At 43.1% G+C, this 113,907-nt stretch overlaps 3 protein-coding genes and 1 long non-coding RNA gene across 8 annotated transcripts; 2 read left to right on the top strand and 2 right to left on the bottom strand.

Annotated features, from left to right (window-relative positions):
• Window positions 1–1,612: 1,612 nt before the first annotated feature.
• Window positions 1,613–27,263, bottom strand: TDRD1 (tudor domain containing 1). The gene is made up of 24 exons (XM_037401020.1): window positions 27,166–27,263; window positions 24,949–25,019; window positions 24,607–24,754; window positions 24,075–24,180; window positions 22,841–22,901; window positions 21,125–21,229; window positions 20,582–20,764; window positions 19,806–19,952; window positions 18,704–18,875; window positions 17,062–17,145; window positions 16,513–16,695; window positions 15,316–15,423; window positions 13,720–13,890; window positions 12,048–12,296; window positions 9,578–9,700; window positions 8,326–8,436; window positions 7,965–8,135; window positions 6,549–6,794; window positions 5,939–6,055; window positions 5,609–5,722; window positions 4,278–4,445; window positions 3,756–3,977; window positions 3,539–3,585; window positions 1,613–2,470 (listed from the first exon to the last, which is right to left on the bottom strand). Exons 2-24 carry the CDS (start codon window positions 25,009–25,011, stop codon window positions 2,384–2,386), a joined length of 3,186 nt encoding a protein of 1,061 aa, XP_037256917.1. The 5' UTR covers window positions 25,012–25,019; window positions 27,166–27,263; the 3' UTR covers window positions 1,613–2,383.
• Window positions 27,264–32,794: 5,531 nt separating this feature from the next.
• Window positions 32,795–71,981, top strand: CCDC186 (coiled-coil domain containing 186). 5 transcript variants are annotated; one of them, XM_037399406.1, is made up of 17 exons: window positions 32,796–32,914; window positions 33,641–33,735; window positions 48,443–49,136; window positions 52,158–52,284; window positions 54,663–54,791; window positions 55,678–55,890; window positions 56,545–56,664; window positions 57,211–57,315; window positions 57,658–57,756; window positions 58,505–58,591; window positions 59,382–59,524; window positions 62,467–62,722; window positions 63,400–63,589; window positions 64,665–64,745; window positions 65,787–65,997; window positions 67,048–67,267; window positions 67,965–71,981. In XM_037399406.1, the coding sequence occupies exons 3-17, from the start codon at window positions 48,457–48,459 to the stop codon at window positions 68,046–68,048; spliced, it is 2,745 nt and encodes a 914-aa protein (XP_037255303.1). In that variant the 5' UTR covers window positions 32,796–32,914; window positions 33,641–33,735; window positions 48,443–48,456; the 3' UTR covers window positions 68,049–71,981. The 5 variants fall into 5 exon arrangements, with proteins under 5 accessions (XP_037255304.1, XP_037255305.1, XP_037255303.1 ...); XM_037399404.1 differs by having other exon boundaries at window positions 33,609–33,735; XM_037399407.1 differs by lacking the exons at window positions 67,048–67,267; window positions 67,965–71,981 and adding an exon at window positions 66,505–67,041 and having other exon boundaries at window positions 32,795–32,914; window positions 33,609–33,735.
• Window positions 71,982–87,260: 15,279 nt separating this feature from the next.
• On the top strand, window positions 87,261–91,928 carry LOC119153756. The gene is made up of 3 exons (XR_005106209.1): window positions 87,261–87,711; window positions 91,329–91,491; window positions 91,695–91,928. It is a non-coding gene; the product is annotated as an uncharacterized LOC119153756 (long non-coding RNA).
• An 873-nt stretch (window positions 91,929–92,801) lies between these two features.
• ADRB1 (adrenoceptor beta 1) lies at window positions 92,802–103,753 on the bottom strand. The gene is made up of 2 exons (XM_037400581.1): window positions 102,432–103,753; window positions 92,802–93,032 (listed from the first exon to the last, which is right to left on the bottom strand). The coding sequence occupies exons 1-2, from the start codon at window positions 103,710–103,712 to the stop codon at window positions 92,859–92,861; spliced, it is 1,455 nt and encodes a 484-aa protein (XP_037256478.1). The 5' UTR covers window positions 103,713–103,753; the 3' UTR covers window positions 92,802–92,858.
• Window positions 103,754–113,907: the final 10,154 nt, after the last annotated feature.

Here is a 113,907-nt window from a genome sequence, read left to right as displayed (position 1 = left end):
TGCTCTCCCAGTGCACGCAAGTACCAGATACACACCTCCAGGAATTATTTAGAGGGCTCATTTAAAAAACTGTGGGTTGGGCTTTTTTGCTGGTTTGGGGGTTTTTTGTGTGTGTTTTTTGTTGTTGTTATTTTTGTTTGTTTACAACTGGGGATATGCAACTGTAGGAGCAGAACAGCACTCTACAAATTAATATTTTTTTGAAGTGTTAACATCACATAGTTTGGAATTAGAAAATGTAGTTATATAAGAATAAAGTGGGATTTAAGTAAATAATAAGATTATTCTGCTAAGAAAAACTATAGTAAAGTACCAGACCCCATTCCTAGACCAGCCTTCCTTATTCTGCTTTTCACTTCTTTCCTCCAGTAGGACACGCGGTACCCCCCATACAGACCCCGTCGGCAGCCCTTACCCTCGGAAGCCGAGCAATGCAAGAATGAGGACAGAAGAGCTGTGCCGTCGGCAGCCAGCACCTGGACGCCACTCAGCTGTTCCCTGTCCCGCAACGGTCTGGCTTGGTGTGAAAGGGTACGTAATCAGGCTAGATTACATGCACCCACCACCGAGCAGCAGCTCCCACAATAAAAGCCAAGGAAGAAAGCAGCAGTAGAGCCATTAATTTTAAATACTGTGGCACTACTCGATGGCCCAGCTTTGGAGAGAACATTTCTTGTCTTACACGATAGGGGTTACCACAGCATAGCTGTGAAAAACCTGCAATTCTAAAAGAAAAAACCCAAACATTAAGAGGATCACAGTTACTGTGCTCTCAGCCCCCCCAGGGAAATCTAACAGATTGAAAACAAAGGTCACAGCTAGGGATTGATTCAGATTAGCTAGTAGTTTAGAGAGTAATGCAGTTCTCAGGAGGTTACAGGAACCTGGCTGGAGCTACCAAACAGGGCCTGGCAGAGCCCAGCTGGTGCCGAATCCCACTGGGAAGTTCTCCCTGACCCCCCCAGGGTCAGCTGTGTTGCTGGCAGAAGGAGCAGCAGACCACTGAAATGCACACACTGTGACTGCGCAACACTCTTGTAAATAAAATAAGCATCTTCCAAAAAAAGTAAAACTATATTTAGGAGCAGAGGTGTCAAGACCCACTGGCAGGAGAAGTGTGAAAGCAGACAGCAAGGCCTCAAGAGTCCAAGCCTCAAGACAGCACTGACCTTCAAAAGCACCGTACCACCTTCACGGGACAGGCTTCCTCAGCATCTAACGCGTGCAAGTACTGGTAACTGCACAGGATTGAGCACTTTCAGTCAAGTATCTGGCACATCTCTTCTCACACAAAACTCAACACCTATCAGTAATTTCATAATCTGTGCAGACACAACACTCCCTTCTGTCTACCTCACAGTATATAGTTAGGTAGGGAATGCAACACCAAGTGCTAAATAATAAATTTTTAAAATTCTGTCAAACCCCACTAAACAGTATACTCTAGCTCCTCCAACTGTGATTCATAAATGAAAATGATCCCTCAAGTATTAAGAAAAGACTGGTGTTTTTCAGTGCTACCTAATTTTTATTAAGTTTATACTACTACCCTTTGAGAGGTGCTAGACTTCCAGGTCACTTCTGGTTTTCTCCTCCAGAAAGGATGGCAGGGAATTAAGAAATTTTATTTACCAAGAGCATGGATGTTACAGTTTAAGTGCCTGAACAAAGGGTATTATACAGAACATGATCACACAGGGAAATTTACCTCAAAATCAGATTCTATACTAGTATCTAGGTAAATACAGTCTGTAGCTAATAGTTTATCACTTCAATTATTTCAATTACAACTGAAAAGTAACAGAGAAGCAAAAGGAACGCAAGGCTACATCAAGAACGTAACAGGTTTCCATATTTCTTGCTTGATTTGTCCCTCCATCAATGTTCCCAAAGTTTTCATATGAAGTTAAGGAGTGAACTAAGTCTCCAAGCCATACAAAGTCTCTTATCTCTCCTTGCTGTGCACTGTCTAGAAGGATTACTGTCAGGGACAAAAATACAGTTTTTCAAGTAAAATAAACAGTACCAAAGTTGAAGTAAGCTTTACGATTACAATAATTTCAAATCTAAGTTTGCAGAACACAGAACGGAATGGCCACTCCATCCTTATGCGCATTCAACAGCAAAATAAAAGCAAATAAAAAAAAGCATAGCAGCACACGGTGGTATAAAACAAAAACAGAACAGAAATTTTAGCTTAAAGCTTTGAAATCCTTCAAGTTATGTATTTATTTAACAGTAACAATCCAAACATACAAATAAATACAGGTAAACAGCAGACTTTTTACATAGCAACTCTCTTTTAGGCTAATGAATACGCTTGCTTTTCCAAAAGAACCGCAGCAACCTGGTATACATTCAAATGAAATGGCACGTCAGGGACTTAGTGGTCCAACAGTTTTTTCATTTCAGTGGATCTATCTGGATTCTGGTTTAGAAGGAAGAGTAGGATCTGTTCGTGCCTTTTAAGCTGTGTAATAAACAGGAAAAAAAAGAAATATACTATTATTTTATTTTTTTAATTGCTGGTTTCAGATTAGGATAGATCCTAAAACTTACTCAGATTAGGGTAGATCCACGTTTACTCTGAATCGGCAAAGGTCTAAATGACCTTGAACAGAAATGCTTTTTTCCCCATCTCCAAAATATCATAGTGCCTATTTTTGCTTTTGACCTTGTTGCCTCTGGCTGGGGGAGAAGGGGAAGTTCAAACCATGCCTGAAAGGGGTTTCTGTCTTTAAAACTCAAAACTGCTCATTTCTCTGACAGCAGTCCTCACTTTGAGGAAGGCCAACACATCTTTTCCAGTATACTTCAAGTGACTTTTGGTAATCTCAAGTTCTAATTTTTCATGAACAGCTCAAGTTAAAATAAAAGATGTGGAAGCTTAAAACCAGAAAGCTTTCCAAAATTTCAGGAATGTGCCATGTCTGTAAGGGACACTTCATTTTTTTCCAAAAGGGAAAAAAACCCCCATCTTGCAACTGGCAAACACTGTTAAAAATTCCAGCATTCTACTGAACTCAGATTCTCAACCCTAGCTCCATGACTGAAACAGTGTCATGTATTAATATGAATCTCTGCTAACTGAAATACACATTGGAAGAATCTTTTCACATGTGCAGCTGTTTGCTACGTTGTAGCCACAGCAAAACACAGCCCTATTACTGAAGAAAAAAAAAATCCAGGTGCCCTTCATCTAAATGACACAGTTGATGCAAAAGACAACAATGACCTTTACACAACAGACATAAGCAACACTCCTGAGCCGTCATACTCTTAGAAAAACAAAGAGAGCTGTATGTGTGGCAAAACAGACTAATGAATTCTCTGTGATGGATACACTATCCTCCCTCAGTTTCAGGGTGCTCTAGTTATTACCATGTATAAAACAAATACAGAAGTGTCAGGATACTCACTTTGCTTATCTTCAATGCTTAGGTTAGTTACTATCTGCCTATTTCCACTTGCCTCCCACAGGGTTTCTTTTACATTCTGAAAATGTGAAAAAGCAAGTATTGCTGGGACCGAATCTTACCTGCATTTTTAATTCTCTGCAGCAGCATTTGGTCTCACCTCCATCACCTACAAAAGACAAAGCAAGTGAATAAGTAAAACACACATGGACACTGTTTCTCTAATTTAAGAGATTATGTGTGGAATTCTCTAAGCTTTTTAGAAGGAAAAGCCACTTAGGCATCCCACGCACCCACAGTTCTTCAAGTAATTTGAAGGAGTTAAGTGAAAGTATGTACCTTGATGTTCAGTACGTATGTTTTCAGCACTACAGGCTTTGACTAAACCTTCTGTTATGAGTTTGTCAGCTACATTCAAACTACCATTTTCACAAAGTGTCTCCACTGTTACCAAATTAACACTTCCATTAATTCCTTTCACTGTAATTGTGACGTATTTATTCAGTAACAGTTCTTTCAACTTCTCAAGTAATAATGGAGACCACCCAGCTTTCTCTATTCCTGTAAAAAAAAAACATACCATCAAGTTTGTTCTATAAATTCCTTTATGATACAACTTGAATCTTACATGTAATGCTATCACTGTTTTTAAAAATGCGATGCTAAATTTTCCTAACATAAAATAGCTTAGATTCTTCAGATAATTAACTAAACCCGCTTTCTAAAACACCTTTTGCAGCAGTATACTATTGTAGCAGATCATCATGTTGATCACTATTAAGGAATGAACACTGTCATCAGAATAAGTACAGATTTATAACATACAGGAAAACCAGTCAGGGGTTATTGGGGGGGGTTTACCTGCAAGCGAACACACTATTATCTGAAAAGGCAGCTTTAAGTAGGAATTGGTGATTGGCAACACCTTTGAAAGTGGTAAAGTCTCTGTGTTCCCATAGTCTGCATACAATACTTTCACTACAGACTGAGAAGCTTGTAGAACAAGAGCTCTGTACCAATGGCCATCACCTGAAGAGATAAAAAGAAACACATGTGAAGTACCATCTTATAAACACAGCTTATCATGAGAACAAGCATCTGTATAGTTCTCCCGTAATTTTAAATACTCTGGTACATGCAAAAGGCCAACTGACAAGAAGCAAGCCCACAGAACAACAGAATAATTTCCAATTGCTGTATTCAAGAAGATGAAAGTGTTCCTTTCAGAATTTTGCTCAAATTACACAGGTAAAATTTTTACTCCAATACTGTTTGAAAGATGTCTGCACTCTATTTCTACCTTCTTACTTTTGTTTTCCAATGCATATTCCTCCTCAAAACATAACCAAAATTAGTAAGAAAAAAATACAATCCTTCTTCTTCCTCAATTATCCTGAAAATCCATTAATATAGTAATAATTAAAAAAAATATCAATGGAAGTTAAAAACAACTATCAAACACTTAAGATATAATCTTGTGGTCCATAGTATTTCTTTTGAAATTCATCTATCCTGTTTTCCATAGGCTGTTATCAAATCTAGCACCCAAGTTCACTTTCAGCACTTTGTCAGATCTCCTGTAACCACCCACATGTAGTCTACACTTAATTTTTTTAGAAGAAGTAGAGTTGTCTTACAAATATTGAGCTAGTGTACCAGCAGAGCATCCCCTCTTCTGAAAGACTAAGATAATAAATTAAGTCCTCTCACTGTTAAGAATACTTTTGACTTGAACTAACAGTTCACTAAGCCAGGACAGGTTGTTAGGCTAACAAGGCTGAATGATCAGTTGCCATAACCAGTGTCACCACCTCATGCTTGCACAGAGCAACAACAAAAAACATCCAGGCATCCACAAACCAGAAGTAGGTCTGTATAGATGCAAGCACACTACTGCTCTGCCATGAATTTCAGTCCCCTGTGACTCAAACACAAACTTCAGTTTAAACAGTAACTAGCTTGCTGTCCTCTTAAAGCTCCATACGTTTTGCAGGGCACAACCTATTCCTTGTTTTTTCTCTCAGACTGTCACATTGTTTCTTTGCTCTAAAGATGCAGCCAGGCTTTCCTGTGCAACAGAATTGAGAGATCTTTAAGCACTTTAAAGTTGGCACTCTTCCTTTTCCTAAAGCAAAAACAAAGGTAGTGTTTTACATGGGTCAAGGAAATAGAAGAACAAATGATTGCCTCACCTGAAAACCTGGCACAACAGGCTTCACCTCGTTTTGGTTTGAAGGGCTGGTTCTTAAAAGATTTACAATATCCCTCCAGATCAATCAACAACTCCTTATGTAGTTTCTCTTGACCTACTTAAAAAAAAAAAAAAATCCCACATTTGATAACCACATTTAGGCATAATGAAGAACACACTTTTAAGCTCCCCTGCTCCCACCTTTGCATTTTTTATATTTTCCTGCTGTCTGAGATACGTTTCCACTCGGTTCAGTTCACTACGGGCATTCATTTTATTAACTAGCTTGCAACAGTGACTTCTTACTGATAATAGGAACAGTGTTTCTTACCTTTAGTTTGAACTGGTACAGCATAGAACAAGTGAGGGCTCACCACCTCTGTTACACAGACAGGTACAGTTTCATCTATAGCCAATTCAATCGACTTCCAGCGCCTGAGTGAGGTTTCTGATAGAAACAGTAAGAAAATGCCATTTACCACTTTCCTCCAAGCACATATATATTACAAACAGCCATTACAGAATATCTTTTTGAATTTTAGAGACAACTGCATGTCTTCACTTTGAGAAATCTAAACAGAGATAATTCTTGCTTAATTTGCTGTTCAAAAGCTATTAGCATATGAAAGCAGCTCAAAGTAAAAAACACATCAGAAAAATAAGATACAGGAAAGTAAATACGGGGAAGAGTTTCAGTTGTAGAAAATTTGCAATTGTCTACTTTCAAATATTCAAATAGCATTCATTTATGACAAACCCACTGATTTTTACCTTTCTGTCTATAATGCCACCTGCTGGACAGCTTGTGTTTAACTGCTCAAACTGACTAATAAACATGCATAGTTACATTAACCATAGTTAATGTACAACAACAAGATCATGGTTAAAAGGTTGGAATACTGAAAATTCTTGATCATCTAAAAGTTAACACATTTAATTACCTCTTTTGTCAGCAGACTTGTCTGGAAAGTTATTTTTATCTTTTAAAATGTCATTTACGGCAAATTTTTCAAAAGTTAACATCTCATTGATCACTTTTGGATGACCTGAGGAATTGTCAATAAGCTCCACACCTGCCCCATCTCTGGAAAGGGAAATTACTCTGGCTTGAAGCTTTCTCCCTGCAGCATACATATGAAATCTTGCTGTAGCTTCTGGAATCCAGTTGCCATCAGCAGGCTTTATACCTAGGAAGTAGGAGACCTGTTCAAAATACCTCCATTAAGTGACTAAGTGATTTTCTTCAACCCTGTGTTTTCCTTAAAAAATTCCTTGCTTTTTTCTTGGGTTTTTTTTGGTGGTGGTTTTTTTTGTTGTTGTTTTTGTTCTGTTTGTGGTTTGTTTTGTGTTTGGTTTTTTGTTTTTTTTTTAAGCACAACTCTAAATACCAAGGCTGCTTTTATTATCTTAGGGACAGACATCATATTTCATCCTTTTAACTAGTCTGCCTCTTCCTCCCTTCTTCTAAAAGATGACATTTTCTCTGGAGTCCCAAGTTTTGTTTTCTACGTTTTATGATATACTACCAAGTAAATCCTTGTGCCTTAGCATGAACAACACTGCTAAGACTGTTTATGAATCCCTTTAATAGCCTTTTTATCAAAGGCACAGAAACCCTGTGTTTTAAGAGAAAAAAAAACAAAACAGCAGAAGACACTTGGACAAAATGTGGTTTTGACCTTTTTCCTGCTTCCACATTTTTTATTTTTAAACCAAGTAGACTACATAAGAAAGAAAGAATAATTCTGTAGAATTTTGAGTGATTTGCTGTGGAAAAATGTAGAGGCAGAGAATTGGTAGAAGACTGAGAAACAGCAGTACAGTGCCAAACTCTGCAGGAATCAAATGAAACATCCCTACAGAAAACTGAAAGGCCAGCTTGCTTCACAAACACAGATGAGCACCTTTGCCTGCAAAAAATCTGAGAAATAAGTCGCACAAAAGCACGTTTACTCCTAGCAAGGCAGCAAACAAAAGCTAGTAAGCACTACAGAAGAAGCAGAACTAAACAACAAGCTCCTTTGACTGGTAAACCAGTAAGTAACCTTTATGCATATCACACTACAGCACTGTCAGGAGCTCAGGGAAGAACCACCATCTTTCTGTAAAATGCCAGTCTGCTGTGTAGTAATGCTAGAACATCAGCTCCCACAACTTCCAGAAGCTGGAAGCAACAGAGATACTATAAAACAAACGCTTCCTCTTGTCTGTAGTGTGTCCCCCCCAAAAAAACCAAACCAAACCCTGCCAGAAACAGTTCTGTGAAGCATAACCCTGTCATCACCTCCTTCTCCCAAAGCAGCAAGTCCCTAAATGCAACAGCTCTTATAAGACAAAGAATGCCTAAGATCATCCACCTGAGAGCCAGCATTTAATCCCTTGAAATGGAAGTTGTAGGAACGAGGATGAGATCTGCCGTATTTTATCCAGTGGTACTTCCTCAGTATTTCCATAGTCCACAAAGCATACTTTAGCAGTTCCACATGAAGTAACATTTTGCACCAAAGCACGGTACCAGTTACCATCATCTAATTTTAAGACAGTTAAAAAAAAGAAATTACTTCACACATTTAGCAATTTTACCAGCATTTATTTTTTAGTAAATATATCCAATTCTTTGCTATCCTCTGCCAATGCAAACTATCAGCTATCTAATTTTATTCTTTTTTGCTTTATGTTCACCCTGCAAAAACAAAAATATTTTAAGCTGTTACTTACCAGAGAAAAAAGCACAGCAAGGTTCTCTATTCTCCAGCTTAAAAACATTTGGTGGAGTTTTCTGACAGTATTCAGACAACGATTTGTTAAGTAAGCGTAGAGCAAGTAAAACTGAAAATCAGAAAGAAAAAACCAAATATGAGATCAACAAAATAAGCTGACTTGAACTTTATCAATATTGTTTGCTGTATAGCCTGCTTACAACAGATTTGATGGGAGATTTCTGTGAATTTTAGAATTTCATAAAAAAACCAATAACTGAGTTGCCTACTTAACTTACTAGACTTACTAGCAGGAAGAAATGAGATAGCTGATATATACTGACAAATCAGTTCAACATGGTTAACAAAACAACCAGGGATTCTTCCTGCTGATCCAACAAGCACCCTTCACTCCAAAATCTTAAGTATATTTAACAGCCAGATAACACCATGGGAATTAACTAGTTCAATCAGCACGTGAGAGATTACAGGATCTCACCCTGCTTGCTTATTTATTCTTGATATCAAGTCCTTTAGCCTTCTCTATAACATCACTTTTAGGGAGGAATTCAGTCACGTTTCAAAGGCAATAAGCCACAAAGAATCTATACTACCCCTAGGTAAATCAAGGAATATATTTATATTTCCCTCACTTCTTAAGATCTGCCCTGTATTTTTTTGTTTGAATGCATTTAGCTTCCATGTCCAGCCACCTTGTTTCATCACGCTTTCTCTAGTAGGTTAAGAAAGCCAGCGGCTATTAGAAGTCTTTATACATGCAAAAAGAGGAACAAGATTCTTTTTTTTTTAAGGTTACCCAAGAGGAAGTCAAGTCTCAAAAGCTATTTTTTCTCATTTTCATGTCATTTTACCTCTTTTGAATCTTTGTAAGTTTTTATAAAGTAGAACAGGACAGAGTACTAGACAAGAACTCCAGTAAACATCGGATGGGAACATCTCTTACTTGCTATCTTCTGTTTGGGTATCCTTTGCTAGGTTATGGTAGGTCTTTTCACTTTTCTCTACATTCTTAGATTAAGTTTTATTCAACTGCTTAGCTTCAACATTTTCAGATTTCCATCTCAGAGGCACTACATACCGTGATCTAATTTCATCATCATTCCACTTGTATTCTTAGATTAAAAAAAAACTTCAGAGGTAAGCTCTGGTGATATAAGCTCACTTGAAGCAGTAATGGATTAGAACTGTAACAAGTGACAAATCAGGAAGCAAAGAAACTAGGAGGAAGAAAAAAAGCTGAATAAACTTACCACTCTTATTTGAAATCTGACAGTAGAATTCTCTAGGACTGTAAAGTGTACACACTACAACATCTACTGTTTGTTCAAGAGTTAGTTTACTCCACTTGTAAATTCTTTCATCTGTTGCATCCTCTACAGAGGACAGAAAGAAGTAGAGAAAGGAAGATAAATTATTTTTTTTTCTGTAAAAATTACTTTATACATCCTGAACGCTCATTCACGTCCTCAAATTCCTTGTTATAAATAATCCAACAGACTAATTACCAGTGAAAACCTCTTTGCAGAATAAAATCAAGAAAGAGGAATGTGCCAGTTGCTTAATGTATTTGGTCACTACTTGGAAGGGCAAGCCATAGATGAATGGGGGAAGAGTAGTCACAGAGGTACACACTAGGTAGCAATCACCTGAGCAAGAGGGACACTGGTAAACCTTTGTTCCTGGGAAATGGAGCGGGGGCACAGAAGAGGGAAACAGCTGTCACCAAGAGTACTGGAAATAGTCCAAGGAGAAGAAAGAACAAAAAGATTAATAGAAAGACTAGTAGTAGGAATTTGCACTATATATTACACTGAAGTACCTGAAAGAAGCTTACTATTTAACTCAAGTTGCAGATCAGGTGAAAACTAAATTATGGCACATTAAAGAAGCCATTGTTTCCCCCATTAGCTTATTATTACATTTTCTTGTATCTTTCATAGCTGTTAAGTTTGTTATAGCTTGTGGTAGGCAGCACCATGCAGAAATACTGTTAGCCTTTTTAAGACCTTAGTCAAAGTGGCTGGCCTCCAAATTTGGTAGACCTTTCCAGTTCTAGGTGTTTAGGATTTTTTCTGAAAATTAAGCTCAATAAAGTTGTTTTGAGCTTCAAGGATGGCCACGCTGAGATGCTCTTTCATCTGCTCAGTATGTGTCTGATAGTAATTACTTTAGGAAATCATACTGCCAACAAAGAAAAAACCCAAGCACACAACAACAAAACCCAAAAATCCAAACACAAGCAAACCACAAAACAAACCCACCCACCGACCCCCTGCTCAAAAAGGGTCAAACCAGGCTCTCAAATCTTCTTTATTTTCAGTGGAATACAAGACTGTCCTTCACACTGTAAGCAACTACCAGATCCTTACTGGAAGGAACAAAGCACAGTTGGCATATTTTGAGAAATATGCTCAGAAAGTAGAAGCTGGTTGAATTTTCCACTCCAGAAGGAAGAAACATTGATGAGATAAAGAAGAATTAACAAATGGTTCAAAGTCTAGAGAAAGCTTTAGGATGCTTAACAACTGTGAAATAGAACTGGTTATCCTTTCATGTAATGGTGATATTTCTTCTAACTGGTCCTCTAAACCGAGAAATACATTGTTTCTTAATTTCTGGCAATTAAAATCTACTTTTATACCATGCTGGATCCAGCAACCACAGATTTAATTCCCAAGTTTAAATAAAGCGAACAAGTTAATGAAAAATTATTTTGCAAGTTGACAGTGAAATATATCTGTTCAAATTCCAGTATAAAAAGCACAAGTATTAAAACACTAAAGACAACAGCTGATACTATGTTTAGAACTGCATTCAAGAGCTCCCACTCAGTGCAAAAAATTAAACAAAGGTGAAAAATAAACAGGAGACTTGACTAGTACAAAACAGGTCCGGGATGGCGACCGTAGATCAAAATGTGTTTGGAAATAGCCACAAAAGTTACTGTTAACTTGAATTTTATACAAGATGCCTTATCCTTCTGAACAAAGATAGGGAATAACCGTGTTCTGCCCACGAAACATCTAGTGAGTAAGATCACAATTAAGGAATTTGGACATAGTCTTGACAAAAAAGGCTTCCCTCAGTCTTCAGTACAGATGGATCAGGAGAGAATGTATAGTTTTACCAGACACAGGATGGAAAAGAAGGGCTGAAAACATGCTTCACGTGAGAGAAGCTAGGAATCTTCCCACAATACAAAGAAATCTGACAAAATTTGCAAATCTCTGTAACTGAAGCTTTGGCCACCAAATGCAGAAAAGGCAATTTAGACATAGCCTGGAAGCTGTATAGGCTACTGCAGTCAAACCAACTTTCAAAGACTAAAAATGTGGGTTTACACGTAAAATATAGGACAATGAAGATGAAACACTATTTGAGCTAAAGGACAAAGGCATAAGAACAAGCAGGTACTAATTAATCATATCCTACTTTCACTGGAAATTCTAAGACTTAACCAGAGCAAGTGAAATACTAGTACGGTCTTCCAAAAGTAAGCAATCACAACTTTGTAATGTATGTACACATACATACATACACACAAGCAAACACACAATTTCTTTATGGCAAAGCTGCCACAGCTAAACTGCAGAGCTGTGAAATCTGGGCTTCATGAGCCAAACTGGAAAGTTTTTTGATTAAGAACTTCCGTCCTTTGTATGTACCTGCCCTGGTAGGAGGTTAAATAACGCCAATTCAACAGTACACGCTCGTACTCACCATTTGCTTGCTTAACATCACTCATTCGGACTGTTGGTAAGGCCATCCCTGATTTCTCAGCTGCACAGCCTCTCTCTATAAGATAGCTTGATAGATTTATTACTGGAGTAACAGATGCATCTACAAGCTTCACCACAGATCCATAACTCTCTTTATCCACTACTTCTACTGTAAACACTTTGTCTTTCACCAGTTGTTTCATAAAAGAAATAGCTTCTGAGGTCCAGGCTTCTAATGGTGGCTTTACACCTAAAAACACATAGAATGGAAGGGTTCTGGGGACAGTCCAAGTTTCAACAATATGTGGAAAGGTACAGTAACACTGTTAAAAACAACAGTTAAGCAGAAGATATACCAAGTGACTCGCCCTCACTCCTCATGCTTATAACAAGATTCCAAACCCAAGTATTTAGATTCTGAGCCTTTCAGTACTTGGATTTAATAAAAATCTGCAGAGATGATGTACAACTAGTTTATTACACAAAAAGAAGTATAAATTCAGACTTAATACTTACTTAGTATGAATGTCTACAAAGTGTCAGTCTTTGGGTGTTATGAATACAACCTCTAGTTTTGAATATTACCATCTCACAACCAATGGATCTGCTATTATAAGCTTCTTCCTCCTTAAACATTTACTCTTCATGCTATTCAATTAATTTCTAAAAGGCAAGTTATAACCAGAACTTTATAGTAACATAACGGCAGAAGTTGTCTTCCAGAAAGATGATTTATGCAACAGTAATCCTTGATTCTAATCAGGAAACATCTTATCTGATCACCTTTTTGTGCCCATGTTGTGTTTAGGATATTTTCTTAGTCTTAGAGCATGCATTATCAGTTACAGGCATCATGATTTGCCCCAGAAAAGAGATTTCTTTAGGTCACATTCTGTATTCATTGGTTCAATCTCTACATACAAGGGAAGCATCATTTCATGTTTTCCTCCAAAGCAAGCAGCTAGAATGCTGCTCTGAACTTTATAAAAAAAATTGGAAAAGCAAATTAAATATCAAGTATTGTAAAGGAAGGAGAGACATCAAGTATTCTAAAGGCTGGGAAATGAAGCAAAGGAGTACACTATCTTGCATAGTGATGGGAACAGAGAAACCATTTCTGAAAGCAGGTTAAACAAGTATGTCAACAAAAAACCCAATCAGATTATGATCCTTGCTTGAGACGGAAGGATGAGCTAGGAAGCGTCAACATCCTTGTCAACTTGACATATTTCACAAGCCTATGGTGAGGAGTCTACCAATAGTTTCACTAGATATGCCCCCGAGGAGAGTGACACATACAGTTCTGAATTTCAAGATACAGAATGAAATTTTACCTTCCCTTGCAGTGTTAGAAGCACAACAGATTTAGTAATTTCACAAATCCAGCTCATGACTTAATTCTGCTTAGAACAAAAGCACATGCAAAACCTAACAGGTGTGTTTATACAAACACAGTTTACCAGACATACAACTGCAGGTCACCAGGTAAATTACAAAAGACTTACCACATTTTGTAGATAGGCCACAACAATTAAGAATTCTGGAAATAACACCTGCTGTTATCTCCATCCTTCCTCTTATTTCAATAGAGGATATTATAGGTGTGATCATTATGGAACCCCACTTATTCTTGCCTCTATCTAGTTTGAAACAGCTTATAATTTATTACATACCTGCCAAGGTACATCTTATGGCTTGAGCTGGCAAGTGCATTAATCTTGGAATCAGAGGACGAAGTCTTGTCAGTGGAAGAACTTCAAGATTACCATAATCTATATAGCCCACCAAAACTGTATTTTCAGAAACACATGCTATAACAGCAGCACGATACCAAAGATTATCTTCTAGAAAGGAAGATAAAGATGTTAATTGTACTTTCTTTTAACTTCTGAGAACAGAATGATTTTTGGGGCAGACCAATATAAAAATACATCAATCAGCATAAAACAGCAGCATTGCAGTTTACACAAACCTTCACAAAACCCTTATGGATGCAACATCTACCACCACCACCCCTCATACGAACTGAATGTCGCAAACTCCTTTCCACAGAGATCCCCCTCTCACAAATACACACTGCAACAAAGAATTGACTGCATTATGTGGGTGTAGTGCTCAAGTTCAATAAATTTAAACCAACAGCAAATAGTTATCTCAGCCTACCATAATGACATGCAAGTCAAAGGCCACATAACAGGTACAATAATTTAAGTATTTTAACTTAATTAAGTTTGCATTTCTATTTCTCAAATATTTTAATTTTATCAAGACATGTGAGGTACTGAACTGATACAATTCCCTAGCTAGGCACCTGAAATCAGTGCCCATACAAGTGCCAAGACAGCTTACTGGTAGTACCCATTTTTCAGAACGTGCAAAAGAACATCTATTTCAGCTTATCTGTTCAGTTTCACAGCTGATTTACTCAACCCGGCAAAACCACAGAAGATGGAAAGAAATAAATGACCAGGAATTTTCAATCACAAAGAAGTTAAGAGCAGCATTTCTGACCAGAAAAAAAGGCCTTAGAGCAGCAATGTGTGACTTTTTTTTGTTGTTGTTAAGTGCTAGATAAACAGAACTATCTGTGAGAAAAAGAGATTAACCTTCATCCTTCTCCACTCAAACAAACAGGACTTCATATTCTAATAAATAAAAGGTGTTTCTTTCCTATAGACTTACCAGTTTCTAGCACAAAACACTGCTTTACCCAGAATGCTAGCCTATGTAGAGGCAAGACTCAGTTTTGTCATAAGACTTGTAAAATTTGACAGCAGTGATTACTGTCAGATGGAAACTAAGTTATGAACGTACAATTCAGGATTACCAGCTCCTGGCTAAATAACATTTTGAGAAGTCATCTATCAGAACAGCATTGTTACACAAAATGCCATTTCTTCTGTCCCTTTTTTAGGGTCTAAAATTTCAAGTCTATCTATTTCCAGTCACAGGACATAGTACTCACCCAAAATTTCTTCACACTTTCTTAAAAAGCTCCTTCATACAGAAGTTAATCCAGTCTTAAGAGTCTGCTCAATAAAGGGACCATTTTATTGTTTAAAAATTTTTAGACTAGTATTTTATACATTTCATCATTTGCTATTAATAATTTTTTGAAGCAATACCAAATGCTACCCACAGCTAAAGCCAGACAGAAAGAAAATAAGCTCTATATGAAAAATTTCTAAACGTAATTATAAAATGTGTTCATTTTTTGTAATAAATAAGAGTGACATAAATTAAGAGCCATATGTTCACTCCATTTTTACCTGTGAACTGGGCACAGCACACATCTCCAGCAGCAGGTTGAAAAGCTGAACTACTGGGAGATTTGTCACAATATTCATTAAGAGACACTTCAAGCTCAGCAAGTTGACCTGGTATTAAAATATAAAGGTTTTGGAACATACACTGCCTTGTTAATTATTACATAAATACATAAATCTTAAGTTCAAAGCTTGGAAGAACATCTTGTAGTATAACAGAGATTAGTTCGCATCATGTTTAACATAATATCAAAATAGTGATGAGACTAGGACTTTTCAATCAGGAACATCGAAAAGAGTCCTCACTCAAGCCTGAGGAATCACAGTGCTAAAGAAAGCACAGAAGGAAAACCAGTCACAGACTTTCTCAACACAGGAACAAAACTGAGGCCAGTAGGAACTGAAAGCAAGCCAGTGAAGCATCTAGAAAGAAACCAAGGAAGACAGCTCCTCAAACAAAAGGCAGATGATGAGGTCACTTCTTGCCAAAGGGCACACTATGCTGGGAGTCTACCCAGAATTCAAAGGCTGCACAAGTACACTGAAGAGAAATACACCAGATCACATTCAGCTAGAAAAGCCCTTTTAGCTGAAAAAAATGCAAAACGCTGGCTTGGACAGCACTAGGAGGACATAGCCCACAAACTTACTCTGCTCTTATTCTCCCCCAGGTGTCTGTTTATAGGCACTGTGGGAGATGCACCAAAAAGCCCCTGCAGCCTAGCACTCTAGCCCACTATAGCGTTACTTGCAGTCTTAGGTTTTACTTAACGGAAGACACCAAAGCAGGGATGGGCACTGTTACCTGGCCTTCTCATACTCGACGTTCCTCCCTACCACGTCCCAAGGAAGCCCACTGCCCTCTGGTGGTAAAGCAACAAGGTATTATAGGAACAAACAAAGTGATTAGAAACTCACACACATTCCTGGAACAGGTGAGAGAACATATTAAATATTTGTGATCAAATTGTCTTCGGATTGCTATAATCCGTGCCACACCATCTTTCTAATATGCACTACTCAGACTGCTCACAAATTCACCTTACAGGTTAGAAAGTGGTATCAACAGCTAACACTGCCATGGCCTAAAGCTACAGGGAATCACCGTAAGACCAGCAACCCCTTCCTCCAGCTATTCTCTACTGAAGAGAAAAATGCCATACTAGATATCTAACATCCAGTTTTCCATGCGTCACTTACAGGCACTGTGTGTCTGCTGGCAGTAAAAGTTTTCTGGATTTTGAATGCAGGAAACCACACCAGGAAATACATCTCCGATACACACGGAAACACACTCTGCAACTGAATTAGAACAGTGAAGAAAATCTTCATGTTCACCTGTTTTTTCTTTACTTCCCTTAGTATGGTTTTCTGATGCAGTACCTGGGGAAAAACAAAACAAAACGTTGCTGATCAAAAGCTAAATGACTCTGACAATTTAAACACGCTAAAGCAGTTTATTCTTTTTGCTGACCCTTTGGACTTTGAAGGCTCCTGTCATATTATCCACGAAATGAATGCCCACATAATCATCACTAAACAAACACTTCGTACTATTAAAAAGCATATGTACTAGTGTCACTAGTGAACTGAAGGAAACTCCACTAACCAATGTTTTTAAGTAGGAGGTGCCACTAGTGAACAGCTAGAATATTTACTATGTTCAGAATATCATGCAGCACAGGAGGACCTAAAATTCCCCAAAGTTTTTCCCATCTCTTATTAAGAAATCTGGATTTGCTCGCTTACCTCTTGGAGAGTCTCCTCCTGTGGCATTACTTCCTGGAGTTACATCAGACCTTATTTTTAAAGGTATTTTATCTAGGCAGTCTCCTAACATACACATGGAAGGAACAAAGTTACTTATCACACAAGATAGTCACCATTTAGTTTCATTTCAGAACTATCTTCTGCGCCTGACCTATATCGATATCCCTCTCAGAAGGTGAGCATGTTCTACTTACTGACCAAGCGCTTAATATGCTTAGAATGTAGAATAAAAGTAGTTTCAGAGTAACTCAGCTACTTGAGTTTTCTGAAGACATTCACAGCTCCAAGACTGACTAAAGAAAATGAGCAAAGCAGTAACAATCAACATTTACTCAGAGTCACTACAGACCACTAGCTGAAAAACTGATTACAGCTTTTCAGACCAAGGATTCGTAACTTACCTCCAGACTGACAACATGGAGCATGCAACCAGTTACCAACATTTACAGAGAAATCTTAGGTTTCTTAGCTATTACCTATGCTGTTTCTGATGCACAAAAAATTCCAAGCTTTCAGTAGAATTATTTTCAACTGAAAACTTGAATACAGCTGTTTAAGTTGCTTGTAAAGTCTTGGAATAGCTGCATGCAGGAGTTCATTAATGCAATGGTATTTTTGTGATCTTTTCTCCAAGAGGCTGGCAAGTTATATTGCTTTGCCATTAGCATGTTGTAAAGCAACCAAATGTGAAAGTTGAATTTACACAGGACTAAGGTGAACCACCATTTTACAGATTGCAGGGACTACAACATTGGAATAAGCTTCAGGAATTTTAGCAAGCTAAGAGCAGCATCAGCCATTGCTTCCTTCAAAGCCTCTGTGGGCTGCACATCAATGAACAGAGTATGTTCTTAGTACTATATTGCTCTTGCTCTGCAGCCAGGGGAAAAAAACCCAACAACACCAAACAAAACAGCCCTCCAAATAATGACACAAGGCACACCTTCCCTGCATTGATCTGGTTCCACAGTCAAAGCCACCCCACCAGCTCAACTGAAAATCTGAATTCAGACTCCTCAAAGGTTGGGTGCTCTGCTTGTCTCTATCCACTGAGGCTCTCTAAGTTAGAAATACAAACATGCTTAAGAGTTCTCCACCTAAATACAACAATACCCAGTGGCTGCACTTTCTTTGGGATACTTTTTTAGTGAGCATATATGAAATATAACAAAAGCTGGTAAAATCTTTAGTGGAACTAGAAACCGAAACCATAATTTTTAAAGAGTTAAAAATGCATGAGAAAAGAAACAACATGGTCCCACAATTTGCATGCATCTAGTAAAAAGGGGAAAACAAACAAGATTATCCAGAAAATGCTGAATTGATGACAATTCTACTGGAAAAGTAACTTCAGTGAAATCTAATGTTGTTAAGCATAACAAGGTATTTCAGCTGCAGACATTTTAAAATTACCTCTAAATGGAAAAGTGAAATAAAAGAAAATTAAAAAAAACAATAGACAAAATCAAGAGGCAGGTTGGGAGATTGACAAGAGGGAGGAAAGCAAATTAAAAAACTCCTCTTTTAAAGGTATTAGGCAGGAGGAGGGAAAGTGAACATGAAAGACATCAACTGTGTTTGGGTTTCCCCCCCTCCTTCCCTCACGCTACCAAGTACTTACCAACATCTGGAAAAACAACATCTACAACAAAATTCAACATAATTTCTTCCTGTAGTATGTCAACAACAGTTACTGAACAGTGCTTTCCCGTGAGTTGGGAAGAAAATCTAGCCATGCCTTCATTCCATCGTTCTTCTTTTGGGTCATAATTAGCCAAGGAACACTTAATGGCCTGGAAACAATTACAATTAGGACAAGTGGGGATAGGGGTTTTTTTGCCCTATAGAAAAAGCAATTAAATAATTAAGGTCCTCAGAAATGTCATCTTGCATACAAAAGTTAAAGCTGCTGTTAGAATCCCAAGTGCTATCAAGTCAACTAACTTCTTTACAAGAGAGTTAAGAATTAGCACAAGTTCAGGCTGTAAACTATATTTCTTCTGTTTCTTCCACTTCTGTAAGGCACGGTTATGGCACACATCACATCTGACCACAGGTGCATGTCCCATCATGCCCTCAGCAGACACTAAGGGCTTTAAGCCAAGACACAAACTTCTCAAAATCATTTATGGAACCAGTAGAAAGTCATGTAAACAAGCTATGAAAGACTACTCCAAGAGCAGCTAATCATAGCTGTCACTGATTAAAAGAATGCTGCTCTATTCTTCTTTGTGCATAGTTAAACATGCTAGCTGAACCCACAGATCAAAGCTAGCCCATCTATTTTGCAATGGTGGACGTTCACATAGTACAGCAATGAACTCAGACCAACATCTGCCTTTACTCCAAAGTTTGCCCAAACTACAAGTCATTTCTCACTACTGCACGAGACCAGATTAGAGTGCATAGGCAGAATGTTTCCCCTGCTGTTCTCCAGTGTATAAGGTACGTGGGGTCCCAACCACTCTGCAGCGTTTTTTTTTTTTTTATCAGCTCAGAACCCAATAATTCTACGATTAGGAAGAAAAATGCCAGGCAGCCTTCCTCACTCCTATGGAAACATTTCAGAAGGTGAATTCAGTGTAGTATAGCTGCTTTTATCCATCACTTTCACTGAACACAAAATACTGTGATAATGACAGTTACACTGAGACATGAGTTAGACTTGTTTCAGAGCCATTCATTTAAAACACCTCGGATAGTATTAAGAAAATTGAACTCACACATGGAGGGAACAACAGTTCAATGTCTTTGTGCAGGGCTTTAATCCAGGAGAGAGGAATATATTCTTCATTTCCATAATCTATATAGAATATTAGTGCCTTCTTTTGCAATAGATCCACATCTTTTATCAGTGCTCTGTTCCAGGTCTGTGTAGGAATAAACGATCATCTTAGTAAAAGCACAACATATTTTGCTTTACTTCATCAAGTTTGTTTATCAAGGGAGCTGACCAATCCTGAAGAGACGCAAATGAACACAACTCACTGTAGTGTTGACTGCTGTGAAGATAAAATTCTACTCCTATGGATACTGACTACCATTCAGTAAATCAAGAATCTGCCAACAACAGAGGAAAAGGGGAAGAAATACAGAGAAGGGGTGGGAAGGGAAGCAGGAACTAGATGTAGCTATAGAAATGCAACCAGAAGGTCAGGTAAGAAACGAAGAATAACTTCCTTGATTAAGCTGAGTCACATTCCAACTACAGTAGTTTAAATTTGCTAAGAACACACACAGCCTTCAAGCAACAGCAGGACAAACAGTGCCTACAGGGCTCAAATACACAAACACAGAAGTAAACTTTTCAGAAGGCAGGGAAAAAATAGCAGTACCTTAAATTTGTGTTCCAGATGTTATAAAGATGTTACAACCACAATTCCACCACAACAAACTAACCTCTAATTAGCAGCCTTCATTGGTCAAGCCATAACAGCAGAACATGTAAACCATGATGAGCTCAACATAGAATGGTTGTTTTATAACAATCAGACATTACCTGATCCTGAGAATACCTTGCAACGCAGACTTCCCCTTGGATAGCAATATATTGCTCTTGAATAACCGTGTCAGCATAACACTCTTGCAGTTTCAGAGAAAGTTTACTCATTTGGTTTAAAATTTCTGGAGAACTCATCTGTATATAAAATTCACTTTGACTCTTGAACTCTGTTACTGTACCCTAAAGAGAAAAGCCACAGTAGATGATAATTATGCAAGACCAACCTATAGTATATTACTCTGGGCCAGTATTCATTTCAATAAATACATTTCACCCTACACCTGATTTTGTTTTGTTTTTACTCTAGCGATAATTAACTGTAGGGAACAAAATCACACATTATTTCTGTGAAGCTAAAAAATCCTTCTCACTTACTCCCCCCAAGCCCTGCTTGCATTTACTCATCTTCATAAGAATAAAGAAATGTTACATGTGAGCAAAATGAGACAAAGTGCTGAGGTTATAGCAGCTATAGATACTTAAAAAAAGCTACAAATGCACCTAACAAAACATTGTAGGATTCTTTCAAAATAAAAGTACCTGTATTTCCATAGCTGGTTTGATCCCTAGAGTCTGGAGATCTGAAAACATTATTTTCTTCACATGCTTTTCTGTCCCAAGAGACTCCAGAGAAGTTGAAATACCCTGTTTCAAACAGCTACAAGTTATGTTTAAACTGAAGTTGTTCAGCCATAGCTCCCTGTAGTAACAAGAACTTTTTATTTCAAGAAACCTATAAAAAAGTGCTTCTGTGGCCTTCAACAAGAAGCCCTACAGACTTTGTATTACTCTTGAAAACAAAACATCACAGATAAATACTAAACAGACAACAAAAAACAAGTCCTCAAGTCTCACACATTCACCTCATTCTTTTACACCTGTTTTACAGGACAACTCAGCTATATTTCCTCCTTATGATGCTCTCCTGAAGATCAGGAATTGAATTTCACCTGCTTCCTTGCAGCCTTAACATCACGGAGCAGATTACAGCTACTGCTTTAACTGCTGGCATCCATTTTTTGTAAAGCCTAAACATTTAGTATAACCTGCCTGATGCATACCATCTCCATCCGTGACATCCTAAAAACATTAAAAAAAATCACCTCCCACAAAGCTTTAGGGAAAACCTCTTTTACATTTGGAGCAACATACCACAGGCTGCACAACGACAAAGATTACTGTTGCAACTGCCAAATTAATTGTTTACTTGCAGCAAAGATCCTTCTAGAAGATTTTCCATAAAAACATCTCAGTACAATTGCAAAATACATTAAATATTGTTCAATGTGCAATATCAGCTCTCTTACTTCTGCAGAACTTACCCAAGTTTCAGAAGATGAACCAGGCAAAAATAAAACTTGTTTTTTTAAAAATATATCAGCTACAAATTGTTTATTCATATTGTACATCCCCTTGATATCAAGGTCCCTCACTATCACTTTTTCACTTTTATCAGAACACAGTAGCAAATACACACACAGCAGAAACCTAGGAGGATGAACTAACAGAAGTCTCATGACCCAAAATGAAGACTCCTTTCTAAATTCCTTTAAAAAGTTAACCAGATGAAGAGCTACTTCAAAGTGGTGTGTGACAAAGGACTGTTTTCCTGTGCAGTGCAAATGTGAGGCTAGTTGGAAGTAGGCACATTTACTCACTTTCATAAATATCATCCCAAGAAACCAAGAAGACAGCAAAATTATCTCCTACAGAAACATTCATAGGAAGACTACAGGAAATGTTTGGCTGAAAGCAAGATTGAGAGGCTTCAAAACTTACAAAGGAGAACTTTGTCATGTTGGAATCTTGCTACAGCAAACAAACAAAAGCTTGTCTGCATCTGTTACTATACATTACTACGCTAAATGTACTTCTCAGATAATTTACAAGGCTCTAAGCATCATTTTATGATCTATGCAAGAAGACACCTGAATTTTTCTGAATTGGATAAGCTACATCTGTTTCCTTCCTAAAATATTTCTCTAGCAGTACCATACATGTCTTGATTTATTACTTTTGCACAAATATGTTTTTCCATACAAAAAATGAGCTGTCTGACAGTATTGCTAAGGGCTCTGGAAGTAACATAATTTTGAATGCTTCTCCTGTAACTTTTGATTCGAAGCACTGATTTTTCTAAAAGGAGTAGATTATAATCCTTGGAACCTGTTCCTTTCCTGTACAGGTTTAATTAAGCATACTGCAACTCTGTCACAGGAGATACACTCAAGACATAGTGAAAACTTTATTCTATACCTTAAGATAAACGCCCTTATTGGTTTCAGCAGGTAACTTGCCTCCATTGTTATTACTTACACTGTAATCAAAGAAAAAGATGTTAATTTTGACAAACCAAAGACAGACAAGTAGCATTCATAACACGATTTGCAAGTAGAACAAAAAGGCTATGCTCATAGTATGTGGGTTTTGTCAACCCTTATTCCTCCTCCAAGAAAATGTAGAATGACAAATTTGTTAGTTCTCTGTCACACAGTTTTTCGTGATGCCATCATCAATAAATAGTTTTGATTAAAGTGGAGAAGAAATCTTACACTGTTGTTGTGGAGTTCTGGTAACAGTAGTTCTGGAGTTCTGTAATCCCAAACCAACCTTAAGAACTGTCAAACCGCAAAACCCAAAGTTGCTATTTCAGTTGAATACATAAATAATATCCAGATAACATACATGCCAGGCTGTCCCCATGACCCCCCAGTTCAGTCACTGTAGCAAAACTTGTGGGGAACAAAAAACCCCACTCAAGCCAACAACCAAAAAACCACCCCAAAACTCTCTTGTAAGCTTTGATTATGGACAGCTGCAGATTCACTGAACTGCAATCATCACTCTTTGCAGGAGATTGTCAGCTTAAATGCTCAGAGCACCCCTCTAAACTGTTCCAAAGCCAGCCAGTTTGTACTAATGGTGCTTACTTTAATTGAAACAGATTATGGAGTGATCTCTTGAACATCTGAACTGGCATGTCAAAAATTGATAACAAGCAACTAGAGAATGGTCTGGCTGAGCAACTTCTTCTAATTGCAGCTGTGCTCCTCAAAGACCAAATATCCACCAAGTTCACTGAGGCTACAGTTACATTCGTTCCTCTTCAGAGGCTGTTAAATGCAATCCTTTAACCATGCCACCGCTGAAAAACACAGTCCTCTTTCCTACATCACCAACGTCAGTGACAAAGTCATGTGATAAGCTGGTATTCTTGCTGCATGCTCACATAGTTCTGACACAGGTAAACATAATGCTTTTGCTTTAAGTCACACTACAGAACACCTTAAGAACCCCAACAGTATCTTTCAAGTCACCCTTCTGAAGCAGCAGAGCTGACTTTTCAGACAAGTATCAGCTAATGCAGCACTAGCCTAAGAGTAAGCAATGTATTTTACTCTAATAGTGCCTTTACACGGTCATTTAAGTCATATCAGGAGGGATATACTGTCTTTCTGTAAATATTACTTGGCACAACTATTAAACTTACTTCTGTTTAAGTGGCTCACAAACAACCCTGTGTGCTGCCCAATCTTTTTTCTGACAATCTACACTGCAATAGTGTACTTGCTTGCACTGTGAACACCTGAGGGATCCTAAAAAAAAAAAAAAAAAAAGGTCAGAGAGAAACTGTATCAGAAAAGAGCTACTAAGACACAGGTATCATGTATTATTCAATATAACTGCTTTACAAGACTGTTCCGCTACAGTTCTAAGCACATACAAATAGGTATTTGTATTCATGTATAACTATCTGACAATACAGCCCCAGACACCCCACATTCCCTTCTATATTTAAGAAGGGGAAAAAAATCCAAAAAAAACATTTTTTATTAAGGAGGCGCTCTCTTCTAGAAGTTTACCAGTTCCCTAACTCCAACTATGTTCTGAATAGTCACTGTACTTGCATCTGAGAGATAAAAACATACTTCTGTTTTAACACATTTCTGAGCAAACTTTCTGATCCGGTTTCACTGATAAATACACCAGGCATCACAAACTACAGGACAACAGGCACCTACCAAACAGACTGCAGCAATGGCAGGTCCTCATTTGAGGGGACGAGCTCAACGAGCTGAAGAGACTCTTCTTATATCCAAGAGAGAAAACATTCTGAGGAGAATATCGCCATTTCTTTGGCTTCTCATTAATCAAATCAGAATGCGACAACTGTGGATGGAAAAATAAGTGATTCTTACTAAAAAAAAAGCTGTCCATTAGTACAGAAATATTCTAATATACCAAAATGTGAAAACAAAAAGAGTCAAAACTTCAAATTTGAGAAAAAGCACTATATACTGATAATTACTGCTATCTAGAAATGCTCAGAACACTTGGGGCAATTACAGAGTGCGGTAACTTACAGCATTTCCTTTATCAGCTGCAGCTGTCAACTGCGAATTCCCTCTATCAGTTACACCTTCCATGGAACCTCCTAGAAGCAGAAGTATTTGCAAAGGGATCTGATTAACAATGCTAATGCATGCCTGTGTTATTGGGTATTTGCAGAAAGACATAAAGCTCTTATCTACTTCTACTGTTCTGCTAGCACAGTATGTTTGAGCAAATGGAGATGCTAGGACCATGACACACTCTGGAAGTCACTTCTTGCTATCACTTTGGTACACTGCTCTGTGCTTATCACTCAATGTGAGTCCTAACGTCCCCCATCCATAGGTTTGTTTCAATTAAAATTGTTCAGCAGGAACAAAAAAAATGTGTTACAAAACCTCCAATACCCATAGGGCATGAATTCAGAATAGGCAATTTTACAGTAACTGAAAGAGTAGAAGTTTCTTTCAATACTGTTGAACACGTAGCCTATGTTAAGAATAAACTTACGCATAGTTTTGTCACATCAGCAAGCATTCAGAAACAAAATATTCTGAAACAAGAGATTTTGACTTTCCAGTGAGTGCCTTACAACCCTTGTGGTCTTCCCAGACAGTTTATTCTTTACCAAGCAACTCTTACAAAAAGTCAGCTAAGCCTGCATACCAATACACTAGGAACTCTGCTTTTGTAAGTGGACAACTCATTAACCTACAAAAAACGTTTCCATTGTAGACTACACATGCCATTCAGAGTTTGTTCCAGTCTGTCCAGCCAAGTTCTCCACCCAGCAAACATAAAGCTTACATGGCCTTTTTTCTGCCACCTGGAAGCAAGTTGATCTTGCAAACTTTGCCTAAACTACAGCTCTTGCCTGACATGAAATCAAATTTCATGAACTCTCCACACCCAAGATGACTGCATGTAAAACTACCTCACATCTCATTGAACCAAGTCTTCCCCTGCCCTCCATTTGGAGTAAATGAGAACATGGGTCAGGCAGTACTGAGGCACTGACAAAGGCATGAAATGTTGAAGGAACTCCCAGCTCCCACTGTACGTATCTGTGCCTAATTCCCTAGCACTCCAATTATCCCGTTTTCTCAATTATCTAAGACATTCCAGCCCACCAAGTTTGGATAATTAGAAGTTAGGTATATTTATAAGCCATACTCATATTGATGGCATTTATCAATAATCGAGCATACACACAATTGCAGAAGAACAAAGATACTTTGCCAAGCTTTGGACAAGGTCTCACTTTTATTGCACTCACGCTGCAGGTAAAACTTTCTGTACCACTTCCACACTTGGCAAAAAATACCCTGTATCGTTTGTTTACAAAATAATGATTTTCAGAAACAGCCTCAAAACAGAGCTTTTCAACAGGAAGTCAGCACCTGTAATTCTGCTGCTCTAACTTCTACCAACAACTCTGTTCTTCACACCACCACACAGTATGACAAAAGGTGGTTTTAGGCCAGGTAACTACAAAAGCATGGATTTCAAGATTAATTCAGGCAGGCACACAAAGTATTTTTAAGTCATATTCTGAAGCTATGGTTAGGCATCCAGTTTGGAAGGCCAATTCTCTGCTTCTTTAATTTGCACAAAAAATACTTTCTGCGTTAAAGATCTCAACACCACCCCAGATTACACAACAGAAAGTCCTTTAGGAGAGGAACTGATGAGCAAGAGTGGCCGTCACCACCTTGATAGATTCACTGGAGATGTGTCTCTCTGGAGGAGACCTCACCCCAGACCAGTAACCCCTGCACTGAAGCTGCGGCCACCGGTTCCTCACAGCCAGGCACACGGCCACAGCCTGACACCCTGGCATGGGCAGAGCCGGCACCGAGTGGAAAGTGCTGCACCAGGCTTCAGCAAAAGGAACTTCTAGCACCTGCTTTCCAAATATTAACAGGCAATATAATAATTTTAAATACAAAAATACTTTTGCTACATTATATGGGATAAGTCAGATTAAAGTGAACTGGCAAATAAAGCAGGGCAGTCCTTGCATCAACATTGCCTTTAACTCAGCCACAAACGAGCTTTCACAATTCCAACTGTGTGCTACCAGTGCGCACCATTTTCATCGACCCCGAAGAGAAGTAAGCACCCCCACTGCAAGGCCTCCGCACCAGCCCCGCGCTGGCCGCCCCCAGCTCCCCCCCCGGCCCCCAGCACCGCTCACCCCGGGGGAACCCCCCGGCCCCGCCACACGGCAGGCCCAGCCCGCCCCTTACCGGTCCGACGGAGGCAGGAGATGAAGCCACGACCCTCACGGGGAGCTGTGGCTGCCGCCGCTGCCCTACCAAGTCCGTCCCGCCCGGCGGGCAGCCCGCCAATGGGGAGGGGCGGGGCGGTGGCACGTGCTGCCCGCCCGCCCGGGGCTGGCGGGAACCGGCGCGGGCTGTGCTGCGGCGCCCCCCGGCCGCCCGCCATCTTACCCTGAGGGGAGCGGCCTGAGGAGCACCGGCACCGCGGGCTCTGGGGCGGCTGCTGCGGCGGGGCGGGCGGCCGGCACCACCTCAGGAGCGCTGCGCCCGTGCCTCCCTGTCCCTGCGCCTGAGAGCTACAGCTGTGTGGGTTTCCCTTGAGCTATGGCGTAGTTGGCTAAAGACATGTTAGTCCTGAATTGTGTTACACCCGGCGTTTTGCAAGTGGCTGCTTTTATTTTATTACTCAAAATCTCCACTGGTTTTCTCTCTGTCTTCAGCAAAATGCAGCGGGGAACAGTGGAATGCCCATGGTTGCACTAAATAACCCTTGAGTGCTGTGCCACTCTTTGCGATGCAAAAAGATGAAAGAGTAAGAGTTATAAAGTACTAGCTACAGAGAGCAATGAGTAGCACTTTTTTCAGGAAAACCTATGGGCTATGCTCACAACTCTGGCAGTGCCTGAGCAGCTTGGGGCTTCTCCTGACTTGGCCTCTCGGTGTGTCATGACAGCAGGCACCTGTGTGCCAGCCAAATGCTCACGGCTTAGCAGCAGGAAAGGTGTATAGCTGCTTTCTGTAATTTCTCCAACAACATGAAAATCCTCTCAGGACATCAGTTAGACAGCCTTGTTGCATACAAATTCAGAAAGTGGTTGTAAGATCTATGCAAGAACGATGAAATTTGATACATCCTGTTGATTCATTTGCAATTTAAAATATTTGCATTTTGCCTTGCAGCCTAGAAAATGCATGGCTTCATCTCCCATTTCCAGCCTATTCTCTGATTTCATTTGTCCTTTCTCCTCTTTCTTATGCAAGGTGTTTTCCCCTTTTCTAAGTTTTGTTTCCTGCCCTCACGTCTCTATTCACACTGGAGAACATCCTTCATTCTCAGCTCTGCTGCAGTTGTGCTGCTACTTAGACATGCTCTCAGGTGTTCCTAGTGCTGTGCAGTTAAACTCTCAGCAAAAAATAAATTCTATTTTAGTGCCTACATCGTTGTACTTCTTACTAAAGTGTATAAAATCAGCTATGATTTTATTCTTACAAGTTCTGTGGGGCAGGGAATAATTCTCTCAGCCCACAGAGAAGAAACTGAAGCACAGCTGTTTTGCCTTAGTCATTGTGAGCCTGGCTGTGACTGCAAGTCCATTCTCAATCTTCTGTGTTTAAGTCTAGCATCCTGCTGGCCAAACTGTTGTTCCCTGCTAAGCATTCTCAAAAGAAAAGGGAACAACACATCAAAGGTTTGCTGAGATTTTTCTAAATGGTTTTGATACTACCTACCAAAGTCAGAGGAAAGTCTTCCTGGCTCCAGTGAATCTCTAGGCCTTAGCTCCAATCTGAGTAGAAACTGACTGTATCAGATGCCACTCTGAAAGCAGGAAGGGAAATTAGGTAGGATTAGGTGAGATTTCAAAAAATCCATCTGCCAAATTGCCCAGCGTTGCATATCAGAGTAGGTGCAGTTGGACATAGGAGGTTGCAGGGAGACAGGGCACTTACGATCATGCAGCCTCCGTTACTGCCCTGCACCTTGTTCCTCTGTCCCCAAGGTAAGCTCAATTTTGTGTCTAAGAAGCACTGATACTAGTGAGGCATTAAGAAATACTTCCCTGTCATTCATACCTCTCAAAAAAACCCACAAAACACTAGACTACCTTTGTGACTTAAACTATCTGCATTTCTAGTACATTTAGCTGGCTGGCCATTTCAATCCCCAGGGCCTGCTGAATCAAAACAATGCTGCCAGTCTGAACAGTCTTTTGAAATGACACTAATTAACACTATGCAGGAAGTATATTGACAGGCTGCAATGAAAAGGAAAATCAAGTATCCCACTGGAGACAGAACTTCACCAGCGTGTGAACTGGCACAAAGTTTTCCTGAAATTAAAAATTGCAAGGAATGACTGAGCCAGGACAAATGTTGTTTTCATTGTTTTTGTTTTTTAAATGTCAGTCCTTTGAGACTTCCATACCTCAGGATATTGCAAGGAAATGACAGCAGTAAAATTAATTCTAAAAAGAGAAAATAACAGGTCTGGCTGCAGCAGTGGATAAGGATAAATGGGAAGGAGTGTCAGAGGTAACTGGGGAGAGTGCTGTTAACATGGAGGCTGATCAGGAGTAACACCACAGGCACTGCAGGAGGTTGATGTGGCTTGCCTGCAATTTTTAGTTACAGCTTTGGGCTTGCCTACATGTAGGCTCTGTAATAACTGTACCAGTGTGTCATTAGCTCTAATTTGTAGCATCTAAGTGCCTAGGAACTAGCTGGGACACCACTGAGCTACATGCTGAACAAAGGACAGTCCAAACAACATACAATGAAAATAGTTTTTTCCAGGTGTAACTTAGACCACTCATATAATCACAGTCACACTTAGGATTTACTGTGCATAGATTAGACACACCAGTGGTGGCAAGGGCTTACCACTGGGATGGTGGCTTCAGCAGAGATGCTGTCCCTACCTGACACGTGGAGAGAAGATGGGGCTCCTGGGGCTTTGTGGATGGTGCTCCCTGAAGACACCTGACAAACTGCATGCTTGGAATAAAATAGTTAGACAATGGAAGCGATTCCTAATGAAGAAAAGAGTAACTTTTTATGTTATCTTGCCATGATCTGAAATGCAGGAATCAAATTGGCCCACGGTAATTATGTTAGACCAGCCTTCTGACAAGTGTAGAGGATGGGACTAAGGCAACGTGGAGCCTGCTCCCAGCTCCTACTCAGCAGTACCAGCCATGGGCCTCCAGTGCCAGTGTTCACAGAGGAGTGTGGGGTGTTCAGGACATCTGCTATGTCAGCCAGCAAATTGTTCTCCCTTAAAATGGAGTTGCTAATGCTTTTTTTAGTTGAAGGAGAAAGCATAGGATTGTAAGCCCCTTCTGTGGGCAAAGCTATACAAATGCTATGTATAATTAATAAACATCACCTGGAAATCAAGCAATTACATGAACGCTTTTGTTTTTCTTAGATAATAAAGCATGAGCCAAAAGCCGAACTACAACCTTTTGAAAATACAGGCCAAATTCTGGTTCTGCCTCTGCAATGCAGAGCTTGTATCTGCAGCAGAAGTCTGTTGTGTGTGGCTGTCTGTATTTCAGATGGTAAGTCTCTCACTCAGAAATTGTCTTCCTCAGCATTTGTACATGAGCATCAGTGCTGGGACTACAGCTGGAGCCCAGCTGAGTACAAAAAAATCCTTTTTACCTGCCTTTAAGGGAGAACTCCATGAACCAGGCTTAATTTTCTTAAACTGATTTCAGTACTGCTGAAAGAAAATGACCAGAACAGAAGATGTAAATCAGCTGAAATTCTGCCAGATCTGGTGGGACATGCTAAGCCACACATGACTAACATCAGTGGGACTGCAGATGAAGTGTACAGCAAAGCAGGAGCATAAATCTTAGGACTGGGGCCAGAGTGCAGTGGCATCTCTGCAGGTGCCTTTAAATAACTAGAGGACCAAATAAGCATTTGCGACTGAAGTGACTGTGTTACAGAGCAGCATGGCTGTGTGAAGTTTGCTGCTCAGCTGCAGAACAGTAACAGGAGTGGCAAAGAAGCATTTCTGAAAGCAAAGCTTAGACTTGGGCTGCATGGCAATTGGCAGGTAAGTGTTGCATGGCACTGTTTTCTGAAAATGGACAATTCTATGCCTGATTTTATGCATTTGTAGCAATATGGAATGCACAGCATATTACGAGCAAAGCAAGGGCTAGATTTTTGCCTTCAAAATATTATTTAGAGGTTAAAGCTGAGGCCATGGGTTTTCTCTACAACCTACTTTTGTTTATGCTTTCACATAAACAATGTTTTTAAAGACATATGTCTTCATCTGATTCCTTCACTGCTTTAGAGGTGATAGGATATTGTTTAATTATCTGAAGAAGATAATTATCTTTCCCAAAATAATAGTCATGCAAAGGTTGATAGTTATGATAGTTCTGAATGGTTTGCAGATTGATTTTCTCTAAGATCCCAGTGTTGTTTTTAAGGATCTGTAAAAAGATTGCAAGGGAGCATTTTCTAGGACCACAACATTTGCTTTTGTGGTTCTGAAATTCCAAATACCTGGCAAGAGTAAAGAGAGAAATAACTTGCTCTGAAATAATGCTCCCAATTAATGCTTGCAAGTAAAGTTACGCAGCACATTCTATTTTCAAAGTCATTCAAGGTACGAACTGCAGATACCATTGCTGGGTTTTATAGGTATAAAGCATAAACGTATGTTTATGCTTTAATATATATGTATGTAAAGTTAAATAAGCCAAAATAAAGGAGCAATATGATCGAACATCAATCATTTAGCTCCGCTGTCAGTAGGGGATTGGACTAGATAGGCTCCTGAGGTCCCTCCCAACTGAAATTATTCAGTGGTTTTAACTTGCTTTTCTACTGTTATGTTTTAGAAGTTCCTGCAGGAAAGATGCTAGTGCTTACTTTAGCTGATCCGCTAGAGTAAATGCAACTGTTTTCACTTAACAGCTTGTCTGCAAGGATATTTTTTTCAATTTAGTTTTTGTTAAATAAAATGTCATTTACATAGTGCTCTGGATTCCAAAAAGCTGTGTTCTACTGAAAAACTGTTGCTCCCAGCATTGAAACTCCCGATTTTTTGATGCCCAGCAAATTTTTCACATTTTTTTTTATGCCATCAGAATAAGGAATGAAAGCAGGCGTTACCAGTGGCTGGATTGGTTAACGTGGCTGGCTTTATTTACATGGCATGTGGGTGCAGACGCTTTTCTCGTGTATAGGGGTTGGTTCAGGAAAAGGAGATCGGTTTTACTTAGGGGAGACCCATTAGTCACTACTTGTGCACCCATCCTGCAAAACGGGGAGGGATGCGGGGCCGTCTCAGAGCAGCTCGGGGCCGTCTCAGAGCAGCTGGGAGGCAGTTTGCCCTGTATGAGCGCTTCTCGGGGCCGTGCTCTTGGGTAGCGGCCTGAAATGCCTGACACGAGGCCCCTTGCCCAGAAGGGCTGTATGTTTAAATAAGGAGGAAAATAAAACCCTCGCCGTTGAAATGCTGTTTCTACACGCGCTGTAAATTACGCTCCGTGTGAAATTCAGCAGCTTCAGCGGGGGAGCTGCTTGCACCTTCAGCTGGTGCCTCGGCTCGCCCCCTTCAGATGTTGGCGGGCTCTCGGCAGCAGCGCCGGGAGGGGACGGGCGGCGGCGAGGAGGGTGGTGCCGTCCCCGCGGGGCGCTCCGGCGGTGCTCAGACGGCTCTCGGACCCCCTCGGGGCGGAGGTGCTCCAGCCTTCCCGAGCCGCCGGCCCCGGTGCCTGGCCGCCCTCACCGTGAACACGCCGGGCTGTCAGGGCCAGACCTTGTCCGGGCCGCCCCCGCCGCTCTCCCGGCACCGCCCACTGCGGGCAGGCCGCCGCGATGGCCGCGCCCCCCGGGCCGCCCCCCGCTCCCGGCCCGGAGCGCCGCCTGCCGCCGCCATCTTTGTTGATGTGTCAGCTCGCCGGGAGGGTCGCGGTCGGCGGGGCCATGGGGCAGCTGCCGCCATCACTGCCGGCCTCGTAGCGAGCGGGTGAGGGGCCGCGCCGGAGGGCGGGAGGTGCGCGGCTGCCGGCTGCCGCCCGTCGCCCCTCGACCCCGCGGGCGCTGCCGGGCTCCCTGAGGGGGGCGGCGCGGGGGCACCCGCGGCCGCGGGGGCCGGGCGGGACGGCTGGGCGCTGCCCGGCGGGCTCGGGAAGGGGCGGCGGTGCCGGGTAAGCCGCTTCGGCCGCCCCCCGCGGCGTGCCGGGGGCAGCGGCCGGTAAACCCCGGGGGGGCCGTGGCCGCGCGGGGGCGGGGGCAATTGCCTCCGGTGCCCTGCCGGCGAGGTGGGCGCTGCGAGGGGCTGTGCGTGTGCGGGGGGGGCACCGGGCTGGCGGTCGCGGCGGGTCTGTGGGTGAGGCTTGGGGTCTGCAGGGAGGAGAGGGGCGAGGTGACATCAGGTCCCGGGGTGGGGGGCAAAGTCCTCCCTTAGCAGTGCCTTCTGAGTCGGGACCTCCCGAGCAGGTAGCTCTAGCTGCTGCCCTGGCTCGTAGTCTCTTTGTTTCTTGACAGCTTTCTTCTCCACGTTATTAATTAGATGTTCCAGTTTCATTGGTTGTGTGTTGATTTCACTATATGGTTAAATAATTAGATAAGAAAACCCAGCTACTGTTAGACCAGTACGAGGGTTATTTTTTAGAGCTGTCCGCACTGTTGTTGTAGGGTACATGTCCTTGTTTTTGCAGATGGTATTTGCAAAAGCTGCTTGCCCTCCTAGGTTGGAAAGGAGGAAGCTTTACTGCTGCTTCAGGGAGATGATTATGATGTAGGCTTGCAGATTTTGGCTCTTGTCCTGGAAAGTCGTCTGCACAGGTGAGTCTGGTATGTGTGTACTTCTAGGGAGACTGTGCAGACCAGGAGAGGATCTTTTGCAGAATTGAAATCTGCGTGTAAGATGAGAAGTAGGGTAGTCTGGCTTTATTGTTGGATTACTTTATCTTATTCTAAAACTGCTTTTCAGAAGTTAAAACGTCGCAAGCAGAATACACTAAAAAACCCATGTGACCAGTGTCCCAGTGTGTTTTGTTGTATAAGATTTTTGAAGCAGTATGAGCCATGGCTGTATTTTCATGTTGACAAGGAAATGTAATCACTTGCTGTTATGAATGCTTATATTGCCATTGACTTGAGGAGGAGATGGTTAAGCTGTAGAAGTGTGAGAAACTGAAAGTCTGAAGATGTTTCAAGAGTCTCAATTTGAAATGTTAATCTGTTTTACAGGAGAAAAAAAAAGTAAACTTTTCCTGTGTTGCCTCTGAGTCCTCTTCTTTTTCTGAAATTCTTCAGTCATCTGTTCTTGACTTGGCTTTAAAACAGATTTTCTGTTGTTTTATAAGACTTGGTTTAGGATTGTTGACAGATGTTTGTTGGTTTTGTGAGGTTCATTATTTTGAAGTGTTGGGAGAAGGACTGAAGAACCAAATACAGAGAGTGGTTTCTTTGTTCCTAATTAGCAGCTGTGTTGCTTATCACTACCCAAGGCTAATGCTGAATTTCCTGAGGCTGTCTTCTTAAACAGTATGGAAAAAAAGCAGGTGCTTTTCTGGATTTAGTAGTGTTATTAGGCAGGAGAAATATGTTAAATCAGTAGCCTGCAACTTCTGTTAACATGTGAGTTCCAGTAGGCAATATCCTGTACTTAGTTCTGAGTTGGCTTGTTCTGAACTTATTTTCCTGTTGCCAAAAACAATATTGGAAAGCTTTATGGGTAATTCTTATCTTCAAGTCATAGACCAAGACCCTGCTGCCTCAAATGGAGGGTGGGGAAAAAAAATCTCATCAGAAACAAATCAGTATCAGAAGAGAGGAGAAAATCACAACCCTAATTTCAAGAAATACATGGAATGCTGATTTTTCTCTTTTTTTGATGTACGTAATACTGCGTCTTTACTAATTAGCAGAAGTCAGTCTTCTGTAGAGCTTAAGTGGGCTCATTCAGATCCTTAAAAGGTTGAAGTTTTTTGCTTGTTTCTTTCCAGGGATACTGGAGAAACTGTAGGAGAATCAGGTTTGAAAACAGTAGATCCTTACCATCCTCATGAATGGTGTTTTTCAGTAGGCGGTAGTCATGCAGACAGTAATGCCTTGGGTGGACTTCTACAACCCTGTTGCATGTTCTGGAAACGATATTTGAAAACAGCTGTTGATAGCAAATACGCTGGCATCTTCAGTGCCAAATACGCTAAGACCCGTATCTTACCAATACCTTGACACTACAGTTTTGCAAGAAGGTCTGCCACTGCTCTAGCTTTTATTTGTGAACCAGCGTTATGACTTGGGTTTAGGTGGGGAAGACCTGTCACAGAATGTATGCTTTGTCCAGCTTGTGAACTCAATCAGAATTTTGACTTCTTCCTCTGCCTTAAAACGTTCTTTGCATAGGAGATGTTATCAGTGTTAGAACATGAATGCAGACAGGGTAGTGGTAGTGACTAACAGGCTAGTACTAGCCTTGTTCTAGGCAGAGTTTAAGGCATGATGCTGAAATCCTGGAAGGATTGTAAAGTGCTGTTGCTGGCATTGCATCAGCAGCTGAAGGAGAGACTGGTTTTCTTAAAAGAGTAAGAGTTGTTCTCTTACTCTACTAACAGCAGATTACAAGTCTGTGCATAAACTCCTAAGTATCCAAGTCTCATTTGAAGTTCATGGTAAAAGGTTGCTGTTGTTAGTGTATTGTTTTCCCAAGCCACGAACTTCTGACCTTGGGACTAGTATGACAAAAAAAAATAACACTTTCAAGGCATATCCCATGACTTGTGTTGTGATGGGAACAAACCCAGTCCTGCTTATTAAACCTTAACTGATGAACTTCATTTTTGGACTTGTGCTGTTACTTGACCCCCTATGTGGAGTTAAGACGACCATATTATTAACCACTTGTATGACATTTGTAGAAAACCTAGTGATGCCTTGAAGGAATTCATACAACATTATTCAACTATTTAGCTTGTGACAAAAGCACAGATAAAGTTTGAGTAAACCTTGTCTTCTGAAGTACTCGCATTAAAAGAATTGATAGAAATGCTGAGCTTTGCACCTTGTCACTGTCATGGGACTATGCAATCTGTGTTTATATAAAGCCAGATTAAAAAAGAGAAAAATAGTTGAGATTAAATATTAAACTGATAAAAGCAAGGAAATCCTGAGAGTATCCACTGTGTATATTCACTGTTCTATGCCCCTCCCTTCAAGCATGTGCATCAAAGCAAGTCTTTGTGTGAGCTGAATCAGGGAGCTGTGTCAAGTTATGCCTGGGCTTGAGGACTTGGTGTCCCAGTACACAGCCAGTTTGCCACTTGTACTCGGAGTCACAGTTGTCCTGTCTGTGTTGCAGTCCTCTAGCTTTTCTCTTGTAGGTGGTACCGCATTATGTTGTATCTTCCTTCTCAGCAATATTAGCTGACGTCCCAATAATCTTCTCTCTCATTTAGAGCATTCAGTCTTGGGCAAAAGTGAATTAATATTGGGAGAGCTAGTGTAGGTGGGACTCAGGTGTGTTTGTTTCCTATATATATTGATCTCTAAATACAGGAAGCCCATCAGTGTATGAGACCTTGTGGCCACTCCTCCGTTTTGTATGGAATACAGGCAATGGTGATCGATTTAATCTCTTCTTAAGCTGTTCTTTCTGTTACTTTTTCTTAGGTGTTGTGATGCTTTTCAATCCAGTTAAATCTCTTTTTTATTGTGTTCCATCACTTCTAAATGTGGGTGGCTTGCTGCTCTGATTACCTTTACATGTGGAGATGTAACCAAATGCATTTCAAACAGTCCTTCTAGATTCGTGTTTATGTATCTTGTGCTAGATTAAGTACCTGGTTTTGTGGACCTTTCTGTCCCAGTCCCTTTCGATTTAGCTGAAACCTTTGATTTGTCCCTCTATACAGCTGGTGTATGGCAGAGCTGCTTTTTGTATCTTGTCATGTAGAACAGAACTTCTTTAGCTGAATCCTCATATCTTTATAAACTTAAACTCAACTCCTAAAGATAATTCTATTTTAAACTTATCTCTCTTGCAGTGTTACCTGGTGGTGTAATGTTTAGACTGGGAAAGCAGTTTGTGATGGATTTTTTATGAAAGATGCCATTCAAAATGCAGATAAATTGTGTTAATTGGAAACAACAGGGAAGTTTTTGCTAGTCAATGTGATGAGCAGCAGACAGTAGTTGAGGATATTTTGCTTCAGAAAGAGAAACAAAAAACCTTACCCAGCAAGTAAAGCAGAAGGGTGTGTTCAGTCTGTTCAGATTAGTTAAGGTGAAAGTATTATTAGGATTACGCTACAGCTAACTGCTAACACATACTGTACAATTTCTCTTCCATTTTAGTTTTAGTCTTGCTGTCATGTGGAATTTTTAGCAAGGGTTCTGGTGCAATGACAGGTTGGCACTGACTTGAAAAAACATTTTAGTTTGCTGAAATAGTGATTATTGTCTAATAAAGATGTGAAAAGCTCTTGGAGATGCAACTTGTGTTTTACAATGGACAGCACGACTATGAGAAGAAAACCATCAAAATAAATTATTTCTTTAGCATTCTTGTTGAAGTGTCATTGTACATATGGTGGCATGTAAGCTGGCCTACAGCTTCATCTCTTACCTGAGTGTAATAGGTAATTTTATTATTATATAAATTATATCTGGAAATTATATCTGAATTGAAATGAAGATGCAGTTCCTGTGATTCCAACAGTTTTCTTGTTGTTAATGATTGCTTTAATGTTTCAGTCTTAGAGTAATGTGTTTAAAGATAATAGAAAGTACTTATTACTCTGTTGTGACTCATTTAAGATTGTTGCTAATAGAATGTTTTGTAGCATGATATTTAAAGGAGAGGAATAGTCCTTTGTGGAACAAACTGTTCAGACAAATTACCATGTTCCTAATAAATGCTATGGCATTTGTGAAGCTTTTTTGCATGTAACTTCTTTTAAGTGTTACCTTGGTTGCTTCACATGTGTGGGACATGTCAGTAAACCTACAAAAATCATTATCATTCTCTTCGGTGTTCTTCAGCCAATAAATCCTTATTAACTCTTTCACTTAAAGTCAGTCTTCAGTGTTACACTGGGGTATATTGCATCTCATGTTAACAATTGAATTTGCAACTGAGGCTGGCTAATCACTTGTACTCTGGTTTTGTGTTACCCAGAAACCTGCAAGAGGGAAGTGGATTGCTCTCCAAGTGGACTGTTCAAATGGTGTTGATGTGCTGGTTTTGCTTTTGTTGAGGTCTTCTGATGGACATCAGAGTTTCATCGAGAAAAATTCTTGACTGTTGAAACTTACATCGTATATCACCGTGTTTCATAGATACATGAGTTGAAATGTTAGGCAATATTAAAAATAAAATCTCTTTAGCAGAGCCTTTAGTCTATGCTGCAATGACTGGGGCAAGAGCCAACACGTTATTGAAGCATAAATGATAAACGTGGTTTTGTTAAAATTATGTATTTATCTTTGCTTCATGAGCATTAGTAGTTGCTTACATGGGGAGGTGCTTCTGAGTTGTGATTTTGCTTGAGTGTAATGAACCACTTGTAAAAATTGGTCTGTGGATTGGAATTTAGTACCACATGTACTTAACGTGAGTGAATAGGAGGCAGAGTTGTTTAAATATTGGAGTACATATTGATAACATATTTCATGCTGCTGCTTTTTAAAATCATGGGTTTTGTTGAATCACGATTTCCAGGGGTTGAGTGTGAACCTGCTATCTCAGGATAGATTTAGGACATTGCTGATGTTTCTTTATATGAATTTTTGCAAATCATGTCAGAACAAAAGACCTCTTGGAAGGTACTGCTCAGTATTACTGTGTTAAAAGTCAGTCCCCAGTTGCATGCAAAAAAAATGTTAGATTCCATCCTAAAAAAAAAAGAGCTGAAGTTTTATCTCATCTCCAAGTTGTCTGTTTGCTGAAAAAGGGGAACTTAAAGTGCTTGGTGCTTTTACAGGTCAAGACATGGAACAGTATAAGACATGTAGTGGAAATTTCATTTGTACTTGACCTCAGGAGAGCAGTGTTATGTCAGTGGCTTTGTCTGGGAGTGTTGTTGAGAGCTTTAATTGGTAGTTGGAGGGCTGGAGTAATGGAAAAGTATGTTACAATGTGACTGGAGGTGTAAGTGTGAATCTTCAAAATAGCTGTAAAATTTCCTCTTGGAAAATTCATGTGACTGCATTTTAATTTACTATTGGGTGATACAAAAAAAATCGGCGTTTTCTTTGGCAGCTGTAATTCCATGAGGATAATGCTTTTCATTTTTTTAAAAAAGTCTGTCTGCCAGACCCCCTACAATTCTAGATTTAGGTGTTAGTTTGGAAATTTTTTAGTAGCCTTTTTGCATGTGTATCTCTGGTTTTTAATTGTTATTTTTATTACTGGATCAGCTTTGACAGGTTGCACAACTAAGTTGATAGTATTTCTGTCTTCAGAACACCTCTTGATTTTTAAAGAGCTGTTAGAAAGCTAGAGTCATGAAAGTAGAGGAGGGTTTCTGGTATGTGTTTAGACCGGCTACTGTTTCAGGTGGTTCAGTGCTCACTGCTGTCCAGAGAATTGGGCGTGAACGAAGAGGGCAGTCATGACAAAAGCATTACATTTTTAAGTGGTTTAAGTGGGTTACAGAATTTTCTGTTCATCTAGCACCTGGGTTATGCAGAGATAAACCCCACACCTTTCTAAATATGTAGGCAAGCTGTACATCTGCTTTCCTAAATTCAGCTTTGCCAAAACTGGAGTGATTCATAAATGTCTGCATCTGGCATCTCCTGTATCAGAATGAAGCTGCTTTTTCCTTGCTTGCTCCCACAACACTGGGATCTGCTAGCAATGGAAGTTTGTGTAAACTCGTAGATCAAATGAGCATTTTTTGGTTGAATTGGAGAGGAGGCCACAGAGGAGCAAAGATATTTGTAAATTAAGTTGAAATCTTGTACCAAGAAAAGTAACCCAGCACCTGGGATAGACAGCTGGTTGCATGAGTTTTGTAGTGCTGCCCAAGGCTTCTGGTCTAGTGCTAGGGGAAAAAAGGAGTGATTTGCTTTCACTGGGCAGGCTGAGGGTGTTAAGAGCAAACCCCTTTTCTAGCTATCTTCATAAGAAGCTGTCTGTAGGACAGGCATTATCTCTTCTCCCGGTAACTGACAGGGCAAGCTGCGCACTAAACCTGAATTGCATAGTTCAGAAACTAGAACAGATATGGCAGCTTAGTGAATGTTTCAGAGCATTTGAAGAGACTACTGCTTAAGGGTGTTTGCTTAGATTTTTATCATGAATTTCCAGTGGAGCTTATCTTGAGAAGGTGCCATATTGAAAAGCAAAATAAAGATTAACAGCAGCAATTGTGTGAGTTATTTATCCACTGCAGTTTGAGAAAGAACCAGGAAATAAGGATCTTAAATTACAATGTAAAGAGAATTGCACTGAAGCAATTTGAAGGGCCTTGGTTTCTATGTAGGCTTTTTCTGTAATCACAGGTGGACTTTGTTTAGAGGTATACGGTGTTTCCCTAGCAAATCTACAGCACAAACTGCAGTAGCAACACAACTACATGAGTGCTGAAGTGACATCCATGTAAGAGTGGTAGGGACTTCTCCTCACTCGAGCTGCTTGTTTGGTGTCACCAGATTTTTCTGTCACTTAGCTGCTTGGTACTTAGGACCCTGCTGACTGTCGGGGTCATCTGCCCATGAGCCATGGAGCACTTCATCACTCATTTCTTTGTCTTCCACCTACTCTCTGAAATGCATCGTATCTGTATTGCAGCTTCTGGTCATTTTGAGACTTTAGTCTATTACTTAAAGAACATTTGAGTACTCTGCTGTGGCAGTTACGAAATGGAAGGGGAAAGAGGATAGCTTTGTAAATTTACGTTGTACTTCTATTTAAAAATGAACTTGTTTAAATATCCTATAAAACCTATCTGAATGCTTTTTACATATCCAGAGGTGAAGAGCATACGTGATCTTAGCTGATGTGAGAACTATGTGTTTTTGCTATTTTGTGGATTGGACGTATACTTGTTTGGAGAATAGATGGTTCCCTCTTCATCAGTGGTTCTGCTACAAGGTCTCTCTTAGGAGCACAGCTAGGAACAAAAAACATCTACCAAAAGATGATGCAAAACCCTTTCTGGCTGAAAGCTGACATAATTGACTGCTACTGGCCATTGTATTATGTAATGCGTGGTTGAATGTGTCTGGTGTCCAGTGAACTGCGTTTACTGTATTAACTTCTTGTCTCAATGCTCTTCACTTTATTTCGAAATCCATGCTGGTTTGAACAAGTTTTTTGTGTATGCACACACCTTTGATGGATTATATTAGTCCCTCCTTCACTTTTTTGCCCCTTTTTCCACAGTATGTTCAAGCTTTTAGCTTAAATATATTTTTTCTGTTACAGCTGTGATTTTTGTTTCTCAGGACCTTGACAGTCGGTCTGTTTGCTTACAGAACCATGCCAGGCATGCACTTCCGTCATTCTTTAATCTGTTTATTGTAGAAGAGCCCCACTGTGATAAGTTTCTAGGTGACAAGGTGCACACTTTCTAATTTTTTCCCCTTGTTGTTGGTAGAGTCTTCTAGACAGCCACACCTCAGTAAATGCTTCCTATAGTTGTCGTTTAATATGCTTCTTCAGATGTTATCTTTGTTTCAGCCAGTTTCAAAAAATATTTTCTCCTCCTTGACCATTTACAACATCAGTGATGATAGCTTGGGCCAGGCTATCTATTTTATGAAATCAAATGCTAGCGTATCTGCTTAGGAAAGTCCTTTGTAGTCAGGGATTTAAAAGAATCATGTTTGTGCTCCATAAGAAGATTGAAAAGACAGGCAGTTTGAAATGGCGTAATATTGAATTAAAATGTACCAGATTTTCAGTGCGTGCCTGTAATAACAGACTAGCAGGCTGTAGCTGGGAGGGGTTGTGTTCCTAATTAGATCTGTGCAGACAGTAGGTAGTGTACAGGGAATTGCTTTCATCATGAATTAGCTTCTAGTGGCTGGGAATTAGCAGTACTGGAATACAGGGGAAGATTTTCAACTGGTATAGTGGATAACCTGATGGACAGCCAAGGGTTGAGGGTGTCAACAGCTTTCGTAAAAATTAAGAGTGTTTGTATGTATATACTTTTCAGCAGAGGAAAGAGGAGGGCTGACTGTTAAGAGGTGCTTTTTTCTTTGCCGGTGAATGGACTCTGAAGTGAAAATTTACTGTTAAAGCATGTGTGGAAAGGAATAAAAAGGAATAACTTTTGACACTCCTTCCCCCCGCCCCTCCCCCCCATCTTCCACCTTTATTGCAGCATTTTCTTTCAATGGGCACAAAAAGTGGGAAGAAAAGAAGAGGGAGGGAGAAAGGGCTGAAATTTTGATGTTAAAATGATAGGTCCTAGCTGTCTGCTAATACAGAAGAACAGAGTTCTTAAATTTTCAGACAAAGCATTCTTCCGGTGAAGGTGAATAAGGAGCTAGTATGGTGGTTCAGTGTAGGTATTGCTTTTTTATTTGTAATTGTGTTTCTGGATTATACCTGTAGGAAGCTGTCCATTGCTGGCTTCTGTTCAGACACCTGTGTGTTTCATGTCATGTTTAACAGTATACTTGGAAGAGTGATGCTAAAACAAGAATAATTAAACTTACTTTATTATCACATCTGAAAATTAATTCTCATAACCTTATTTATGAGAATATAGTTGTATTAAAATCAGAATTTGAATTGGAGGAGCTTTTAAAATTAGTGGCATGTGTCTTCTAGCTGGTAAATGGTTTCCTTATTTCTGCAGGTAATTACTATGGTTTTAGTCCAGGAACTAAATATTAATGTCTGGTCACATACTTTCTTACACAGTTATATAGCTTTATAAATCTTGGATTAATAAACAGTCAAATTAGTGATCAGACATGCCATCAATGGCACTTTTGGAAATTCTGTTTTCACTTCACTGTAAAAATGAAACTATAAACAAGTACATAGTCACGACAATTTTCATAGCAATGACAAAGTACCATTATTAGAGCTTTTTATTCCAGAAATCCAGCTAACATGATGTGGCATAGTACATGCTCAGCTTACAAGACTGAGATCAAATCTTGCATACAAAAAGTTCCTTGACTTGTCCACTTAGCAGATTGGTTTGGTAGAACAAGTTAAGACCTTTGTCTTACATACTGGTAGTTTGCAGAGCAGGTCTATACTGTTAAAATAGCTAAGTAGTAAACATTATTTGACTTAATTTAAAAGTAATGTTAGGCTTTGAGATAGATTATTTGTGGACAATAGAATGTAGATGGAAATGCCCAAATAAATTCCAGTAGCATGTAAATTTTATTCATCTACAAATTTTACCTTTGTGTGCTGTGATTCTGGAAGGTTTTCTATATGTTTGTAACTTCGTATCTATGAATAGCTCCTGAGGTCAGGGCTGAACAAACAGGATGACTGCTCCTGAAGGTAGCTAGAAGAAATAAGTTTTTTGTCTTTTTGGCATGTTACAGGACCATATATCAAGGTTTTTGATATTCCCCCTAGATAATCAATACTTACGTTGAATATACTTCACTGAAGAGCTTAAATGAGTGATTGTCACGTTGGTTCTTTCTTTTATCATTTGATTAACAGTTAATAGGGGATGTTTCTATTGTGTAACAAAGTGAATTAAAAATAAAATACTGTTTCCTGGGTCCTTGCTTTCCCTTACATACCTGGGAGTCGTTTGTGCCCTGTAAAGTTGGTGTGCTGTCTGCTCGTTGTATTGGCAGGCTCTCTGCGCCCAGCTTTTGATTTCAGTCAGTTGTGCTATCAGCAATTTAGCAATGAGCACATCTCAGTTACAGTAGTATGAGAAATGGTTGCAACCCTTGCCAGTACTAGCCTTTAATGTTGTGTGTCCTGTGGCTGCAGCTTAGCTACTTCTCCAAGTACTAATGTAATACTTAAAATGAACATCATATGCACTGATGCGGATTTAAACCTAATTTTTGTGAATACCACAAGGTAATGAGGGAAAGTATGTATGTTCTTTGTTTCTTCAAAGAACACGTCTATGATGAGGAAAAAATGTGTCTGATAACAAGAAAAAAACGAAAGGAAGGCAAAGTTTTGGTTTTGAAGGGTACAACTTGCCTATGTTCTCATGTATATAATGCAGAGAGGCGTTTTGTTTGCTTGTGCAAGTGGGGCCCATGGGCCCATTGTTGCTGTCAAGGAAGCTGGACTGAGCTCTGTTCATGTTCCTCATTCTCTGCCACTCACATCACCAGGTTTTGAATTGATGGGTTTCCACTTGCTTTGCTGTGTATTACTGCATTGTGGGGAAATGCAGGCAGCTGTCTCCTTAGCTTTAGAATAGGGGCAGGAACACAGGGAAGGTGTGTTAAGAGAGTCAAACTAATTGTGAGCTGTAAAACGAGAGGAGGAGGATTTGTCAAACTAGTTGTGTGAGTGCTAAGGGTCCTGTCACAGCAGCAGAAAATGTTGTAAGCCAGTGACAGAAAGCTTTCATGTGCTACACTAGATGTTTGGCAGTTTCACAGGATGGATGGTTATTCATGGTATGTGGGCAGGCAAGCTTGGGCTGGGCTAATCTCAAAATGCTAATTTGAGAAGTTCCTACTCTGGGCCTTTTAAATTGACTTAGTAGTGCTTACATTCTCCTGTGGCGTAGGCAGCAGAGGAGACAAGACAAGCATGACTGAGGAAGATACTGGCCATCCAGTTTAGATGATGAATAACCCTGAGGAAGGAGCAGAGCAAATGGTTGAAGGTAGAAGCTTAGCAAAACAGTACAAGAAGTGCTCACCTGGCACTCTGCTGTCTCTCAACATACTGTATGTTTTCTGATGCATAAGCAACCTGTCATTACATAAAACCTGATTCATCTGCTTGAGTCAGGATTTGCCTTTTTTGATTGTTTTTGACACCTGCTGAAGATATCATAAAAGACACTATTTTGTTTTCTTAATGCAGTGACAGTGTGACACCATAACCTTAGTACTTCCCTGATTTTTGGAAGAGTCACTTGTAAGGATGGGTAGGATAATAGAAGATGGGTAGTAAACCTGGAAAGAGATGGAGCTGCTATCAACTATGTATCTGGTGTCCAAATATTATTTGGGGCTGCTGTATTTGTTTTTGATGTGAAACAAGTAGTAGCATGTTTCATTTCAGCTGGCTACTACTCGGCTGACAATGTTGTTTGTTTTAAGCTGCTTTCACACAAAACATTTGCTTACAAAGCAGGAGCCTTTTCTTCAGTGTCATTACTACTGGGTTTTGTCTCTGGCCCTACAAAGGAGGTATCTGCTATATTCAGTTGCCTGAGGTAGGCACAACAAACTTTGGTCGTTCAGGAGACATTTGAATGTCAAGGTGAACTTGCATTGACGATCGCTCCATGTGATTTCTTTGGATATTTCTGGTGTGAAAATAAATTGTGATCCTATGATGAATTGTAAAGTTTTATCTGTGTTTAAAGGTAATTAGAACATGAAAACTAGTACTATCCAATGGCAATAGGGGAAATAAAATATCTGCATAGGTCATGAACAGATTCAGATAGATTGGGCAGATGGATCTAAAATCCAGTGTATTGGAGTTGGAAAGAATAGGTACTTAATGTGGTAAGTTATATTCTGAGTACCATAGAAAATTAGGGTAGGTCTGTAGGGAACACTGAATCATCATAATTTACTGTTCATGCTTTAATTGATTTGTATAGTCACTATGCAAATTCCCTATGCATTTGATACAAAACCTACACTTTATTAATGATTAAGTGTAAGATATTCTGGATATGGAGTTGGTGGCATTTTATTGCTCTGCTACTAATTGAATTATGCAAATAATTGTAGTTCTGCTTCCACGTAGATTAATTTTTCTCTCTAATACTATTTCACAGTACTATTTACAAAAGGAAGTAACACAATAAGATGAAAACTTAGTATCCTTCCCAAGGTACTGTCTTAACAGAGCTGTATTTTTTCACCTGTTGCTTTCATATGAAGAGAAGTTCTATCCAGTTTGCTGACTGGACTGGAGATTTTGGGTATAGTAACCAACATGGAAGTTCACGTATCTGGCCTTACTACTTCTTTTCTTGTGGGAGTGGTGAACTACAGCAGCTGGGCGATGATGAGCAGCTTTGAGGCAGTAATACATAAAAAACCTGCACATTTTGGGGGTTTTGGAACACTTTAGGAGGTACTTCAGAAAAGGTTTAAAATGAGCCAAACCCCTGCTCTGATCATCCCAAAGAAAGTGTCAGCAAGCACTTGGTAGAGAAGAAAAAAATGTACCTCAGCTTTGTACTAATACAGCCTCTTTCTACAGCTTAGTGTGTGGATTTTAAGCTACCTATGACAAGAGGGAACAGACAGTAGAAGGTGCATTTCTTCTTTCCTCTTAGCTGCATCATTTGCAAATTATCTTATGGCTGTTGACTGTATTAAACGCACCATCCTCAAAATAACCGTGTTTTTAAAAGCTTTTTGATTAAGTAGGAACTAGTGTGGTGTTCTGCTATCAAACTGAATGCTTTTTCTTGTTATGTTCATTCTCTTTGCTTACAGCTTGAGATAGTCAGTGGGGGTTATTTCTTTTGTTTGCTTTATTTTAGAATAGCAATAGTACATTTTGAACTCTCATAGTAGCATAAGTTCTCAAAAAGTAGATAGGAACCAAACGAGCAATTGTTTTGGCTGCACAAACCAAGTGCAGATTTGTTGGCTCCACTGTTAACCTAAGCATAAATCCTTTGAAGCAAAGGGGAATCAGAGTTTCTATTAATATCAGAGAAGAACTGTTTGTAAAATGGTGAGTCTCTTATAAATTCTTACATTCACCATCTATGTTCTCATTTGTAGCTTTCCTTACCATGTGCTTTCTGGTTCCTATTGATTTGAACTCATTTAGGGGCTGCAGCACTGAGATTTTTGCTTCAGAACTAAAAAGGAAAAGCGGTTTGCTTGTAACTTAAAAATGTGTAATTGTCATTTGATGATTTGTGACTGTTACCCAGTCATGGCATGTTCCCTTTCATACTTTCAGCCTTATGCAGTTTTCTTTATGCTTTACTCTTTTGATTAACTGGCAATTGTAGCCCAACTGTTGGTTTCAGGTACTAGCAGCAGGTTTTTCTTTGATGGTAATTTCTGGTAGAAACAGCTGGGATGAGGCTGCGGCTCTTTCTTCTAATCATATTTTTATACTTAACGGTGAAAGGTGATAGTGGTAGCAATTAGTCACAGGCCTAATGGGATTCATGTATTCCTCTGTTTTAGCAATGTGAGCCTCAGTACTAACTGTTGGTTAGTAAGGCAGGACTCTGGAGGAGTGTAGCCAAGTGGCGCAAAGGGTTTGCTTTCAGACTGAGTCAGTGCGCAGAGCTTGGACCATGTAGTTGAATGACTTTGTGTGACTGTGTAAAGAGAAAGCTAAACAAATGAGAAAGCAAGTATGAAAACAAGCTTGATGTTGCAAGATGGTAAGGTTACTGCTTCCCTTGAGATAATTGGTGGAATAGCAGAGTTGGAATTTATAAATGAAAAGTTTGCCTTGTTTTTAAATAGTCTAATTTATCCTGTATTGGAGGGTAGGGTTGCATCTAAAAGTTATGACTGCTGTAATGAATTTCTCCTAACGGAAATGGTGTAAGAGCTTCTTGTGCCTGCTAAAAATGCCAGCAGTCTTTCCAGACATCTGACCATCTGGGATTACTGAAAAAGAAGATACAGCATTATACCCAGGCTCTTCCATAAGTGTTCTGGCTATTTGGATCTCAAGATGGTGTCCTTCTACTAGAATACTTTCTAGGTAGCTTTTCAACTCCTCAAATGTTTGCTCTGCAAGGTATTTTTTGAGAGAGCAGATCTGCCACAGACCATCTGTGCTCTTCCAACAGGGGATTTTGGCTGCTTGAAAGCAGATGGGAAAAGAGAATCTCACCCCCATCCTCCCCCAGCCCCTTCCTTTAGGTTACTGGGTACAGATACATTTTGCTGTGTGGGTGGTGAGTGAGGATGTGACAGTGAAGTTGTTGAATATTTTGGTTGGATGAAGGAGTTGTCCTATGTTGTAAAAAGGAGTAAGTCAAGACCTGTTACAGAATGGTCATATTGTTGCTTTTAAACCACATATAGGAAAACGAAAGCTGTAAGGCTCTAGGTTTTGTTGTTTTAAGTCTGAATTTCAGAGTTGATTACTTGGAATTTTTGTGCATTTAAGTGATAGAATTATTAATTCTAAAAAGCTCTGCTTTTTTACTGTCTTGGCATTTATTGTCCCACTACTTCCTGTTTGCTATCCTTGATCTCTCACCTTCTTCAGAAAAACTTGTGTTGGAGCATTCAGTTAGAAGTCAGGCTGGAAGGTCAACAAACTCTGCATAGCACTTACGTATCTAAATATTTTTCCCCTATGAATTTTACTTTCCAGTAGCCTTTCTTCCCTTATCTTAATCTGTTTTCATTTTGATTTTGTGTATAATATGTTGTGTAACGTGGATTTTACTTCTAGATTTCCAAAGGAAAATGATGGAGGGATATTTACCAGAAATGCAAAGCACGCTGGAGCCCGTCAATCGGTTGGACAATGCCTCTTCCAGGTCCCCAGATAATGAGAAGTCTGATAACGCTTCTGGAGTGAAGGACTGCTCAAGCATCAGTTATACTGGAGATGGTGCTGATGTCTTGGAAGGGGAATCGAGGTTGTTGCCCTTGGACCAGGATTTAACAGCTTTTGGCATAAGCAGCAATGGGACCCTGTCAGAAAGAGAGGAGCAGCAGTGTGGAGGGGCAGACTGCGGTGCCAATACCTGCTCTGAAAGAAAGATAGAAGGCTGCACAAAACCAGAACATTTATCTAGTGAAGAATTGGAACGAAAAGATCCAAAACCTAATCAGACAGAACAATCATTAATGGAAATACTACAAGAGCTAAGGGAGGAGTCTGACTTTGTGAAAAAGCCAAGTGATAAAATCTATTCAGAAAGCCCTTATGACACAGACTGCACAAAGAAGCTTATTTCCACAATACATCAGAATTCCTCACAGGAGGATTTGCTAAAGGAAATAGAGTCAGAACTCTTATCTACAGATTTTTCAAAGGAACGAAAGTTCCCAAATGGTGTGCAAAAGGGTGAACATGCCTTGGCTGTGTTTGAAAAATGTGTGCAAGATAAGTACGTGGAGCAAGAACAAACTATAAAAAAGTGAGTATTTGAGTTTGCTCATCACGATTGGAGGTGTGTACTGAACAAATTTGGGTGGATGTTGTGTACAACTGCATACAACATTTTGGTAGGAAAAAATCTCTTGTGAGTTATAAGGACAGTTAATAAGCTTTTTTAGTTATGCTGTCTTAAGTGAGGATTTTTTTTTAGTTGTGTGTACTTGTAAATAAAAATGTGTGCTTAGGTCTCTGAATTCTTGTGGAACTGAGCAGGAACTGAATAGCCAACTGTTCAGTTGAGTAGCCTGCCAGTGTCTAGAATTACTTAAATACTGTAAAAGTAACGGTGATGTAAAAATAGTCCAAGGTTCATTCAGTCCATATATGTCATTGCAGAAATGAATCTTTGTCATTATACTAACTCCTGCAGTGTGTGTTTCATTTATGAGTTTGAAATTGTTTCTTTTTTGAGTAGTATTGTCTCCAGTAATAATCCAGTAAAGCTTCTAATTAGTTGAGAGCTATTCTTCGAGCTGGAAATATCATATATAAACTACTGTCTTACCACATTTTATAGGAGGGCTTTTGAAATGCGTCGCTTATAGACTTTGCTGTAATAAACTGGGCTTAATAGTTCCACCAGCCAGTTTACTACATGAAGAATATTTATATTCATCAAAAGCCAGTTCATTGCTTGATTTCTTGATTCACCTCTTGGCATTTTGTATTCTGTTACTCCTTTAGGAATGTTTTTTGCTAACAAAATATAGCCTCTAAATTCAAATTTATTCCTGCTCGCAGAGTAGAAATTAGTGTCCTACTCTTCATATAAGGCACTCTGATACCATGGTATGGGAGGACATCAAAGGGAATGAAAACAGGCAAAGGGAGAGATGCCCAATAGATAAAGTGTTCTCTTGCACCTCACCAGTTGACCTCTGACAGAAATGATAAATGTGAGGAAAGCCAGTTGATGGCAGGAAAGCTTGAGAATGCATAGTTAGACATTCAGTAATTATGGAGGAGGAGGAGGAGGAGTGGGAATCTGCAGTGGTGGGTGTGTAGATGGTTGTAATTCCAAGAGATGCTAAGTTCATGAGTTATTTGGGTTTTACTTACAGTAAACCCAAAGGCAGGTGAGTGTTTTTGGCTATGGATCAATTACTTTCTTAGAGACAAATGTTTATATAGATACATGTCTGTATTATGTATATGTACAGAAAGTTTTTTATATAAACCTGCAGTGGTTTGGCCTCGGCTGGATGCCAGGTGCCCACCAAGTCGTTCTGTCACTCCCCTCCTCAGGAGAATGGGGGGGGGGGGGGGCGGAGAAAATAAGATGGAAAAAACCCTAACTTGTGGGTCAAGATAAAGGCAGTTTAATAAAGCAATAGTAAAAGTCATATGCATGGAAGTGAAGGAAAACTACAGATGTATTCTCTACTTCCCATCAGCAGGTGATACTCAGCCACTTTGCTGGAAGCAGGGCTTCAGTATGTGTAGCAGTTGCTCTGAAAGACAAATATTGTAAATAACAAATGCCCCTCCTTCCTCCTACTTTCTCTTAGCTTTTATATCTGAGTAGACATCATATGGTATGGAATATCCCATTGGTATCTTTGGGTCAGCTGTCCTGGCTATATCCCCTGCCAAGATCTTTCCCACCCCCAGCTTACTAGGGTGAAGGTGTGGGGGTGGAGACACAGCCTTGATGCTGTATGAGCATCACTGGTGTGTTATCACCCCCTTTCTAGCTACGAATACAAACATAGCACTCTGAGGGCTGCTACAGGGCTCAGCCAGACCATATACAACATGTCTTTTGTGTGTCTCTTTTTCTTTTCTTTCTTTTTCTTTTCTTTATCCCAGCTGCACCCCTTTGACTCTTGGAGACTCACCTCAAGAGTGTAAAACTGCTGTGGAACATTTTATGTTTAGTCCAAAGGGCATTCTGAGTTGGGTTGATTTTTGTCCCTTAGTTTATAATCAGCAGAATTTCTTGTAACATTGCTCTGAAAATAGCGCAGTTATCTCCTGTGATCAGATCTAATCTAGGTGAGCAGCAACTGTGTGAATTAGGAATTTCATTTGTAATCCCAGAATATTCTTCAATAGATTAGAAAACATATCAGAAGTGCTAAGCACTCTTTCACTGATGTTTTTTAATTCATCGTAATTTAGGAAACTAGTTTTTTTTAGAGTATTTTTTTTTTTTCAAAGAAGGGGAACTAAAAATGATAGTGTATGTGTAAAGGGATATTTAAATATCTTGTTCAGGTAATTGCAAGCCTCCCACAAATTCATGCAAATAGTGGTCTAGAATATCCACCATCTAACTGTATCTTCAAACATCTAAATACATTTGAGACTCTTGTTTATACAGCAATACCGACAATGTAACTTCTGAGTTTTATGTATAACTATCTTCTATTGCAGTGTTGGAAGGTCGAACTAAATACATGTCAGCTTCAACTCAGGCTTCAAACAGATGAGCTGTGAAAGAACAAACTATTGCTAAAAAATTTAACTTCCTAAGGATTGTGAGCATGGACATTGTTGTAGTTATGTACCCACTCAGGACTTAAATCAGGGTTCCATTTCTTACCAGGTTGTGAACTTCAAGGGCTACACTGAGCAATCCATGAAATGAATACAACATCTGTGTGTGTTCAGATATTTGACTGGTGGAACTATCTTGACTTGAAGTTACTGTCTTACAAATTCTTTAAAATTATTAACGTTTACAGTTCTGTAGTTGCATAGAGGTACCAAATGACTCATGTCATCATGGACCGTAACAACCCCAAAACACTTTCTCACAATTTTCTCACAAGGAATATGCTGCTTACTGGTCAGGCATTAAGTTTCACATGTACAAGAGAATTCTTTTGTAAGGCTTTTGTAGATTTCATTAGTGTTTTTGGCTGTAACTCCCTATAATATTATCAGATCAAAGAGCAAACCCCATATATCTCAAAATTAAAAGCAGCCAACCAACCAACCCCCCAACCCCCGTACTGATGTACTTTGCTTTTTTTTTTTTTTTTTTTTTTTTTTACAGATTGATTAAAGAAAATAAAAAACATCAGGAACTGATTTTGGAAATTTGCTCAGAGAAGGACAACTTAAAAGATGAGTTGAAAAAACGAACAGAAACAGAAAAGCAGCACCTCAGCATTATTAAACAGGTACAGATAACAAAAAGAAGTGCTGGTTAGTATGTCACCTGTATGCGTTGTCACTGTTGCCACTGATAAAGACATCCTTGGTAGTGTAGAGGAGAAGGAAGGAATGACTGTTCTTAATATCCTAAGCTTTTTAAGAGGCTAAATCTGCTTTTCCAAGAAATACTCATTGGCTAAAAACATTTAGTGTCTTTAGATAAACTGACTTTCTAGATTCACATCACTTGAGGGTTTTGTATCTGGAAGTCTCTCTTCAAGTGAAGAGAGTTACCATTTCATGGGTTGTCCTGGTAAGTGGGTTTTGTGTACCTTGGCTTCCTGCTGGACACAGTGTATGTTGGAAGGCCTGTTAGACCATTTTATGAAGAAATGACACATTCAGTCTTTTATCCTAATAGGATGATTTATTTCTTGTGTGTAGACATCAAGATCTTAATTTGTAATCTTTATCTTCTGTTAACTGTTTCATCTGCTAATAGAAGTGGATGGGAGTGTAGTTACAGTTGTTAAATGTTAACAATATGTGAAATAACTGTAAAGGGTAGAGCATATTAACTGTCATCGTGCACATTATTTTGATATTGTCCATTACTATATACAGGCATTTCCCCAGTGAATTGTTAAAACCATGACAGGCCAAAGAGGAACATAGAGTGTGAATTGGTAGTGTGGGAAGAAAAGGTTCACATCACGTATGGCTGCTTGCCTGTACACAGAGTTATCTACTAATGTTCCTACAGTTGCTTGGCCAGCTTTATAAACTGATGATAGATTACAGCTTAGAAATCTGTCAAGAGATAGCATTTAAAATACTAATTTCTGTTTGTCAGACTACTGGTGATACTGCCCTAGTTCTCAGGTCTCTCAGTTTCTGCAATCGCACAGAAATCTATTCTGCAGTGTGGCAGGCTTGTAGTGTTCCAGAGAAATGTATTCACGTATGTAGAAGTTTGTTTGGTTGATTATCAAAGAATCTTTGAAAATCCATGATGTGATTGAAAATGGAATGGAAAAGTCTTATTTTTAAGTTACAAATTAAAATTGCATATGCCTGAATAAGTCAGAATGAGCAGCTTACTTGTTTTGTCTTGTGTGCATTTCTGTGATAGCTTCATGAACTCATACAGTGCTGTATCACACAGCAATTGCTTTATCCCATCCTGGGGGGGTGGGGGAAAAATTGTGAGGGAATTTGTTTTGCTTTCTGGTCAGATAAGTAGGTTCTGTGGTATTACATGCTTGCAAATGATTTCAGAAAACACTGGTTTGGAGTGTAATACTTCTATATTGTAGTTGGATAGCACCTTGAGTGGCAAGATACATTGCAGTGAAACACTTGAGTTTTTCCATTTGCGATGCAAGTGTTTTATTGTTACAGTTTCTGATTTAGTGTTTTCTGGTAGCTTTCAAGTAAAGGAAAGCTTAGCTGTGCCCATAACTGTATGCATGCATGCTTGTATGTGTAAAACCTGGGGGTTTTTTATGGGAAATGATTCATTTGCCAAGTTGAACAGGGTGTGTTTGCGATCAATTCATTGTGTGGTAGCAGAAGTATTTTAGGTTGTTCTTGCCTTTTATGTAGCGGTTTGGAATGGCACAAAAAAACTGACTCTGAGATCTTGTACTTTTTTACACATACACCCCAAACCAAACAAAACCCAACCAAAATAACCTTGGTGACTGGCTTTCCCATGGAACAAAGGGATAGTCGTTACGATAGAATTTGAACAACCTTTGGGTAGTGTGACAGCTTATGTAGCCATCACTTGCTCTCGTACTAGTGTTGCTGTTCCTTGTCCTGGACTTGCATGGCTGTGCAGTGAACACGCTCTGGGAAGTGCTCCAGTTGAACACTGGTAGTCATTCTTCAGCTGGATCAGGTCTCTGACTTGGTTCACTAGGCTGCTAAAAAAAGTGCCAGCACAATGACTAAGCACCTCTTATTTCTGGAGTTATTTTTCCAGTGAATTAATTTCTAGTCCATTTCAGTATTGCTACACGGCTGCTTTGTTGGTATGGTGGAGGATATGGCACAGGGATAGCAACAGAAGGGTGGCAGGTGAAGCAGCTCTGGATAGCCAGCACTGCTCTGGCGCCTCAGCATTTGCTGTTAGTCTAAGTTTTTGTGTGCTAAGTTCCTGTGCCTCATGTTATACTTGATTTGATGCATCTTCAGTCTCATTGATGATAAGAATTGACATCTTTCGTGCTTGTACTGTAATGCAAATCTAGATGCTGATATGGATAGTTGCAGCTTGACAAGTGTAAAATACAGGTTAAAATCTGTTGAAGTATCTAATTTTGTGTGAAATGTTCCTGCCTGTACAAAATATGACCAAAGTCTTATTTTTCCTATAATTATATCGTATGTTGTCTTTTAGTTGGAAGCAAGAATGGAAGAGCTTAATAAAGAAGTGAAAGCTAGTAAAGACAAACTTTTAACTCAAGATGCAGCAGCCAAAAATGCTATTCAGCAGTTGCATAAAGAGATGGCTTTCCGAATGGAACAGGTATTATGGAAATACTGTTGTTTACTGAATATCTTATGAACAAACTTAGTTCTTGTAGGAAGCATGAAGCCTCAGTTGTTAGATCACTAGGTAAGGCAAAATTTTCCAAAACTGGAACTACTATCATGCATTTATCTATGTATTTTTGTAGCTGGCATCAGTTGATTGCTAAATAGCTGTTAACACTGATAATGTTTGTATGTGTGGAATTCAGCCCTCAAGGAAATCTCATTTTCCTTGCCTGTAAGCTGATATTGATTCAAAAGGAGATAAAAGCTGGCAGCAGGTTTTTTCAGACAGGCTATTACAAATCCTAATATTTTTCTCAACTCCAGCACAGAGCTCTTATTTTGTCTTGTGTATAACTGAGAACTGAGATGATTTTTTTTTTCTTCTTCATGTCATATAATGCCAAGTATTTTCTCTGTTGTATGAATTCTAAAGCCCAGTGTATGATTTTTATTTTTTTATCTTTTTAAGCAGACTTTGTAGGCACTGGATGAGGGTGATCTGTAAAAATAAGTCACGGGATAATGATTGTGCAGTTGACATGTGGATGAGGGAAGACAGATGACTGGTGCTGCTTATTTGTGAAATGATTTTGTTACTAAAACTTGGCAAATACACTTCTTTCCTTCTGAAACAACAAATTATATTCCAGATTACTAACGTATTGATACCTCATTTGAGATGTTCAGCTGCAAAGCTATGTATTTACTGTTAAAGTATGATTAATTCCACTACTTAAGTGGGATCTAATGTTAGTCTTTTTTGAGTCCTACTTTGTTATGCTACTGTACTACACTATTGAAAATAGCCAGTAATGTTTTATAAAATCTAATTATGAAATGCAAGATTGATTTATTCTATTTTATTATTTTTCAAGGCAAACAAGAAATGTGAAGAAGCACGCCATGAAAAGGAAACAATGGTGATGAAATACGTCCGAGGGGAGAAGGAGGCACTTGACCTCCGAAAGGAAAAGGAGATACTTGAGAGAAGAGTGAGAGATGCAAACAAAGAAATAGAAAAGCATACTAATAAAATCAAACAACTTTCTCAGGAAAAAGGAAGATTGCACCAGCTCTTTGAAACTAAGGTACTCTTAAGTATTGCTGTATGTCTTGAGTGAATGATTAAAAGCACTATCAGAACAACCTTATCCCTTGTTTGGTTTTGCACTTGGTGAAAGAAACCCGTTTTCGTTTGGTTTTGCTGTGTAGCTATGAAAATCTCTTTCCACCAAGGGAAGGGGAAGAAGTTACTGAGTTCTCATTGTCCTCTTTTTGAAGTTCCTTTTAATAGTTCCTTGAATACTAGTTTGTGAAACATTAGGTGCCTTTTTTTTTTTTTTTTTTTTTTTTTTTTACTAAATTGCAGATGCCTAGATTTTAAGGGAATTTCTAGCTTGTTTGGTATTTTTATTTTGTTAAAGGCTGTAATGGCATTAAATTATTGCAGTCTTTTTTTGTTGTTTTTCTGTGTTTTCACTCTGTATTTTCTCTTTTGTACTGCTGAAAATTGGTAATAAAGCAACAGAATTTTTCAGATCCAATTAAAAAAAATGTCATTCTTTTTTTAGAAGCCAGTAAGAGATTTCCACCAAACTCTTAAATTATCCAGGTGTTTCAGCTTTTGCAAAATCCAGACATTAAGGAATAAACCTTCTGCATTTGACACTTGAACAGCAGTCTTGTTGCAGAAGCACTGGATGATCTAAATTCATAAAATAAAAGTTACGAAATCTTCTTAGGACGGTGAAGCCACTCGACTCAACAGAGAAATAGAAAAATTGAAAGAAGAAATCAACTCTCATGTTATTAAAGTAAAATGGGCTCAGAACAAATTGAAAACAGAAGTGGATTCACACAAGGTTAGTGAAGTGGTACTGGTATCATGACATCAAAATGTAGTCAGAGGAATGTAGTTGCTATACTATTTATATATAGTATTAAAATCTGGTTCTGAAGTGTTCTTTGTTTAATTTGAATATACCTGCAGCAAAAGTCAGAATAGTGCTCTTAGAGATACTGAAGATACTGATACTGAAATGGAAATGTTGAAAGGATGTGAGGGGAGGATGTCTGGGGGGGATTCTGTTTTATCTGGTGAGAAACTTTATTTGTGTTTTTTGTGTGAATTAACTGTCGACTTTAGTTTTTATGTGATGGAGTTAAATCTATCATCTGAAAATGAGCATGGCACATAACCAAGAAATCCTTTTGTTGTGCTTTCCTTGTTGGTACAAACGAAATTGCATAAACAGTTGAATGGAAGCAAGAGGAAAAATAATGCTGATTTCTTTTTTTCATTAATTCTTTCCAGACTGAAATAGGAAACTTTCCTAGTCATAAAAGTTTTTTTCCCAGATTAAGTTGGATAAATAGGTTTAACCCATTATTTATTACTGTCTTTGTAGGAAACCAAAGAACGCCTCAAAGATGCAATGACAAAATTAACTGAAGCAAAAGAAGAAGCGGACCAGATAAGGAAAAACTGCCAAGAAATGATAAAAACCTATCAAGTAGGCACATTTTCTTAGGAGGTGAAATTAGTGTTTAGCATCTGAGTCTTCTTTTTCCTCCCTTTCTATCTTAAGCTGTAGCAAGGAAGAATTAGCCTGTGAGAGCTACAAAACTGAGATGACTAGTCACTGATTTATTTATTTGGAAAATTGTTAAATAAAAGGGAAAACGTGTCTATTAGCATGCGGGGGATGTGTGTCTTTCTTGACATGTTCAGAATTATTAGATATGTACCTACAGCAAAGACTCAGTTATGTGAAAAGCTGTCTTCAGGCTCGTAAAACTAGAAAGGAGAGTGTAAAACTCTAAAACTCTGTTTACATTTCTTCAATTCCTTTTAGGAGTCAGAAGAAATTAAATCAAATGAATTGGATGCAAAACTCCGAGTAACTAAAGGAGAACTAGAGAAACAAATTCAGGAGAAGTCTGATCACCTAGAGGTAAATGCATGGTGTGTGGAGGCAACACAGTTGGCAACCTAATAGTTAAGAATGCCATGAGTTTTCAATTTTGAGAATCTTACTTTAAGCTGCTTACAATTTTTGCCAAACATTTTTCTTTGTGCCTAGTACTACATCCAAGGTATTTGCCTCCAGCCCTGCTTTTTGGAGGATGTTTTTAGCTATTACCTTGGATTCAGTTTTTAAAAACGAAGTTATGGGACAAGTGTGATATGATGAGAGTGAAATAACTGCTCTTTCATTTATAAACACGAAGTTGCTGTAATTTAGAGCACAAATTCAGACGATAGGCAGGCCTTTCTCTGACAAGTATTTTGCCAAGCTACATGGCAAGGAGAGACAGGGAGCAGTCTCTGTTCTGTGTAGGGATTCACTAGCCCAAAAGCTAAATTCTCTAATGATTTAATACCTGCTCACAGCTCCTGTGCCATCTTCAGTTAACCAAGTGTCAGTTTGCCTGGAACTTTCCCCAGGGGCTGTTGCAGTGTAGATTTGTACACCTAAAACCAGAGTGCATAATCTCACTTTTGTTCTCAGTTCTTCTGAGAATAATGAAGCTTTTAGGCTTTGCTTTGCTTTTTGAATAAGTGAAACAAACCTCTAGGGTACCTGCCTTAAGCCTGCTCAGCTGTTGCGGTGGCCTGCATTGGCCTAGATGTTTTTTGACATCCCAGGGGATGCCACTGTCCATTTAGATTTCTCAAGAAGCTTCTCACTCTTTAAAAAGGTTCATCATGCGAAAATAAAAGAACTGGAAGACTTGAAGAGAACATTTAAAGAAGGCATGGATGAACTTCGAACACTGAGAACGAAGGTAATGTGTGCTGTGTTGGATTGCAGTGGAGGCTAAAGGCATGGTGTTGGGGTTTGGAACAAGACTGTATTCAATCTGTTAATTGTATTTTTACTTCTTTCGGGATACGAAGTGTGATTAGAGACTGGCTGGCGTGACACTAGAAGGGATAAGTAACTTGACTCTGGGTAGCCTTTCTTAGGAAGTTTCTGTTGATCCATAGTACAATGATGTTTTGTTTCATGGTATGCACCTCACTTTACTGAAAAGTTGAGAAACATTTTAGTAAATATCTTGTAAATTCAGTAATTTTAGAAGTATTTTTCATTTTCCAAACTTTTTCTACCTGTGAAACTAGTTTTGTAGGGTTCATACATGTGATCTCTGGTAAAGGAGTATATGTTAGCCATAACTTCTGAACGGTCTAATAGATTAGGATGCCAGTCCCTCTATCCAGAGCAGGATTTAACTCAATAGGACCTTAGAAAAAGGGAGGAAGACATAATAAGGGATTGACCTGGTAACTGGGGAAAGGTAATGTCTTTGGATCCTGGTCCATTAGACTGGCAACTTTTTAAGTCTTTGGACAAAAGTAATATTAATCACGCTTGGTTGATAATTTTTTTCCTTTTTTTTATCTGTTTATTTTTCGTACTGTATTTGATCTGAAATACTTGGGATATTGTCCTAAGCTACTTGGAACTGCCAAAAATAACACAGGAGCTTTGTACAACGGTCCAGACGTTTGATCAGAATAATTTAGTTCTGAAGTTTCGGAGGATTAATAGTTTCCGTTTCTTTTTCTATTTAGGTGAAGTGTCTAGAGGATGAGCGTTTAAGAACAGAAGATGAATTATCCAAGTATAAAGAAATCATTAATAGACAGAAAACTGAAATTCAGAATTTGCTGGACAGAGTCAAAACTGTAGATTGTCTGCAGGATCAACATCAGAGGTACAGCTGTGCACTTTGAGGAATGATTTAAAAGATTAGCTGGCATGTGGAAAATTTTTCTTTATTGAAATTATTGATGCTTTAAAATGTATTGTAATCTGAAGAAACCCTGTCCTAACTTAAATGTGTTTCTAATCTAAATCAATATTGTTAGTACTGGAGATAACCTTGGTGGCTACTTATAAAACAAGGGGATTGAGGCTGATAAATGTAATTCAATGTCTTTCATTATTAGAATAGGAAGTGCTTGCTTTCTGGCATACTTTATAGGAAATTACATCTTCTAGGTGTCTGTCCAGTGCTTATTTTATTGAAAGATTGGGGAAAAGCAACTAAACTGGAAAGACAGATTGCTTCAAAATTGCGAAGGATGAGTTAAAGCATTTAACAAAAAGGATTCAACATATCTGACATGCTGTATTCAGATGGTAGGGAGCAGTTGTATTTCTAATGGACTGGAATTAATTCTGCTGTGTCAAAGCTTGCTCATTTAAGAATGTGAGGGAAATAATCTCAGAAAATTAGGTTTGTGAGCACTTCAGAAGTGTCTGAGCATAGTCATGTTTCTATATGGTGCATATGGACTAGAATATACAAATGCTATCCATTTCACTGATCCATTAACCACCCACATGTCCCTTCTGTGCTTGTAAACAGTTCTTACTTAAAATTGAAAAATATTTTGGTGATTACATGCCTTCCTCAGGGTTTAAAGAATGAAGCATTTTCCATTTGCTCTGTGCTGGTCAGCTGTATTGGCACCGTGTCATCAGCCTTTCTAGGGAAACTGCGATATGTTAGACACAGCTGAAGCTTACGCTTTGATCAATAACAGTTATTTTTCACTTGGGATCTTGCCAAATGAGTTAAAATGACTGTGATGGCAGTGTGAAACTACAAATGTGTTTTTCCAGTTATCTTTTCCTCTCAGTAATTGAGACATGCTTAAATATGTGTCTCATTCCCATTCAATTTGGATAGACATTTTTTATTAAGTATCCTTCCCATACAACACTTATTATCCCTACATCAAGTTTCATATTGTCTTGTATTTCTCTTTTAGAATTACTTTAACATGTTTCCAGTACTCCTCAAAATGTTTGATAAAGCTGTGGAATCTCAACCAGAGATTTAAAACTTGAACCAGTAAATTCCCGTTATCTATGAAAGGGAAATCCTGGAATCTTGACCTCTCTTTTTTCCTATTGTTGTGTAGAATAAACAAACTTACTGCCTTTCATTTTCTTGGAAGCAAATGGAAGGAATTTCATCTTAATTCACACAACCTTTTGTGTTTTCTTTATGAGAAAAGAACAGAGGAAGGGAGAGGTTTCTTTAAGGAAAAGTTGGAATTGAGTTGTCCTTAAATATATAAAAAGCTATTATAAAGGGAATGTTTGGCTATCCTTGTTCACTGGAAGAAGGATAAAAATAGGGATTTTTGCAGGAGAGATGATTTTAGGTTGAATGCTGGTAAGAACTTTATGGTTGAGCTGGATACTGATTACCTTCAGTGTTGCCTGGTCTCCTTCATTGGAGTATTTTAAGGATAAAGCTAGCGGTCTTTTAGGATGGTCTGAATATCTAATTTTGTCTGGTTCAACCCTATTGACTAGAGATTTCTGCTGTCATAATGAAACAACATATTTGGAAATGTGAAATACAAGCATAACCTTGTGGTGTAGGTTTTTAGATGGGAACTATAAGTGAGATATTTTGCATTGTAAATGGCTGAAAAAAATCAGTCTTAAGGCTTCTGAAAAGTGGAATTACCCTAAAAAAGTCTGTAAAGGCAGGATGCTATATATTTGATGTTATATTCTAGTAATGCAATGCTAGCTAACTTCTGTTGTTGTTAACCACATGAACTTCTCATTTTGGTAGCTGGAAGCATATAACTTCCAGTTCTAGTAGAATTCAGTTACTCAGTTTTGCAAAATTACAGTTTTCAGAGTTATTAATAATTTGGGTTGCCTGAGCCCCACCTCTGCTTGAAGAAACACGTTGATACAGGTTTGTTGATTTAAAGTGAATTGAGCCACCTGGTAATTATACTGTCTGATAGGGAGTTAAAGGGGATGTGTGCCCTTGCTTTGTATAACTTTAATTTTATTTTAAAATTCAAATATATATGCTCTCAGTGAGAGAGTTGGGGTTTTCTGCAGGTGTCGGAAGGTAAGGTTTTAAAAGGGTGTAGAAAATCCTATGATTGAAGAACTAAGGAAATAATAATGCAGGAGCAAATAAGAGGAGGACATTTTTAGTCTGTAACTTTTTAAACAGCTACTTAGTTTTGGAATTACTTTGAATCACTTTCTTAGAATGTTGATCACAACTGAAGATACAGCCTTCTCAAATGGATTGCAAGTGGTAAATCAAAAGTCTGCAAATGTGAGTGCTTCGGTAGAAACAAGAACTTGTTTTAAGGAGAATTGGGGGAGGGAGGGATAGTAGAGTAAGACAGGTCCTTTGAACTGGAGCTGCACTGCGCAGATAAGGGTGTTTGAGAAGTCACCATACTGCTGTCCTGGAGAAGCTCAAAACCTGGAGTATTTCTGCGTCTCTTAAAGATAAATCCTTTCACAGAACGACAACCTTTGGGCTTGCAGACCTTCCTCTTATCTACGGGATCTGGTTTTGAGGGTTTTTATTATACAGAAGCTCGTGAAGTTGAATACAGAGAGATGGTCTTCCTTGAAGAAGCTAATGGCTGCATGTCCTTCTCTAGGGTACAGATATCCGTCACTTCAGCACTGCAACATGTCATGAAATGGAATCTGCAAACTCCCATGGCATTTAAAATGATCCAGTGACTAACAGATGCCCCAGGGTCATTAATTGTTCCTCTGCCTGTTTGGTCCTGTCCTGAATGCTTTTATTTCAGTAAGATTTCATATCTGTAATCTCAGGTTATCCCTAACAAGATACAATTGTTTTGACAGAGATGAACAAGAAATCAGTGCTTTAAAGGAAGAAGTAGATGGTTTCAATTCTCTGGTTGCTGATCTTCAGAAGGACATTGAAGGTAGCCGGAAAAGAGAATCTGAGCTGTTGATATTCACTGAAAAATTAACCAGTAAGAATGCACAGCTTCAGTCTGAGAACAATTCCTTACAGACCCAGTTGGATAAGCTTTCTTACAGTGAAAGAGAGCTGCAGAATCAGCTGGAATGTGTTCAACGGTGTAAAGATGATCTGGTGAGTAGTGTGCATAGTGTTCTTTGCACTAGTAAGATGTCTGGTACTGACAAAGATGTGGCACATTAATTCCACCTTGTGTCTTTACTTACTTGACTGCAGTTTCTTATTGAGTTTGCCAGTTTGATCGGATAATAGCAGCGGGATGTGAACATGTCACATTTCTAAGGCGCAAGAAATCCTGAGGCACGCTGCCCTGGAATGGGAGAGTATTACTGTTTTGCTCTTCCTGCCTTTCTGGGAATACAGAGTTGTCCTCTGTGCAACTGTCATTGAAACAATCAAAAGGTTGTAATTTGGCTGTGAAATTTATTACTGTAAACTGTCTCTTAGATCCTGTTTGTACTATGAGATAAATGTAATTTTTAATAAACTTAGTGTGTCATGGAAGGTAATACGACTGCACTGTACAGCTCTGTATGGCTCTGCTGTATCATGTAGATGTTCTGGAGGTAGTTCAGGAGTCTTACTGCAGCATTGCATTGTGCCGCATACTCATTTGCAGTGGTAATATTTAGTCTTAACGTAATGTAAAATGTGAATGATTCTTAGGTTAAAAGCTCGGGGATTTTAACTTACTAGCAGTTAAGTTATGGAAAAGTTAGGGCTGTTGAGCATATTTTATCGTCAGGCTGAAGTTTTTTTCAATGTGACTGAAAATAAGACTGCAATTTCAGGCCACCAAGTTACAGAAGGAGGAAGATCAGCGAAAGCTAGAGGTCGAGACGCTACAGGCTCAGCTAGCTTCAGAGCAGAAAGAATTGACAGCGCTGAAGACCCATGTGGATGAACTGAAAGATGAACTGGCTACCCAGAAGCGCAAGCATGCAGCAAACCTGAAGGATCTCACAAAACAACTTCAGCTAGGTTGAAATTATTTTCCGATATAATGAGTCAGCCCCATCTGTAAGCCCCCTCACAGTGTCTGGTAGAGACTGAGGTCCTGTCTGCGTATGTGCACTGTTTGAATGTAGCCCTTCAAACTCTCCCTGCCCCTAAAGACACAGCATGAGTGAGCAAGTTAGATCTTGTGGAAGCTGCAGTTACAGGAAACAGGCCTTACTTAGTGTCAATTTTCAGTTTTAAATACAACTTTTGAAATGAGCTTAGACATAAAATGAAAGATTTGTTTCAAAAGAGCTTGGTCTGTTATCATATACGTGACTGCTGAAGTGACACTGTAGGTATATATGGATCCTAATCTGTGTAGGAGTATATTCAAAAGTTGCCAGAAGTTTCCTAGTTGCTGACTGTATCAGGAATTGCTGGTGTCCGTTATTTTTTAGTATATTAAACAGAGAGCTTCATTTTTTAGATATGGAGAGACTGATGACTAATCTTGTCAGCAAATAGAAATCATTAAACATCTAATAATGCCTGTGCTCTGAATGCAAATAGAATGTAATCAAATCGGTCTGAAATGTATTTGAAAGAAGGCACCCCGTTGGCATTGTGCAAGACAAGTTCCCTGTCTCTCTTTGTGCATACATGAACGGCTGTGCGCTTTCCCTACGGAATGAGTGGTGCTTCTGGTACACATACTACACACAGCTCCCAGTGGTGATACAGTTGGAGATCTTGGAACAGAGTTGCCATTCTGTCATTCAGTAGTTATTTACATTGCAGTCTTAATCAAAAGTAAAATCAAATTTAAGTCTTACTGTTCTCAGTTAATCCTCCTTCATTACCTCCTTCAACTGGCAACTGCTGCAGGGTGTAGGGATCACGGTGGACATTACATCCAGGTATTTCTTGGCTGGGAGCAGGGAGAGGAGGGGGCTATTCGTTTTTGGAGTTTAAGTTGTTACCGTTATCTTCCAGTGGTCAAGCCATGTTAAATCAGTGCGGGTCAGAGAGGATTAGGGGTTTTGTATGTGTTGTAACACTATGATTTTTGGGTTTTAATCTGCTGTTGGTAACCATCATTTTGTTATACTTTTAGCACGGAGGAAATTGGATCAGATGGAAAATGGTAATTATGACAAAGAAGTCAGCAGCATGGGGAGCCGTTCCAGTTCATCAGGTAATATAGCACATAGCAGGGCTGCCAAAACAATCCTTCGATCTTAGAAAGGTTGCCATGGTGTGCTGCTGTGAGGCTTCCTCTTACTGTGGCTTGTGCATATGCACTGTGTGGGCAACCTCCCGTTAAGGCTGACAAAATAGCCTTTCAGCACCAAAATGCACTGGGCTGAATGCAGTTGTAGATGCTTGTTTGTATTATGAGATTAATGTTTATAATGTTTATATATTTTGGTTCTTTTTAAATGGCTACCTCTTTTATTTTGTTGCTTTTTTTGTTTGGAGGTAGTTCAGAAGACTCAGTTTTATAGAGGACCCTCTTAAGGGCTGCCAGAGGCAAAACAGAAATGAGCCGTGGCTTCCAACATTGTTTAATTGCACTATTGACAGTTGCAACTGTGTAAATGATAAATCAATTAGCATGTTTAGAAGCATCAGTGTATTTGTGTAAAATTCATTACTTTCTATCCGTTTAGAAGTGGTTATCTTTAGCACTGAAAACATCTGTTTCCTTCCTCAGTATCTTCAGGTTTTGAGTTGGGTTAGTGCCATCAGTGTCCTGTAATCTCACTGTATGAGAAAGATAAATACTGAGAAGAACAGAAAGAAAAGAAAATACTTCCAGCTCTAAGTGATCAGGGCTGTGGAGTGTTTATACATAGGGCTTTTTTCAGTCTGTACCATTTTCATGTGTTGTAATGTTAGTGGACTCCCAAAACAGGTATGTTTAAAATCAGCTCAGTCTCGTACAAATTAATATTAATGAACGTGAAGGTCCTTCTGCAGGAATAAGCATTACTGAAGCAAGCACACTTAGGCTCAAGGAACTATGCTAGAGGACTACACTGCTGTCTCGCCATGTGTCATTCAAATGGCATAAAATTATTTATATAAAAGCCTGCTAACATACAAGAGAAACTGACGCTCTGAAGAAAATATCCTAAGCTCCTGAAATGTAATGAATGCATGCACTGTGTTAGTGGAGACATTTTACCTGGTATAAAAGCAAAAAGAGCTTTTACAAATATGGATATATTGGCAGGGTCCCTTAATGCGCGCAGCAGCAATGAGGATCGGTCACCTGAGAATACTGGATCTTCTGTTGCTGTGGATAGCTTCCCAGAGGTCGACAAGTCTGTCTTGGTTGAAAGAATACTAAGGCTGCAGAAAGCACATGCTCGAAAAAATGAAAAGATGGAGTTTATGGAGGATCACATTAAACAACTGGTGGAGGAAATCAGGAAAAAAACAAAGTAGGTTCTGAGTTCTGTTTGTACTGATTTTCAGTGTCGAGTGGGTGCACAAGACCAGTATTCCGGATTTTATTAAGACAAGTAATGGTCTAAATGAAAATATTTAAAACAAAAATACCGCAGTGACAATAGATCTCAAAGGTATGATTGGTCTTGGAGTTTTTTTATTTCCTTATCTTCCCCAGCAGTTACAATAATTGCAGAGTTGTTTATTACTAAAATTTTTCAGGAGAAGTAGATCGGTGCAAGTGTGTTTTTCATAGCAAAATGGTCACCAGGTGGCTGATTTGAGGTGGACTGCTGCCACTGGCTAACAGAACACGCCATTCTCTTCATGTGCTTAAAAGAGTGCTGATTGTAAGTATTTGTTTTGGAAGGAGAATCTACAGAATTCCAGATGGTAGTTTGGCATGCTTGTCAGACAAACAGTGTACCTGAGCCAGAGATGGTCAGCATTTAATGTGTGAGCAGGGAAGGTTCCGCTTACATGGAAATCTCATCTTGCAGGATGATGTCTGGAACTTCAGTTAGGAGGGGAAGAAGTCGTGGCATATACCTTCCCTGGAAAATACAGTTGTCTGTTAAGTATAGCTCTTGCTTAATGAGTGTATACATCTGTGTCCATCTGATACTGTCTCATAGAACATGAAAACAGCTTGTGAAGACTATTGAGCAAAGACTTTGTAATTTTTGTTTCATCTGTAGGAAGCTTAAGATTCTCTGTCGGGAGTCTTTCAGCAAAGAAAAGTAGAGGCATTTTTTTTAAGTACCTTTCTTGCTCCAGTAGCAATATTACTTTCTCAAAATAATTGTTAATATGTAAACCTTGCACATTGTGGTGACTCAGCTTGCCAGCATCTCCTACAGCACTTCTGGTATGCCAGGTTTTCCTCTAACCTAGAAATTGCAGGAGTTGATTTTTACTGCCTTTTCAGTAACACAGTCCTGCTTGAAAATAAAATTATAGTCTTATGCTAGGGATCTGAAGTTACTTCAATGTCTGACTTTTCACTGCCTTGTAATGCCGTGTTTTTAATTTCCTCCCCCCAGAATTATTCAGAGTTACATTTTGCGGGAAGAAGCTGGAACACTATCATCAGAGGCCTCTGACTTCAACAAAGTACACTTGAGTAGACGGGGTGGGATTATGGCATCTCTGTATACATCTCATCCCGCAGATAGTGGTCTCACATTGGAGCTCTCCTTAGAGATAAACAGGAAGCTACAGGCTGTGTTAGAAGATACATTACTGAAAAATATTACGTTGAAAGTGAGTAGTTATGCCAGTTCTTCCACACGCTCTTGTGGTTCTGAGGTACTGCCTTCAAAGAGATGTACGCTGTTAAAAGAACAAAGCTTTTCAGAAGTCAGCTTATTGTGAATTGGTGCCACTGATGGCATTGGGTTAATGAGAGTTATGTAACATGATTGATGCTAAACCTCTGTTTTGGGACCCTTGTATGCTGCACTAACAGGCTGCTTGTGCGTTCCGTGGGGAAGGGCCTCCCCACACTCTCCCCCAGTCACGTGGAGCTGGGAGCATGGGCTCTGTGTGCCTGGCCCTGTGCCAGCCACTGGGTACCCCGTTGAGCCACTGGGGCAACATGTCTGCTGCAAGGGAAAGATGGCAGGCTGGAAAATGCTGTGCAGGCTGCCCGCTGGACTGCGGTGTCCTGCAGAAGTTGGAGCTCTCTTCCTGTAATTATCATTCCCCTTGAACATTATACTTTCTAGACAGCCTGTAGAATATTAGTAACTGCAAAAAAAAAAGACTTGTTGAGAGCTTTACATCCTTTATTTAAATGAGCTTGGTTTTCTTCAGCTCTGTCTAATCATTTGCTCTTGTTCTGGATACTTGAAAGTATCAACCTGCTGACATAAACAGTTATTCTAACGTATTCATGTATTTTGTGCTGATTGACTCATTTTCCCTGTATAACTTACCCTATACTTCTTCCCCCCCAAAGGAAAACCTTCAAACTCTAGGAACAGAAATAGAACGGCTTATTAAACACAAGCATGAACTGGAACAGAGAATAAAGCAGACGTAACAAACTTTTATGGAATAACCAACGTGAAGATGCAGAAAAGGCAGGTGCTACAGACCAATGTTTTTTACATTTTTCCTGAAATTTGATTGCCTGCCAGCACAAGCATCTGGTATTTCGCAAATACAGCCCGTAACCATACAGGCTTACTCGTTTGAGAGATCTACAGGGTTTGGCATCAGCGTGGTTCTGTCTACCCAATACCAGCCTGAGGTGTTGCTGAATTCTGCTACACACTACATTTATCTAAAACTTTTATTTGAAATGACATACAGATGGTTTGCAATGCGTACTATGTTTTAAGTGAGTTGCAGTGAGATTTCAATTTCTGCACTGTGTAATTAATCAGTCTCTTAACGATGGAGCTTGAAAAAATCAATAAATTATATTTTAGTTGCTGTTGAACATATCCAGTGTTACTGAGCTTTAAGGCCTTTCAGACATTACTTCCTTTCTTGCATATTATTTCTGATCTTTAGGTTGATTAAGCATTTTTGACACATGCATGGAAAATGCTTTGTCACGAAATTTTGATTTTAAAGTGGTGGCCATGATACTGTGTATTTTCTGCTTAGATTAACATTCAACTGGTCAGTTTCTTTATTCAAAAGAAGTGAAACAGTAAAACTAAGAGATTAAGAAGCTCTCAGAGTCAATTGTTGAGTATGTGTACTTCAAACAAATGTCAATTCAACAAATCTTGTAAACCCTTGATCTTTAGGTATATGGATCTAAAGAAGTGTGATATCAGATAATTGTTTAATAAAGTTCTTTGGCCTTCTGCGTAACTTCACAGCATTTAAAAAGTAGGAGTTTTAACTGCCTGTTGTTAACGTATGTACAGGTAGACATCATGACTGCATCTGTTTGCAAAGACAAATGGAAGCTAACTAAATCTTTTTCATTAACTGTCTCTAGATTAGCCAGTGAAAGTAATGGTAAGAAATGGGAAATACATCTAAATGGGATTTTAATCTATCGGTTGGACTGAGAAAGTGGCACAGAAATCTGTGTGACTCCTTAATTTAACTGAAGAATTAGTTGGTCAAAATGACACGAACTGAGAACTGTTAGTCTTTCAGTGGCTGAGAGGGTAATGGAGGAAGAGGATCAAGGTGACAAGGTACTGGTTAGTCACAATGTCATCTTCACACTTAATTCTAGGATAAGTAATTTACAGGATCTGAAATCTCTATTCCAGCAGTAAATGCATAAATTTCTGTATTTATTGCCTTTTGACCAAAATTAATTGACCGGATCACAATGTAAATACATACTTGGGGTTTTTATTAAATACTTGAAATTCCTATTATCATGAAAAAAGATTCAGTGTACAATTATGATAGCAATGCTTTAGCTATTTTAATTAGAAAGTATACCTGGGGGGAGGAGAGGGAGGGGGACAGGTAACCTGTCTTCCTGCAGGCACCATTTGCATCATACGCAAAGCAAGGGGCCTGAATCCAGCAGCACACAGGAGGATAATTCATCAAAGCATATAGGTGACTTAAGGGTGTACACTCCATTTTTCAGAGGCCGCTGGGTCACTTGAGCTTTGTAATGAACCAAATGGAGCAAAAGAGCCTGATTTGGTTTGAGTAGTTTGATTCAAGACAGTAAGACTTCCTTTTTACTTTAGAGATGGGCATCTCTGAAAGTCCTTGTGGGATCAAGACCTGGTTTGTGGTCCAGAGAGCTTCAAGAGGCAGGTCCCTTCAGTGTCAAAATATTTCTTTAGGAAGGGGGGGAAAAAACAAATTGTTTAAAACCTGACTGAGCATTGTAGATACTGTGAGCCTTTACTCTGGGTGGGGTTTTATACATATATTTTTCTAATTCCTGAGAGCAATGAAGTGTTAGGGAATTTGGACCAGTCCAGTCATGAGACTACCTCTGCTTTACTGTTGTGTAAGTGATGTGAAGAGGAAAATACCTGGCTCTGCTGAAACAGATTTGTCACCACCTTCCAGGAAGTGAACGGGCAGTTGTTCGTGACTGAACTAGGCCTTCTGCTGAAAGGAAGTATTTAGAACAATTTGCATGTCGAAACATAGCTTAGCTCTTGTACATTTGTGTTTTCAAGATCTGGATATTTTCAAGCATTCAGCTGAATAACTCCAGTATTTTAGATACTATGTTAATATTGTAATCATTTAATGTATGTTCTCCAGGTGTACAATGTGGATGAAGGGGAGGTGTGATGCAGATGGAATAAGTGCAATGACATTGTGAAAATTCTTATTTCTTTTTGGCATGGTTGTTTCTCCTTTTAAGTTACTTGAGAAACCCAGTTAGCTGTCTCCCAGCCCTGCTGGAAATGCTGCTTTCTCTCTGTCGCACTAGTAACTTCTCACACATTTTTTTTTTTTTTTTGTCTTGGTTATGGAGACACACAAAGCAGCCAAAATATCACATTATTTTTTGTGCACGGTATTTTCATGGACCAAAGTAATTTTCTGTAGGCATTATTTTAAACATACCTATTCGAGATGGAAATTTCATTCTAGCTTGTGCATTGGCAAATGACATGCTATCTGGTAAGCCCAGAATGTGATGAATATGTGACAGGGTCAGCCAGCAGCTTTGCTTAACAAAGTTGCTCGTTTCTGAGAGGCGGTGGTGTGGTGTATTAGGTGTAAAAATGTTGCTGACAGTCCACCTGTCTGTTGTTTCCGTGGAGTAGATTGTCAGGAGTGTTATAATGTTGGTGCACGTAAGAACGCTTCCTGTGAGAAGGTGTGTTGCTGTGGGGTGGCTCACACGGGTGAGCACCAGCGGGTGCAGGGTGGGTGTGAGGCTTGCATAGCAATCACATTTCACTTACCCTTGTTTTGGAAACTTTATATTATGAACCCGTGATTGAAAACTGACCTCAGATAAACTGAACTGTAGAGATAAACTGATAAACTAATTTTGAAGGCAGCCTGGAGCAGTTAGCTACGTACCTGACATTGAAATTCAGTGTCCATTAGACATGTAATTGCCACAGGCTGCTTTGGAAAATTCCAAGCTTGTAGTTGGTTGTGTCCTACAGGCTTAAACATCTGTTTCTTAAATACTCAGGGTGCTCTCTTAATTCAAACATCGCGTCCGGATGTTGTTAGAGGCCCTGCAGGAGAACTGTCTATGCTTTTCCACCCTCCGTAAAATCCAGCACTGTCATTGTCTGAAGCCAGACCCTCTGAAATGAAGAATGCCATTTTATGCTATAGAAATTACTGGCTTTCTGCCACATGGACTTGTGCAATATTTTCAATTCTAGTCTCCAGAAAACACTGGAGACTGATTTGTTCCCTAAGTATGTTCTCCTCATTTCACTTGTTGCTGGCAACACCTGCAGTTATCTCCAGCTAAGAAACCTGAAGTCACTCTCTGGAAATATTTTTCGTGACAATATTTTGGTTCATAACTCGAAAAATTAAAAGAAATCAGATCTCTGGCTCCCACTGAACCGAGTGTAACGCCGAGTTCCTGCGTGCGGTAGAGACTCTACTCTAGGAAGGGGTTCAGAGAACAAGGCCGGTCGGGATGGGCTGTCACCTGCTGCCCAAGGGACACAGCTGCAGTGGTGACTGTCAGCAGTAGGTGGCACTGGAAATCAGATTTACCAGGTCTCAATCAGATTTACCAGGTCTCAATCAGATTTACCAGGTCTCCGCAACGACCTGAAACCTGTCGGAGGGCAGACGGCTGCGTTGCAGGTGAGCTGGATGGTATCCTGAGCTCTTCCAAGGTGGATGGGGGTTTCCTTCCCATTTTTATGTTCTAACTGCAACTATGTTGAATCTTCCGATCTATGTATGTTGTCTGAATATACACAGAATGTCTATTGATTTAATTTTGTAGATACCTGTTTCTGTATAAAGTTTTTGAAGATATCACTATACCTTATGTATATATTGTACTTTGAAATAATAAACATACAAATGTATGGAAGCCTGGTTGGTGTCTGTGGTTTGTACCGTTGCTTGGTTAGTGCTGCCTGACTCTGGATTGTGCTGACAGCCCTCGGTGAAGGCCTGTGGTGGTGGCAGCAGGGTGCCGCGTGTTGAGTGGTCATCTTTGGCGAGTGCAGTGGGAGCCGCCTCTTGTCACAGTGTGGAAACTAACTCAAGGTGCTTGTAAGCCAGTACTCTGGGCTAAAAGCAGCTTCATTGCCAGCAAACTGTTCTTGCCAGTCGGGATGCTGGGAGGGCGCCATAAAAGCCCCTTGGTGTTTCCCCTCACGCAGATGTAACTGTAGCAATGATCTGCCCTTGGAGGCCCTGTTCCTACCCGCAGCTTGGCCGGGCAGTGCTTGCTGCCAGCCCGAGCTGTTCTGTTGCGCTGTCTGAAGAGGAGGTGGCAGTGCCCCGTACCTCCGTACCGCCACTCGGGGTGAACAGCAAAACCAGGGAAAACAGGGCTGCGCACCTCTCGTACTGTACTTCATCCCCTGGAAACTGGGGGGAGACTTCCCATTCGTAAAGATGGGCGATGGGGGTGCTGCTATCAAGTACTGCTGTGAGCTGCCGCTGTTCCCGGTAAGCGGCCTTGATGCTGGAGTCTTCCTTTTTTCCCTTGTGTTACGTGAATTTGACAGTCCCACGCTCCCTTGTAGCAAGGGCTGGTTCCCTTGGCCACAGCTCCACGTTTGGGATGCTGCTGCTCCGGTTTGTTTATTCCCGTGCAGAGATCTAATGTAGTTTGATTTTTAGCCATGATAGTATTGCTTTAAAAAAATAAGTGATGCTGTCAGGTTACTGGCTGTTCATTGTGGCTGGGAATCGGATTTGTATGGGTTGTCCTGCCCTTGTGAGCTGATTGTATGGAGGCAGAAAAAGGAATACCGTGAAGGGCATAATTTATCAAGTTTATTCTAGTGTCTCCCAGAGTACCTTAAGTGAGAGAAGGAGGTGTTGTATTTTCTGTTGAAATTTAATGGCAAATGACTACTAGCTTTACAAACTCAGGGTGAGGGCGCCCAGCAAGTTTTCTGGTTCCTGTTACCTGTGTGAGCCTTGGCTGGAATTGTTTGGTAGTTCAACACTTTTCTTCCAGCCTTTTTCACTGATAGCAGATACAGCTCTCGGTGATAACGTAACCGAAAATCAAGACTGATTTGTGCTCCCTGATGCTTAGCACTGCTGTTTGGAAACAACAGCCTGAAACTGCACTTCCTCAAATACTAATTTTGGCTGTGGTGGTAGTTGCAATTACCTGTTGAGCAAATGACTTCTCACCCCAGTTTTTTTACGGATCGGTCTGTATTTCAGGCTGACAGCACAACTGCGTGTACAGCAGAAGGGTTCTCACGGCGTGTTAGTGTTACGTGTTCAGTCCTGAAGGCAGGCTGATACTGCAGCTATTGGGTAATAAATATACAACCCAACGCCAGCAGTTTAGTTGATGAGCTGACTGCAAAAGAGCAAACCAGAGCTGCTGGTTTCCTCTCCCTCCCCGCTCTATTTTAAGGATATTTTTTTTAATAGAGGTATGGTTGGGGGTTTGTTGTTGCAGTTGTTTTTAGGCTCTTTTGCATTAAAACACAGTGGGTCTGTGCCAGATTTTGCAAAATTTTTGCATGCATAAATGTAACTGTCGCAGTAGAAGAGTGCTGCTGAACTAGTTGTTCCTATCTAATGTGTATAAATATGCTGTTAGCGGTGTTTGTTGCTGTTCTGCTCCGGTGGTTTCCCCCTAGTCAAGAAATCCTCCGGCCTTCAGGTTTTAAAGGGCTTTTCACCACGTTCAGCTGCACACTGATCTCAGGGGGGCTGTTCTAATGCCTCAAGTGAAGCACCTTGCTGACTAAAAGGCTGAATCCATTCTGGTCTGAATGCCTGTGGGCTTCTTAAGAAATGTCTATTTACAAATAATCCCATGTGTGTGGAATAAGGAAAAGCAGCAGATGAAAGCACGAAGAAGCCTGTGAGCTTAACCAAAACGCTGGTGTTTGACACAAAGTAGGTGAGCAGAGCCTAGCAGGCACGGCTGTTCCCTTCGGAGTGCCTGGCGAGCCTTTAAATGCTGCCCTGGGCCATCCAACTTGGAGTTCTTCAGGAACTGGTGCTGCCTTTGAAGACGGAGGTGGCTTCAAGCAAGTACAAATTCAGGGCAATGTTTTTTCAAGCTGTGGTCTGCAGCCAGGCAGAAGGGTTTGTGAGGCTGCCCTGTGAGAGGAGCTGGTTAAAAATACTCCGAAAATGGTTAGATCTGAGATTATTTTAACTTCAGTCAGTGCCTGGCAGGGGGGAGAGGAAGAAGGTGAGAATCCCTTATATCAGCACTGTGGGTAAAAGCAGTATATGGCCAAGTTACAGGCTGAAAAAAATAAGCCTAGCACCGGTCACCCTAAACCTGTTCCATGGGTCTGCGAATTCCCTGGAAACTTTGGCAAGTCAAAGAGGTGGAAAAACACTGAACTTGGGCTCAGAGCTGTGACCTGTTAATGCTGCAAGTGGCTTGTACTAACAGCTGGTCTGGCTTCACCTTAGTAATTAGATTATCAGGGAAATATTGATTAGACAGACTCTGGAAAATGTTTAAGGGCTTCATCCTTCTGGGGAACTGATCTTCAGCCTGGAAGGTGACATGAGGAATCAGAACAAGCTGCCGTCGGCTTGTCACAGGCTTAACATCAGGAGTGACACAGGCTGCTGCCAGCCGGGCTCGCGATGCTCCTTCCCTTTGCCGTGTGTCTGATCTGGCCCTCGGGCTCAGCCAGACCGGTGGGGATGGCTCGTGTCGGGGATGGCTGGTGTCGGGGACAGGACCGCACTGTGGTGGAGGCGGAGGCAGGACTGTCCCAGGGGTGATGTCACTGCCTACTGTTGTCCACCTGCTTCCAAGCTGTGCGGTTATTCAGCTGTTCAGGCGGCTCCCGACACGCTGCAGGTCACTGCTCAGCCTTTTGAGGCAAAGCAAGGAGTACGTGTTTTCCCCGGCAATGCGGCACTGTGACCTGCCACGTGTCGGAGGGCGATGCACGACTCCCACGTCCTCCACACCGTGGGGACAGAGCTCCTTGAGCAAGGCAGGACGGCTGGCAGTGAAACACCCGCACAGCTCCAGGTAAACCCTGCCCCAGCATCCACAACCCCTTGTTTCGCTTGGCTTTGATCAGACATTTCTGGGCTCTAGAAAGATCCAGCTGGAGCCAAGCAGGCGTCTTCCATCAGTGAGGACTTGGCGGGGCGGGGGAAGCCTCTGCTTCGTGAGCCAGTCTGGTGGAGCAAGCAGCCATCGGTCTGGGTACCTGTGGCCCCAGATGCCACGCTTTGAAGCCCGCATGGTTTTTCTTGGGCCATGCAACCCCGATAACCAAATGCATCCAGACAGGCTGCCGGCAGGGGATGACTGCCGCCCTGGCACTTCAGAAAGGCAGGAGCACCTCTAAACCAGGACCTGACAAAACAGGGGCTGGACCAAGTTCCCTTCGCTCCTCAGGCGGGTGAAGCCCTTGGAAAAGAGATGTGACAGATTGGCAGTAAGCCCGTAGCACGAGGCTTGCAGATTACATTTTTTTGTTGCCTGAATTACGTCAAACCGTTTCCCTCCCTCAGACTTGCCTTGCAATCTACCAAGGCTGCTTGTTGACGGTGAAAGACCAGTCAACTATTTCAAACTGATTCGACCTTGCTTGGGCTGGTGACAGAGCCCAGACCTTGCTGGTAGTGGTCACCTTGTAATGCCAAATCCACTGCCACGTGTCCCTCGTTAGAGGCAATGTTTTGGCAGCTGTAAGCCATGCCAAGGCACGGTGGCGGGTGAGCTCCCCCCCGTCGCACTGGAGGAGAGTGTGATGTAGCTTTCCTTGGCTTTGGCAGTAGCTGAAACAATAGAAATGTCCCCAAAGGCTGGGGCATGCAAGCCAGCAGGGCTCCTCTAGAGAGCAATAAATGGAGGCATTTAGGTTTAATTAGTTGTGTATCAGAGCAAACACTGGGAAAAAAACAAACCAACAAACCAAAGCAGCGAGTTTACTGCTGACTGCTGGGGAAGCTTCTGCCAAGAAAACAGCCTTGGAGCAAGGAAACGAGGCCCTTCCAAAAAGTGACTCAGAGCAGCCTTGCAGGCTCCTGTGCTGGCACCCCGTTCCCACCGTGCTGGAGGGGGGCACGGAGGAGCAGCTCCCAGCCAGGCACCACCCTCTGTGCAGGTGCCTTGTGACCAGCAAGGAGCCCATCTCGGACATGGCTGCAGGGAAGGTCAGCTGGGATCCTGATCCCTCATATCATGGAATGGGTTGGGTTGGAAGGGACCTTTAAGATCATCTAGTTCCAGACCCCTGCCATGGGCAGGGACACCTTCCACTAGACCAGGTTGCTCCAAGCCCCGTCCAACCTGGCCTTGAACACTGCCAGGGATGGGACACCCACACCTGGTCTGGGCAGCCTGTTCCAGTGCCTCATCACCTGCACAGTAAAGAATTTCTTCCTAATACCTAATCTAAATCTACCCTCTCTCAGTCTAAACCCATTCCACCCTGCCCTATCACTACATGCCCTTGTAAAAAGTCTCTCTGCAGCTTTCCTGTAGATCCCCTTTAGGTACTGTGAGGCTGTTGTAAGGCTTCCTTCTCCAGGCTGAACAACCCCAACTCTCCCAGCCTGTCTTCATAGGAGAGGAGCTCCAGCCCTCTGGTCATCTTTGTGGCCTCCTCTGGACTTGCTCCAACAGGTCCATGTCCCTCTTATGTTGGGACCCCAGAGCTGAATGCAGTACTCCATCCAGGTGGGGTCTCATGAGAGCTGAGTAAAGGGGCAGAATTACCTCCCTCGACCTGCTGGGCACGCTGATGATGATGCATCCCAGGGCATGGATGGCTCTGGGCTGTGAGCGCACATTGCTGGGTCACATTGAGCTTCTTGTCTACCAGCACCCCCAAATCCTTCTCCTCAGGGCCGCTCTCGATCCATTCTCCACCCAGCCTGTATCTGTGCTTGGGATTGCCCCGACCCAGCTGCAGGACCTTGCACTTGGCCTTGTTGAACTTCATGAGCTTCACATGGGCCCACCTCTCAAGCCTGTCAAGGTCCCTCTGGATGGCCTCCCTTCCCTCCAGCGGGTCAACTGTACCACTCAGTTGAAAACTTGCTGAGGGTGCACTTGATCCCAGTGTTGCCGATAAAGATGTTGCACAGCACTGGTCCCAGTACAGACCCCTGAGGAATGCCACTTGTCACTGGTCTCCACTTGGACATCAAGCCGTTGCCCACATCTCTTTGAGTGCGACCATCCAGCCATTTCCTGACCCACCAAGTGGTCCTCCGGTCAAATCCATGTCTCTCCAGTTTAGAGACAAGGATGTTGTGCAGGACAGTGTCACGTGCTTTGCACAAGTCCAGGATATACTAAGATGAAAAATGCAAGTATTTTCCAACATGAGATGGTTCTTTTGATTTTTCAGTCTTCTGGCCTGAATGACCAGGAACCTGATACATGCAACAGCACAGGGACATTGAAGGAGCTCCTGTTCATACCAACCTGCCAGCTCAGCTAGGACAAACCTTCGAGCAGGGACAAAGTCAGCCAGAGCAGTCAAGGCAGAACTGGAAAAGGAGCCAGTCTTCCCTGGAGAGAGACCAGACCTGGCTTTGTTACCTGAGGCCATGAAGGCAACCAGACAACTGAGTTCGTGCTGCCAGGAATGTGGAGCAGGCCCTGTGATAAGCCTTTCACTTTTTTTTTAAAGAAAGCCCATCCTGGCAACAAGAGCAAACACCACCTTGCTTTTGGAGTGTCACAGCCTCTCCTCTCTGCAGAATGAACCTGGGGCACTGCAAGCCCAGATCTGGAGTGCAGCTGGCAGCATGATCTTAACTTCTCCTTGTTCAACCCCACGGCACCCAAAAACATGCACTTTTGAATGGATATGTGTGAAAAAGAAACAGCAAAGTCTGGCTCTCTTTGGAAATGTGGCACCAAAATAGCTTGCACAATCCTATCTGCTTTGGAGGTTCCTTTTGGGAAGTGTCTGCCTGTGCTGGGCTGTGTGTCGGCTCCCAGCCCCATCAGTTTTCCCTTCCCCTCTTTCTTCTCCGTGCTCCTGGGACTTTGCTGCCTGTGGAGGAGCCAGGGACCCCAGCCCCTGCCAGACCTCACTCAGCTTCATAATTGCTCACCCTATGTTTCCACCAAGGAGCAAGACACGATGGCAGAGCAGGGAGCATCCCCTTGTGCTTCCAGTAACACTTCCTCACCGAGCGATGGCTGGGCCAGTTTTTCTCCTTTCCTTAGGACAAGCAGTCATGAGGGCAGCACGCTGCTGGTGTTTCTAGCTTGCTGCTAGTTCCTGGTGGCCAAGAGTTTGGCAAATTTGCTCTGCGTGGTGGGAAGGACGGCATGTACCACATTCACCCTCGACACAGGAGGCCGTCCTGGGAGCCGGCACTGGGCTTGCTGGGGCTGGGTGCTGCAGCCAAGGCAGCTGGGAGCCGGGAGCACCGGGACAGAGAGCACAGAAATAGCAATATATGGGCAGGGGGAGAGAAAAGGAAGATGTAGGTTCTAACTCAAGGCCTTTATAGGATTTCTGATAGGTTTAGAGGAAGAAAAGATTGTTGTTGGGGGGTGATTGTTTTTTGTTTTACAAAAAACATAGGCAAGAAGTATAATTGGTAATATAAGAAAACACAGATCTGTACTGACAAACTATACGTGTGATTTGCCTGTCAGCTCTTAAAAGAAAGGGAAAATTGTGTCATAAGAGTATTGGGGATGAAAAATGTGAGGATTTGAATGAATCCACCAAGAGCCCTGCATTACTGTTGTGGGAAGCTGAAGACACCTTGAAGGCAGAACTGCCAGGAGTAAGGAATGGGCTTTGCTAAATGGCTCGGGGAAAAATACAATCCTAAATCCATTCTATTGGCAAGGTGTGCATCCAGAGAAGGACAAACAAATTGACGGTAGAGCTGGGGATGCAGTCATGAAAAATACTCAGAAGTACCTAGCTATTCTTCACAGTTCCTTCGAAATCCTGTTGTACGGCTCTTAAAAATCTGAAAATGGTTAGTGCCAAGCACGTAGGTCTGTCATCCTGGGTAATGCTGCATCATCATTTCCCGATGCTCCCATTTTCCTGTCCATATCCCTCTGTTGTCCCATGTGAACGTTAGAGCAGAAGCACTTGGGAACCAGCAGCACTGGGTTTTGCTTGTGCAGAACCAGCACAAATTCTTCCTGATCCTTGCCTGGATCTTCTAGGCACTGCTATCAAAAACGCTTTAAAGTTTTCATGTTGTATAAGGACAGTTTTAATGCAAGATAACTAGTGATGTGTGAAAATTAAAGGAGCAGAGAAATTGCATTAGCTGTCGCAAACAAGCAAGGAAAGAATTGCAAACTAAGTACTTTCCAGTTTGGATTTGCAGAGGCGAGCGCAAGGTGCACAGAAGAGGAAACCGTGTGTGCAGCTAGCAAGTGTACATGTCTCAAAGATGCCCTAACTGCAGTGCCAAGAAAATCAAATCTGCAGCCAAGAAAAACACCATTAAAATAATGCAATGACATAATCTAAATGCTGCTAGTGAATCTAAATTACACACAGAACAATCAAGAAGGAAAACACCGACAACATTCATTTGTGTAACAGGGGTGTAGACCTCACAGCTGGCAGGCAAGGGAAGGACACAAAAGCAGACACGGGTAAAACCAGTGTTGTAAAGATGGACTTGATCTTACCGAAAGCACCAGCCAGGCCTGTCCCTGAGGGGCGATACTGCAATAAGCATGCAGACTGCACACTCAGGTTTGTACCTTTTAAACTAATTAGTTTTAAATCCACCACACCTAAAAAACCCACTGCAGCAGACTGGTGAGTGTGGCAAGCCAAGAAAGTGGCAGTTCAGCATCAGGACACTGCATCTTCCTCAGACAAAAAGCTGGATAAGGACGTGATTAATATTTTTTAAAAGAACAAAGGAACACGCTTCACCAAGGGCTTTGAGATCTCCGATCGAGAGAGGTCCTACCTGTAAGGTAAGTACTGGTGGTTGCACTGCAGGTGGCAGACAGCTGTGGGGTATGTTCCCTAGACTTCTGCTCCATGCCTTTTATCAGCTACGAAAATTTTGTGGGGCCAGCACTACTTACACTAGCAATGCAGTCAGGTTGTAGAACTAGACATGAGAAAATGCAAACGTAGATCCACACCAACATATAAACGGGCTGGCTCAGACCTAACACTGTATTGTGCTAAAAAGCAGTGAACAAAAATGTCTTGATCAGAGGGTAAAAGGCATTTTAATCACCCAATATGCTTTATTAACGGGATGTGCTTCGGGGGTCTCTACTGATAAGCAGCATTTATTATTCACACTTCACAAATTCATCTGCATTGTAGACTTTAATATAAGCAACACGATGCAACCCCTGATAGGCGGGAGAGAGGAAATGCACGCGCCACACAAGATGTTCCCATCAAAATCTCAGTTCCTCTTAACGCAAAGCGGACCTACGGGACGCAGCGCTGCCAGGGCCCAAACACAGACACCCTACCCAGCAAGCACGCCCTCGCGTTGGGAAGGAGAGGTCGTCTGGCGTCGTTAAGCACAGCCCTCAGCTGCCACGGCCTCGGGAGGGCCTGGGCGGTGGCGGCCTCAGCCTTGGCTGGGGGTGAGGGGCGCAGCCACCGGCTCGGCGGGGCTGTTTGTGTGGGCCCGGGCAGACCCGCAGCACTGCCCGCCCCCCGCTCCCGGGCACCAGCGCGACAGGGAGGCCCTTGGCAAAGGCCTTTCGGTGTGAGCCTCCAGGCAGGCGCAAACCCACAGGCAAGTGGCTTCACACCCTGCCCTGCCCTCCTCTTCCCCCTAAAATGCCTCTGCCTGCAGCTTCGGCACCCACGGGCCAGAAGGGAGAAGTGGCGCCAGAGCCAGCAAGCTGCAGAAGGCACCCGAGAACAAAAGACTCATGTTAAGGCTCCAGCTTCAAGCAAGCTTGGCCATTAGCTTCAGGAAGTCTTTGTCATCTATGGCCAGGAGGAAGCAGATGGAAATCACAGAATTAATTTGGTCTGAAGACCTTGCGTTCAGGAAAAAGACACGTGTCAGGCCCCATTACTCCAGATCGCCGGCACAGGGGAGGGATGAGCCACGTGTGGCATGGAAGCGTAAGCACGCTGGATGCCCATGTGGTCCCCATCGACAGCATCCCGGCAGTGTGTCCCGGCTGGGCGGCCACTGCTGAGCAGGGACCTGTCCCTTCCCCGCCACCACGCCCTGGGCGGATGGCTGAGATCAGGGATAACCATGGGCAAAGGGAGAAGAGAAGGGTCTGGAAGGGCAGTTCTGGCCCTCTCCAGGGATGGAAGATCCCACGTGCAAGCCAAACCCTACAGGACACACAAGTCTTCTCTTTCCAAGGCCCCGCAGACCACATGTGTGAGCTCAGCAGCTTGCACCACATTGAACATCATGGGTAGCGACATGAGCCTTGCTTCTCACTTCTTTCCATCACACAGTAAGAGAAAAAACAGGAGATGACAACTATGGTGACATCTGTAACTACCTGATATGGAGCTGGAGCTTTGCAGCACCATGGGTTTTGTGCAGAGGCTGGCAGAGGTTGCAGCAGGCTGCGCTACATTCCCCTTGCTTTGCAATTGCTCTTAAAAACATTGAGTTCAAGGATCATTCATTCCGAGCTCCATTCCCCGTGCTGCAGATGCTGACCCTGGCAGCTTTTTAGAGGGGATGTATGCAGTTCCTTTGGTTAAACTTGCTTTGCAGCCAGAAAGCCTGCCTGGTCTCGTAGCTTACACTTAGAATGTGTGCGAAGGCAAACGCAGTGCAGCAGAGACACCAGAGAGCTGCAACCTACCTACCACGGCCAACAAGCTTCAAGGCTGCCACGAAGTTGGCAGCTAAAACTACTCTTGAGGTGCACTCACTCCTCCTGTAGATGATATTGATGGCTTGGTAAAGTTCATTTGAATGTTCCCATCTCCCCAAAGTAAGACACTATGTTTTGGTGTGTGACAAGCAGATACAGGACCTCTCCATGATGCCGTGGTGTCCTCTCAGCACACTCTGCCCCAGCCGTGCTGCAGTGCCAACCTGGGACAGGGTTTGACTTTTATTCTCAGTGCAGAAGAACCCCGGTGCAGCAGTTTTTGGGAAATAATAGAATCATTTAGGTTGGAAAAGACCTTTAAGATTATCAGGTCCAACTGCTAAATCACAGACAAGAGGCTGCTCTAAAGGGTGCTGAGGACATGTGTCTCAACCATGGTTTCCATGATACTGAGGAGACAGGCTAGTGACCAAGTACCAAAGTAGGTCAGAGAAGGAAGTTTAATTTCCCGTTGCAAAATGGGAAAGCATTGCAGACCACAAAGCCTTGCAGACCATGAGAGGGTCGAATGCAGAAGCGTTCCTTCCAGCTCTTGCTCTGGCACCACAGTGCACCCAAGCAATGCCATGTTTCTGCATGGACTCAGCTCAGCTCCAAGGCCAATGCTGCACATGCAATGGAGTTACAGACTTCAGAACAAAGCTGAACACCGTGTACGTACTTACCACCCCTGTGCTCTGCGTGAGTATAAATAGGCTGTGCATTAATTCACACAAACAGGCTGATAGGCTTCTGACACAGTTTGGGTCACAGCCTGTCAGGCAGCTGTAACTCAGGTGTACTTTCTAGTTCTCCCCTTCCTCGTGCAAGAAGCTGACTCAGTTTCCAGGGAGAAGCGGTGCTGCTGCGAGTCTGAGAGGTGTTAGACAAAGGAAATGCAAAGAAAATTTCTCAGTTTATCCACAAGGCTTGTTTCAACCGTCAAACTCGCCTTATTTGAAGTGCCACCTCTGCGCTGGTGTGCACAGAGGAGGGAGAAATGGTGCTTTTCACTGTCAGGTGGAAGGATATCCCAACCAGGGCTGAGGTGACCCTTTCTCCTCTCACCCCCCACTGTGGTCCCACAAGCGTTCAGCATATTGCACCCAGCTAATACGGGGTGATGGGGGCTCAGAGAAGGGCAGTGCTGAGATGCTCAAGTGTCTTCTCCCATTTGTCATGGTCCAGAGCACAGTACAGGGTGCAAAGGGGATCAGTGAGCATGGGTAGCCTCTCAAGCTGCTCTAACCCGAGCACCTGCCTTTCTCTCAAAGCAGAAGCGTTTTGTAAAATGCAGCTACTACTAGACCACAGACACTTTCAGAGAGTCATCAACATTGTCTTGAAGTAGTTGAACAGTTATTGGAACAAGTGCATGATAAAAGCCCTTCCACCCCCTTTCCCCCTAGCATCGCTTTTGGATCCCATGATTTCTTTGTTTAAAATAATTCAGCAGTAGACTCTCAGATAGTTTCCGTCTAGTTAAAAATAGTTGCTTGCCTCATATGGCTTTAGCGTGGTACTGTCAACTGTAAAATGTTCCACCTTCCAAAAAAGTAGAGTGAAAAATGAAAGTGAGCTTTCACACATCATTACTCTCCGCAGTTAGACCTCCACAGCTCATTCCAAACCCATCAAAGGAGGAGAGGCGAGCTGGGAGGGTGGGCAAGCAAGGCGCTTGTGTGAGTGCCTGGTGCCCCGTGGGTCCTTGTGAAGCTTTGCCCCCTACACAAAAGCAGCCAGGCTGATGGTTCACTCATTTCTGCAAACAAAACACTAGCTTATATTCAAGAAACATTTATTTGTTGGATTATTGGAATGTAAGAAGAGCTTAGTCATCGCGGCTGTATGTCTCCCAGCATCACTTGGAAGAACATGCTCCAGCAGGGAACCAGTATGGCCCAGTTAGCTAATGTTCCACAGCCAGCCCATAATACTGGGGCAGGAGAGCATGAGAACCTGAGAGCCTGTCAGCCGTCTCACAGCTCTTGTGCTCTGTAGGCATGCGGATCAGTGATGGGCTTGCACAGGGTGTCTGGCTGTCCTGAGCTGCATGTGTTTGGGGCAAAAATAGGGGTAATTTGGTTGCAATAGTGGACAGACGGTGGAGGTGGGTTATTTCACATGGCTCTGTATCTCTTGAAGCTTGAACATGTTTGCATTCAGGCCCAGCTGCTGGAGGGCATGTGGGGGGACCCCTCTGCCACAGAAGTGTCACAGGGTGGTGGGAGCGAGGCAGGGCAGAGTGATGAATGGCAGGTGCTTCGGGTCCAGCCTAGGAGGAGACAGACGCAGCCAGCTCCTGATGCTTCTGCCTGAGGAGGGAAGCACGGTGCAGCAGGAAGAGCTGAGCTACGGTTTGCCACATGGCCCCAGGTCAGAGGGAAAAGCCACCCGTACGCAGCAGCTGAAGCATCCATCACAGCTTCTCCTACTTGCTGAACAGCCTCGGTGGCGTCCACCTGCTCCCAGTGCCAAAGAACTTTGGGGAAACCAGAGGAGATGCACAAGTATCCCTCACTTTGCACTGCACACTTCGCAGCATCAGAAGCTGGCTTTAGAGGCTGTCTGACAAATTGCTGGTTAATACCCACATTAATTCATTTTTTCCCTAAGAGCTGCATTTGCTGTGCATGCCAAGCCATCCTCTGCTCTTCTTCTCAAGGTGATACACTGAATTCTGCTCCCTGGGCTGTGGTAATCAGCTATTGCTGGAATACGATCAAGCCGCAGATGACAGCTGTGGGAATTGCAGCGACTCTGCATTGCTGAGCACCACAGTCAAATCCTGGCCAGCATCAGTGAAGCAGGATTTGACCACAGAGTCAAACCTCCCACAAAAGACCTAAGCGAGCCGAGTGCTGCAGCCTGCCCATGGGGTGCTCTCAGCACCCATCTCTGCCCCCAGGCAGCACTCTTTTGTGGTGCTGCTGTGTTTATGAGATCCTGAAGCATACCCGTCACACATCGTCCCAAATTGGTAACTCCATCGTAAGCATTTGCTCTGGGTCACTCTTGACAAAACAAGGGATAAGCCTAGAAATCAATTCCTGCTACAGAAAATGAGTGCTTTGAAGTAGTGAAGAAAAGGTCCAAGTTTTCAAGCTTTGGATGCCTACTTGTGTACCAGACCCCGGCTGTGTTTATGGGAAGGGACGTTTTCACATGCCAACAATTTTAACACACACCACGCCTCATGCAATTTTTCTTTCCATTTACAATATTATGTATTTTCTATGATAAAGTTTGAAGTGCGGCTTTGTGCATGAATGATACAGTTTCCATAATATTTTTTCATATGCAGAGACATTGTTTTGATCTCATGGGGCATGAGTCAACTCCTATTTGAGGCCCTTGGAGTCCTTCCAGTGACCTTCCTGGAGCCTGGCTAACTGGACAGCCAAAGCCTGACTTGTTATAGGTGCGAGCTAGCACAACCTGCTGAGTCTCAGGGCAGCTCAGTAGAGCAGGTGAACCAACAAAAGCCTAGATCAGGAAACTACGCCAGTGGCATTCAGTGTGCTTGGTGCAAAACCAGAGTCTCTGCCCCAGAAATTCCCATGCTGCAGCACCATGAGCCCCTCTGGACAACCTGGCAGCAGTGAGTGTTCAGCCCTGCACGGTCCCCAAAGTCTGCCCCTCCAAAGCAGGTGCCAAGTCCCTTAATCTCAAAGCTTTAGGAGTCAGGCTGAGCTCCAGGACTCATTTGGCTGAGCTCCTTGAGCGGGATGAACATTACCCTGGGTTGCCTGGATTACAGAGGCCAGGTCCTGCACCCTCACAAAAGCAGGAGCCCGGTGGACCCGACTTGGGAGTGCTGCCCGCACAATGGTGCACGATGGCACAGCAGAGCTGGAGTCATGCTCTAGCATCACTTCCCATTAAGACTCCTGAGCATGCAAGGGTGGCTCCCATGGAGACCCTCAAGACCCCCCATACAACTGTGGGATCCCACACAAATTCAGATGTGTGCCCATCCAGTATGCATGAATTTTATTGCCCCTTCTTCAGGACTGTTGGAAGACTAATTATTTAATTTTTTTGGTAGGACTAAGTTTTGATGGGGAAATGTGAGGTTCCTCAATTCAGCAAAATTCTGTCAATTTGTCTCAGCTCAGAAAGGTGCCCCTGTTCCATAGGGCCAGCAAGGAAGAGAGCATGCCCAGACACTGCAAAACACACCTCAGACCCCAAACAGGCAGCAAACAGGTCAGCCCACCAAGCTACTCATTGAGCATCCTCACCGTTCGCGTGGCTTACTCACGTCTCAGCAGCTGTTATTGATGAAGAGCTAGCGAGTGGTGTTCGTGTCACGATGCTCAGCACACGGCATTTCCATGGCTGCCCAGAAAGCAGTCGGTGCCATCAGCAAATGGCACTGGGGAGAGGTGGGGAGCACGAAGTCCCTGAGGAAGGCCCAGCAGGTGGTAGGCTCTGCCTGGCTCTGCTGCCCGCTCAGGCAGGGACCCGGGACGGCTGCAGCCCCCGTCCGCATGGGCAGCTCCTTCGCCTCCAGCCCTGCTATGGAGACACCACACCGCTGGGAAATCGAGCAAAATAGTTCATGTTTATGAAACAGCTCCTAAGAGTTTTAAAAAGGGACTAGCGGTGTTTATACACAAGCTGGACGGACTTTAACATGGTGCATGCTCTGTTGTGTCAACTCCCACACCTGCATAAGGTATTTTGAAAAGTCCCCATGAAATGAGGGAGCCAAACTCCTGAGTCTGATCAGCCCTGTGCTGGTGCTCTCTATGGCCACATTGAACCTTATGGCTAACGGAGCTGCGGGATGCTATGGAAAACCTTCTCTCCAGAGAGCCTCTGTTCATGTCTGAAGCGAAGGCTGGTTGAAAGCAGGGAGTGGAGCTGTGGGGCAGCTGGTGTTGGAGCAGCCTGGGTGCAGAGCCCTGCTGCCGGGGCTGATCGAGCGCTCCCCAGGGAGAGGCAGTACCTTCGAGGGTGCCCAAGCCTGGCAGTGCTGCAGCAGGGCACCTAACACTGCCTCCATCACCTCTCAGACAAGGAGAAGACCTCGCCAAAGAAGAATGAAGTTGAAGCACATTTTCTTGTGCTTTTCTAAACTACCAGAATTACCAAATGTGCTTTTCACTGTTTGTTTTGGTGTTCTATGCCAGAAAGTTTCTGGAGCCCATCTTAGCGACACAGGTTCTCCTCTCTCTTGCATCATTTGCAGAAGGTCCTGCCTGGACCATGTTTTCTCGTAGGGTGACACTAGGAATCAGTCCATAAAAGGTTGTTGACCTGGGAAGAGAGAGTTTCTAGAATTTAAGGGCTGGGCAACTTCTTGGAAACTGCCTTATCAGCACGGCTACAAGCTGGAGCTTTAACAACTCTTCCTGAGTTGCACATCTCTAGTTCCCATTCCTGCAGCTTGGTATTCAGCTCTGTACACATACGCTTGTTTTGCAGTTTGTTATTTATAAAAACAGCTTTGAGCAAAGGCTGCCACAAAACCATGAAGCCAAGCTTGATTGCTTTGCTTTTACTGAAATGTGGTGCCAGCTAAGACCTGAAGCAAACCAGGAAAGGGGAGCAGACGTCTGTGCACTGAGACTGAGTAAAGGCTGGTGCCACAAACCTGGCATGTCCTCCTTCACCGGTGGAGAAGGGACTTGCGGGGCACTGCTGGGGTGTCAGGGTTTGTTATCAGCAGAAGCAAAAGGTGGTAAAATAGGAACAGAGAGGCACTGCCTGTGCATAGTAAGGAGTGTCTCCAGCGTGAAGGTTGGTCTCTAAAAGCGGTGGAGGAGGACTGAGAGGGAATGGATGAGTGCAGAACTCTGGGGATTTAAACCAAAACCTGATGATACATCAAGGTCTGCTGGAGGTATGAGCTTACACAGGGGCAGACTTGCTCTGAAGTTTCACCGGAGTGTTCACCATAAACCCCCAGGGGGTAGGAGTGGGGGTGGGGGTTGGGGGGTGGTGGTCTGCAGTGCCTCAAGCCTTCCCTGCAGAGTAGATCTGGCAGCCCAGCCAGAGCAGCCACCCCTTGTCCTCCCCCAGTGCCTTGGACCGGCCCAGGCTTTGGGGCGATGCCGCTGGCTGCTGCACGGCTGGCAGTCTCCATCCCACCTGCAACTGGGGTGCCTGGGGAGGCATGTTTCCAGGAGAGCTGTAGAGAGGATGGGCTTTGCATCTGGGATCCAGCCCTCATCCTGGGGAACGCAGCACGGATCTGAGGCAGGGCTGCAGGAGCTGGCCAGCCAGCAGCTCACCCATTGCCCTCGCTGGGATGGGCTGCTCAGCAAAGCTGGCATCTGCCTTGGAAAAAAATGTCCATGGAGCCACGACACACAGCACCGGTAACTTCACCTCCTGATGATAATCCTGTTTGCTCAGTCTTAGTGACTGAAGAGAACCATAACCAAGAAAAACAGCAGGATTATACTCCAGCACCTGTTCCCACTGAAAGGATTACCATAGCTAGCTGTGCAGGATGACATCCTCTAGGTATCACCATGAAAGCGGCCCGAGTGACATGGCAACCCACCAGAAGAACCCCCCTCTCTCCCCTTCTGCATGCCCTTTCCCCAGGTATTTTCAGCATGGCAGCTGAAAGCTCCTTGCAGATGGAGACCAGTCCATGTGGACAGAAGTGTCAGTGTTTGCATGTCTCCAGCACACAGGCTTGCTCTCCAAATAGCATCATCTCTTGTTTGACTCTCTAACGGAGAGGCGGTGTGAGAAATATGGGCTGTAAACTGCAGAGCTCAGAAGACAGACGACAGCAGCTCTAAAGCACTTTAAACCAAGTTGGTTTTCCTACTCATCACTCCTTGTACCTTTGCGGTTCAAGCACAGGATCGGACCCACTCACCTCACAACATGTAAGAGCTCTGTTGTGCTGCATCTGCATCCACCATGCAATGGCAGCTGATGTAACAGCTGTTTTACTGCAGAATTAAAATGTTTGATTGCAGAAAAAGAGGTCTTCCTCTGTTTACATGGGAAAGTAGGAAAACCAGAGAAAGTCCAGAGGAATTTTGGAGGGACTCAGCTGGATGGTTAGCTCAGGCAACATGAATGCAACCCTCCTGTAGATGGAGGACTTCTCTTTAACCTCACCTTCCAGATGTGAAATCTGTCCCACTGTGCCCTCTTGGCTTGATTTTGTGAACACCTGGGGTACCAAGGCTAGGTCAATTGCCATGAAGTTGCCAATGGGCTTTGCAGCAGTGCCCTGAGGGCTCGTTCTGCCACTGGTCTGGAAGCCTGAAAAGGAGCCTTTGGAAGAGAGAAGGGATGCTCTGGAAGGGAGAAGGCGACCACCACCTTCACACCCTGGGGGAATGATTTAAGAGGGGGAGTCTGAGTGTAAAAGAAGCCTCATGTGCCACTGGAGCCTGGAAACAGGCCCCTCTGGTCCTCCACCATTTCCCAAAGGTGTGATTCCCTGAAGCAATGCTAACGCCCTGTTGCCATCACCCAGCAGCAGTGCTGTCACGGGCCGGGGAGCTCCAACTGGGACCAAGCACCTGCGTTCCCACTGTGCCAGCAACAGCTCAGGTCTCCTAAGCCCCTTCAAAGCAGGGCATCTCCCAGCCGTGGCAACTTTTAGTCCCCCATAGAGCCGCAAGGAAGGCACAGTGTCTCTTAATGGAGCAGAGAGGTGCTGCAACAGCACCGAGGCCCCCATGACATAAGCCTCTCCATCATTCTCAAAAGCATCCTCCCATCCCCTAAGCAGAGGCCTTGGTGAATGAATTACTGCGGTCACAGATGTTTTTTTCAATGATGGAATGTAACATTAAACTAAACACTGGAATATGGAGACAAACAAAGCAGAAAAATCAGGGGAATAATCCTTAGCTTGTAATGATTTTTGCAAAACATTGTCGAAATGAGGTTTTATTGGAACTAAAGTGTATTTATCATATCTGTCAACACTGGAAAACGATGTTTAAATTAAAGCTTTATTTTAAACCCTGAAGATGACCCAGAAGTGATATGATATTTATAAAGAGTTTACCATACAACACAGTATAAAAAGTACATTTAACCTCTTGCTATTGAGTCAAATTAATTGTTATATATGAGATGGGAATTACTTTTACCCTTCTGACTATCAAAAGAGAAGAAAAACCACAGGGAGGAGAGCAACGACAGCTCACAGGTCAGAGTCTCCTGTGAAAAGGACAATAGGAAAACGGTCCCCGCTGGAGAAGGCCACCCCGATGCTGAAGCTTGTCTAGATCCGGGTGGAGACCAGGCAGTACCAAGCAGCAGAGCCCTCTGATCCCTGCCGTTGCACACAGGATTTCAACCTCCGACCTGCTTAACAGCTGTTCTCAAGCCCTGAGCCAGCCAGGCCCCCATTTTTAACTCAGTTATGCTGTGGATGGGTGGCTCTTTCCAAAGTCTTCACCCTGTTGTTTTTGGCCACGGCTTTGACAGGACAGCAGGACTGCAGACGACTCCTTGTGCCAGCTCAGCTTCAAAGCAAGAAATGTCCTGTGGTCCCGATATCAAGTACAACGCACTGCAAAGGCTGTTCTGACAAGGCTGAATAATGCACAGTATAAACTGGGCGTAAGAGTAAACTATGTAGCTGTTTTATCTGGCCAAGAATGTCCGCAGGGCTGATGATGCTGGTGCCCCTCCTGTGTGCTTGCCATGATCCCGCTGCTTCCCAGTGGCTCAGGTGCCGTGCTCAGCTACCAAGGGGGAAAGGCCACCTGGGTTTTTAGGGATGCTGAGTTCTCTGGCAGCCCGACAGCAGTGGTGAGAATGCCTCTGCCAGAGGGGACCAGTGGCTGTCAGGTGACAAGGGCTGACACCCCCTCCTCCCCTACCCAACAGCTGGGGTTGAGGGGACCTCTTACAAACCCTCCTTTTTACCAGGGAGGGGCTCAGAAATATTCTTCTTGGGTATTTCAGTCTTTGAACCTCAGATAAAGGAGACTGCATTCCTTTATCTGGGCTTCATTAATAACCCATAAAAAAAGACAAATGTTTTCCTTTCTTGGGACCAAGCAGAGTCAGTGTGCTCTGCTCTGGTCATGGCTGTGGCCATAGCCCAGATGGCCACCTATGTGGGGGATGGAGACGATGGGCTGCGATCCAGCAGCACAAACGCAGCCCATCAGGATGCTGGCTGGCTGTAGACCATGCAGCAGCAGCCCCGGCCTGCCACTCCTGCATGCAATGCAGAAGCTATCGCTGAAGTGGCAGGGAGCCAAGGAGGTGGCTGTGGGTAATGCTGCGAAGCTGTCCGGAGAGGGGAGAGGGGAAGCTGGTGGGCAGAGCCGAGCCCTGGGTGGTGGGAGGCTTTGAGCGGGAGCAGCCGGGAGCCGAACGGTGACATGGGGAGATAAAGCTCTTGATGGATGGACCTCGGAAGGTTTGAAGGTTTTTGTTCTGTTTGGATAAGCAGTCAAATATTCACACAGATAAGCTTCAGAAATGCATCTGATCTGAAGCCATTTTCATCTTAAAAAGCAGGGCTGGAAATAGAACAAGAGAATTCCTCCAGGGCTTGGGTGGCTCCTGGGTTTTCCATCACCAGCACCAGACTGTCCAGACCTACCCGTGCAAGCAAACCCACCGTCAGTGCAGCTCGAACAGCCAGACCCTCCCTGAGCCTCAGGCATTTGGCTGTGCCCAGGTACTCACCTTACTCACAGCCTGGGGGATAGGGGAGGTGGTCCTTTGCTTGGTCATGCTCAGCACTTGGTCAGCTTGGTCCACATAGCTGCTATGGGTGGTTTAAAACACTGTTAAGGAAACGCCCTTGCTAGCATTTGTGTATATCTTAACGTATCCGTTGGCACGGAGTTTATGTAACATTCCCTGGCGCCTCTTCACCAGCAGTTATACCCACATCGAGCATCTCATTGCATGCAAAGATCTGCAATAACCTGGTGATGAACAGCTGCTGGTGGCAAGACCAGACAGCAGCAGAGATGATCCTGGCAGCCTTCTGCCCTCCTCGTGCACCACATGCAGACCCAGATGAGGGCTGCAGACAGCACCAAAGATGGCCAGCGGTTATCCTGCAACTTTAAACTGGAGCGCTTGAGTGGAGTGCTTTTGGAGAGTGCATCATTTCCTTGGAAATAAATTATAATGTTGTACTTTACTCCAGCGAGTTTCCTTGTACCATAAGTTGTTTAAAGTTTCTCATTATGCGTTTCCCATTTGGACAGAAAACAGACTAGAAAGCCTGAGGCACCAAGGCTGGTAGGAAAACGGAAATCCTGCTCCAGCCATCCGAGCGGGCAGGGAGCAGCTCCCTGGCTCTGGGCAGGCGCTGGTGGACCCAGCGAAGGTTTGGGGCAGGAAAGGGCAGGCAGGAGCAGCAGCAGTTTCTGGCTCTGCAGAAAGTTTTCAGGTGACCCAAACACCTTTCAAGTTCAGCTTTGAACAAACACGACTCCCGGTCAGTTATGCAGGGTTTCTGTCTGAGCATCCCCCCTCTGCGGGGTGATGCCTTAGGGAAGACCCAGGTCCAAACCTGAGGGCAGAGCAGCCGGGGGCTCTCACCAAGCTGCTGGAGTCCACCCCATCCAGGGTCAACTGATGGTTTCCCCTTCCCCCGTGCCCCTCCCTAGGCTTCCCGACTTTCTATTTATATCTTTGCCCTAATAAGTACCCCCCAGCTACCCCCTAGCTTTAACCTCTTCCTTGCCAAGCTTGGAGTTTACATGAGAAAGCTGTTTACGTTATATAGCTTTGTAATAGCTTCCTCCTACACCACCTCCCTTCCTTCCCCAATAAAAAGCCCTACGGCACGCTCGGCAAAGCCTGTAAACTAAGGAGGGGTTTAGAGACCCAACCAGTTTTTGGTGAACCCAGTGGGGAAATGATGTCTCTCTTGAAGGACATCGAAGCCAGAGCTCATAATAGTAGGAAACCAGTGTCCACTCTAAGTAAGGAATTGCGTACTTGCCGCTACCTAGCATAAAACACAGATGTCCACGCAGCAGGACACAAGTCATCGTTGGATACAGGGGGTTAACCTGCACGTTTTCCTCACCAGTTGGGGTGGCACTGATGGTGGTAACCAATATGTTTGCTAAACTCCAAATACTTGAAGTTGCGACAAGTGAGCATGGAAAGAGCACGCATGTGCAGCAGTGTTTTGAATTCACCTAGACTGGTGAACAGAAGCAGAAGGCAATGAAAATCCATTAGCCTGACTGTTCCCTGCAGAGGAAAAACAGGCACACAAAATCCAATTCATTATTCTCTTTCTTATTTAATGCCAAGTAAGTCATTGAAGTTTACTACTTGATCCATCCATTTTCTTTAGTAGTAGGGATGCAGGAAATCTTCCTCTTTTCAAAGGAGGTTTCAAATTTCCCACTGATAATCATGTAAAAAATACTTGGAGTGTATGAGTAAAAAATAACCGCATTTCAAAGGGAGCTCGAGCCACGAAGATAATGATAATTTTTCTCTTCTGAAGTGCAGAACTGAAGAGCAGAGGTCCCTGGGGGCTCGGAGCACCATTGTTCTTCTTCCAGGCAGTTATCTGGAGACGGGCCCTGTGATAGGCTTCGATGAGGCCACCGAAGGGATTATCTGCCCAGAGTGCTAATGGCATGCATTTGACAACATCAACCGTTTAATTTATGAGGTGCCTTGAAATGTAAAGGCAAAGAAATCCATACCATGCAACAGTGCAAGCACATCCCGTGCAATTAAAAAATATCTGATCAAAGCCCAGCCTGCTCCACACCACCACTTCCCTAATTATGGCTACGTAGAAATGTTCCACCTTCCTAAAAAGCACTTTAGCAGATTTTTGTAGTGATGGCAGCGTTATATAATGAGAAATATATTAATGGAAACTATCCAGCACTGAAATCATTCCAGTTTTTTTATCACCACATTCCTTGCTCCCGCATAAGTGAAGTGCGCAGGAATAAAAGCAGCTAAACATCATCCACCAGAAGACACAGAGGATGGGGATTACTCACAGGTCACTAAAAGCTCGGTGGTGCCCGTCAGTGTTGGGATCCACACAAAGACTTTGGGCAGAGATGCCTCTCCTGGGGAAGCATTCTTCCACTGCCCTTGGCTCCTTGCCATGTCACCCTCTTGCAGCTGGGGACAGCTTAGTGCCATCACCTGGTACCCGAGTTGCTCTTTCAGCTCCCCTGGACCCTATCTCCGCAAAAAGTTGAGTCTGTCCTGTGCGTTTCACTGTGGTCTGGCTACACAGCAGATAATCAGACTTCAGTGATGTTTCTCTTCTATCACACAAATATTTGTACAAAATTAGATTTATTTTCACTTTTCACATGCAATGAGAAGCTTAACGGCTTAGTCATTAAGCTCCTGAATATAATAGTCAGAGTGGCCCCAGAAGGGAGGGAAGGTTTGGGTGGTGAGTTCTGCTTTTCCAACACAGGTCAGGCAAAAGGACAGGTCAGAGGGTGCTGCTCTGGGTCTCAGATTCTGCAGCATCACTGCTGGATGCGAGGCGTGTGATCACAGCAAGGGATCCACGTCAGGTCGGCTACCAGAACAGATGACTTCAGCCCCATCACTCTGCATGCTTCCATGCCCCTCGTGCCATTACCTGTGTTCATTGCAACCCGCATGGATCAGCTGAAACAAACCTTTTCTGAAAGTGCTGGTTTCCAGCCTGAGGGGCCCGTTGCCCACGCAGCTGCACAGGCAGGAGAGCCAGTCTGGGCAGCAGGACACACGATGGGGGGGGGTTGAGGGCTGGGGGGGAGGATGTGAACACCAGCACCAGCCTGGATGGGCTGATACTGAAAACTGCAGACACATTCACCCTGTTGCCAGCTAGCTGGCACTGAAACAGGAGCAAAATCTCTCCCACGGATGCTCTTAAGGTGGTTTAGATCACTGTTACAATACCTGTTGTTACCAATAATTACTGCAGCAGCAGCTGCCTTGTGCAGAATATTATGTAAAAACTCCCCAAAGCTCGAGCGTTTGACACAGGCTGATTTGCACGCAGATCGGATGCTCCTGTGTCAGATCTGGGATTTCAGGCGCAGCCTGGGTGCACTGGTGTCGTGGCTGTCCTCGTCTGGTGACGGCAACCTGCCAGGGTACCAGCGATATGCTTCCATCGTGGGAGCATGTGAGCAACAGGTTCCCCCCACTGCCCCTCCTGCCTCCCCCTTGCCTTCATCCCGTACCGCAGCAAGGGTCGCTGCCTGCCCAGGAACGCATCCCGCATCCCACACTAGGCGAGATTTTTATGTGACGGCTCCCAAGTGAGTATCTAGGGGAAGAGCAGGCAAACAAGCCATCCCTTGCTGAAGGTGGGCTCTGCGAGTGGGCGAGCTGCTAAACAATGGGAGCTTTGGGGGACATCTCCCCATTCGCCTGCTCCAGCCCAAAAGGAAGCTCTCCTCCCTCGGCAGCACATGTGCTCTGCGTTGGCAAGCCCCCGGGGGGGACACAGGCTGGCACACACCTCTGTGTCACAGGACACCCCTGGGGTCCCCTCCAATGCTCAGGCAGGTGAGAAGGGGGCACGTTATATACCCAAATGGGAGCAGAGGAAGGGCGGCTGGGGGCACGGTGGGCTGCCCCCGGGGGTGGCTGCGCCCACCTGCCCACCACCATGGCTTGCACAGGGTGCCAGCGGGATCTGTAACTCTTGCTGGACCAGTCAACAAGGGGCTCTCCATCTGTATGTGGAAACTTTAATCCTGAATGTCATTCCCTCTTCCCCACTAGAAAATCCTGTCAGGGGCTTGTTGCAGTTCCTTCTTACCAAGCACTCTCTACATTTTGGCCACAAAGCAGTGTTAAAATTTTACCACCTGGCAAATCTTTTGTCATGAACTACTGCGCTGTCCCTGCCATTTTGCCTTACAGGGGCAGGGTATTACTCTGCAGCCCTGCTTTGATGAAGGGCAGCTGATAGCATCTGAGGGGGCTTCAGCACCCTCCTGGCCCTGCAAAATGTTGTCGGTAGCTACCTAGTTGTTGGTAGCTGAAACATTTATACATCTAGCAGCTGCTGAGATTTTGAGCTTTTTAATGGCTCTGATTGTCTCTTTGGCGTATACACTTAAATCTGCCCTTCAAAGCATTGTGCCAGTGAGCTTAAGACTGATTATCAAAATAATTTTGGTAGGAAGAAATCTAAATATCATGGATTTAAGAGAGATGCTGGGCCAGGCATGCAAAGGTAAATCACTCATCACTGCCTAAAGGTGTGCAATAGTGGCTAATGGCTGGAGCACTGAACTAGTAGAAAATACTCATTTCATCTCATTAAGGACAACCGGATTCGGTGCATTACACAGGATCAGAAGGGAACAGCACACTGCTACATCTGAGATGCTCTGCTAACCATGGCAGTGGCAACAGTCTGGGTAAACTTCTGTTTTCTCCTTCAGGTTGTGTACCTGGAGGTCAGGACTCACATTCTATTTGTTTGGTACTTTTTGCACTTCAGTACAGCTGTATTAATAACCCTAAGCATCAATCCTAGAAGGAATGGGTACAACCAAACTGAAACGCTGCCCGGCATCTGATACCATTCATGTCTGCATGCAAACTGCTGCCAGGGCACACCCAAAATATTCATGCTGCTGGGTGCTAAGGCTGAGCAAGCAAACACCGCCATGAAAAACCCAGGAGCCAAGAGGGTGGGAAGACAGAATGTTAGTTTGTGAAGCACACGTGTACCAAGCCACCAGTTTTCACAACCAGGAAGCTGATCACCAGTTTACCTAACAAAGCCAAACACTCTTCCACTTCCAGCACGGTGGGACTGATTCTGTTGCTGGTGTTTGCAGGGTGGAACGATGACTCAGGGGAGCGGTGCGGCTGGCAGCTTGCACCAGCACGCCCAGCACAGCCGAGGCAGCACGGGCGCACCCTGCAGCACCCGCGCATCCCCCCGCGGCACTGCCACCCCTGGGTGCCACGGGCACCTCCTGTTTGGCACCACGCAAGAGAACAACAGCTCCAGGCTGGGTGAGGGCTCCAGGTCCAACAGATCTCTCAGCATAAGCTGAAGCCCCTTGGAGAGGGGGAGAAGATACTAAGGAGGAGGCATGTGTCCTGGGAGCTATGGATGGCCAGGTAGCTGTGCGGCTTTACATCAGCTTAGAAGCTGCTCAGGTGTGCTTCAGTCTGCTGCTGTTACCCAAAAATAAGAAAAATTTTTAGGGATGTTTTGGGCATGTTTCAGCTGCCTGTCCCTTGGTGGCACAGTCATGTATGGCAAGTGACTTACTTCTCACACTTCTCAACCTGGGTTTCTATAGTGCATTTACCTGCTGCATTCCTATCCAAACCAATTAGGCTTCACTGGTAAAAGGCAACACCCATGGTGTGGCCAAAGATGCCCCAGTTTTGCTGTTCGCAATGTCATCCTGAGTTTGCACACCAGCGTCACCTTTTTTATCCTTTTCCCATCTCGGTCACTTTTACAAGCAGTGCTTGGCAACCTGAAGTTACCGAACGGCACGAATAGCTCGCCTGCTGTTACCACGTCTGCTCCTCACGGGTGGGCTGGCGTACAAACACCTCAAAGGCAAAGCGTATTGATTTCTTCTGCGAGACAATTATCACAAATATTGTTGATCTTACATTATATGTGACCGTTTATATAAAGAGAAAGACTCCTTACTTCCTCCTGGGACGTTCAGGGATTTGGCAGGTTCTGAAAGCGGGCCAGTGGTGCATTGGGTAATGCTCTTTGGGGGAGTGTGCTTAATGCTATTGAGGGAGATCATGTTAGTGCTTTTGACATGATCAAACAGAAAAGTTCCAGCCGAACAATGAGTTTTTAGGATGAAAAGCAAAATGTTAAGAAGGTGTGTACGTCTCTATGAATTTGCTTCATTTCACTCGTTGATGTGGCGGTAACAGAACTATTTTTAGGTATAATCCTTCAAACAGAACATGACTTCTCCTTTCTGATTAGTACAAAGCTGGCTGCTAGTCAAAGGATAATTATTTCCCAACACATCACCTAACACACACCAGCAAACAAAACACTCATTATTTGAGCTATCCAACATTAACTGTTATTTAGCAGTTAACATTTTGTTGACGGCTTTGAATAGGACTAATTGCTCCAGCTTCATTAGTAGAGGTCATTTATGGCTGGTAACAATACTTTCCTGGAGATAGTCTCTCGCATAAGATTAGATTATCAGGTCAAATTCTGCTCCCAGTGGCAATGATGCCTGACCGCATTTGGCCTCAAGAAAGTCTGCTCTTTCAGTTCATAGCTGCACAATTTCCAGCCCTGCAGCTGATATATTACATAAAGGAAGTAAGTGCACTCCACTGGACGGGAAATTACAATAAATTAGGAAAGCGTGCAGCACAAGGAAGGTTTGCAAAATAGCCACTTAAAAGTTATTAATAAAACCTCAACTTCAGATAGGGTTTAGGGAAAAAAAAAAAAAAAAAAAAAGCTGCTAAAGAAGTTGTCCTTATACTTGAAAAAACGTGCATACCCAGAAGGGGAGAGCAGTGTTCGCAGAAGAACCGGTGCATGTTGTATCACAAAACACCCGGCTGATGCTGCCAAATGCTGCGCGCACCACAGGCACAGTTCAGATCCCAATTCTAAGCTACATTTTTTGGCACATAGTTTCATTTGTTCATCAGTTACTGCTCGCAGCTACAGCGAGTTGATGCCAAGGGTCTTGGTCGCAAAACACAGCGAATTTGCAGCACGCTTTTGTGCAGCTCTCCCTGGCGGGGAGATCCTTCTGCGGGCACAACAGCCCGCCGCCGTGTCTGAAACATCCCTAACTGTCCTGAACACACAGAAAACTGAAGCCTGGCTTTCCACCTGATATATTTTCATTTAAGCATGTGGAGAGATGCAGCCTTCTTTTCAGAAGTGCTGAGCAAACACTGCCTAGAGTGTGGCCAGCGCCTTTGAGAAATCAGGCGTCTTGCATGTGGAAGTCTCAGGCGCCCTTGCCAAATAATTTTCATCCTGGCACACAAAGGATGTTTTCTCCGACTGGATTTCTGTTTTACCTGTGTCTCCCTTTCCTCCAGGCCTGCAGCTCTTTGCTGTTACTTTCTTGCCCACGTACGTGTGCAGCCACATGCCTACCACCTATACTTTCTGACTTGCAGCTCCAATTGTTAATCCATGTCTGGTTTTTGTCAGAAAAAAATATTCATCGTGAGTGTTTGACTCATTGCCTCCGGAGTATTTCAGCTGCCCCGTAACACTTTTCAGAGTATCTTACTTCTCTGTGAAGAACAGCCTGTTCTGAGCGTGATCCATGGCAGACTGCTCGCCAGCAGCCTCCCCTTCCTCGCACACGTGCGTGCCATATGTCCTGCTCTGCCTGCACTGTTACTGTGCCACCGTCTTTTTTACACTGTGCAAGATGGACCGGCACCCGCATCCACACTACCAGGTGGATTATTTTAGCAGTCTATGAAGGGACTCAATGCGCCAGCCTCCAGACTCTACCAGAAGGTCCTCGATGGGCCAAAACTCATCGGCAGACAACTCCTGACCACTTTGCTCACACCTGGCCCTACTACTGAGGTCAATGGGCAAAACACATCCTACTTTTCAACTTCTCAATGCCTTTACACTCATCCAGGGGAAGCATGACCCAGCACAGCTATTCAGCAGGACAAGCGGAATGAGTATGGCCATAGGTTTCCCACCTAAGTTGAACCCTGTTGAGCCAAAACTTTAATCACCATTTAAAGTCTAAGGACATGAGCATTCAGATGCTTAAAATTAAGCATGTGAACTGACTTGAGAGAAGAAGAGCCAAGTCCATGAGGCTGTCCCATCCTGTGCAGTAGGCACTGTGCTTCCACAGGATCTAGCACTCTGCTGAGGACGAGAGAGAGCTCAACAGCCACTTCAGCTCCCAGCTGGGTGCTGGGGCCAGATCCTGCCCTGCTCTACCTAGCAAGCAGGGACTCAGTCCTGCCCTGGTTCGCTGGGATCCGCAATGCACAGGAGGAGGACAGTGCTGCCTCCCCACCCCATCCCAATCCAACGCGCAGCCAACATCTTGCTGCACTTGCTGCCATCAGACATCGCCATCCCATGCACCCTTTTGGTCCTGTTGTCTTTGCTAGAATCACAGACAAACCCAGAGTTTTAATAAAATAAATCATCTGGTGGCAGAGCCTACTTCGATTCACACCTGATCTGATGCCACCCTGGCATTTTAAGGAGCCCATCTCACTATTATCAAGGGAGACACCATTAACTGCAGCTCACATCAAACCCCAGTAACACCAATGGAAAAGTATTTACTCCCCTGGTCCCTTTATTTTGTCTTTGCATAAAAAGCGTAACTTCCCCCTCCCCCCATCCCGAAAATACATCATTATAAATTGCAAAGGACAAACTCCTTAATTTTTAAAACAAAAAAAAATGAACACATGGTTTCCAAAACAAACCATTGGCCACCACCCTAAAGAACTGGCTTTGGGAAGCGTTCTTCCTGGGACCCGATTTCTAATTTAGCTATACTTCTGAGTTTAATAAAGCTAAAAATGGCTTCACTTTCATTCTGCACTGCCTTGTTGTTGCTCTATCTGCCATGTATTCATTGCAGTAATGAAAAACTTTATGAAACCACAAGGATACAGTGTACCTTCATAAAGCAATAAAGGAAGACAATCTTTTGGACCAGGGATGCAAATCTGCAGCCCTTCGGCTCACAGTACCTTCTTACTTGGATCAGTCCACGACATAACATTCAGCTATGATAATCTGGCCCCCAAGGAATACGTGACCGTTGGCAGCACACTGAAGCCACACTGCTCATGACCATTAGCTTTACGATCTACAAACTAGATAGCTTTATTTCACCCAGGGACACAGAAGGGGTTTTGGCGGTGTTTTAAGTCTGTCCCAGAGTCCAATCCTGCTCCTGTTGTGCCCCAGCCATTCCCTCAGAGGTTAATTCCTTTTTTAACAGTAAGAGGGAACCAAAGCCTGGACTCCTGTGACACCTATCTCCCCTTACAGGGCACGAGCCTCCTCCGGCTACTTTTGGGGCTAGGTTCCCCCCCAACCTCCACGCTCAGCACTGGGACCCAGTCCTGGCGAGCACACACCACCCGCCTCGCTCGGGCAGGATCAGGCCCACTGTCGGCACAAGGTGGACTTACTTGTGGGGTGGCGCGTACCGCACACAGAGATTCTTTCTACTCGAGACCATTTTTAGCTTTCAAATTAAATGTCCTCTGTAATCTTAAATATTCTGGTCTCCTGACTCCCAGCCACGTACTCCTAACAACAACAACAACAAAAAAGGAATCTATTCCAGAAAGGAATAGTTAAGAGAAAATGAGTGTATTCATTATCAGAGTGGAAACACCTTGTATTTTAGCCATTAATTTTAAGGGAAGTCAGCAGACCTCTGTGCAACAGGAACACAACCTTATTGGGTTTCAAATGCGTTTTTTACAATACTGTGTCAGGAAAAGCCATTAGATAGAGTTGTATTGGTAGCCTGAGCCATCTTGGGAGAAAAACAAATGCTGTTCTTCCCATTATAGGTAAGTATTGTTTCAAAACCTATAGAGACACGCTTGCTTGTGCTGCAATGGTATTTATTGCACATAGACCAATTACTTACACAGTAGTAAATTGCACCAGAGTACAAATATGTTATAAAACACACACACACACAGAGGAAAATGGAAATGACACACAAGTGCTAAAACAACAGCAGATTCACGTGGGCATTGGCAAATAAAAATAATAAAGTATCTTAAGATATGTTAATTTATAATATGGATACATTTACAGTACCTTCATAAAATAATATTTTTTAAAAGTCACTCTCTCAATAAAACGATAACAGATCAGGCAAAAACAGAAAACGGGGTTCAGGGTCGGTGTTACTCAAACCTCCATTTCACTTTTAATTCGCGTGTGTGTACATGTGTGCAAGTAACATCTTCAAATAACTTTGCAACTCTTAACACTGTGCAAAAAATGGCTTCGTTGCCATTTAAAAACAAATGTGCAGTTAATTTTTGTTGTTGCTGGGATGTTCCCCCCCCCCCCCCCCGTTCATCTGTAATTACAATGAACAAGCTGCAGAAGGCTCCTCGCCCCCCCCCCCATAAAACACTATCAGTGGTATGTAAGTAGGCTGTTTAATATAAACATGGTCCGTGTATTCCCCTGTACAATATGCACAGTTTGAGGTAGTTTCTCAGCCCGGCGGCTATTGCCTGGCCGCAGGCGATAAGCGCAGTAGCGCACCGCTCCGCCGGCGCAGCGGGGATCGCGGGCGGGTGGTGGTTCCCCCTCCCGACATACACCTGCGCTACTCCGCCTCCTCCTCCGCGGCTACCGGCGGGGGCCGCCGGGCGCCCGGGGACAAGCCCCCCGAGCGCTGGGCACTGCGGCCGCAGCCCCCCGGCCCCCCGCACTCCGCCCCGGGCCGCGCCGTCGGTGCGCTCGGCTCCCCGGGCGGCGGGTGCCCGTTGGCGGTGGTTCGGTTGAGGTATGTCACACACCTGCTCCTGTTCCTACGGAAACACCCGCTGTCCCCCTGCGCCGGCAGGGATCAGCTTTGCTCGGCCTCTCCCCCTGCCCCGGCTCTGACGCGGCCCCCCCGGCCCCCCCTATACCTTGGACTCGGAATCGGACGTTTTGCTATTTCTCTCCTCCAGGCTGGACTCGCTGCCGCCCTGCGCGCCCCCGTTGCAGTCGGACCAGGTCCCGGCCAGGCTGCGCTCGGGGGAGCCCACGGTGCTGACGAAGCCCCCCGGCAGGCGGGCCAGGTCCCCGCCGCTGGCGTGCAGCCGCCGGCCGGCTCTCCGCGGGCAGCAGAGAAGCCTCTTGAAGGCCTTGCGGAAGTCGGGGCTGCGGCAGTAGATGATGGGGTTGAAAGCGGAGTTGGCGTAGCCCAGCCAGTTGAAGAAGACAAAGAGCCAGTCCGGCACCAGGTCCCTGTTGAAGACGTTGACGATGTTGACCAGGAAGAAAGGGAGCCAGCAGAGGGTGAACACCCCCATGATGATGCCCAAAGTCTTGAGGGCTTTCTGCTCCTTCATGGCCATGATGCGGGAGGTCTTCCGCTTGCTGGCGCGGCCGTTGCCAAGGATGGGGTGGTGGTGGGGGTGAGGGTGAGGGGGTGCCTGCGGCTGCTCGTGGCTGCTGTAGAACCGGCCCTCGCACCTATCGATCTTCCTGATCTGCTCCTTGGCTTCTCTGTACACCCGGAGGTACACAAAGATCATGATGAGAAGGGGGATGTAGAACGAAATGATGGACGAGGCAATGGCGTAAGCCCTGTTGGTGACGAAGTCGCAGCAGCCCGGGTCCTGGTAGCACTCCAGCGCTTGGGGGTCCTCGTCCCGCCACCAGTGCATCATGATGGGCAAGAAGGAGACCAGGGCCGAGATGGCCCAGACGGTGCAGATGATGCCCTTGGCCCGACCCTTGGTCATGAGGCTCTGGTAGCGGAAAGGCGAGGTGATGGCCAGGTAGCGGTCGATGGCAATGACGCACAAGGTCTCGATGCTGGCCGTCACGCAGAGCACGTCCAGGGAGGTCCAGCACTCACAGAGGAACGACCCCCAGAGCCAGGTGCCCCGCACCACCAGCGTGGCCCCAAAGGGCACCACCAGCAGCCCCATCACCAGGTCGGCACAGGCCAGCGAGGTGATGAAGAGGTTGGTGAGGGTCTGCAGCCGCTGCGTGCGCCCGATGGCCGCGATCACCAGCACGTTACCGGCCACGATGAGCAGCACCACCAGGGCCATCAGCAGGCTCATGCCCACAGCCCACTGCTGCGACAGCAGCTCGGCGGGCAGCTGCCGGCTCCCGGGCGGCGCGGCCGTCACCCCGCCGCCGGCGACGGAGCGGTTCTGGGGGCCGCAGTCTGGCGGCAGCCACCCATCGCCCATGGCTGCGCGGGGCGCTCCGGCCGCCGCGCCGCGGGCAGGAAGGCGGCGCCGCCGCCGCTGCCGCCGCTGCCGCCGCCGCCGCCCCGGGCTGCCGCATGGCCCCGCGCCGCGCCGCCGGGCCGCCCCGCCCCGCCCGCCGCGTCACCGCCCGCCGCCAATCGGCGCTCGGGGGCGGAGCCGGCCCGCCCCGCCCGCCGCCGCCACTGCCCCGCGGCCGCCCGCGCGCTGCCCCGCGGCCGGTGCCCGCAGACCCCGCGCCGTGCGGCCCCGTCGCGGCGGGTGCGGTGCGGTGCGGTGCGGTGCGGAGCCGCCGCGCCGGGCACTCTCGGCGCCGAGTGGGAGCGGGCTGGCAGCGGCAGCGAGCCCGGCGGCGGCTGCCGCGCGCCGCGGAGCGGGGCTTGGGAAAGGCGGGTGTGTGCCCCGCCGTCGCTGCGGCCCCGGTCCGCAGCCGGGCTGTCACCTCCCCCGCGGCTCCGAGGCCGGTGGGTCCCGATCCCCGGCGGGGGGGTAGGCGGCATATGTGTGGGGGGGGCGCGCCTCATGCCAGAGATGCCCCGCGTGCCTCCGTTCCGGGCTCCCCCTCGTTACACCTGGAAAGGGTAAAATGCCAAACACCGGCACGGCGGCGCCATTCTCCATCGGAAAGCAACGGACACCCTCCCACGGGATGTCCCCAGCAGGGGCGAGCCCCTCGCTCGCAGCCCCCCGCCACCAGCGCCTGCTGCCCCAGCCCGGGCACCCCCCGCACCCCGCTGGCCGGGACCCCATGGAAACCTGGCTCAAGGGGTGATGCCACCGGCTCCGCGCGGGGGCTGCGGCTGGGGGTGCATCTCCCCGACGTGGGCCCCTCTTGCCCTGGCTTCCCTGGGCCTGGCTTCCCCAGCCACTGCAGTGCTGGGAACTGGGAAACCCAGCTCCAGTTTCTGGCTTTCCTCTGTTGCATCTCTCTGGACTTTCAAGACTGCAGCCAGTAGCTTTTACCCGCTTCTGGTGAAACCACGCTGAATCTAGGGACTGCTCTAAGTGTTAGTACTGCTACTAATTAGTTACTGTAACTTGGTAACAAGCAATAAAGTACGTGAAGCATCTCGGGGCTGTGGTGCCCAGATAGCAGGCTCTGAGCAAATCCCTGCCCGGCTCCCATCCACTTCCATCAAACCTGCTGCCAGGAACCAGCTGAGCTGGGTTTTCATTTATTTGCTCAGCCCTCAATTCAGCTTTGGAGGTGGGAGATCACTCCTGGGTGCATTTAACCGGTTTTTATTCCTCTTTTAAACCTTGCAAAATAATGTGGAACAGCTGTTGGGTAAATGAGAGTGATGTCCCCTCTCTCCTTTTTTTTTTAATCCCCAGCGTGTCTTATGGCAGCACCACACGTTCCCCACAGCAGCCTGGGAGCAACTGGAAGGCACATTTATTTTTTCCCCCCCCTATATATATATTTATTCTACTAGGACTGCTCTGCTGTTCCAGCTGGACCATAAAAATCCCTTCCAGGCTTAGACTTGATTTACAAGGTCACAACCTGGGAGAAGATTATTTATTTATTTACACGCTGTTTATTTAACCCTGACTAAAGGCCATGCACCAGTGCAGACCTGCTGCTTGGCAAACCATTCCCTCCTGTTCCCATGGACTTCGCTTTGCTGCTCGTCAACTGCTGGACCAAAGTGCGACCCTCTTTGGTGGGAAGGGCAGGAGGCACGGTACCTTCAAGAACAGAGGGAGACCTTATGCTGAATGAAAAGCAGAAGGATGGTGGCTGGGAATATTTGTCCAGATCTGGTATCTGTAATCCTGATTTTAAAACAATAATCTGAAACCAGGTTTGGATAGTGGAGCTCTGGGATAGAAACATTTTTTTTTTATTTTCTACATCTAGCTGGAACACTTGAAGTAGGTATGAGCCCTGCAGTGCATCACCACACCAAAGCCTTCACAGCTAAGACACTAGGATGAGTTTCGTGAATGTGCATAGTCCATTTCAGCGCAAAATCAGCCTGATAGATGAAAATCTGTTAAAATCTTAAATACTTCCCCCAAGATGAGACTGTCTGTGGGAAGCAGCGTTGGGGGTACCATGTAGCTAGTTTGTTTGCTGTTCCTGGAACATCATCCATCTGTCATCGGTTCAGATCGTTATTGCTATAGTATCTTTATACATATTTATATATGTATAAATATTATGTAATATATAAATATATACATTTAACAAATACCATAACCTAATCGAATGCCAGCTCTTTGCCTATCGAGCTGTCTTATCAGATTTCCAGCTGGAGATTCTCATCGCACCGTGAGAGAGGATAAGCTTAAAGGTTGGAGAAGTAAAGGGAATTACAAGCAAGTATGCAATAAACCAGAAGATGTGTAATCGTGTATTGCTTCCCAGTATCTTTGTTGGTTCAACAAGCGTCAATCTGGAATGCCAGATCAGAGCTGGAGCCAGAATGTCTTTGGGAAACAATGCATCTCCAAAGGAAAAAAATAAGCAAATTTACGGTTTCTGTACAGAACATCCCTCTGGCCCTTGCAGCACAGAGCAGCCAAAAAATTGCTGTAGGCTTAACCCCTTTCAGAGCGTCACCTTTTGCAAATCTCTTTTAACTCAAAATTTCCTTGGTTTTTTGCATTTCAGACAGCCTCTTGACATGACTTTAATACAGTTCTTTGTGTGCATATTATTGAAGGAGGTCAGAGAAGAGCTTCCAGAACTGAAATGGTTTGTTTCTACTCGCTCTTCAGATCACAGTTTTTAGTGGGCAACAAATTTATTTTTCCCTTTGGAAGTCATTAAAAAAAAAAAAAGCCCATACTCTCAGCAGTTATGACAGATCAGTCATATTTCATAGAGGCTAATGGGTAGACTGGATGAAAATCAAAATGTATTGCATTTGAGGAACCCTGTTGGCATGGGCTGCGAAGATTCAACATTTCAGGAACTGAAGTGGGTTATCTAGGCATATTTTTAAACCCAGTCCTTTGAGATGCTTTGCTCAGCTTCCTGCTTGTTTTCTTGCTTCCCTCGCCATGCAAAACAGATTGCAAGATGCGGGTCCTATTGCATAGGTGTACATCTACATACACAGCGTGCTGCCCTGGGGAATGTCAGGACCAGCGGTGGGGCAGGAGACTGGGAATGGGGCTGGGCACTGGAGCTGACCCCTTCCTTCATTGTTGCAGCAACTAGGGCAGCACTGGGGGCAGTGGCTTTGCTGTTTCCAGCTCTGTGTCCTGGGGACAGGCAGATGACTTGCTGCTGGAGGCAATCCCTGGATCTCCAGGGATGCTCTGAGCTCTGTGTACCATGCCTTGGCACTCTTACGTGGCCTGCGAGGTTGCTTGGAGAGGGAGGGTGTTGGTAGAGAGGTGATGAACATGTAAAGAAGGATGGTGGGGTTAGCAGACAAGGAGAGTAGAGGTGCAATTTTAGCTTATTGAAGACGTAATCTCTTAATGTAATTGGAGGAAGAAAAAATCATCAGGGAGGGAGAGGAATAATTTTGGTGAATACAAGGAGAGTTAATGAGTGGTAATGTGATGAAAGGGAAAATTTTATATGAATATCTGAAAGAGCTTTTAGGACATCAAACCCATTAGGTTGCCAGGAGTAGCAGTGGAAGTCTTATTACCTGGGCCTTTATGGTTAGGTTTGACGAAAGTCTAATTCTCAACTTTGGATGAGACCACATCGTGTCTAAGATCCAGATGTTTCCAGCTCTTACGTTTAGCTTTAACATGGTTCCTTACCATTTCTCAGCAACTTGGGTCTTGACAAGTAATTGTCAGTTTTCCCTGTGCAAAGAAAAGTTCGGTCATCTTTGCTACTGGGTAACCAGCTGGATTTAAGGAAGCTTTTACTGGAGAAATGAAGCGAAGGAACAGTTTATCTGTGACTGTGAGGTTGGTGTGGATAAAGCAGAAACCTCCTGTGGGCCAACAGTCGGGATGAGCAATTGCCTGCCAGGTGCAAGGGGTGACTGTGCTGCCACTTAAGACCCAGCAGGATCTTGTCTTCCTTGTCCAGCCTTGGTCCAGTCATGCGCTCATTGCAATCAAATTCCAGCACCATCATTACTAACATAATATCTTCTCAAAATATTAACTGTTTTTTCTCTTAAGGCATTAGTCAAAGCCCTGAAATGCCTGGAAGCTCTCCCATTGACTTCAGTGAGCTTCATGTTGTTGTCATTCTTTCTCTGGAGAAAAAGTGCTGTGTAAAAGCAAACTGAAAATGAATTTTCTGTCCCTTTTTTTCCTGCTGTCCTCCTAAATCTCTCTGTGAACTTATCATGCATCAAACCATTTTGTGTTCATTATCTGGACAGTTTGATTAAAACCTGAACTGAAGGGAAGCAGATGAGAAACAACTCTGCAAGTCTTCATGTGAAGTGATCAAGCTTCATCCTCTCTGTGTTGTCCCAGGAAGAAACTGTCACTTGGCTCTATTCACACTGGACATTTGTTATTAGAGAAATAGAGACATGATGGAACATTGCCACAAGATCCATGTCTCTTGTTTTTAAAATAAACATCTTGGCTTTGACTTGACATTTATTTTCCATAAATGCCTCGGCTTCAATTTGGCATTTCAGCAACAGCGGGAGGCTGTTATCCTGTGACAACATGCAATTCCATTGACATTATCTCTTGATTACATGTGACAGTGCGCCAAATACTGTATGTAGTTGCTTTTAGTTAAACAATGCCACAAAAATACAAACCAAATCTATCAAATAACAGAAGCGACGTACTTTCCAGCCCTATACTATGTGTGTGACACCATAGTTACATGAGCTACGCTGTCTAGTAGTGTGTGCTACGTTAGTAAGCACACTCTGACTTTGACTTATGGGGGTCCAAAGTAATCAATGTCTATTAATTCCTCGATGATGTCAATTAATTGACTCGAGGGCTGTGGTTGACGCGTCAGTTAGCATGTACAGGACTGAGAGTGTCAACATTTTGAAAAGCTCTAAACTAATCTGAACACACACGAAGAAGTCCTGATGCTCTGGAAGACCCGCCACAGTAACCCAGCCCTTGTTTAGAGCATTTTTTCATCGGGACACCCTTTTACAAGCATGCTGAGTCATTAATCCCCTTCAGGTGAGAAAACAGATGCAATGACTATCTGTCTGTCTGTCTGTCGTACACCGAGTAAAAAGGTGCTGAGGAACAGCCCAACCAAAGCTTTCTCACCTCCTGAAATCTGTGTTGCATTGTTGCTAAGGAGTCAAAACTCAGGAAAAGGCTGAGTTTGACCAGTGAGCGCAACTCCATTCAATCCTCCAAGAATGGACTGAGGACTCTTTTTTTCCCTAGTGCTCTTTAGAATTTTTAAAAATATTTAAAAAAAGATGTGAAAGATCCTCTGATTTCCACCATAGGATTGAGGCCAGGTCTCTATTTTTTCTGTATTTTATGAGAATTGTGATGCTTTTTATAATCCTACCCACAATTTTAAAGTAGGGCCCTGGACTGAGTTCTCACTAGAGGTCTGAAGGAAGAGGCTGCTGTGACTCTCTAAATGTGTCCCTTTCAGAAAGTAGGTTTGGTCTTGTATATGCAGAAGTGGATTGAACTGGGTGTAGAACTTCTGGCTCATGCTAGTTATATTTATTTGCCACACAGAAGCCTAATACAAAAGGAGTTGTACCAATTTATGCTTGTTGAAGAGCTGGCTCTTCATCCATCTAGCTGATAGTTTTCAACATTCCCTCCCGCAGCCTCACTCCATCCCTCCCAGAGGAGGTCTGCAGTTCAGCTTTGAAGTATCTCACCCAGAAGAGGCTCCTGTTTCGCCTTTCTCAGTGACACTTTGCCATCCGCATGATCTAAACTTGCTGTTGCTGGCTGGGCCCCTGACTGATGTCCCAGTTCATGGAGTGCTTTTACTGTTGCGTTACCATTCATCCTGCAATACTGAATTCTTCTTGGGCGAAAGCAATGTTCAAACTTTGCTAAGAACAAGCCAGGTTTGGTGTTTCTGGAAGCAGAGTAATTTTTTTTTGCTGTTGATGAAATTTTTGTGATGTTAATACCCATAATTATTGGATAGAAGCATTTTATTTACAACCTGGATTTATATTAATCTGGAGTAATAATGATGCACTCATTAATCCAGAATATAGCTAAACCTTTAATTGCTCAATTTGCCAGTTCTCAGTGTCTGTATCTCCCTATACTTTTTGACATCCAAACTCCTTGACAGAGACACTGGCACTGTGAGAATAGCCTGACTATGGCTGCCTCTTTTTTAAGCATCAACAATTCCTTTGAGAAGGGCAGCGAAACATTTTACAGCAGGCCAGAAAACCCTGCGGTGGCCAGAACCTTTGTTTATACAGAGAGATTGTGTTCGGAGACCAGAGCAGAGGAGTGATGACTAGGAGTCCTCTGAGATTTTTACTCTAGTCTATTCCTGCTTCAATGCATACTGGCTGCAAGAAGTTGCTTTATTTCTCCACCCCAAAGCTGACCCATCTGTAGGATGCAAGTTGCACACTTTGGGAAATATCATCTCACATTTTGATTGGAACAAAAAGCTAATCCTTTACAAGCACCTCTTGAGATGTGGGTGTGAGGTGCAGCAGGAAAGGCACAGCAACAGTGTTTTGGTGTCAAGCAACATGCTGGCTAGTGAAGTGTGCAGGTCAAGAAACCATTTAATTCCCCTTTGCGTCATGGAGGACTAGAGCACGTAAGCTAGTGGCTGGAACGTGCAAAAAGACTAATTCAGATGGCTTAGGCTGGAACCAGCATTTTCGGATGTGTGGGAGGTCTGTGTACATGTTCTGGATGGCAAAAGTCTGACTTAAGCAGCACAGCTGGGGGTCCAGCTCCAGCTGGCTGTGATGGGTGCTTGGTAAAGACTGATTTGGATGTCTGGGCAGCCCAGTGTTGTTGGCTGAGTGTCTCCAGATGTAGGACTGAGGCTTTGGATCCTGTAGAGGGGAAATGGGTTAGGGCTCCCACTGGGAGAAAATATATTCTGGATTCTTTTAAGCAAGAAAAGTCAATTGCAGTTCATGCTAACTTAGGGCAGTAGCCTGGGAAAGAGCTCTGAATAGCTGAGATTGTGTCACAACGTGGGATAAAGCTGAATGGTTATTCCTTTTTGGTGGCATTGAGTACCTTTTGAAGCTTTTGGGGGATGCCGAGTTGAAAATTTTATTTTTTGAACCTGTCCTTCAGGCAGTTCATAATGTTCAGTTACAGGCTTTTTCCAATTAACAGTCCTAAGCCGCCTTGGCATCTTTTAGGCCAACTTTGATTTTTTTTTGGTTAAGAGGAAAATCAAGTCTTGCTTTAGATTTTATAAACACTAATTGCTGCCTAATGGCATCCATCTGTAGCCCTGTGTGATACACAATACTCACCTGCCGTGCCACACACTCAGGCAGATACTGTCTTTATTTCATGTCAAAAAGAGGAAAGCAACTTTAAAGTAATGAGGGATGTACCCCTCCGAGAAGTGTGGGGATCCTGACTGCTCCTATTTGGTGCAAATGATCATAGTATTAGATAAAAGAGGAAGAAATAGTAGGATTCATCGGTGTTAGATAGGGGGTTTACAGAGCCATGTGAGGTTGCTATTATGCAACGTAAGAAAACCCAAAAGCTAAGTGTTATCTTAAAATAATCCCTCCATGGAAACCTGTTGCAACAACTTTGGTCTAATTCTGTGGGGTTTTTTCCCTAACCTGTTGCTTTGGACCTCTCTGATAAATGTCTTTGATATCTCGTTCTGGGAACTGCTGAAAAAGTTTAAGTATCCTTAACATCAACCTTAGATACAGTCAGTGCACGTCATTGAGTGAAAACCCAGAATAATCAGTTGACTTTTGTCTACCTCAGATCTGGGTGACCTCGCCTGCTACCCATTAATGTACTGACCTGGCTGATTTGAAGACCACCTGAGTCCTCTGGCAAGTGGGAAAGGAGAAGCGCTGGAATCCTGTTGTACCTACTTCTTCTAAACACATTCACTGTGTTTAAGCCAATGCTTAGAGTAATGCATCTGCTTCTACTAACCTTTTCTTACTAGCTATGAGACACCTCTGCTCACTGTTTCTTGGTGGGCTTGGTTCTGCTGGTTTGGATTAAGCTGTGGGTCACCTATGGATGTTTTGCTCTTCAATAGTTGTGGACCAGGGCATTCACATTTTTTTCTTTTCCTATTTATCATAAAATCATGCTGAGATAGTGATAAACTGCCTCACTGTTCACCAGTTTGTTTATTGATTTGTAATAACAAATTAAATCATGATATTCCAGCTCTACAGGTAACAGCATCTTTCTGATGGATAATCTTCTGTTTAGGTACCACCCATTGGGAATTACCTCTTCAGTCTGCATTTAGCACCAGACACCTGGTATGATAAGGTGAAGTGCTCAGTGTTCCCCAGTTTCCTGGAGGTAAAGTGGATAAATATGTGCTCTGTACTTCTGAAAACCTGGGCAGAATTTGAAGCTGTGTAACTACGTCTTTCAATAAAATGAGCATGGTCTTAAAGCACAGCTCTTACTAGAAATAGAGCTGAAGTGATCCTGGGTCTGTCTTTGGTCTCAGTGTCTTTCTTTCCACCATAACTTGTCCCAAAGTCTTTTATGAGCTAGATTACTCTTCGGTATTTAAAACCATGTGTTGCATAGGCATTGGAGCCTGACAATAATTTGTCTGATTACAGGCTTTGCTCAGAAATTTGTATATGATTTTCTCTCTCTGTTATGGACTCCATAAACACGCAAGCAACAGGACGTGATCTGGGTGTCAGCCCAGTGTTGGCAGCTCCAGTCCATCCCTACGCCATTCCTGACAATCCGTGGTGGTGATGCCAAATCGCCAAAGACTTCAGGGCTCCTTTGTGGATGGTAAAGCCATAACACTGGTAAGTAATGAGGTTAGTAATCTTAAGGTCTTAAAACTAAAGAGGTGGCAGAGGGGATGCTCTGATCCAGCCTGGTAGTGCTAGATCAGATTCCCAGGGATCTGGGGAAGAATGGAGGGTACGTAGCCCCTCACAGAATTAGGCCATCAGTGAACACCCCGTGGAAAATTACAAAGCCTTCTTGTCAGACTGCTCAAGCTGTAATTAGTTTAGTTTTATGAAAGAGGAGGGAAACAACATGCAGCATTAGCGTTACTAACCTCCTCAATACGATGCCTCTTCATGGGGATGTCTCAAATAGTGTTTCTCTTGAAATGGCATTGCCTTTGAAACAGATCACAGTGTTTGCTACCTTAACAATTCTAACCATTGTTATGCTTAGAAATATTGCCCAAGTTCTAGAAATTGTATCTTTTTGATTAAAAAAGATGCAGAGAAAGGGGTAGTCAGTCAGTATGGATAAATCACGAAAGTTGTAGTGACTTCACTGGAGCTCTACTGGAGGCATTCAGCACAGTTCTGCCAGCCCTACGCTGCTTTAGTTTTGTTCAGTGTCTGACAAACAAAGTAATTCTTAAGTCCTACCTCAATTTTCATTGTAAAAGCCTAATTTTTAATTCAGCTTAACTAGCCCCCTTTGCCCCCTCCTTTTCAACCAACAAGACATTTAATAATATACAAATAGCTCACTGTGGCTTCAAGCTAAATTTGCTTATGACCAAGTGACGTAAATGATACCTGCGAGAAATTCTTGATGTATCTGCTCTTTTTATGCAATGCCTTTGGACAAGAAGGGAGATTAAGCTTTTTTTTAGAGTTTTATTCTGTTCGCTGTTATACTCTAATGCATATAACACCCTCATATCTGAGTAACAAAAGCTTACACCTGCCAATAAATTTGTAATGCATTAGTAAGACTGCCATAATTGCATCTAATAATTACTCTCTCTGCCCTCACTGGGGTTTTGTGAAGCTGAATAGCTGTGAACCACTTTGCAGTCCTTATCTGAAAGGTGTGCTATAGACAGAATAATATTACTATTTTAAATAGCAGAACTGTTATTGAGACACTTCTGTGTTCAAGCTGTTCTTGACAGTAACCACAGGCTACTCACTGCAGCCTCGAAATCTGAAACTGTTAAGCTTGCAGTTAGCTTAGCTATTCTCACTCACCAAACACCTTGTTCCTTATGATTTATTTATCCCTTTACATTGCGGACTATTCAAGAATAAGATTGGCGGGGGGGGGGCGTTACATATTCATTATTCATAATGATGCAAGGAGTTTGTTTCTGCATACA

This window comes from Falco rusticolus, chromosome 9 (assembly GCF_015220075.1).
Source record: "Falco rusticolus isolate bFalRus1 chromosome 9, bFalRus1.pri, whole genome shotgun sequence".
NCBI lineage: Eukaryota > Metazoa > Chordata > Aves > Falconiformes > Falconidae > Falco > Falco rusticolus.
This window is presented reverse-complemented; position numbering and strand designations above follow the sequence as displayed.

Excerpts from the sequence above, each read along its gene's own strand:
- TDRD1 (XM_037401020.1), bottom strand. The coding sequence starts at position 25,011 with ATGGAAGGTGTAACTGATAGAGGGAATTCGCAGTTGACAGCTGCAGCT. Across the intron at positions 20,765-21,124 it reads AACCAGCTATGGAAATACAG|GGTACAGTAACAGAGTTCAA; the intron begins GTACTTTTATTT and ends TTTTCTCTTTAG. Across the intron at positions 3,586-3,755 it reads CATACGTACTGAACATCAAG|GTGATGGAGGTGAGACCAAA; the intron begins GTACATACTTTC and ends TGTCTTTTGTAG.
- CCDC186 (XM_037399405.1), top strand. The coding sequence starts at position 48,457 with ATGATGGAGGGATATTTACCAGAAATGCAAAGCACGCTGGAGCCCGTC. Across the intron at positions 58,592-59,381 it reads TTCGAACACTGAGAACGAAG|GTGAAGTGTCTAGAGGATGA; the intron begins GTAATGTGTGCT and ends TTTTCTATTTAG. Across the intron at positions 62,723-63,399 it reads AACGGTGTAAAGATGATCTG|GCCACCAAGTTACAGAAGGA; the intron begins GTGAGTAGTGTG and ends CTGCAATTTCAG.
- ADRB1 (XM_037400581.1), bottom strand. The coding sequence starts at position 103,712 with ATGGGCGATGGGTGGCTGCCGCCAGACTGCGGCCCCCAGAACCGCTCC. Across the intron at positions 93,033-102,431 it reads CGTCCGATTCCGAGTCCAAG|GGAACAGTCAGGCTAATGGA; the intron begins GTATAGGGGGGG and ends TTTCCTCTGCAG.